The sequence below is a fragment of the Centroberyx affinis genome, unplaced genomic scaffold (genome assembly GCF_046629955.1).
Source record: "Centroberyx affinis isolate AG114_WGS23_722 - 3 ecotype Tasmania unplaced genomic scaffold, CSIRO-AGI_Caff_v1 ptg003235l_1, whole genome shotgun sequence".
In the NCBI taxonomy this organism is placed as follows: domain Eukaryota; kingdom Metazoa; phylum Chordata; class Actinopteri; order Beryciformes; family Berycidae; genus Centroberyx; species Centroberyx affinis.
In genome coordinates, this window is record NW_027281267.1 from 6106 (window position 1) to 150284 (window position 144179).

A 144179-nucleotide genomic window follows, 5' to 3' on the forward strand; every position below is an offset into this window, starting at 1 on the left:
ACGCAGAGGCGGGTTTTTCTCTTTGTCTTCAGGCCGTCTGAAGACTGACAGCAGAGAGAAGAACAGACGGAGAAAGACAAAGAAGTGAACTTTACTTGACTCTCACTGGTGCTTTTATTTTGAAGTGCTGCTCTTCTAAATGGAGATGTTTCTTTGTTGAAGTTATACTGACGACCGCATCGTCTACATCTGTGGAAAAAACTGAATCAAACAGCAAATCACTGAATGAGCCACAGAAAATTAAAAAAACAACCCAAGAAACCTTTTTTTCAGCTGTTTTTAAATAAACTGCCTTCATTTTTCTGAGGGGATTTTCCTTTTTTGAAGCAGAAATTGGACTGTAGTACCTTAGTACCTTATCTTTGTCAATATTTGTAAAAGACTGTGAAAAACAGAGCAAACAGCAGAGGAACTGGCCTTAAATCTCACTAAGGAGTTATTTCTTTGTGTTGAAGAACTATTTCAGCTCTCGTACTTGTGGAAAAATAGAGAAAATCAGCAGAGGAACTGCGGCCTTCTACATCTTTGAGAAAAACTAAAGGACAAGGTTCGTGAAAAAGGACACAATTCTCGGTGAAGGAGTTATCTTCTTTCATGAAGGATCTTTGGAAACTTTCACCAAACCTTTGTTTTCTCTCTCAAGGGATTTCTGTCCAATCAGCATCATATTCAGACGAGCTTATCTTGCAGCGACCGAGGGAAAGCTTTTCTCCTCTTATCTTTCCGCGACCCACCATTGGGTCCAGAGTCAGAGCTTGAGAAACGTCGGTTTGTGTGGGGGGGGGAGGGAAAGAGGGGAATAGAAAGGAGAATAAAAGAGAAAAGAGACACAGCTGGCTGCATCTGAGGACATCAGCGGAAAGGACGAGCAGGAGGAGACGATAAAGGAGGAAGGTCAGAGGGATTATCGATACTGAGCCTCAGCTGCTGCTGTGGATCCTGAGGGACAAACAGAGAAAGAGAGAGAGAAGAAAGAGAGAGACAAACAGACGAGAAGAAAAGCAGAGAGAGGCGAGAGGAAGAGTGACAGCCGCCGGAAGCCATCATGGGCTGCAACATGTGTGTGGTGAACCGGCCGGAGGAGCAGTACAGAGTCATGTTCCAGGTAGGAAACAAAACACAAAAACACCAGCTGGGTTCTCTTCTTTTTTTAAAATGTTCTTTATTGATTTCCAGTTAAAGGAATAGTTCACTTCAATGGAGTCGATATACTCCATTGAAGTTTGTAGGAAAACCAATCACACAGCGGGTTCGCCCCCGCAGATCAATATCAGCCTTCTCCTAAACTATTCAAATTAACAGTCCCGTCTTTTTGCAGCTCCAAAAAAAAAGGAAAGAAATGTCCATCTTTTTTTTTGTGTTTTGTAGCCAAACGATTGCACTGTTGGTCCAAAAGTCCAATATTTACCTAATTTTCTCCTAGATTTTCCTCACTGACACTGACTCTGTTTACATGGACAGCAATAATCCGACTATTGGTCTTATTCTGAATAAGACAATATTCAGATTACTGTAATCTGTTTCCATGTGTTGCTTATAGAACAACTTTCCAGCTGCGGAGCAAAGTCCGGTCAGCAGGACAGAGGAGGATCACTGGAGACTCGGACAGTTTCAGACTTTACTGAAAACTGCTGTCAGTCTCTTTTTCCTCTGGAAACAAGTTTGCAACCTGTACTGCACGTCCCACAGATCAGCTGTCAATCAAACAGTGTGGGCGGAGCTTGGATCTCCTGTTGCTGCAGTTTGAGTTTCTCTTTTCTTTGTCTGTTCAGTCATGGTGGCTATCACTGCTCATGCTAACTACCCAGTTATTTTTCGGCTGTTTATTCCAAACAAACCGAAAACGTAAAGAGAGAGAGAGAGAGAGAGAGACAGAGAGAGGGAGAGAGGGAGAGAGAGAGAGAGAGTTAATTAAATCAATTAAGAGAGAAGTCAGCTCTTCCATGCCACACACTTGTAAATCCTGTATATATATACATGTTTTTATTTTATTTTTCATTTGCCTTATCACTGTATTTTATTTTTCATCTTTATTTATTATTATTTTACTTTGATCATTGTATAGTTTTTGTATATTCTCATCTCTCATTGTAATGTTATTACTACAGTTTGTAATTTGCTTTATTGCTTTTGCAACAATAGCTACCACCCATTCATGCAAATAAAGCAGAACTGAATTGAATTGTAAGACAGAGATAAGAGAGAAAAAAAAGCACAAGTTGTTTGTTTATTTGTTTTAGATTGAGAATCAAATGAAACTTTAATTATAAAGCACACTTCATAAAGAACGAGTCAAAGTCTTGCAATTTAAAATGAAAATAGATAAATAACCAGAAGAAAAAGAACAAATAGTACAAAAAAAGAGCAAACAACAAGATAAAAAAGTACATATGGGTGTGTTTACGGGAAAAAGGGATACAGAGTGTGTGTGTGCATGTGAGTGTGTGTGTGAGAAAGAGAGAGAGACGTTTACATCAAAGAGAAAGGGAGGAAGGGAACACAGATTAAATTGTGTGTGTGACTCGGAGAGAAAGGGAGAGGCAGAGGAGAGTGTATGCATGTGTGTGTGTGTGTGTGTGTTTTGTGTGTGCGTGTGTGTCATGTTCGAGAGAGAGAGAGAGAGGGAGAGAGAGAGAGAGAGAGAGGGAGGATGCTACTCCACCATTCATCATTGCAGGTTGTACTAGTTACTTTCTCTAAAGGTCATTATTTTATTCCTCTGCTTTCCTTGCTCAGCGGAGGGTGAAAGTCACACAGAGGGCTTCTTAAATCACACACCCCATCTAGTGCAAATGTAAAACAGAGTGTGTTAGTGTGTGTGCGTGTTAGTGTGTGTGTGTGTGTGTGGATGCTCACACTTATTCCGCGCATACATTTTCAATGCTTCAATGCACGTTAAAGGAAAACATTTAGAGTTATTGCCCATTTCCTTCTGTCTACACCTAGTTTACATTTCCACTAATCACTTGGCAATGCATACCGTGTGTAATTTGATTTTTTAAAACATTTACTTGTTTTTAAAATCCAAAATTTACAGTGTCTCTCTATAGTAAACAAGCAAACAGTAAACATGTTGTCCCCCACCAGTGATGTAGCTCCACCCTTGGGTCAGTCAGTGATTGCTGAGTGAACTTGAAATATGAGTGAAATTGTATAAGCATTTTCATATTGGAGAATGAAAGGACAGATTGACCATATATTTCTGTTGCCTACTCTCCTCAGAATTAGGCTTACAGGTTATATCTTGAAAAGTAGTAACTGTAATTGTCCTGTTTTTACTATATTACCATATTTTCCCAGAGCCTATGCTCTTGACCGGATTTGATTTTGGTGGGTATTTGATATAATGCATGCTGACAGCGGCTGGGTAATAAGAGCGTCCCTCTATCTGAACATTATTCTTCACATCAACAAAAACTGTGGACTCAAAGTGGCTCTACAACAACACAAAAGCTAGAATTATGTGTGTATCGGACCTGAACCGCAACATTTTCCAGACTTTTCCAGACATTTCTTTCAAATTCCCAAACTATTCAAGACCTGGAAATGATCAAATTCATTTTTAACACTTTTCCAGACTTTTCAGACCTGCGTAGGAACCCTGCAAATCTGAGAATATTTTTATTGTTAGATATGATTTTGTCCAGAATCCCATGACTGTCTGTATTGCAGGTAGAGAAATAACAGATAAAATATGATCAAAACAGTCATTCTGCTACATTCTCTAATTGTGTTAACTTCCTGGAAATGAAATAATGCTGAGGTTTAACAGTTCATCAATTTTCTGGGGATGCCCTAGAACCCCCTCAAGGACCCACTGGTGGTCCACGGACCCCACGTTGAGAACCACTGCCCTAGATAGATACACAAGTTGACTGCTTTTCACTACTGCCCTTGAGCAAGGCACTGAAGCCCCAGCTGCTCAGAGTCTCCAGTGTCAGACTGTGGCTGCACTGTGAATGTGTTGAACGGTATGAATGTGAAGCAGGGCGTCGCTGCGAACAGAGCATGGAGTCAATAAAGTTTTAAAAAATTCATCATATTATAATATCAAACAGGCTGAAACGGTTCAGATGTGTCAAAAACCATGTGAGGATTCAGTGAGTGTTGTAGAAATGTGTTAAACCTCCAACTGCCCATGTTTATGGAAGAGCTGCAGGCGAGACTTCCTCTCATCCATAAAACAGATATCCACGCACACACACACACACACACACACACACACACACACACACACACACACACACTGACTTTTATATTCTCCCTTTCCTTTTGTCTCTGACATACCTGTGCTCTCTCTCTCTCTCTCTCTCTCTCTCTCTCTCTCTTGCTCCCTCTGATGCACCAAAAAATTAATAAAATGAGCACGAACTCTGAATCTCAGCCTCCATGTTGCTGACAGGGATAAAGTCCAGATCCGGTTCCTCCTCCATGATTCAGGATTCTGGTCCAACAGCAGGAACCGGACCGGACATTTTCACCTGTTGGTCACATGGAAAGGTTAGCTAACGCTTCAGTTTAGCAGCTAAAACAGTTTGGTTAAAGGATAACTTTGGTGATTTTGTCCCTATATATAATGAGTCTCTTCATCCCTGTAGTACTTGGGCCCACAGACAATACTGGCTCCAGTCAGCTGTCAGTTGTTTGTCAGAATATCTCCAAAACATCCAATCGTCTTCTACCGAACTCTACTGTTTACGATCTGACCCGACCGTCCAGAACCAGATCACTCCGCCAGGAACCGCCTTTCACCCCACAGCGGTCTGTGCTGCGGCAGAGAAAAATAGTTCTGTGATTTCCTGATTAGTGAAAGTTGCGTAACGGAGGAACTGAGTCTGTTTCCTCTCGACTCTGTGGAGACACAGACGGCTTTTCTGGAGATATTCTGACAAACAGTTTGGACTCTGTTGCAGCAAGAGCAGAGCCGGCCCAAGCCTTTATGGGGCCCTAAGCAGAATTTGATTTGGGGGCCCCCCACCGCCTCACCGCCGCCAATACTATTTACTATTGTCAATGATTGATCATTCGCACACCTACTGTAAATATAACACACCCATTATCAATTGTATTAGTTGTAGCTGTGTTGCTTACATCATACCAATGTCAGTCTGGCATGTTTTTACCCTTCTATGGTTTTTAATCTTAAAAGGTACCAAACTCACAAGAGTGGTCTGGTGTTAATTTGCACTTTAATATTCAAAGTGATACAGTACTAAGTGGCATACTGAACGTGGTGTACTGAAAAGTAACAAAATAAACCAGCAGACATTGCCTAAATGGTCTGTTATTCTTTTTTTCTTTTAGGTTTTGTTACCTTGCAGGGCTATATTTTTTTTAAACAGGGAAATTAGTTTGGTTGTACTGTTCAGTAACTTGCAAAATAGTCTTAAAAACCAACATGAAAAAGAATCCGTGGATCTTGATCCTGCCTGAAAAAAATCGTGATATGATATTTTTGCCATATCACCCAGACGCCAGCTGTAATGCAAACATACCTTTATCTCTCTGTTTTTTCTCATCCTCTGCTCCAGAAGGATAAGTCCTTTTTTGCAACATTACTTTTTTGCTGCATCGACGCAGAGGACTGTAACCTGCTTGCATCAAAAGTGCACACTGTGCATGAACGTGACACCAGCTCTGTCAGAGGCAGCGGGAATTGATTAAACCAGTAATATTAGCTAGCCTGCCCGTTAACATAATATTGCATTTTTGTATGATTACCATTGACATAATATAATATATAACAAAAAAAACAAACATTTCAAGCGCTCTTGGGGGCTCTAAGCAGGCGGGAGCCCTAAGCAGCCGCTTAGGTCGCTTAGGCCTTGAGCAAGAGGCAGCAGAGCTGCTTCGACAGCTGACTGGAGACAAGACTGTCTGTGGATCCAACAACTACAGGGAGGAAGAGAGGAATTATATATAGGAACAAAATTGCTGAACTTATCCTTTAAAGCAGTGGTTCTCAACGTTGGGTCCAGGGACCACCAGTGGTCCTTGAGGGGGTTCCAGGGGGTCCCCAGCAAACTGATGAATTGTTAAACTTCAGCATTTTCATTTACAAGAAGTTAACACAATTTGAGAATGTAGAAGAATGACTGTTTTGATCAGTTTCTCTGTTATCTCTCTACCTACAATACAGATAGTCATGGAATTCTGGACAAAATCATATCTGACAATAAAAATATTGTCAGATTTGGGTCCGAGAGACAAAATCTCATCAAATGGGGGCTCGTGGTTCTAATGTGGACTAAATTATGGGTCCTTGATATGAAAAAGGTTGAGAATCACTGCTTTAAAGGTCCATATGGTGTAAAGCAGGACTCCCCTTCCCTCTGTGATGATAAAGGAGTTGGATGGTCTATCTAAACATGGTGAAAGTATCAAAACTAAATCCACACAATCCATATTAGTGCAGCGAGCCTCTAAACGAGCCGTTTGGACTTCCGTAACTTTGTGGCGTCACAAAGGTTCGCTCATTATCATTTTTGTAAGAAATAATAGACTAACAAAGTGTTTTTTTCAAAGCGGTTGAGCGGTTGTCATTGTTTATTACCGGAGAGTTTTCCCTACCTGTAGCCGCCGGGCCGCGGAGTCTCTCGTTTCACTCTGGAAACGGTTAGCCAATCGGAAAACAGAGGGGTCGTTAATATTAATGAGCCTTAAAGACACAGCGACAGAAACAGCCTGTTCTTGGTAAGGCTCAGAGAGATGCTGGAAAATGAACGTGGAGAAATGGATTGAGAGTGTTTTTGGTTCATGACACCACACACACAGCTTTGAATGGAGCTCAAGACACAAAATAAAACTCTGGACAGTGAATATGAGAATATGGAGCTTTAAGGCTAGCTTCAGGCACAGAGCGAGTTGTTTAGTTGTTGAGTCCAGGCTGGATGCTCATACAGATCGTCTTTTCTTTCTCTTCCTCTCTCTCACACTCAAACACTCCCTCATGGATATTTATATGGGCAAGCATATAAATACATTTACACATACACACACACACACACACACACACTTTCTCTCTTTCTCTGTCACACATGAATACACACTTGCATTTTCTCTCTCATACATACACATCTTTCTCCTCTCTCTTCCCATCGCTATCTCTCTCACACTCTCACACACACACACACACACACACACTTTCTGCCTCTCTCTCTCTCCACTCTCTCTTATGAACACACACACACACACACACACACACACTCTCTCTCTTTTTCTCATGCAGACACACACTATCTCTCCCTCTCTCCTTAATTTACTATGACCTTTAGATGTAATGTGACCAGAAAGATACAGAATCTCTGCATGTGAGTCTAAACTGTACATATCTACGCCCGTCTGTGTGTGTGTGTGTGTGTGTGTGTGTGTGTGTGTGTGTCATAATAACACAGATTTTATTCATAACACACTTTTCATTCACAGCAAATCAAGTTCTACAAGGGAAAGACCAAAGCAGGAACAGGAAGCAAAAGTTGATTCATACATGGCTGAAGGTTTACAAGGCAGAAGCTGCTGATTTGTAAAAGCCTCACATACACTCACACACACACACACAGACACACACACACACACACACACACACACACACACACACACACACACACACACACACACACGTCTTCCTCCTAGGCGGGACGTGCTCCAGACTCTCTCCTTGATCGTTAGACATCATTACCATCTTCACTAGGTCACCTCAGGAGACTCACACACACACACACACAACATACAACACACATAGAAGACACACACACACACACACACACACACACACACAACACACATAGAAGACACACACACACACACAGGATTCTCATTCATTATACAGCTGTTGTGTTCTGATTGATCGGGGCTCCCAGGGATTTGCAAGGCTACCACAACCCCCAACACACACACACACACACACACACACACACAGGGGAAATCCCTCCACCATCCTCCCCCGACACACACACACACACACACACACACATATACTGATGTGTTCATAAACATGCATATATAGAGAAATTCAGGAGCACTCCTCCCCCATCCTATCTCTCTCTCTCTCTTTGTCACACACACACACACACACACACACACACACACACACACACACACACACACAGACAGACATACATGTACATTCTCATACAGAACATACACAAACTGACAGGTACACTCGGGCACATTCTAATATACATACACACACGCAAAACATCTGTAACCAATCAGAATCAGAAACAGTAGACAATATAAGTCACTCTGTGTATTCTGCCATACAGTTGTGTGAGTTGGTATAATTTTGACTGATATCAAATCTAAACTCTAGTCATGACATTTAAATTGGTGGCATTTTCCTATAAATAAATGTCCGCTCTGCTCCTCTCTCTCTCTCTCTCTCTCTCTAACTCAACACTGATCCAGAAGAAGAAGAAGAACTGGGTAGTTAGCATGAGCAGTGATAGCCACCATGACTGAACAGACAAAGAAAAGAAAAACTCTAATTGCATCAACAGAAAATCCAAGCTCCGCCCCCCACACTGTTTGATTGACAGGTGATCTGTAGGAAGAGCAGTGAACAAACACCACACTAAATCAAACAAAACATGAAACTCAAGGATTACCACTTTAACTTTTAAAGGTGCTACATGTAGCACTTTGACATCAATAAATCATTAACACATTAGTTTTGAAACATTAGTATAATTACCGTAAACAAACCAGTCCATCAGTGGTCAGCCTGTCAGCCTCTACCAGCCTCTACTCTGCATCCTCCATTGTTTCTCCACCTGGTGGATCTGGAGGGAAATCTGCTGGATCGCTTTACGGCACAAAACAGGAAGAGGTTCTGTTCTTCCAGAGCAAACGGAGCTAAAGCTGAGAGAGTTTCTGGCAGCAGATGGTGGAAGGAGGGAAAGGAAGATGGAGAAATCACTTCCAACATGTTGATCCTCTTCAGGGAGGGGGAGAGGGAGGGGGGGCAGGAGGCAACGGGGCTGATGGGAAGTGTAGTCTTAATGTGGAGAAACACTAGAACTAACACTACTACTGCTGTGAGATAGAGGAGAACAATCCTCTCCTCTCCAACATTCTCATTTGTTTACGGTAATTTGACAATGATAGATTCATGGATAAAAAGCTGTGTGTTGCACCTTTAACTTAATAAGGTAGTTACTGCTGTTTGGATGCAAGATGAAGGTTGTTGCTGCTCTCTCTCTCTCCCTCTCCCTCTCTCTCTCTCTTTCCCTCTCTCTCTCTCTCTCTCTGTCTGTCTCTCATCTCACCCTCACACACATTTTCTCCCTGCCACAGACACACACACACACACACATTGACTTGTACTCGCTCTCTACCTTTGCATTTCCTCTACTTCCTCCCTGTCTTGTACACACACACACACACATTGACTTGTACTCGCTCTCTACCTTTGCCTTTCCTCTACTTCCTCCCTGTCATGTACACACACACACACACACACACACACACACACAGACACACAGACACACACACACAGCCAAGGGCTACGCTCACAGATGGTCCCCTCTCCCCTAGCAACAGTTACCGTCTCATCATGCCATATTGTCTCAAGACACACACACACACAATCACACACACACACACACACACACACACACACACACACAGAGTGAATGCCCCCTCTAACCTTGGCTGTGTATGAGACGGCGTCACTATCAGTGTGTGTGTGTGTGGGTGTGGGTGTATGTGTGTGTGTGTGTGTGTGGGTGTATGTGTGTGTGTGTGTGTGTGTGTGTGTGATTAATGAGGTCTGTAATGGATTCTGATGACCTCATGAGATTTGAGGAGGAGAGGATAAGCACTCGGCAATACACACACACACACACACACACACACACACACACACACACACACACACACACACACACACACACACACACACACACACACACACATACAGGTAGCAGAACAGTAAATTAATTGGAAATTTGCTCCAGTTTTCCTCAGTTGTGATTTTCTCGGTCAGGTTTCTCCTCTGCCTGAAAAAACATTTCAGCTCACGGTGTTTTCATGTTCCGAGTCTTCAAGATCAATAAAGAATAAAAATTATAGATTCTGAATTCGGTTTAATTAACAAAAATATAATTTATACACAATAGAAAACAATATCCAGATGCTGCTCCATGTTGTTCTGTTCTGATGGTTTCTATTTATAGTATCGTACAGATTTTGTTTCGATGCTGTTTGTTCTGTTTTCCCTCATTCTATTCTGTTCTGTTCTATTCTGTTCCATTGTGTTCTAATCCATTCTATTCTATTCTATGCTATTCAGTTCCATTGTGTTTTAATCCAGTCTATTCTAATATATCTATTCTAATCCAATCTATTCTATTCTACTCTATGCTATTCAGTTCTATTGTGTTCTAATCCAGTCTATTCTAATATATCTATTCTAATCCAATCTATTCTATTCTACTCTATGCTATTCTATTCTATGCTATTCAGTTCTATTGTGTTCTAATCCATTCTATTCTATTCTATGTTATTCAGTTCGATTGTGTTTTAATCCAGTCTATTCTAATATATCTATTCTATTCTACTCTATGCTATTCTATTCTATGCTATTCAGTTCTATTGTGTTCTAATCCAGTCTATTCTAATATATCTATTCTAATCCAATCTATTCTATTCTATGCTATTCAGTTCCATTGTGTTCTATTCCAGTCTATTATACTATATCTATTCTAATCCAATCTATTCTGTTCTATTCTACTCTATTCTATGCTATTCTATTATATGCTATTCAGTTCCATTGTATTCTAATCCAGTCTATTCTAATATATCTATTCTAATCCAATCTATTCTATTATGTTCTATTCTACTCTATTCTATTCAGTTCCACTGCATTCTACTGAAGTCTATTTTAATCCAATCCATTGTATTCTATTCAGTTCTATTCAGTTCCATTGTATATTAATAGTGAGAGAGAGGGATAATGTAATAACTGGTCACTGTGTAATAAACTGTCTGTGTAAATGAGTCAGAAATGTAACGACATGTAATACATTTTTACATTTACCAGAAAGTAATACATTCTAAGTGATGCAACTGTTTTTAGTTATCACATTACAAGGCTGAAGATGTTATTACATTATCTGGCAATCTGTTGCATCATGCTGCTGTCGCCTGAAAACCTCGTGACTCCAGTCTGAGCTCAGGTCAGCTGAAGGATGACAGGCGGCGCTGTGACCGGAGAACAGGCTCTGAGCTGTCGGGTTAGAAACTCTCACTGCCATCTTACTGTCATCAGCTAAAACCAGGCTGTGTTTCTCTACTGGAAAGTGTGGAGATAGGAGGTTTTCTCCCGGCAGTGACCATAAACAGGTTTTATTCCATTTTCAACTCATTTGGAAGGAAATCCTATTACGTTCTGACAAGTTGTTACATCATCCAGCAGTTATTACATTATCAGTTGTTAGAGGGAGAGAGAGAGATTCCAGATGAACCTGAAGGAAAGACAGTGGTGTCACATCAGACGTGATTAGGCGAACAGTTCACTTCCAGTCATTCATTGTCTGTGAGATGCAAGCAACCGTGTGCGCACTACATGATGGGATAGGTGGCGACGCAAACCAGGCCCGATGATACACGATGATAAAGCTGATGTAATAATATGCAAATGAGCAGGATGGTTGCAGAGAAAGAACCATGAAAACAACTGGAGAAGGAAACCCTCCGCTGCTGAAGACACATCCTTTATGATCGGGCCCTGAAACACTTCAGCTGCTAACTTCAGCTTCCAGCCTCACTGTGCCATCACATGCACACAGCTGTAGCCGCTCCATAGCTCACTAGAGCAGTGGTTCTCAACATGGGGTCCGGGGACCCACAGGGGTCCTTGACGGGGTTCCAGGGGGTCCCCAGAAAATTGATGAACTGTTAAACTTCAGCATTATTATATTTACTAGAAGTTGATCATAGTTTCACTGTTATCTCTCTGCCCACAATACAGATAGTCATGGGATTCTGGACAAAATCATATCTGACAATAAAAATATTCTCAGATTTGAAAATCTAGAGACAAAATCTCATCAAATGGGGGTCCGTTGCCCTAATGTGAACTAAATTAGGGTCCTTGATATGAAAAAGGTTGAGATTCACTGCACTAGATTAAAGCTCAATATCAAGATTACATTTTCCATATGTATGCTCATGGATACAATGAAATGAAGAACATTATAAAATGAAAGGTTTCCATTTTTGAAAGATTTTGCTTCCTAAATCTCATCAGTCAATATTTCAAAATCACAGATGATTCTATGATCAAAAAGAGAAGTGTTTGGTGAGTAAAGGCCTGCAGGGCTAGAAATGGACTTCACTTTAACAGCAGCCTTCATTCTGTAGGGGTTTCATAGCTGCGGTTACATGAGACATTTTTTTTTCATTCTGAATGAAATCATTCCGAAGGAAGATTGCCACGCAAGTGTTTACATGAGAGCTAAATATAACGATCACATTGAGATGTGTGTTTACATGCTCCACAGTATGGAATCAGAATAAAAGTTTCTGCACTCTAACATGGGTTTACGTTTTTAAAAGATGGAGCTGCGTCGGTTATTTCCTTACTGCTGTTCTTTCTGATGAAGCAACAGTTTTATCAAAACATACGACTCCGTAAGTGTCAGAAAAAGACGTTTTTATTTTCACCGCTGTAAACCGAAACTGGCCCAGAGAGGCGGAGTCAGGACTTGATATAAAAACGGGCTGCACCGCCCACATCAAGCCCGAGCGCCCCGGGGTTAATAACAAGCACATCCATTCCAATCCTCCTGGAAAAAAAGGGAAACATAATTGACGTTACTTAACGTTAAATGCGCGAGCGTGTGCAGAAAGAGGCGAGATAAAGAAAGTGATCAGAATGAGTGTTTACATGACGAAATTTTATCCATCGACCGGATTATGAAAGAGTTAAACCAGCCCTCTAAAACAGAAAGAAATTTAATTTGGATCGGGACAGTTTATTCTGAATGAGGCGTTTATATGAGGCATTTTTATTCTGACTGGGCTGCTATTCTGATTAAGAGGCTCCATGTAAACGCAGCTACTGTTTTCAAACAGATTTTATCAGATGTTTGTCCTCAAAACACACCGAGTGAAACGCCCCTAGCTGATGACTTCTGACAGAGCGTTTCTGCCTGAGCTCAGCCTGCCGGTCTGGTCTGATCCAGACTTCAGGAGCAGAGTGTGCAGCAGGTGGAGCTTGATCGTCTCACAGGAGCTAAACGCTTGTTGGAAGCAAAGAAAATCGCAGCTTTTGAAGTGGAAATCAAACAGCAGGAATCAAACCGGACAAATCAAACGGTAGCGCGGGTCCCTCAGGGCTTGCCGTAGCTGTAGAGGACTGATGTGTGTGTGTGTGTGTGTGTGTGTGTGTGTGTGTGTGTTCAGAGGGATGTGGGAGTGTGTTGAAGCTGGCAGATGTAGAGGCTTAATTTGTTTCATTCGATTTTCTCACTGGCCGGCCGTCAGGAGGACCTGGTTTACATCCAACACACACATATATACACACACACTCACACACACACACACACACACACACACACACACACACACGCACACACACACACACACACACACAGATATAGTATACGCCCAACTTTCCTTCCACACACAAATGCACACACAATACATGCTCACTTGCACCGCCTCACACATCATGTACACACACACACTCACACACACACACACACACGCAAATACACACACACACACACACACACCCATAAATGTATGCTTGGATACATGCCTTTCTCTTCTCCCTTTTCTCTCTCTTTCTCTCCCTTTCCATTGCTCTCCCCTCCTCTCTCTCTCTCTCTCTCTCTCCGTCTCAGTCTCCTTCTCTCCTCAGTCAGGCTGTCAGATTTGTCTCAATGGGATGCTGTTGCCGCGGCAACCGGGGTCATTAGGGAAGCCATATTTATGCTTTCTCACACTGGTGCTGGCAGGGCCGCTGTAATGAGCACGCACACACACACACACACACACGCGCACACACACACACACACACACACACACATATATTCAACCATACACATGTATTCAACTACATATACTGTCACACAGCGATGCGCACACACACACACACACACACACACAGATCAGATGTATAATACATGCAGGGAATCCCACCAGCTGCATCCATAAACGTCTTTGCTTAGATGCAGGCATCATTATTGTGTGAAAGGGAGAGAGAGAGAGACAGAGAGAGAGAGAGAGAGAGACAGAGAGAGAGAGAGAGAGAGACAGAGAGAGAGAGAGAGAGAGAGAGAGAGAGAGAGAGAGAGAGAGATGAAAGACAGACTGACATATGCATCATTAGACAAAACATTAGCACAACAGAACGGAGCATTAGCATTCAGCTCTTTAAGGAATTAAAACCCTGGACTGACATCAACTGTCGCCTCAAAACCGTGAAATTCCAGTTTTCATTTTAGTTCAACATAAAGTTTACATCTTCCTCTGGCCCTGATGTGTGTTGTTCTCTGTCTTGAGGGAAAGGAAGGGAGGGGGGAGGGGGAGGGGGAGGGGGGGCAGGGAGCAACAGGGCTTATGGGAAATGTAGTCTTAATGTGGAGAAACACCAGAACTAACAAAACTACTGCTGTGAGATAGAGGAGAACAATCATCATGGACTCATTGGTTTACAGTCATTAGACCAAGGTATTACAATTAATTTGACAATGATTATTGATGTTTAAAAATGCGACACGCAGCATCTTTAAGACTTTTTCTGAATCATAATATTTCAAATAAATTGGACAAGGCAAGTGCGTTCACTGACAGTGAGAGATACTGAGAGAATGTGGGAAACAACGAAATCAAGATGGCAGGCTAAGAAACAAAGCTGTCGTAGAAAACAACAGAACACAACATGGCGGATAACAGCAGATCTGACACGGCTTGATATGTTGGAGGAGCAGCTGTAGAAAACTTTGAATGTCAGACAGGATCAGAAGTTCACACTGCAGCTGGAAGTGTCCCAGTTCAGATCTTTCCTCCATGTGACTCAGATCTGATGTTTTCTAATCAGCGTGAACAGAATGGAGTCGCAGCTTTTCAGTTCCCATCTGGACCTCATGGATCTGAGCTGCAGAATCAGATCCTGAGACTCGCAGCCGACTTGTTACCTTGCGAGGCAGCTGGATTCCATCTCGCCAGGCTTCAAGTTCTGCGTTTGTGGCCGAACCACAGTGGTGCGGACCTGGGTTTCCGTTATCCGGTAATTACCGTTTTTTTTACCGGGAAAATCTGTTGAAGTCCGACATATTTAAATCTCTCCGGTCATAATGTCCGGTGAAAATAATTCCCTCTAAGCACAATTATTGGAACATTGTGCTCCTTGTTTTACTGAGACTGAGTTACAGCAACAGGTTGAGTTCTGCTCCCAGTCTGTCTCCAGACCTGCTCCCAGTCTGTCTCCAGACCTGCTCCATAAGTCTCTTTCAGTAAAGTAATAATAAATATTGCACTACGTGAGTTGATTTAAGTGACATGAGACACAACTGGGGAGGATTTACTAAATTGTTTTGAATATAGCGTAATGTATTAACCAATCAAGGGCGATGTGTGTGTGTGTCGGGTGAAGGTCAGATGCCTTTGAGGTTTATTTTCATGACTTTTTGCTGGGCTGAGCTTTTTACATATTTACTGTGTTGTTTTTCTTGGTTGTCGGTTGCGTATTTAACAATTGGCAATGTGTGATGATGGTTAATGGGACGTTGCGTAATGGTGAGAGGGACACGTAGTTTTTGGCATTTGGCATTGCGTAATGGTGAAAGCATTTGGCAATTTGGCAACAAAATACATGTCAGGAACGAAGTAAAGTGCAAATTTTCATAGTAGATAATCCTATTTTTCTATTTTGCATGGTAAGGTTGTGTGTGTGTGTTTGAGAGAGATAGCGTTATGCACGTGAGTCTATTGACGGGACTTATTTTATTTGGAATATAATGTATAAGCAAAAGTAGCCTACTTTTCAATAAACAATATTATAAATCTAAATGCCTTGATGATGTCATTCTTTATATAGCCTGTCTTTAAGCTCAATAAACACAGATAATTTTGACCGGAATTTCTCCCATTTGTCCGGGACATTGAAATCTTCCGGAAACCCTGGTTCAGACCAATCAGCGTCCTATGAGGGCAGCTGGGGGCGGGGCTTAGGTGTGACGACAGCGAGGAGTGACTGTTCGCTCACAACAATGGCGGCTCCTAAAGAGGCTAGCGTAGATGCTGCTATAACATCAGTTATTTCTGAACTGGAGAGTATTTCTTCATTGAAAGAAGACTGCAAAGAATCGTCTACCGACATGCTGACTACACAGTCTGTTGTTGTCTTTCCTCTTCGGCGCTGTCCTACTATGTCATATGGTTCGTTGATCTGATTGGTTGAAGTTAGCCTCTGATAGACAGATGGTTCATCCAATCACCTGCCAAGTATTTTTTGAACGTGCCTGACCTTTTCCAAACAGTTTCCAAGGACGACTTCCCAGATGGTTCTAACCATCTGGTGCGTCAGCTTAGCCGACTTAAGCACATTTTACACTTTAATGAAAATAGCGTCTCTGTACATAAACTGACACTTTTTAATGCTTATTTGGGGTTGAAAAAGTGTCTCTTCCCGCTGCGCTCCTCCAGCTGTGTGGCGTCCATGTTTGTTTTTACCGGTGATTGTCACGTCTGCTTCCTGTTCCTCTGTTCTTCTATGTTTCTTTTTGGTGCGATATGATTTTTTTTTTTTTTTAAACACTGCCATCCTGTGTTCGGGATTGCAACAACATGCTACACACACATCTACAGAAGCCGAGAACGGCCGTGCTAATTATTTTGTTTTCTCAAGATAACAAAGCTTGTTTTCTCGAGATAACGGGTTAATTTCTCTTGTTATCTTGAGAAAACAAGACACAATGCAATTTCTGCATGTGTTAGACCTGGATTGAAGTACAGTCTGATCAATAATAGGTAGCCTACTCCTTGAACTGACATTTTCAGCTTAAATCAGTTGCTACAGTTGTCAAGACGCCATCTATGCATGCTGGCATGGCACTCCTGATCTCTGATAAGTAATAAGAGGAAACAACATTTTGTTTTCTCGTGATAACGGGTTGATTATCTCGTTTTCTCGAGATCACAAGATAATTAACTCGTGATCTCGAGATAACGGCGTTAAAAAAAAGTATAAAAGTATAAAAACTTTAATGTAAGCGCCGCCGCGTTCTTTACATTCGTGCTTTACATTGCGTTCGACTATAAAATGCGCTTTATATTTGAACGCTCGAATTGGAACTTGTCAGCGTTGCCATGACAACAAGTTAATTTTTTTACGTCATCGTAATGACACAGCTGTCATTCCCGCAGTCCAGTCAAAACAAAGAAGGCTCACACTGTAACCGACGTGCGTTTCAAACAGCAACAGATGTGGCGTCTCTTCCTGTCGCTCCTCTGCCACGTGTCTTTTCCACATCGCTGTCGGTTCAGAGTATTATGGGATACGGGTTACATCCTACAATAGATGATATGAGCAGCGATTCATGAATTGAGCCTCAGAGAGTAAATGGATTCAATAAGTGCATGTCAGACAAAGGGAAAGAGTGAGAGAAACAGGGAGAGAAAGAAAACGCGAGTAAATCCATTCACCGAGATCGCAACGTTCCGATATCATTTGCATATTATTCTTTAAGGAATCACGGTATTTCGCAGCCGTCGACAACACACACAACACATTAGCTCTAATGAGATCTCAGCTCATTAGGCTTGTCAGCAGCAGCAGAAGAAAGCAAGCAAGACTCCCGGGAGAAAATCATATTTGCTGCCGTGCTGGTTTGTATTCAGCCGTGGCTCTTTAAAGCTCACAGGGTGGCAGCATGGCAGGAGCCCCGCTGGTCACATGCTCTCTCTCTCCCTCTGTGTACCTCCTGCTGCACCATACTGCTCCATCTGCATGAGAGAGGGTTTGGGAAGCGCCGCATACTGAGTCTCGACAAAGTCTCGTTCCCCCGTAAAGTCACAAAGGAAACGGCGTGTTGAGAGGCACATCTCGCTTCCCTTAACGCGACGGCTTGCTGAGCTGTACACAGGGGGACGGAGTTGATAAAAGAAAACGAGTGTTTAGGCTTCCAAAAGATGAAAAGCAAAAAAAAAAAAAAGGTTTGGGTTAAAGGGTAAGGCTTTATTTCTTACCGTCAACAAATCCTGTGAAAATAACAAAATCAGCAATTGTCTCGTCCATGTAGCCGGTGCCCAATAAAGCCATAGAACTCCATTGTATTAAAAAAAAACTATTAAAAACACGTCAAAGAGCCACAACTTAATAAGCCGGCCGTAAACACTTTGCGATCTCAGGAAAGTAGTTCCGTAGCACAGAAAACAGTCCCCCGGCGTAATGAAGAATTTGTTCCCATTTGAATTTGATTTGGTAATAACTACAACAGCCTGACTTTACGTGGTAACAGTTCAAATATAAACTATGTCTCTGTGAGCTGGATTTAAAGGTTTTTAGCTTACAGTTGGAGCCAATGACTTCCGGGTTGACGGCTAAAAACAGTACGTGGGAAGTGGGAAAGTAACGGGAGCAGAGCAAACGCATTGTTGATTTTGTTATTTTAATACGATTTGGGTTTTTTTTTATAAACTTTATTTTCAGATTTTCAGACATACAAAAATACAACAACAACAAACAGATTAACAAAATGATGGAGACAGGACCTAAGAAATGTATGTGGAAGAAGACAGGACCAAAATACAAGGTCCTCCGAAATGAAAGAAAAATAATGTACAGCCTTTATCGTAAAGATAGCAAAAAAAAAAAATACTTCCAGTAAGTGCCATATGTTGTTACCACCTTTAAGTCATAGTACAATCACAGTATCATAAAATCATGACTGTGGTCATGCAAAGGATAGGTTTTCTACAAACTCCATAAAGGGGCGCCATACCAGGTTAATGTTTTTGTGAGATCCATGCATGGTGTACCTCAGCTTCTCAAGGTTAACATAACTTCCTTCACCCACTGTAAGAAAGATGGAGGTTTTTTGACTTCCAACCAAAAAGAATAAGACGACGAGCCAAGAGCGAGGCAAAAGCAGTTGCATTTGCTTGATGAGTGGTGACCCTGTTTTCCAAAGGACATGCACCAACAATATTCATAGGATTTGTTGATGGTAAGAAATGCATTAAAAAACACCAGCGTTATCCTTTAAGACCATGAGGATGACATCAGAGCTGCTGCCATTGATAAGAATGGCCACGCCTACAAAGTTTGACACAATTGCTTAATCCTTACTTCTCCTTTATCCTTAATTACTATGAACAACACAAATCAACATTTTCTGTTGCCTTGTCTGTGTTGTAATAATTGATGTGAAATATATATGGTGTAAATAATTTGTCGTTTCCTTTTCACGGTTGTCAAACAACAGCAGGATCATTAAAATGTTTTTTCTTTTAGTCTCAAAATGCAACCTGACTCCTCACTTCAACGGAAGTTTACAAGCTTTTTTTTTTTTTTTGCATTTTGTGACTTCCAGGTAATTCTGATCATGCAGCTGGTTAACAGACGTGAAAAGGTTTTTCAGCAATTAACAACACCAAATACATTTCACATCAATTATTAGAACACAGAAAAAACAACCACAGAAAATGTCGATTTTTTTGTTTTGCCCATAGAAAATGAATAGGGTTTTGCCTTCTTCCTGTTCCTCCCACCATTACTCACTATCTCACTATTACCTGATATTGTGAGAGAGGGAAAATCAGCTAAATGTCAGTTCAGCATCCTCTCCAGTCCTCTCACTCTTCCCTAGTTATGTAGCGAGAAGAATCAGGATGCAATATGAGATGTAAAACATGTGACTACTATCACACATTGTGAAAAATTACTGAATGATTAACACTGTAGAAATGTTTGATGGTTATTGTTGTGTTGTCTGCTTTTGGACAATAAAGCGCTGGAGTGTATTGGATTGAAGTGAGAGAGAGAGAGAGAGAGAGAGAGAGAGAGAGAGAGAAATATGATCTCCAACAACAACAATTTGCATGAGAATGAGTCTTTAAGAAACGCTGTCAAACCCCATTATCCCCGCCGGCCGGTCACATCATTAGATATAACTAAACAAACCCGGGGGGGGGGAAACGCTGATATGGATTAGTATTCCGTTTGGTTCGCACTTATGAATCTTAAAAACACAGCAGGGAGGCAGTAGATATGTGTGTTAGCGTTCTGCTTCTGATGCAGTTTGAATCTTAACTCAGAGCGCCGCAACATGATTTACTACACCGTGTTTTTTTTTTAATGCGGATATGAATCTCACAAACAGAAATATATGAAGTGTTACGTTCCAAAATAAGATATTCACCACCAATAATAGTTGGCAAACCTGTTATGTACTTTCTATCTTTTTAGGCATTGAACCCAAAAAGGTTCTTGATTTAAAAAAAATAATAAATTCAAAAATCTTGAATATGTGGATGACAAAAAAGTCAGGCAGAACCTTATATCTTTAAGCTCACAAACTAGCACTAAATTAATACATTTTAGATTTTTTTTTAAAGTAGGCAAGTTAACAAAATGATCACACTTTTACAGAATAGATCCTCTAGATTTTAATGACTTTTCAAAATGTATATACAGTATATAGTGTTTTGGAATAGAAATCTTAACATCATCACCTCAGATCTCCAAAATGTCAACTGTCAACTAATAAAAGCAGCCTCCATTTCAGCTTCACCACCATGCAGCTTGGAGTTTATCCAGTGGGTTTTGAAAGGGTTTTAATAAGTCCAGAAATCCTTTAATTTAAGTTAAAACATGAAAATCACCAACATTGGAGTTACAAGGTTTTCACATGACAGCAATATGGATTAGTATTCTGCTTTTATCTAGTTATTAATTTTTAAAAACACATGCCACTTGTAATGACAGTTGGACTGTAGGTTTGTGTCTCCCCAGTGACTCCCCAGACAGACTGTGAGGGGAAAGTGGATGAAAGTGGAACGCTCTCTTCCTCCCCAGCAGCTGCTGCAGAGCGGCTCTTGGGCATTTAAGACGTTTAAACTCCATCTGCTGCAGTACAACCAACATGATCTCAGGAAAAGTTGTGAAATGAGCATGAACTCTGAAACTCAGATTCACCTGCTGTGGACACGAATTATGTGAAAATTATGTTCCTCCACCACAAAAAAAACAACAAAAAAACACAGATTGGACACGACATTTTCAGCTAAAGGTTGGCTAATGGTTAAGTTTACGCAACTAAAACAACTTGGTTAAAGAGATAGTTCACCCAAAAATTTAAATTCGGTCATTATCTACTCATCCTCTTGCCAGTACAAAATCAGATGAGTGTTTTTTCTTCATACAGCTCACCAGCAGTTCTCCAGGCTCTCTGCTGGAGAAGCTTTCTTCCACACAATTGCAGTAGATGGAGTCCAGTCCTTTAGGCTTCAAAAAGGGTAAAAGATGTCTTCCTCCATTGTATTTAGGGTGAACTATCCCTTTAAAGTTTGGGTTAAGGTTAGGTTAGACAACTAAAACAACTTGGTTAAGGTTAGTGAAAGGCTTTGGTCATTTAAAGTCGAGATGAAATGAAAAATGCATTTTTAACCCTTTTAGATCACATCCCCGGTCATATTGTGCACCTATTTAACAATATATGCCAAAAAAAATACAAAAAATCAATTTCTTTGTATTCTTATATCAAAATCCAATCTTCCTGTAAAACAAAATATGCCGTGTGCTTACGTAAGCATGAACCAACCAATTTCAACCAATAATATCATGACATCCACCCACAATCATTCTTCAGCCTGGTGTGTGTGGAGCCAACAGTCGCTGTAGCTCCGTTTCTCTCTGTAGCTCCGCATCGCGCTAAACTCTAAGCCCCGCCCACTGTTTAGCGGTCCAATCAAATGCGAAGGATTTGATTTAAATCCCTCTTGTAATTGTACACCGCTCAAATATTCCGTTTCACTGGGGAAATACGTCACAGTACAGAAGTTAAAGACGCTCTAACTTCTGTTTCAGTGGGACTTTAAACTTTCGCTAAAAATTAAAATTTTTACAAATTTCCTTCCTACAAGCTGGGAACTGAACTCTATCGCCATCAAAGTCAAACTCATCGTCCGTCCAGCACCCGACCACGACACCGTGAGGGGGCGATCGCACCGAGAAGCGCCGTTCAAAAACGCCTCGGCAGACCGCGTCGGGCAGAACAGCTCGGTGCTGGTTAAAGATCGCTAATATCAGCTGTTCATCTGTGATTTCCTCTGTCCCACCGTTCCTGCTACATCAAACGGCATCAAAACAGGAGGGAAAGCCCGCCTCCTGCTTGATTTGATTGGCTGCCCGGTCCAACTGTGACATTGACGAGCGGTGCGAAAGTTGAAAATATTTAAACTTTTATGCGTGCCTAAAAACAGCCAGAACAACGTGCCGTACCTTAGGGAAACAATGGTTTTGGTGGCGAAGTGTTTCTAGCTATGTTTCTCGGTGTGATCGCCCCCCCCTGACTCTGTGGTGTCGTCTAGTTTATTGTAGTGGGTATACTCAGAGATTTGTTTGCGTTAAGTCAAGAAACCTCTTGGATTAAGTCAGGAAACAGCAACCCTGTGTAATGTTAACTGTCGAGTCGGGGAAATGACCGTCAAGCACCTGTGTTGGTTGGTAGGTGAGGTCAGGTCTAGGTCCCGGGCCACGGCCAAACTCAAAGCCCCGCCTATATGGGAAGCCACCATGTTACGCGCACAGGGTTAATCTAACTATAAGGCAAGGAATCTGTCTGTCTGTCTGTCTGTGAGTGAGTGAGTGTGTGTGTGTGTGTGTGTGTGTCCTTCGCATATCTCGAGAACCGTTCGTCCGATCTACTCCACACTTGGCGGGTGTATTGCTGGGGACCCGAGGACGTGCCGTGTCGGATTTGGTGCAATTTGGACACGCGACATGTTCAATATTAATAAACTGTGATTGGAGGAGCTGCCTTCCCCTGCAAACCTTATTTTATTGCAGTTATACTCTACCTGGTATTTGCTAAACAAAATCACCGAAGTGAAGGTTCTGTCACAAAACTATATTGTTACGTATCCTTGCGTATTTTTAAGTGGGTATATGTAAATCCTGGAGCTTTCTTAGTGGGTATACGGCGTATACCTGCGTATCCCGTAGACTACACCACTGCCCTGACTGCCACTGAGCAATAAGTCAGCTGCTCAGTGTCACCAGTATCACACTGGTTGTACTGGGCCGCTCCCAGTGTGAATGTGTGTAACTGAAGGAATGTGAAGCAGAGCGTCGCCGGAAAACAGCATGGAGCTCAGTCTGCCTTCCTGGATGAATAAAGCCTCAGATAATAATAATAAAAAAATAATGCTTTTCATGCAGTTCTGAATCTTAAATCACATTATGGCGGTGATGTGTGTATAATATGAATCTGAATGCTGCTTTAGAGTGAGCGATAGGTTTTTAAAGCACGCCAGGATTTACATAATAGGCATATGACTGAGAATAAAACATGGGAGGATGAATGCATTTTGTAATATCCGCTGCTGTGTGGCGGCGCCCATCTTATTATACAGCACAAGGCTAATAACCTGCAATTTAAAGGATTTATGCATTTATATGTACATGCATTATTTCAGTTTGGTATCGCAAAACATAAAACGACAATCCCTGACAATCCCCCTAGGGCATCATGTCTGGAAATGTTTCTGAGTATCAGCAGCTGAATCTACAGAGGTAAATGGTGTTTAATATGGCAGCTTGATGGATAGATTGTACAGCCAGTGGAAAACTGCAGTCTTGCTGCATTTTTGCTCCGTCCCCAAGAGGAACTGTTTGGAGAACTCTGCTCTTTTGAACTGGCAGAAGCAGAGTTCTCTCTCTTCACTCACTTGGACGACAAACTCAACGCCTTTCAAAGTCTTGTTTGGTGAAATTCAACGACTCAGAACTGGCATATTCATGAGCTTGTCAAGTGAAGAAATCCTGGTGAAATCCCTCATGTTAAAGCTCTGTGTGATGACTTTTTTGTGGTAAAACATTCACTTTTAATATCTCCTAGTGTTGGACTTTGTGTTTCCAAACTCCAACAGCTGAGAAAACACTGGAGGAAACAGTAGAGTCGCATTTTACCCAACATCCAGGTACTACTAACTACCGCGGCCGTGTTAGCATCACAGCTACATATATTTGCCCGTTAGCTTTTGTGAGCAGTATTCTACAGCGGCAGACACAGAGTTTTATCCCGAGCATCTCACAGTGTTGTGAGTTTGATCCCAGCAGCCTGCAGAGTCCATTCCATTTTAGTCCTTTCGTGCCCACGAGATACAATTCGTTCCCTCGATCTCGTTAAACTGTGCAGTTTAGGAAAAAATACAACTTAAAAGGAACCTTTTAGGTATTGCAGATAGGCCTAGTAAGGATTTGGTTTGTTAATATCCATTGTCTGTTTACACTGAATAGGCAAATCCCCCAAATATTGCAACATATTTAGCCGCTTAACCTTCAGGCCATGTAAACACAATCAGGTGCTGCAACTCACCCAGGACAGGCCACATTTAAACATGATCACCAATATTTGCACTGACTCTTTATAAGCTGTGAAGAGTGCATGGATTATATATCGAGAGCACCATATCACTATTTCGAGGCACGTTTTCGCAATTTGTGAACGAATTGTATCTCGTGTATCAGTAAATCGTGGCCACGACATAAATGACTTTTCTCCCGATGGCCACTCCCGGGCTCCGTAGTGGAGCGTGTAAACACACACCATGCCAATCCTTTTATTGGTCGCTCATGTAAACACTTGCGGGGGGGGGGAATCTTCAATCAGAAAGACTTCATTCAGAAGTGACAAAACACGGCTCCTGTAACCGCAGAGAGAGAGAGAGAGAGAGAGAGAGAGAGAGAGAGAGAGAGAGAGAGAGCTGCTCACGGGAAGCTCGGCTGCTCAGGCTGTGAAGGGAGCAGCTCGGATCACTGCTGTGCTGCGGCAATCAAAGAGCGGCGAGAGAGACGTTTGTTTATATGGAAATGTTGAAAAGCAGATGAATGCTTTAATGTACATGTTTCTGCATTATGAGTCATGATAACAGAGGTTCAGGGGATTTTACGGTGCAGCCTCAGACTGACTGAAGTGGAAATGAGTCTGTACAGCCAAACCCCCCCGCTGTGTGTGTGTGTGTGTGTGTGTGTGTGTGTGTTTCTGTCTTTGTCTCTGTCTTTGTGGATGTGCATATGTACTAGTGTCGCTGTGTGTGTGACTGTCTCTGTGCGTGTGTGTGTGTGTGTGTGTAAAACCCCCTCAACACACACTACACACTTAGTCCCGGCTTGACTTCCATTAGACTCTGAGAGTCCAGGAGATTGATAGAGGTGAGAGGTGAACGGAGAGAGAAAGAGGAGAGAGAGAGAGAGAAGGAGAGAGAGAGAGAGAAAAGGAGAGAGAGAGAGAGAGGTAGAGAGAGAGAGAGCCCCTTGAGACACCTACTCTCTTCTTTTCTCCTCTCATCTTCCCTCTCTTGTATTCCCCAATTTCACTCTCTCTCTCTCGCTCGCTCTCTCTCTCTCTCTCTCCTTTTTCCATTTCGTCCCAGTTTCTCCTGGTTTTCACCCTTTATCCCCCTCTGGATTTTACCTTCATCTTTCTCTCTCTCCACCTTCCTCTCTCCTTCACTCTCCCTCACCTCTCTCTCTCTCTCTCTCTCTCTCTGACCCCTCCCTGTCCTCTCTTTTTATCTCCCTCTCTCACTGTTTCACCCTCTCTTTCTCTCTCTCCCTTTCTCTCTCTCTCTCTCCCTCGGGTATGATTACAGTATCTCCGCTTTCTCCTCGGCATGCTGGGGATGAAAAATGGAACCTGCATCCTATCGTGTGTGTGTGTGTGTGTGTGTGTGTGTATGTGTGCGTGCACTATGGGTGGGTGAAGTGATAAATGTTGGTGGAAAGTGAGTTGATGTGGAACTGTGTGTGTGTGTGTGTGTGTGTGTGTGGTGGGGGTAGGACAGTGATAATAGATGGAGGAAGTGTGTGTCGATGGTAAACCAGTAAATAGTTAATGAGGCGGGGAGGAGGAACACAGTGAAACCCCCGGAGGTGAAACTGATGAAGATTTAATAATACAGGTGTCTGTTGTACAGTTTAAAAAAAAAATCACCCTCAAGTCGAGTTCTGATGTTGTTCCAGTGTTTAAAGCTGCAGCAGGCAAGATGTTTAATGTAAAAAATCCAGCCGTCTTATTGGTCTATATTACTATATAAATGGGGCTTTCCCTCAACCTGCCTCGTCTACTTCTACTCCAGTTGGTGATTTCCTACATTTCCCAGAATGCCTTTCAACAACCTCCCGAGAACGGGGCCTGAACTTGTTGCATTCAGTGGAGAAAAAGTCAGTCTCTCTCTCTCTGTCTCTCTCTCTCTCAACCTGTCTCTCTGCTGCATTGCATTCTGGTCTATCTCCTGCCTCCTGGTTACCACAAGAGTTAGATCTGATTTCTGTTTTTTGGGGGAATTGGCACGGTTAGAACGCGTCTTCGACCGATCAGACTACTTCATCGAAATATTCAGAGGTGGTAGAAGTACACAAACTCCTTACTCAAGTAAAAGTGCAAATACTCATCTAAAAATATACTCTGGTAGAAGTTGAAGTACCGTTTCAAATCCTTTACTCAAGTCAAAATATAACAATACATGGTCTTAAATTTACTTTAAATATATGTTATATATGTTCTAAACTGGTTTTCTGTTGAGCGTTCCTCTTAATCCCACATGAGAAAGAGTCTGCAGCTCAGATCACAAACGTTAATTCTAGCAGTTGAATTCACTAACGTTAATTCTCTCTCTCTTGTTGCTTCTCTCTCTCTCTCTCCCTTTCCTTCCTTTTTGGTGTCGCTTTGCTGAACAAGCAGCCGATCACATCTGGCTCCTGATCAGCTGCTTCTGGGATGGAAGCCGTCTGATGTGGAAAATAAAAAAAAAATTGAAAATCAGTTGATGATTTCCCGAGAGTAACGAGTCTGTTTTGAAAATGTAGTGGGTAGAAAGTACAGATTTTTCTTTTGAAATGTAGTGAGTAAAAGTAAAAAGTCTTCAGTGAAAGAAAAACTTGAGTAAAGTACAGATACTTGAAAATCCTACTTAAGTACAGTAATGAAGTATTTTTACTTTGTTACATCCCACCTCTGGAAATATTCCACATGAGTGTTGAAGGTATTGATGTCTCACCATGTGTTAGCATGGCATCTAGTAAAGCATGGTTAGCCGTGTTTATTGGGGGATTATCAGCACAGTTGGAAGGCATCTTTAACCAATCAGACTGCTGCGTTGTGAATTTCTCTTGAATAACGATCAATATTCCGTCTTGAGGGGAATAAAGCAGATAGTAATGGGCTTTTGATTGGGATTCATCCCGTTCAGCCAGACAGAGAAAATTCCATTAGGTGAAAATCTTCTTCTCTGGTGGAGAAGCCGGCGGTGTGATGCTGAACAAAAGAGAACAGTCAGCTCTTCTCTCCTCCAGTTATTCATTTCACACATCAGTTAGCGGTGATTTTAGTCGGGCTAATGTGGCGGAGTGCAGACTAGACCTTTATTGTTATCGTCTCTGTAACCGCTGATACACACACACACACACACACACACCCCGCTTTAATGAGCGAGGACGCAGCAGGGAGGGAGAGAGTCGGGGAATGTTGTAATTATCACATGCACACACACACACACACACACACACACACACACACACACTTGTAACCACAGACAAAACAGAGCTCGTAAACATGCTTACTAACTCAAGATAAAACTAGGCGTTAAAAACATTGTGGTAAACTGAGATAAAAATATAAATGAATTTCCCAAAGGGGATCAATAAAGTGCGATGTTATCATATATGAGACTAGAAAAATGACAAAAACTGAAACCGAATGATTCATGATTTATAGCTTGTATTACACAATACATGTTGCAAATATATATAAAACCATCACTACCAAACGTGTGACTAAATCTAGAACTGAAACAAAATAAAAAGCAAATTAAAACTAACCATTTGTAAAATAAAATAAAAACTCAACTAAAACTAACGAATCCACAATGAAAACAAAAAAAACCTCAACTAGAACTAAACTGAAATTGAAATAAAAATTGAAAAACTTACACACCTACACACACACACACACAGATGAAAAAATACAAATGTGCATTAGAGCAGAAAATATACATACAAATGGCGGTATATGTGCACACACACACACACACACCACCGTTTTCCTGAGAAATGTGTATTGGCAGAGTCCCTGTTTCCCACACACACACACACACACACACACACACACACACAAACTCATGAATACTTGCATGTACACACACTCATACACCTCTCCCTCCTCCCTTCCTTTGTTTCAGAGCTGATTGTTATGCATTACATGCCTCTGCAGGCTGGCTGGCAGAGTGTGTGTGTGTGTGTGTGTGTGTGTGTGTGTGTGTGTGTGTGTGTGTGTGTGTGTCAGTGAACACAAGGGCTGAGCCAGTCGATACCCACTCAATAAACACAATCACTTATCAGGCCTATTGTGGTTATGACCTGGTCAACGTGATTGTGTGTGTGTGTGTGTGTGTGTGTGTGTGTGACTCAGTCATTTAGAATAGGATTATTTGCCAGGGCCGAGTCTCAAGGTCGTCACTTTATGATCTGGGAGGAAACTGGTGTCTACAACTGTGTGTGTGTGTGTGTGTGTGTGTGTGTGTGTGTGTGTGTGTGTGTGTGGTATTTGGAAGTAGTAGGCATTTGTGTGACCTGTGTGTGTTTGTCTCCAGGTATTAGTTTGATGCGTGTGTGTCTACAGACATTAACTTGAAGAGTGACAGATCAAGCAAGCTCCAAATGTAATAAAGACGCATACAGAATCTGTATTATTACACACACACACACACACACACACACACACACCAGTGGAGACTATTGTACATGTTCTCATAAATAATTACCTCCATGTTCATTTGGGAGCAGGTGTTTCTAATCACACTGCCTCATGAGTGAAGCCTGTATACACTCAATTATGCTTGCAGCTATATTACTCATGCTAATGTGCTTCACTCGCCGCTCGATGTATGTAAGCTAGTTATGAGCTGTTGATGGAGGGTGGGGGGGGGGGGGGGGGGGTCCACTGGGCTGAAAGGTTCCTGTGCAAAACACTGAATCCCTGCAGCTGCTGAGCCTGACCTCTGACCTCTGACCTCTGGCCTCCTTGTGGAGGAGGCAAAGGAGACAGAATTTCCCTATATGGATAAATAAAATATCATTGATGGCGGGGGCTGACCAGAGTCATTCCTATGTTCCCAGGGTCCTATGTTCCCCAGTTCTAGGGTCAGGGTTAGAGACCTTCAAAACCAAATAAAATGATAACCATTGGTTTTGTGGTGTTTATATAGCTGTTTTGAAGCCTTGTTCCAATAAAAAAACTGGATAATATTTATGAAATATTTTAACTTGAAACGGGTCAAATTTGACCCAAACACAATAGGAGGGTTAATGTGTGTTAACAGAATATTGAACTGGGGAACATAGGACCCTGGGAACATAGGACCCGGGCTGACCTATGATTTTGGTCAATGCAACATGATGTTTGGGTCCAATACTGATTGGCTATTGAAAATAGGGAAACTAAATTACTGATTTCCAAAATATCCAACCATAGCAATTTTGTTTTTGAGGCGTAAAGGGCTTTCAGGTTATGTAGCCTAACTTCCCCTCTGGCGGCCATGTTGGAGGTCTTCAGCTCTGTGAACAGCTGACTGTGTTTCTACACGTCTCAGATGGTTAATTTCTGTCTGTTTCTGACTGAACTGATCATTTCATCACTGATCCATCTGATTGATTTAGTGTCTAGATAATGTCAGCTTGTTAGCTAGCTAACCATAGTATCTGGTCAGCTAACCATCACTGTCTTGTTGTTAACACATCTGATTAGCACACTAGCTAACGTAGCTAGTAGCAGCTAGCGTTAGCATGTTCACATTAACATCAGTATGTTTGCTGGCTAGTTAGCTAGCTAACAGTTTGTTCAGGTTAACTGAGCTGACTCTTCTCAAGCTACAACTCTTCATGTTTTGGAGTAGAGACTAGGGCTAAAGACAAGACAGTTTACTGTGTCACAGTAACCTACATTTGGAAACAAATCCACCTTATCACACTATTCACTTTTACTGAGAACGTTACTGAATGGAGCTACAGCCACACCACAACAAGCTGACTCAGCTGCTCTCTGCTTCTAGCTGCTTGGTACAGACTTACACTTTATTAACTAACACACAATTCTCAGCCATTCTTGTGAGGAGATTTGTGACACAGCTGCAAAGCCTCTATTGTTGTTAGACAACACATTTCATAATTATAACAACCTGTTTACCCCTGCAACATATTAACAACTAGCCTAGGTTTTTGGTTCACAGATGAAAAGGTTGAGAAATAGTGGTATACAGAGTAGAATCGGCATTGCACTGGCATTAAATAAAGCATTTTTCATTTCACTTATAAAGTCACTGAAAGGGACTTTACATCATTGGGTGAAGGGAGAGCAAAATCACACAAAACAAATTAAAAGATAGGCTATTAAAAATGTAATTAGCCTACTGCAGGACTAATCACACACAAAACTGGAGACATTTTCTCATTCTCAAGTTGATTTGTGAAGCTTTTGAAATGCTATAAATACCTTTAAAAACTAAATTACAAGGTTACATAGACAAATTATTGCAGAGAGGAGTCTTTACACATGGATAGTTCATATCACGTCTGACTAATCTTGTCTCTGTGAATTTACCTCTTTCTGTTGTCTCCTGCTTCCCTCTGTCTCACTACATTTCTAAACAAAAAAGCCAATTTCTACTGAATTAGAATGAAGAGAATGGAGAATATCAAACATATAACAAAAACACTGTCTGTCTATCTATATATCTATCTATCTATCTATCTATCTATCTATCTATCTATCTATCTATCTATCTATCTATCTATCTAAATACTGTACAAGCCATACCATTTGCTAAATATTGTGAACTAATTTTAAATCTGTCTCTCCTATCTCTTCCATTTCCATTTCCGCCGTTTCTCTCTCTCACCATCTTGCTCCCACCCTCCTCTCTGTCTCTCCGGCATTCCATCTTTCTTCCCCTTTCTCTCGCTATCTTGCTCTCCCTCCACCTCTGTCTCATTATCTCTGCCTGTCTCACTCTCTCTCTCTCTTTCTCTCTCCCCCTCTAGCAAAAAAGCTGGAGTAACTCTCTGCGGCCCATGGACGGACATGGAAACGTGAAGGTACGGCACACTTCGATCTGTCATCCATCAACTCTCAACAATCCCTTCAATGACTCTCCTGTCCTATATTCCCCCATCCACCTCCTATCGGTCATCTTTAATAAGTTCCACTCCCATAAAGGTGATGATAGATAGGGAATATTTCCTCCTGGAAGGCCCATCTATCACCCATCTAGCTTTTAAGCCTTGATTTATCCAGGGAAGGTTTGATAAGTATGCGGTACGTCTTGCTTCACAGTCGTTCGGTTCCATTCAAACCCGCTTCCTTAACCTCCAGGCTGCCAGGGAAAGGGAATTACGTGTGCTGTGATGGTACATTCAGATTCAGATAGTTCTTTGAGAGAAGACCGAGTGTTTGGATCAATTTATCTGAATTCTGCAGTGTTTCCTCCTTCAGTTCAGTTGGTTTGCAAATAACGGTACCCAGAGTATCAGTCCTCTAACACAGTGGTTCCTAATGTGGGGTCCGGGGACCACCAGGGGTCCTTGAGGGGGTTCCAGGGGGTCCCTAGCAAATTGGTGAATTGTTCAATTCACCGATTTAACCATTATTTCATTAGAGAATGTAGAAGAATGACTGTTTTGATCATAGTTTCACTGTTATCTCTCTACCTACAATGCAGATAGTCATGGAATTCTTGGAATTCATATCTGACTACGGCTGCAACTAATGATTATTTTCACTGTCGATTAATCTGTCGATTATTTTCTCGATTAATCGATTAGTTGTTTGGTCTATAAAATGTCAGAAAATGGTGAAAAATGTGGATCAGTGTTTCCCAAAGCCCAAGATGACGTCCTCAAATGTCTTGTTTTGTCCACAACCCAAAGATATTCAGTTTACTGTCATAGAGGAGTAAAGAAACCAGAAAATATTCACATTTAAGAAGCTGGAATCAGAGAATTTTGACTTATTTTTCTTAAAAAATTACTCAAACCGATTATCAAAATAGTTGGCTATTAATTTAATGGACAACTAATCGATTAATCGATTAATCGTTGCAGCTCTATATCTGACAATAAAAATATGCTCAGATTTGGGTCCAAGAGACAACATCTCATCAAATGGGGGTCCATGGCTCTAATGTGGACTAAATTAAGGGTTCTTGATTTGAAAAAAAAATTGAGAATCACTGCTCTAACAAAAGAAACACAAGGGATTATGGGTAGAAGGAGACGGATGCAGGTTCCTCATGCTTGAAAAGCCTAGCAGAACAAAATGAAGTCTGGACTGATGCTCATATTCAGCTATTTGGTAACTGGTATGAACACACCACAGAAGAAGAGTCCATCATGTTGCCTAAAGTTACAGGAACTGGAATTGGATTTGTTTTGATAGTATTGAAATTCAGCTATTCCTCATTTTGCTGAGAACCCCGGTGGAATAGCCTTTAGGACCCCTGAAGGTCCCCGGACCCCAGTTTGGGAACCTCTCCACCTAAATCTGACAAAAGACAGCTAAGATTGACGAAAGTCCATCTAAATCTGACAAAGTACAACTACGAATGACAAAGCTGGCTGAAGATGTGAGGATGTCCTAAAATGGCCACCGTACTCCCTCCTCTTATCCTCCCCTGCCTCCATCACCTCTTTTCCTTCCATGACAACAAGTTTTAATTTACTGAACCATGAGCGAACCCTGAAGCTAACCTGAAGCAAACTGTTTCAGCTGCTGAACTGAAGCGTTTCTGTCTCATCTTGTGTCTCCCATCTCCTCCTCCTGCTCTCCAGGTCAGAGGGAGAAGGCCATCTCAGCTCCCATTGGACAGACCGCAAAACTCCCAGGATCCCTTGCACCAACCCGGGTCAGTCCGTAAGGGTCACAGGAGGAAAGGTACAGCATCTCCCATTCCCACACTACACACACACACACACACATTCACACATGCACACACACACACACACACACACACACACGCATAAACACATTTATTTCATGCAATCAGTGCTTTTGCCTATTTTCACCTCACAAATCAAACAACAAACAAAAACAGACGTCCTCCAGCTAAACAAGCTAATTAGACAAACTTCATTCAGACAGATGTTAGGTTTTAGTCTGGCTAACTACAGACTTGCAATAAAGCTGCATGTGTACGTGTTTTCTTACTGTTGACTCACAAAACATTATTTTTTTTTCCTTTTTGAGAAGGTTAAAGGTCCCAATTGCATCATAACTTGGAAACTCAGGTAGCAAAATTTTCTCTCAGTGTCTGATTTAATTCACGTGAAACTTCCAAGTAGGCAGTCGTGGAAAAAGTACTCAAATCCTGTGCTTAAGTAAAAGCAGCAATACCATAATGGAAAAATACTTGATCAAAAGTAAAGGTTCAGCATTCAAAAGTTTACTTAAATAAAAGTATAGAAGTATTAGCAGTAAAATGTACTGAAGTATCAAAAGTAAAAGTCCTCATTGTTTCAGAGTGTTAAATTATTGAAGCATGAACCTGTCAGAAGTATTTTAATGCTGTCGGTCTAACTGCTCCATATACTGTTGGGGAGTTTAAACTCTAACAGTGCAACATATTTTATGAGCTCATCATATGTTTTGCATGTAAAACCTTATTCTGCAAAGTAACTAGTAACTCCAGCCGGCAGATAAATGCAGTGGAGGAAAAAGTACAAGATTTCCCTCTGAGATGTAGAGGAGGAAAAGCAGAAAGTCTCACAGAATGGAAATACTCAAATAAAGAGCCAGAACCTCAAAACTGTACTGAAGTACAGTACTTGAGTAAATGTACTTAGTTACTTTCCACCTCTTTCCACAACACCCCCCCCCCCCCTCCTGCAGGAGCGTTAGCATGCGGCGGGACGGGCAGCGCCAGCCTGACCTCCGTGTTGATGGTCGCCATCCCCGACTGCGTGGACAACGCCACGCAGACCGACATCAGCTTCCAGAATATTCTGACGCTGGGGCGGAGCAGGGGGCGGGGCCACGGCCGGGGGGGCTCCTCCTCCCCTCCCCCTCCTCCCCCCTCCCCTCCCCTCCCTCACCTCGCCGGACCGTACGGCATCAACGAGTTGTAAGTCCTGACCTGTTGTGTTTTTTTTTAAGTCTCCATGAAACGGCACTTTGAGAGCATCTTACTTCCTTAATGTGATGTATTTCCTCTTGAAACAGGATGTTGGGGCGGGACATAATGCAGGGAGGGATCATAGGGATCAAAAGTGTAAACCAATAGGAGATCAGAAAGTTTTATTTGAGGGACAGAGGGACTGTTCAAAATTCTGTTTTATTGGTTGAAGTTTTTATTTCTGACATGGGAATTTAAAAAAGTCATTTTTCATTTCGTGGTGACTTTAAAATCAATGCTTATTCATATGTCAAGCAAAACAAAACAAGTTATGAATAATCGATAATGATTGATGTCATAGCGATTGATTTTTCTCTCGTCTCCTCTGCAGCTGTGTGTTTGAGTACAACGACCCCAACGACTACTTTGACATCTCCAACCATGAGGTGGACAGGCAGGACGACCTGGAGTACGAGGTACGCAGCACTAAAGGCTTATCTTTTTTTTTTTTAAGATTTATTTTAGGCATTATTGATAGAGACAGTAAGGTATGGGAGAGGGAGAGGGAAGGACACGCAGCAAATGACCGCGGGCCGGATTTGAACCCGGGTCGCTGCGGAAAAGACTGAGCCTTATGGTACGCGCTGTACTCAGTGAACCACCGGGGCGCCCCACTAAAGGCTTATCTTGACATTTTGCATTTCAGTATGTCATTTCTATTTATTTTATTGTCATTTTATGGAACAAAAATCTGATTTTGTTCTTCAACTACAAATGCATTTAAAGGAAGTCACCAGAGGTGGGGACTCGAGTCACATTTTTGATTGCTTGAGACTTGACTTGGGTTCTGGTGACTTGGGACTTGACTCTGACTTGTACTCTGATGACTTGAAAAGGTTTCTAAAGTCTTGACTTGAGATCTTGTGTTTGTGTAAATGACTTAGATTGAAAGTGATGAGATTTGTTCCAGCAGACGACTGAATTGAAATTCTGTTTTCTGAATTTGTATGGAATGATTGAATTTATTGAAGTTGAAACTGATTATAGAAATCAAACTCATGATGCTCTTACCATGTTTTTATCCTATTAAAACCATATTGCATTGAAAAGTCCTAGATATTAAGTTTTCTTTAAAATATTATATTGATACTGGACTCTTGATTTGTTCTGACTTGACTTGCTGTTCTACATTTAGACTTGAGACTTGACATTAATGACATGGACTTGACTTGGACTTGACTTGGTAATCTACATTTAGACTTGGGACTTGACTTGAGACTTGTGCCTCAAGACTTGAGACTGACTTGGGCCTCTTGGGAGCAAAGTTGACTTGGTCACGCCTCTGGAAGTCACCAACAGGTGTAATCAATGACCTGATGAAGCCTACAGGTGAAACGTTGTCTTTTTTATTTGAAACATGTAAAATAAATCAATCAAGAAATCTTTTTGAGAGTGCGGATTTCCCCTTTTTTTTTTTTTTTTTTTAATGAAGCCTATTTGAAATCGACGCCCCAGAGAAGCCTTATTTTGTTTACATTTTCTCACTCGGCATGTGGACTTTCTCCGTCATTTTCTTCAACTACAAAAAAATAATTGATATCAAATGCTCCAGGATGGGGGGTGTGGGGGGTCATGCATTTCATTTCTGCTGCTGCTGCAAAATGAACCAAACATCTTCAGGGAGCGAATGTGAAGGAAACAAGCTGACTGTAACAAGCTGTGGTGTTTCCTGGAGATTAGCAGGCTGACTGATGGCTGGACTGGTTTCCTCCTTCTGAAGCAGGCAGGCAGGCAGACTGTAGGCTCAGTTTATGAACACCTAATGAAGCGCTGCTGTTTGAGCTGAATGTCCCTTTCTTCTGTTTCTGCAACATTAGTTTAGTGCTCTATTCCACTCTTGGGGAAGGGGGGGTGGGGGGGTGGGGGGGCGGTAGTTGTGTGTGTGTGTGTGTGGGGGGGGGGGGGGGGGGGGGTTGATGGGAGTCTGGTCATTAGGAAGTCAGCAAAGTGAAACGCTCTCTCCTTTCCTTTCCTCCCTAAATTACATCCTACTTTCCTTTCCTCCCTAAATGACATTCTTCAATCCTTTCCTCCTCAAATTGTCTTCTCCTCTGCCCTGCCTTTCTTTCTTCCCAAAATGACATCCTTCTCTCCTTTCCTCCCTAAATCCTCCCCTCCTTCCCTCCCTAAATCCTTCCTTCCTTTCCTCCCTAAATCCTCCCCTTCCTAAATCACATCCTTCCCTCCTTTCCTCCCTAAATCCTTCCCTCCTTCCCTCCCTATATCACATCCTTCCCTCCCTAAATCACATCCTTCCCTCCTTTCCTCCCTAAATCCTTCCCTCCTTCCCTCCCTAAATCACATCCTTCCCTCCTAATCCTTCTCTCCTTCCCTCCCTAAATCATTCCCTCCCTAAATCACATCCTTCCCTCCTTTCCTCCCTAAATCCTTCCCTCCTTTCCTCCCTAAATCACATCCTTCCCTCCTTTCCTCCCTAAATCCTTCTCTCCTTTCCTCCCTAAATCCTTCCCTCCCTAAATCACATCCTTCCCTCCTTTCCTCCCTAAATCACATCCTTCTCTCCTTTCCTCCCGAAATCCTTCTCTCCTTCCCTCCCTAAATCACATCCTTCCCTCCTTTCCTCCTTAAATCACATCCTTCCCTCCTTTCCTCCCTAAATCACATCCTTTCTCTCTTCCTCCCTTCTCCCCTTCCTTCCTTCCTCCTTTTCTTTTCTTTTCTTTCTTCCTCCCTCCCTTCCTCCCTCCGGCCCCGTTCTTCCCTGCCTTCTTCCTTCTTCCCTTCCCTCCTCCCTCCCTCCTTCTCTCCTCCCCTTCTTCCCTTCCTTCTCTCCTTCCCTCCTCCCTCCCTCCTTCTCTCCTCTCCTTCCTTCCTTCCTCCCTCCCTTCCCTCCCTCCCTCCCTCCCTCCAGGAGGTGGAGCTGTATAAGTCGAGTCAGCAGGAGAAGTTGGGTCTGACAGTCTGCTACCGGACGGATGATGAGGAGGATCTGGGGATTTACGTTGGAGAGGTGAGGAGAGAAGCCACTCCTCCGCTCTTCATCCCTTCATCCAGCTCTTCCTCCACTGCAGTGTTTCTTCTTTCATTCACTCACTCATTCACTCTATCTATGATAATTCATATGGTTAATTCGTTCACTCTCCCTCACTCGCTAACTCCTTCGTACAGTCGTTTGTTTATTCATTCATTCATTCATTGATCAGTTTGTTCACTCATCTATTCAGTAATTCATTCAACCATTTGTTCAATAGTCTATCCATTCATTTATTTCATCTGTTCATTAATCAGTTAATTCATTCATCCATTGAGTCACTCCTTCAACCAAGTATGCATTCTTTCATTCTTTCCATCATCCAGCTTGTCATTCATTCATTCATTCATTCACTCAATCAGTCAACCATTTATTCATTCATTCAGTCATTTGTTCAAACATGAATTCATTTATTTGTTAATTGATTCATTGATTCATTTATTCATCCATCTCTTCTGTAATTCGTTGGTTAATTTTTCTCATTCCAGGTTAATCCAAACAGCATAGCGGCCAAGAACGGACGCATCAGAGAGGGAGACCGAATACTGCAGGTACACACACACACACACACACACACACACACACACACACACACACACACACACACACACACACATACCTGGCTTTTATTGGGGACCAGGGCATTATCAGAGATTTGACCACTATTTGAGACCTGGTTGTTATGTGTTGTTTTGTTTTTTTAATGGTAGATGAAGGTTGAAGACTTTGTGTTTTGAACAGCTCACAGCTGTGATCAGCAGACATGTTGACTGATGTAATCCTCAGTGCAGTGCTGTTAGTTTTATTGGGGTCAGTCTCAAGGTGACACTTTCTGTAACAGAGCTCATAACCAGCGACTATAAAACCAGACCGAGCCCCGGCCGGTCCGTGATGAGAGGCTGAAAGCTTGTAATCGGAGGCTCGGCGGTTCAAATCCCCAGACCGGCTGGGAAAAGTGAAAGAACGGTGCAATCTGCAATCACTTCATATGGGAAAGACGGGAGATACAAACTCTCTCCTTGTAAATACTGTTCACGCCTAGTCTGATCTTCAGACTGAACATCCATCTGGGTCCACTCATTATTCAACTGAGATATTTTCTCCTCGTTAGTCGTTTTCTGTGTGGGGGGGTTGATTTTCCCTGAACCAATCACTAGTGACCGACGTATCTGAACCAATCACTAGTGACCGGCGTATCTGAACCAATCACTAGTGACCGACGTATCTGAACCAATCACAAGTGACCGACGTATCTGAACCAATCACTAGTGACCGACGTATCTGAACCAATCACTAGTGACCGGCGTATCTGAACCAATCACAAGTGACCGACGTATCTGAACCAATCACTAGTGACCGGCGTATCTGAACCAATCACAAGTGACCAACGTATCTGAACCAATCACTACTGAGTGATGTATCCGGCTGCTCTGACATCACTTCAGTCACATGATGCTGCAGCCAGTCAGCCTCATGGTTAGCAGACATTTACCAACTGACCCAAGAATGTCGTCCATTTTGACAAAAAATATTGTATTTGCAAAGACAATCTGTTGGTTAAGGAGGTGATTTCAGCAAATCTATTCTGCTGAAACACCAATGAAACACCGTTGTACGAACGGCTTTGGTCCCGCCCACAAAGGCTCTGATTGGCTCGATTGTTTCTCCGAGCGAGAACAAATGTTGACAAGGGAAACAGCAGACTCTCTGAATCGCTCCACAAAATCTGAAGAGTAGAGGGACGAGATTCAGATTCAGATTCAGGAGTCTGGAACCAGACTCGCTCACGGCAGCTTTCAGGTTGTAAATACAACTTGGGAGCTCAGGGTTTGGCGATGGACTCGATTTCTCTCACTTCCTGAATCGTGACATCACCGACAAGATGCCGACCTGTAGTCAAGTGTAGGGAATGATATATCCATTTCAAATAAAATTAATTTAATTTGTGTGTTTTATCATCTATAATCATTTTGTTTTGATCACAACTCTTAAAACGCCATGGCTGGGGCAAAACTTTGCTGGATTTTTGGTTTGTGGTTTACATTGCATTCATGTTTTACATGTGTGGTCAGTCAGTTTGTGTGTGTTGAGTGATAACGCCGATCAGGAGCAACTAACGTCCTCAGAAAACTTCAATCACAGCGTTTTGGCGGCTTCAAACGAGTTCAAACACGTCCAAGCTGTTGCTTTGAAGCGTGAAGCTGTGAAGCCGCTCTGACGGCGGCGCCCATGTGATGTGAGCCCAGCGTGATTACAGTCAGTCTCAAGGTCACACCTGCTATAAAAAACAGCCTCTATAAATCCTGAACGAGACCAGACCGGTTCAGTGCTGAAGCCTCTCGACACCCAGCAGCAAACCAATAAGCAGTTTCAATCTGAGCTTTATTACAAAGGACTAAATATCCATTAAAAATCACAGCTGATATAACAGCATCAAAAATATTACTATTACTATTAGTAGAAAAAAGGTCCCATATTATTCAGTATTCATGAAGTTTTGCATTTAAATGTAGTTTAGTTCAAAGTTGAATTGAATGACTTAAAATGAATGAGTGTGAAGATTAAGTCGTCACAATACTGGCTCCTGATTGGCCGACAGCAGCGGCTCCTCTAATTCTAACGAGGTAAACCTGCTGAGTGGAGGCTTTCCAGTTCAAATGCTGCAAACTGGATCCTGACTGGGTGGATTTCAGTCATTATTTAGCGAGGGAGCCAATCAGGACCGAGTCCAGCTGTGATGCGTTTCCTGCAGTTCGTCTGAAACAGTCTGCCTGGAAAAAAGTTTTGAGTTTTGAGAATGCAATAACTTTAAATTTAACCTCTCAAACGAAATCAAATTTTAACAACGTCTTCATTAAACATATTTGGTTATATACTGTAGGTATATAAACAGAGGAAAACTGAATTCCTTTAATATGGAACCTTTAAATGTCTCATTTCTGAATTAAACTCTTGACTGAATTGAATTTGAGTAGTTTCATTCCAAATTGAGATAGCTACAGTTTGGAAAGAAGTGACATCTTCTCCTACAAAATGATGGTCAAAAGATTATATCAAATTATAATGTTTTTTTAAAAGGACAGCAAGTAAATTAAGCCATTGGTTGTCAAAATATAATATATTTCACAGACTGGATCCTCTGTATCTTAGAGATACTGAATGATGAACTTCAGGTAAGTTAAATATGTTTCCCTGCAGAATGACAAATCTGCCAGAAAAAAAACAAAAACACATCATTTGTCACCTTAACTGGCTATATAAGGGTTAAAAAAAAAAGATTAAAATGAAACTATGGAAATGTATACCTGGAATTCCCGGGACAGGCTCGTCCAATCAGAGAAGGCTGACAGCAGCCCAGTTACTGCTGTCCTAAAAATAGACTGAGAGAGAGAGAGAGAGAAGAGGAAGAGAGACAGGAGAGAGAGAGACAGAAGAGAGACAGGAGAGAGAGAGAGAGAGAGAGAGAGAGGAGGAAGAGAGACAGGAGAGAGAGAGAGAGAGAGAGAGACATAAAGAGAGGGAGGGAGGAGGGAGAGAGAAAGATAGAAGAGGAACAGATAGAGAGAGATAGAGAGAGGTAGAGGGAAAGAGAGTATTGTCACCTGTATTTCCACCACACTTTCAGACAATAGGGAGCGGTGCTGTGTGGGTGATAAAAATGTCTAAATAAACAATCAGTCAGTATTTTCATATAAATTAATGTCCATTTGCTCCTTTCTGTCTCTCAGTCCTACAACACAACAGTGATCCAACCTTTATCCAGTTCATGAAGCTTTTCCAATGTTGGTTTGTTTGGAATTGACAGAAGAAGAAGAACTGGGTAGTTTAGCATGAGACAGAGAGAAGAGAAACTCAGACTGCAGCAACAGACTTCCCACCACAATGTTTCAATATCAAACTCCCTTCCTGGTGGGGAAACTTTTCATACACACAACACATTATTTGCATTTTCATTTCACAAAATATCAGGAGATCAGGCTTCCAGATGTCACTTTTTTTCAAATTGTAGCTATGTCAGTTTTGAATTAAACTATTCCAAAGAGTTTAATTCAAAAAATGTTTCATTGAATATTACTGAATTAGCCAGCTATATCATCTAGAGCGCTGTACTTACAAAATAGTAACTAATTCAGATGATGGTGAAAATCCCTCAAATGAGGCACATAGATTGGAAGTTTCCCTAATACATAATTTACTTAAGGGCCGAACAATGTAAGTGTCATGTGTATGAACATAATTGTTTGTGATTGCACTGTATTGCTACACCATTGTTAGCAATTTATGTATAAGGAGGAACTTATTATAACATTAACAAATTGTAGAGTTCTATTCCAATACACTTTGGGGGAAAAGTTCATCATTTCATTGGCATGATAGAATAAAAAATCTGTGAGATATGACAAAAAGTATACCTCTGTGGTCTCCCAGTCAGTAAGATGAAGGTTAACTAACCATTACACAGTAATACAAATTGGTTTAATTTTGTGCTACAAGTCATTTCTGTAAGCGGAGGTGTCACAGTTAAAGAATGAAAAGATGAAAGGTGAAAGATTTCTTTTGTCCCAAAGCTACACACCCATGTGTTGAAACTGATATCATGTCTAACAGCGGCACAACACACCAGCCGAGGAATAATTTACCCGCCTGACATTTCCATCCTTATTATCTGCTAATCCTCCAACTGACATCCTTAAGAAACGTGTGTCGGTGAAAGGTGGGGACGGGAGCGAGGTAAGAATAGCCCCGCCGGCGCCCGGCATCGCCGTGGTAACCAGGCAGCCGGTGCATGATGTCAGCCCCGGTTCCCATGACAGCCGTCACCCAGGAGATAGACACAGGACTTTTGGACAGATGTGGCGTCTCCGTGCAGTTTTGGGGAGCAGAGTTGTGAAAACAATACAGTGAAAAAAAAAACCCTGTTCACCTGTGGCATGATTTTAGAAGTTTTTCATATTAATCATACCTTCATCAAGATATCAGTTTCTCTTTTCTTTGTGCATCATTTTAATCTCTAAGGCAGCACACAAACACATCAATAAACTGGATAAAGATGTTTCTATTTATCTACTCATCTAACTACGCAACTGCCTAGATATGTATCTATGACATGACTTTTATTAATGGATAAAAACTAACTGATCTCTTGCCTCTCCTCCCTCTCTGTCTCTCTCTCTCTCTCTCTCTCTCTCTCCATCCCTCTCCCTCTCTTTCTCTCTCCCTCCCTCTCTCTCTGTCTCTCTCTCTCTCTCCCTCCCTCCCTCTCTCTCTCCTCTCTATCTCTCTCTCTCCATCCCTCTCTCTCTCTCCCTCTCTCTCCATCCCTCTCTCTCATCCCTCTCTCTCTATCTATCTCTCTCTCTATCCCTCCCTCTCTCTCTCTCTCCCTCTCTCTCTCTCCATCCCTCTCTCTCACTCTCTCTCCATACCTCTCTCTCTATCCCTCTCTCTCTCTCTCCCTCTCCCTCTCTATCCCTCTCTCTCCCTCTCCATCCCTCTCTCTCGATCCCTCTCTCTCTATCCCTCTCTCTCTCTCTCTCCATCCCTCCCCCCCTCCCTCTCTCTCTCCATCCCTCTCTCTCTCTCTCTCCAGATAAATGGAGTGGATATTCAGAACAGAGAAGAAGCGGTGGCCATTTTGACCAGAGAGGACAGCATCAACTTCTCATTGCTGCTGGCCAGGCCAGACATAGAGGTGACATAACACCACATAACACCACGTAACACCACGTAACACCACATAACACCACATGACACCACATGACACCACGTAACACCACGTAACACCACATGACACCACGTGATACCACGTAACACCACATAACACCACATGACACCACGTAACACGACGTAACACCACGTAACACCACGTAACACCACGTAACACCACGTAACACCACGTAACACCACGTAACACCACGTAACACCACGTGATACCACATAACACCACGTGATACCACGTAACACCACGTAACACCACATGACACCACGTAACACCACGTAACACCACGTAACACCACGTAACACCACGTAACACCACGTAACACCACATAACACCACGTGATACCACGTAACACCACATAACACCACATGACACCACGTAACACCACGTAACACCACGTAACACCACGTAACACCACGTAACACGACGTAACACCACGTAACACCACGTAACACCACGTAACACCACGTAACACCACGTAACACCACGTGATACCACATAACACCACGTGATACCACGTAACACCACATAACACCACGTAACACCACGTAACACCACGTAACACCACGTAACACCACGTGACACCACGTAACACCACATAACACCACGTGATACCACGTAACACCACATAACACCACATGACACCACGTAACACGACGTAACACCACGTAACACCACGTAACACCACGTAACACCACATAACACCACATAACACCACGTAACACCACATAACACCACATGACACCACGTAACACGACGTAACACCACGTAACACCACATCACACCACGTAACACCACGTAACACCACATCACACCACGTAACACCACGTGATACCACATAACACCACGTAACACCACATAACACCACGTAACACCACGTAACATGACATAACACCACGTAACACCACGTAACACCACATCACACCACGTAACACCACGTGATACCACATAACACCACGTAACACCACATAACACCACGTAACACCACATAACACCACGTAACACCACGTAACACCACGTAACACGACATAACACCACGTAACACCACGTAACACCACGTAACATGACATAACACCACATAACACCACGTAACATGACATAACACCACGTAACACCACATAACACCACATAACATGACACACTGCACATACTACTTACAGGTGCCATAACACCACATCCATAAGCCAAAAGTCACTTTTTCACCTCTAATAGTACGATTCCACAGGATCCGTCATTTCCACGCTTCCCATTCATTTTCTATGTAAGCAGCCATGCAATGCATTCTGGGGAGCGCTGCGGTGCGTTTCGAGAGACGGGGCGTCACGTTGGCCGCTCCACATTTGCATAAAGTTGAGGTCTAGGCTACTTTATGCAAATCAGGGGGGTCCAGCGTGTCTCGCCGCCTCTTGAAACTCCCGAAACTCGCGCACAAACTTTTAAACTAACCGCTGTCGATGTAAAATGAAGACAGATTCAGAAACTGCATGGCTTCTTTCTCGCCTCTAATGTTTTCAGAAACACATTTCTTACTGGTTTTAAACTGGCTTCTTACTGGTTTTAAAGCTCTATGTAGCTCTGGTAGTGTCTTGGGTCGTGTCTCTTCCTCCATGATAAAACCCCCAAAATCAGTGATTCTGTGATCTGTTGCTCCGGTAGAGCAGACTGGAGAATTGTGGGGTTTTTTTTCTCTCTCCATTCACTGCCATTGTCTGGAGGAACAGTCTGAAAATCACTTCTAGCACATAAAGGAACGCCAACAAAGCAGATTCTGACAATATATATAAAAACTAGTCATGCTGCTGATTCTTTTTAAGTGAATCGCTTTCCTTATGCTATTAACCCAACAAGTGTAACATAAAAATCCAGTGGGAAGAATTTCAGTGTTACGCTTGTTCAAACTGAAAGGTTTAATATCATAAGGATATTAGCGGCAAATCCTCTGATAGAGAGTGTCAGGGGAAAATGATCCGCTCAGTACCTGGACTGATGCTCTGAGTCACATGTCTCTGTGAATACAAGTCTTTATTCCCAGAGGTGGAAAGTAACTAAGTACATTTACTCAAATACTGTACTTGAGTACAATTTTGAGGTACTTGTACTCCACTACATTTCAGAGGGAAATATTGTACTTTTTACTCCACTACCTTTATTTGATAACTTAAATTACTAGTTACTTTGCAGATTCAGATTATTAATACAAAATATAATCAACTAATAAATTGTGATGTATTATTATAGATTACTGTAAGCTACCCAGCAGTATATAAAGTAGTGGAAATCAGCCCCACCTTTTCAAGCTGCAACATTAAAGTGATGCTTACACATTAATGCATCAATAATTATAATTCAATAATATAATATATACTGTATTATTCTGAAATGGGCCATTCTGCATAATGAGTACTTTTACTTTTGTTGCTTTAAGTACATTTTGATGCTAATACTTTTGTACTTTTACTTAAGTAACATTTTGAACGCAGGACTTTTACTTGTAACAGAGTATTTTTATACTGTGGTACTTCTACTTTTACTTAAGTAAAAGATCTGAGTACTTCTTCCACCACTGTTTATTCCTTACACATGTACATGGAGAGAGGACTCTTACATGCAATCATAGAGCAGTCTCTAAAGAAAGAAGATCTTAAGACTTTCTTTTATACAGTGTAATAAACATCTTAAAAATAGGTGGGTACAGCCTGATTATAATATTTTCCAGACTAGGTTCCCTTCTTAAACTGGGTTCACCTTTACCCTTTACATCAGTGGTTCTCAACGTGGGGTCCGGGAACCACCAGGGGTCCTTGAGGGGGTTCCAGGGGGTCCCCAGCAACTTGATGAATTGTTAAATTTCAGCATTATTTAATTTACAAGCAGTAAACACAATTAGAGAATGTAGAAGAAAAGACTGTTTTGATCATAGTTTCACTGTTATCTCTCTACCTACAATGCGAATAATCATGGAATTCTGGACAAAATCATATCTAACAATAAAAATATTCTCAGATTTGGGTCCGAGAGACAAAATCTCATCAAATGGGGGTCTGTGGCTCTAATGTGGACTAAATTAGGGGTCCGTTGTATGAAAAAGGTTGAGAATCACTGCTTTACATACATACAAGTCTGAGGTTTAGATTGTATCATATTTTTATGAGCTGACATTTTAACCTCGTGATGCACTTTCATCTGTGGTCAATACTGAGACCAGTAACTTCCTATATCCACTTTCACATGTCGCACACCACCCACACTACACATGCTATTTTTCTTCTAATGTGCTCTTGTACTATGACATGGTACACAGTCTTATTCTGTCCTAAAGTTATCTATTTCTATGTTATTTATTTCCCACAAGAGTCCTAGTTGGATTCAGGTGTTTACAGTCTAAAATGCTTCAATAATGAGACTAAAATCAGAAGATGCTGTTTACATGGTGATTTCTTATTCAGACTGTTGTCTTATTGCTGTCCATGTAAACACAGTCAGTGACTGAGCTGTCCTTGGGCTCAGAAATAACATATATGAATTCTTAAAATGGGTGGCATCCCCCTTTAAACTGGATGAATTCCTTTCACACCTTCTAATTTCCCAGGTCCAGAAATATCCGTCACTTCCAGAGCTGCAGGTCTACCAGCCGCTCTGCCTCTTTACCACCCAGCAGCCTGCAGCCTACTTTACTAACCCACTTTCCTCCTGATCACTGCTGCTGCTGCTGCCGGTGGAGGGATTCACACATCTCCACCGACCAGTAATCCTTAAAATATCCTTATTCTTACATTAATTCACCCCTTAATTCATGCAAAATCCCCCTTCAAATTAATTAAGGGAGTTATTAATGGAGAAAATCCCATCAAAACCACCTTAAACACCCCTTAATGTTTGACTCCTTAATTCCTAATGTAATATAAAATTCAGGGAAATAACTCATAATAATAACTCATTAATTACCTGTAAACCTGCACAAAAGGCATTAAAAAAATCACTTAATGACTAGTGTCTTCACGAATCAACCCATGAATAAATCCCATAAAAACCCATTATATTAACCTTACTTTTTTTTTAAAGCTATGTTATTTTTAATGGAAAAATAATGTTGATGTAATGGAGAAATTAAAGACATTTCAGAGATGAAATTAAGGGGTTTGGTTTCTGTGTGGTTTGGACTAAGAGTAAATGCCTCTTGTTGAGTTCAAGTAAAGCCCCGCTTCATTTTCCTGTCCACAAAAACAAAACAAAGTTGTCATGAATATTAAAACCACATGTAATTCACCACAGCAGTCATTCCTGAATAAATTGGGTTCTAAATGAAAACCTGTAATAAAGCTTATTGCCTTGAATAGTGGAAACTTAATTTCCTCTTTAGCAGCTTGTAAATAATTACAGTCTGCAGAGGAAGATCGCCCCGGGCTCCTCCTCATGCTCAGCTGCTGCTGCTGGCCAGAGGATATTTATAAAGGATCAAAATTGCAAATACACACACACACACACACACACACACACACACACACACACACACACACACACACACACACACACACAAACAGTTTGAGAAAAGTATATAGTAAATATGTACTATACAACATGCTATATATCCTATTTACTTATTATGAAAATTCTGTTATCTTTACATATGTGTATGTGTTATACTGGTTATTCACACACTCACACACACACACACACACACACACACACACACACACACACACACATGCACACACCCACACACAGACACACTAACCAGTTTTTCCTCAAATATCATACACACATCATACAAGGACATGTGTATAGTTGCTCTCCCTCGCTGTCTTATTAACACACACACACACACACACACACACACACACACAATTTTGATAAATGTGTGTAGCGTGACAGCAGGTCCCAGAGTGTGTGTCCATATCTGCTGACTGAAGAGGAACAGCGAGACGGCATATTTATACATGTCAGCTAACACACACACACACACACACACACACACACACACACACACACACACACTTCACTGATGAATGTGCACAGTGTACACACTCATACCCGTCAACCAGATGAATGAGCCATCAGTCAGTCTTGACAGTATGTAGACAACTCCGACATTTCAGCCAATCAGATTTCCTTGTAATGAGGAAGGAAATGATAGATGTTTTTATTGACCAGGCAAATAACCAAATAACCAAATACTGGACAGAAAAAGAAAAAAAGAAAAAGAGAGAGCTATGATGAGAGTATGAGTGACAGTTAGATTCAAAAAAGGAAAAAGAAAGAAAAAAAAAGAAAGACCTAGAAGGGGGCCGATGAAGTTTTTTTTTCTCCAAAATTCTATATAATGTACATTTTTGAAAAATAAAGATTACTTCTTCATTTTATGTGATAATTGATGTTTCTACTTATTCACTTAAAGCCGTTAATGGAAATGCACGAAAAGAAAGGGATCAAAATAAATGATAAACACAAATAATACTGAATAGTGTTTTATCTTTTTTATTTTATTTTGTCATTTGGAGTAGGTGCCGCATTATTTCAAATGGTGGTTTTCTCATTTTGGAATGAAGCTCTTAATATGGGGAATATGTGTGTGTGTGTGAGAGAGAGAGAGAGAGAGAGAGAGAGGTGGGTGTGAAAGAGATGGATGAAATGATGAGGGGATGAAGGGATGATGGAGAGAGGAAATGGAGGAGGAGATATTTATCCCCTGTGTCCTAGTTTCTTTGCTCAAGGTCATTACACACACACACACACACACACACACACAGATTTATTTTTGGGTGTGGGCCTGTGCATGCACTCACACACATGCACACATGCAAGAGACACATGTACACACACACACACACACACACACACACACCACACACAACCACACACGTTTGGGTGTGTGAACAAGCACGTACCGCACACAAACACATACAAACGCACACACACAAGAAAATGCACTCATAGGTGTACAAACACATAAACATGTATGTACAACACACACACACACACACACACACACACACACACAAGCACACACACACACACACACACACAGAGGAAACAGTGAAGTATGAAGTTAGAAACAAGAAGCTGCTTTCCATTTGAAATCTTTTCTCTTTGTGTCTCTTTGTGTTTCTCTACTGGATTCAGATCAATTCAGTTCACTTCAAAGATCCTTTATTGGCACGACTGTCCACACCTACAGCATTATAACGCTCATTACGACATAACGATCATATCAAAGCAATACAGAAAAATAACCGGGATACAATACGACATGTTTACTTGTTGTCTTTCTTGCATTGTCTTTGGACAAACAGTAATTTACTTCACAAATAAGGGATTTCCGAAGCGAGGATAACGCAACTTCTCCACAATGGTTATCAGCAAAATATATATTTTTAAATTAAGTAACACGTAACAAATGTGAATTATTAGCAAACAGGATCTAAAAATCCCATTAGATCCGAAAGTCCTGAAATACAAACAAAATACTTGAGGAGTATTCTGTCTTTCTTGTGTGCTTGACTTCTCTGTTCCCTCATCTGTTTCTCTCTCTCTCTCCCTCTGTCTCTCTCCCTCTCTCTGTCTCTCTCTCTCCCTCTGTCTCTCTCTCTCCATCTGTCTCTCTCCCTCCGTCTCTCTCTCTCTAATTCTCTCTCTCTTACTCTATCTTTCTCTCTCTCTCCCTTTCTCTCTCTCTCTCTCTCTCTCTCTCTCTCTTACTCTATCTTTCTCTCTGTCTCTCCGTCTCTATCTTTCTCTCTCTCTCTCTTACTCTATCTGTCTCTCTGTCTCTCTCTCTCTCTCTCTCTCTATCTCTCTCTCTGTCTCTCTAGAATGAAAACCCTGTTGATCCCGAGGAGGAGATGGAGCTCACTCTGGAGGGAGGAGGCTACCACCCAAACCGTCGCGCCTCCTCCTGCTCCCTCACCTCCTCTCACCTCTCCGGCTACTACCGTCTCCGCAGGGGGGGAGGAGGAGGAGGGGGAGGAGGAGGAGGAGGAGGCCTGTCCTGCCCGGGGGGAGAGGGGGCGGGCGCGGGGGGCGAGGTAGACGAGGAGGAGGAAGAGGACGAAGAGGGGGAGGAGGGGGAGAGGGGAGAGCAGGAGGACGGGGAGCCGCCCGTCCCGCTGCCCCCCCTCCTCAGCCTCGCCCCCCTCCTCACCAACAGCCAGGAGCTGGACAGCGGCGTGGGGCGGACCGACGACAGCACCCGCTACGAGGAGTCGTCCGAACACGACCTGCTGGGAGACCAGACCAGCGCCTGCAACACCAACACCACCAACACGCCGGGCAGCATGAGGAAGTTCAGGCCGGGACCCAGCCCCAGGTAGAGCCGTCGCCACGGCAACCGGATCTCACACGATGAACTCGACTTGTTAAAAACCAAATTATGTGTCGGCGGCACGAAACGGTTCCATGAAGCAGACAGGACTGTAAACAGGCAGCAGAGTCTCAGTGACAGTCAGGGTGTTGTGGTCGGCTGCTGGAAGGACCATGAGTTTCACTTCAATGTCGGAGACCGGAGTTCAATTCCCAACTTGTACAGAGTAGGGCTGGGCGATATGGACAAAATCAAATATCACAATATTTTTGACCAAATACCTCGATATCGATATTGCGACAATATTGTAGGGATGACTATTGGTGCTTTCACAAAATATTTACACAATGAGATTTTTGATAAATAATCATCAGTAATGTGGATATAATGACTAAGTGGGTAAAGGCAAATAATAGAACAGCTAGAACAGTCTGGTAAGTTCAGAAAATGACATCACTTTACTGTAATGCAGCCTTTAAAACCAGGAAAAGACACTTATGCCATATCACGATATTACGATATCCAAAATCTAAGACGATATCTAGTCTCATATCACGATATCGATATAATATCGATATATTGCCCAGCCCTAGTATGAAGGAAATTTCTATTGTGCCAAATTTAAATTTTTAGCAAAAGTTTTTCTTATTTAACCGACCAAAGCCTTTCACTGACCTTAACCAAGTTGTTTTAGTTGCCTAAACTTAACTGTTAGCCAAGCTTCAGCTGAAAATGTTGGGTCCAATTTGTGTTTTTATCACAGAATCCAATTCATCATGGAGGAAGATAATTTTCACATAATTTGTGTCCACAGCACATATAATAATAATAATAATAACTTTATTTATATAGCACCTTTAAAAACAGAGTTTACAAAGTGCTTTGACAGACAAAATAAAAGCAAAATACTCAAATTATGAATTTAAAAGGCAATAAAACAATAATAAACAGGGATTCAATTCATAGGAGGACAGAGGTGGAAAAGAGCAAACATTCAAGTAAATAGTGGTATAATCGTAGGATGAAAACCAAAATAAATAAAATAATAGAATAAAAGTAAGATAAAATTAAGATAGAGTTAAGATAAAAGACGTAAAAAGACAATAGAGAGACGATAAAAGGATGATAAAAAGCCAATAAAGAGACAATAAAAAGCTGATAAAAGAGAAAAAGATGATAAATGGACGACATCACATAAAAGCAGGTCTATAAAAATGGGTTTTAAGAAGTGATTTAAAAGAAGTCACTGATCCTGCAGCCTTCTCTCCTCAGGCAGGTCGTTCAGAGCCGAGGGGAAAACCCTGATGGAAAAAACATGGTCACCTTTAGTTTTAAGTCTAGATGAAAACATATCTGCGTTTCAGAGTTCGTGCTCATTTCACGACTTTTTATGAGATCATGTTGTACCAGAATCATTTCAACACTGATACCGATTACTAAAGGTGAACGTCAAATCCAAGAAGTTTCTCTACCCAAATTGTCTTGGAGAGAACAAACTTCTCAAGAACATGAACACACAGAAGCATCCTTACAGTTTGACTTGGTTTGTGTGCTTGATGTTGCACGATCACCCAGCTCATTTTCCCATCTGTTTCATCCGGCTCTATACTCTAATTTTGGGGGGGTTGCAAGATTTAGTATGGCTGCCAGGTGATTTAACTGGTCCTCTGGCAGCCATGTTGGAGGTCCACAGCTCTTGGCAACAACAGCTCATTGCATTTCTCAGTTGTCTCTGTGTTCATAGTATTCGATGTTTTGACCCCTTGGTTTGTGCTCCTAGTGTCTTGCCACTTCCTCTCCGAGCATCACGATGTTGCTTCTCTGTTGTGACCCCTCCTTGTTTTCCCGGTCCCAGGCCGAGCCCCAGACCCAGCCCCGGCCTCGGCCCCAGCCCCAGACCGAGCCCCAGCCCCGGGCACGGCCGAGGAGACACCACCCCTCCACTCCTCCACCTGCGGGACCTCCAGCTCAGCTCCGACTCCCTCCCCGGCCTGGACTGGGGGGCGGGAGCAGGGGCGGGGTACAGCCCCCACCACCACCACAAGGCAAGTTAAAAAGAGTCTTCTTACTATTGACATAGATAGATAGAAAGCCGATTGCATCTCACCCTTCCTTCCCTTCCCATGATGTAGGGCAGTGGTTCTCAATCTGGGAGTCAGAACCCCCCAGGGGGTCACAAGATAATTTTAGTGGGTCACAAGATGATTTATGGCAGTGGTTCCCAACCTTTTTCTTAAGGGACCCCTATTTTACCATTGTATACACTGACGACCCCCACCGCCCCCCACCCACATACAATTACAAAAAAGGGGAAAAAGTAGCCTACTTCTTTTGAAATATCTTTATGTATATTTCATTATATTCCTTGCATAAAAACCATAACAGCACAGAACAATTAACTGTAGAATGAACCTAAATAGTGAATTTAATACTTGCAGGAAGTTTGTGTAAAATTAGCAATTTGTATAAAATTCTGAACAGATTATTTCCTGTGGATATTGCAATGTAATACAATGTATTTAGCCGGCTTGCTCTGCTAGCTTAGCTCTGTGAATACTGCTGGTGTTCACGTCTACACACGCCCTTATCTTCGCGAGATTTTTAAAAAAGTTTATATCTTTATTTTTTTTTTTCTAAATCAATAAACTTCTAAAATAACCCTTAAATTTAGTTGTCTTCTTCACAGAAATGAATTAAATGCTGAGACATGTATATTTTATATATATAAAAATTCTTACACCCTTAAAATCAAGAGGGCTTCGCGCCCCCCCGTGGAGGTTTGGCGCCCCCTAGTAGGGGTCGGGACCCCTGGGTTGGGAACTATTGATTTATGGCATATGAAAAAAAACATATTTTTACTATGCAAATTCATTATCGTGTTGTTTTTTTTCTTATACTTCTCTAATTTTTATAGTTTAAAGCATCTAGGCCTCCTCTGCTAATCAAACGAAATGACCTGAAAAGGGAAAATTCTTTGGTTGAACTGTTCACCACCACATGCAGCCCATGATGGCGGGTCGCGAGTAGGCACCGCTTCATTTTAAGGGGTCACGAGCCAAAAAGGTTGGGAACCAGTGATGTAGGGTATGCAAATGAGTCAAATCTTCCAGGATTGTGTGGAGACGGCAGGTGCCACTGAAATTCTCTTTTTGTATGCTGTTTCTGCCTATTCTTCAAGTCCCTTGTTTCCTGCTCCTGCAGCACTTCCACCACCACCACCAGCCCCACCTGACGATGATGATGATGATGCCGGGCCTGACGGAGGAAGAGTGCCAGCGTTACCGGGAGCTGCTGGAGATCAAGTGCCAGTACGAGAGACAGAACGAGAAGCGACAGAGAGAAGCGGCTAAAAACGAGCACGAACTTATCAGTACGGAAGAGAGAGACCGGGAGGAGGAGGAAGTAGAGGAGGAGGCTTCTTCTTCTTCGGTGGTGGATATGTCCTGCAACGAGACGTTGAGCGAGCACGAGATGGCCCTGATCGAGGAGGAGCTGCGCCACCTGGAGTTCAAGTGCCGGAACATTCTCCGAGCCCAGAAGATGCAGCAGCTCAGGGAGAGATGTCTGAAAGCCTGGATGATGGAGGAGGAGACGGTGGCGGGCGGGGCGGGGCGACCGGGCCTTCCTGAAGCAGGTAACCATGACAACAACAGAGCCGGGGCCTGTGTTTGGCTCGTTACTTTAAAAAGGAATTCATTACCCATTTCTACTTATTTCTGCCTCGGAACAGCAATTCATTTTACTACTCGTGATATTTTTCCGTTACACCTCCAACATAGATGCATGCAGCCTCTCATACCTTCAAAAATCGCAATAAGTCAGTAATCTGAAACAAAACAGCGTTAATGTCCAATGTTTTTAGCATCTTGATGAAAAAAGCAAAATAGGGAGCCGAGTTCCACACAAAGAAAATCAACTTTGTAACCATTTCTCTTCAAAGTAGAAGAAATAAATCCACTCAGAGAAAGTCAACTTTTCTTCGTGTGAGACGACTAATTACGAAGAAAACTAATCAGGGAATGTGGATGGTTTGTACTGTAGTTAATATAGCGTGGGGTCCGATATTTGGAGGGGGTGACAACAAAAGAAACAACTTATTTGACGAAGGCCATGTAGCCGAAAACGTTTGGTGGGATAAATAAAGTACGGAACTAGAAGAAAAGAGAAGACTGTGCAACTTGAATCTTCTTTATATTGATTGATTGATTGATTTATTGATTGATGTGTTTATTTGAGTGTCCTGCAACATTTATGGTGCCCAGCCCATATGAGGCTTACAAGACACTAGACAGCAACAGCCAGGATGGCCACATGACAAATCATAATATACAGTTCCACAAATTCAAAAGGAAAAAACATACAATTTCCATGACAGAAATGTCCTATTATGTTGGATACAGTGTTCTCTGTCTTAGTTGCCATGCATTTTCTATAAATCTTGCTAAGACAAAAATCTCCTCATTAAAGAGTCAACTCAGCATATCACCTTCAGACAAGCAAAACAAATCAGGGTTCTTCAACTGAATCTTTTCAAATAGATGATTCCTCAAATCACTGTACATGGGGCAGTGAAACACAAACTGAAATTCATCCTCAACAACACCGAGATCACAAAAAACACATAAACACATAATCTGAGCACATAAGGACCTCTGCCCTCTCTTCAAATTAAATGTTATATAAGGTTCTGTGAAGTAATCTTCTTTAATAAGTGGAAGCATTTTAACCATGACAAAATAATGAAAAAAGTATAAAAAAAAATGCAAAAATTCTTCACTCCCAGGTCTGGATAATAATCACGACGGCGACGAAGAGGACGACCCTCATCGCCACGAGCTGTCGGCCATCAACGAGGTTCCGGAGAGGGAGCGGTCGGACGACAAGGACAGCACCAGCGCCTACAACACCGGGGGGGAGAGCTGCCGGAGCACGCCGCTGGTCAGCACCGAACAGATCCCGCCTCTCCAGGAAGAGGAAGAGGAGGGAGGAGGAGGAGGAGGAGGAGGAGGAGCCATCTTGTCGCCTCCCCCTCTGCTCCCCCTCGGCCGCCTCCCACCTCTGAACTCGCCCCTCACCCCGCGGCGTCAGGGGCGGGACCGGGACCGAGAGAGGCGCCACTCCAACCTCAACTGCTCCTTCTCCCCCAACAGTTACAGGAAGTACCAGACGGCCAATGGCAACGCGGCAAACGGCTCAAGCTCCACCCCCTCTACGCCCTCCAAGTTCAGGTCTCCTTTATTGTTTTTTTCATTTTTCTGGTTTTAGTTGTTTCTACTGCTTTTCTTGTTGTAGCATCGTGAGAGGATTTAAAAATTGTGCGTCATTGGTAACACTTTTAATGGTCACTAAGTTAAGGGTTAGTTTATGCTTGATAAGCATTAACTAACCCTTAACTAACAGTTAACTAATGTGTCTGGTAATCATTTACTAATGGTGTTCATGTTAACTAAGGTATTCATTTATCATTATTTAATAGTCATCTTTATAAACTATAAAGTCATGTATAAATTAATACCTTAGTTAACATGAACACCATTAGTAAATTACACATTAGTTAACTGATAATTAAACATTAACTAACCCTTATTAAGCATTAACTAACCCTTAACTTAGTGACCCTTATTGTAAAGTGTTACCGCATCATTTTCAGAACATCTGTGAATGGAGTGTGGGATGACAGATTTTGTTTTATTTTTTGACAAAATGTGGTAATAGCATCACATGTTGTGACAAAATTTATTACCTAAATTACCTAAATGTTGAATTGTCACTATCAGGTAGTATAGTGTTTTTTTCCTGTAATCACCTTTCCTATACCACTTTTATTGGAAATGCGTAATGTTGCAGCACAAATGTCCTGTACTCACCTGTAGTCACCAACACTGTGACTGATTACACTCTGAAAACTAACTTCTGAACTAAGTGACCTGTAGTGATATTGCCTTATAAGAGATAGAGAGAGAGATTGCACTTTATTGATCCTCTAGGGGAAATCTGGGTGTCACAGCAGCAATGTACAGCACAACAGCAGAACAAAGTACAGGAGAGGTAATGAGGTAATAAAAATAGTGCAGAAAAGATATAAGGGAATATAAATAAATATAAAACTATAAAAACTATGAAGATAAACATTATAAAACTATTAAAAAAGTGTCCAAAGAGTCTAAAGTGGTGCCACGCTGAATAGTTTATATCAAACTAATATATTGAAACATGTAAGTTTTCCCAAGCTGCATCCAAGGATATTTTGAAAATGACATATCGTGTTTAGCCTCTAACAACTAATGTTACTTATAAAACATTACAAATACACTGTATTATTCTAATAAATGTTGTTTTATATTTCTAAGCTATGCATACTATATGTTATATAATTGCAGGCATGTTTCTAAATATAATTGGGTCATTCCGTGTCAACTCATCCAGAGCTTGGCGGCTCAAACTTTTGATTTTGATCATTTGTCTCCTGGTGGAAGATATACATAAATGATGAAGAAAGCCCAAATATTAAAGTTCACTGATCATTAAAGGTAGCAGCTCCACTATTTTTCTTTTACAGAGAGACTTGTCGGTAGACTACAAGATTCTGGCAGTTTCAGCACTTGATTTTGTGATGTGTGCCTATGGCAGTAGCTGAAAAATGAAAAAAAAACAGAAAACATCACGTGTTTTTTTAAGAGTTTAAATGTTAATCACTCCGAATCTATCAAAGATACCTCAATATCCTTTTACTCCCTGGTTTAAAAATAAAAATAAAAATATCTTGGTGTCTATGCATTTGCAAGGACCTGAGTTTATTCTCTGAGATAATGACCTGTGAATATGCACGTCTCTCTGTAAAAGAAAAATAGTGGAGCTGCTACCTTTCTCAGTGTCGCTTTTAGACCCCTAAACTTGCGCCAAATCACAGGCGAAAATTATCGTTTTGACCCTCACTCTACAAAATTGGGGTAAACTCAGTAAATAATGATCAGTGAGCTTTAATATTTGGGCTTTCTTCATCATTTATGTATATCTTCCACCAGGAGAAAAATTATCAAAATCAAAAGTTCGAGCCGGCGAAGTTCCTGAAATTTGGTTGATTTGACACAGAATGACCAAATTCCATTTAAATAATACTGGATAACATAGTATCCTTATTGCCATCATCAGATCTCTGACCAGAGACTCGGGGTCAACTTCAAGAAGGGGCGTGGCTGATGGAGGGCGGGGCTCCAGACCAGGTATGCAACACCAGCATCATCTTTCAAAGTTATCACTTCTAATGCTAACTTTTCCTTTGTGCAGTAAGTTTTCATTTATACATGTTACTAGTTTTACTCTGCAGACACACCACCAACAACAACGCCCAGAAACGAGTCTCTGGAAGTCGGATCCTTTTCTACAACTAGAGAAACACTGGCTGATTTTGATCACGGTCGCCTCGTTTCTCATCGGTGTGGAAATGTTGACTGCAGCTGAACTTTTGGTTAACGTTGCTCATAAGTAGCCAAGCATATACAAAAGTTCCTGTATGTCCTGCTTATTGCTGCAACGCTGCTGGCGCTACACCTAGCAGTCAGCTAGCTAATCAGACATTAGCCTGGCGATATGGCTGCTAGCGCTCTGGAGTGCAGAATTAACCGTTCCTTGTATCGGTTCCTCTGCTATTACGGTTCCATGCTGGCATATTTTGTCTTAGTTTGTAAATTTTTCAGTAATGACTACTCTTGTTATTATTAGGGATGGGACAATATATCAAAATTCAATATATCGCAATACAAAAACGTGACAATACGTATCTTGGGGCAGAAAAATGAATGGTGATATCAGCTCCATGTTATTCTGCTGTAGTAATCACAAATGAGACTCTTGACCATCACATTTTCACAAGCTCTCCATCCAAATTATATTATTGTCACTTTGTAATGACATTTTTTAAATTGTTGTTTACATTCTAGTAGCCAATGGCATCGCTAGAAAGATTTGTGTCTCAAAAATAAACATAATTCTGCACAGTCAGACTTTGTTGCCACTAAGCTTTTATTTATTACATCGTATCGTGGTTGTATTGAATCCTGAAGATCATATATCGCATATTGAATCATACTGTGAGATAAGCAGATCATCCATCACTACTTACTATCATCTTTTATCTTTGCAGGTGGAGCCGCCGACAGGCCCGCAGGTGGAAGTGCAGAGTCCAGCCCGTATTTCACCAGGCGGCACCACGGCCACTCCAAACCGTTAGAGCGCTACCAGAGCTGCATGACGCTCCCCTCCGAGGGCCTGGTCGACCCGCTGGACCGAGTCCGGGAGAGAGGGAGGGACAGGGAGCGGGCGGAGGGCGAGGAGAGGGGGATCGGGACGGGCAGCAGCGGCCCGGCCAGTCCCAGGAGCGTGAACAGCGCCCCCTGTGGTTTGGAGGACCATCACCGCCACCATGTGAGCGCCTCGCGGTTAGGACTGGCCTTACCGCTGGGGCTGACGCACTCATCGCCATCTGCTTCACCCCAACGCATGGAGTGGAAGGTAAACGATAAGATGATACCACTAGTAATAATGGGAGACTGTAGTGATCCTTGTAGGGAAGTGTTGGTTCAGCTACAAATAGGGCTGGGCGATATGGTTGAAATCTTGCCTGGGTCCAGACCTTTGACTCCGCCCACTCCACCAGTTGACTGATTCTGGTCTGGCATAGACGCTGCTATCCAGGCTGTTCTGAATCCATTAAAAGTACCAATTAATTTGAAATCCAAAATACTTTGTTTTTACTTCGCTCTGTGTTGTCAAAGATGCTCTATACTTTCTGAAACGTCTCGGTGTTGTCATGGCTACGCATCAGTGTGGACTTAAAATGACGTTAGATTCAGGCGGATACGTCGGTCTCTAGTGATCGGTTAGGGAAAATCGAATCCCCCTCCCCCACAGAAATCGGTTAGAGTGGAGGCAATGTGAGACTGAAGATGGAAATGGAGTGGAACGAGTTGACAAATATGTCTGATATCAGGCTAGTTGAAATCAATATCACGATAATCAGAAGGATTTTTTTTTTCACGTATGCAAAATGATGTTAAATAATGAGTGAGTTCATCTCATTGAACCGAATGGTAATGTGAGATGTGATGTCAAACAAAAGTTTTTAAATAAAATTTGTTTCTTATCAGTTCAGACAGCAGAATTGTGTGTCATGATATCCCAAAAATCACCATATCATCACCATATGACTCCACTGAAAGACGATAAACAATAATATTCAATTGAAGCCCTAGAAGCCCTAATATTGAATTGAAACTCAGGGAAAAAACAAGGAACCTCTACTGCCAACGAAACAGAAAGTAAAGGAATGAGAAATGGAAATAATTACTGCTGCTGTTGAGGAATTAGTAAAGTAATGTGATTACTTTTTAAATGAATAAGAGTTAGAGAGAGGAAATAAAATAGAACACTGTGTCCTTTGCCCTGAATATCATAGTGGAGTATTCAGTAAAGGATCTTCATGTGATCATGTCCTGATCACATGAAGCAGTCATGCAGCTGTCATGAGTGCATGTATGACTTCCACATGATATTAGAAGTTTAGTCAGACTCGTGTTCACTGTTAGAGACAATCATGTGAGAATAAACTTTATGTTAGTGTGTATTGTAGAACTGGTTTTGACTAGTTTGAAGCGTGCATATTACATTAGCTATATATTGATTTCTTAGAAAAGGATGAACAAAGCAACTACCGTATTTCCTCTAATATTGGCCCGGGCCTTTATTTACCTCAACTGCAAAGGGGACCAGGCCTTTATTGGAAGCAGGCTTATATTAGAGACAGGCCTTTATTTCTAATTCCCTCTGTTTGATAAGTATATTTGCTCATATTTTAGTACAAAGCCTCCTTGTTTTCTGATCTGCTTCTGTTGGGGTTCGTTAGGTATCCGTTTTTTTGTTACTGCAATGCATTATGATAATTATGGTAATCGACGGCGGCACGCTCCAGAGACTTCCGCCAGGAGTTTACCGGTGTCCACCGTTGTTTTTAGCTCCAACCAGCAGCTCTATAGCTCGCTCTGTCGGTCGGTCGGTTGGTTGGTCGGTCGGTCCACAAAAATTTCCCCACCCTTTGGCGGCCTATAGACGCACAGTACGTGGTCGCAGCTATGGCGAATTCACGCTTGTTTCCTTTGTTTTTTCCCCGGCCTGTATTTGGAGCCGGCCTTTATTTGTTCGTGTCGACCACGGCCCCGGACATTATCGGAGACCCGGCTTTTAATTGACTACCGGCCACTATTAGAGGAAATACGGTATACATACTGAAGTGTATAAGAAACTGATATTTCTACCTTTTGGTCAGAGAATATGTGTGTGTGCTTAAGGTTTTCTCTCCAGACATGCCTGAATAAAGAATCCACAGAAGACTCTTGAACCTTTGCTCATTCATTTTGACCCACCAGGTGAAGATCCGTAGCGACGGGACTCGTTACGTGGCGAAGCGTCCGGTCAGAGATCGGCTGCTGAAGGCCAGAGCCATGAAGATCAGAGAGGAGCGCAGCGGCATGACGACCGACGACGACGCTGCCAGCGAGATGAAACAGGTATTTATGGTTTCTGCGGCGTGCCCGGTGTTCACGGCAAGACTGTTCTCTCCACAGAGCCACAGCATTTCATGGTAAATGCGGTGGAGAGCGCAGAATCTCCTCCTATTGTCCATTTTTGCCGGTTGTCAGCTGTCACTTGGCTCGATTAGACTTACTTCCCTGGTAACCGACTAACATAGCAACCATGAACCAATCATAGCCTCTGAACTGACTGTGGCGTTGAGGCCTCCGCAGAGTTTCATTTTTTGAGAGGAGCTCGGTGCGGACCCTCCACACCGCGAACACCGGGCACACCGCAGAAACCAGAAATTTGCCTTAAGGCCGCATGGCTCAGCAGCAGAAAAATACTGACTGATGGCGTGTCAGACCCGCAAACGTAACAACAGCCCACAAACGTGATAAACGCTTCGTAATAAAACCTTGAAGGAATCTGGAATAAATATGATTGGGATTTATTGCTCATTTGTATACACAACACTAGATCAGTCTAAACAGGCAAGAACCGAAAGGACAAGAATATGTGGGAAGAAAATGTCATTGGCTGTTGAAGACATTTAGAGTTAGCAACTTCTATAAGCTGCAGAGTTTGATTATATTAGTGATTTATTACATTTGTGAGAAGTTATTACAATTTTGAAAGCTGAAGATTTTCACCTTCCCGCAAACGTAACAAATCCCTGCAAACGTAATAGTTATTACGTTTGCAGGGAAATGACGTATTACGTTTGCGGTAGGCAACTGCTGTTATGTTAGTGGGAAAGTTATTACGTTAGTGGGATTATTACATTAAAAGCTGCAGATTTGTATTACGTTTGTGGTTTATTACGTTTGTGGGCTGTTGTTACGTTTGCGGGTCTAACATGGCGGCTACAGCTGTTGCCAGTTTTCATTCAAGGGAAACCTGTGTCACTCATCCTCCTAAACAAAATATACTAGAGTGGTGTATGCTAGGCTTGGGCAATATTCCAGGTGAAGTTATTCCTCTGCTGTCTGTGCTCCCACAGGGCCGATACTGGAGCAAAGAGGAGAGGAAGCAGCAGCTGCTGAGAGCCAGAGAATACCGACGAAGAAGAGAGTTCATGATGCAGAGCCGACTGGACTACCTCAGAGGAGACAGGTACCTGCTTTGGTCTGGTTTAGTCTAGTCTAGTCTAGTTTAGTTTAGTTTAGTTTAGTTTAGTTTACTTTAGTCTAGTCTAGTTTAGTCTAGTTTAATCTAGTGTAGTTTATATTAGGTTGGTGTAGTCTAGTTTGGTTTTGTCTAGTTTAAATGGATGTTGCCTTGTGGAGCTCTTTGTTTGTATTTTACCACAACATCATTAGTGTTAACAGTTAATGAAACAAAATCCTCTTACCTTCCACTGCTGATAAAATCCCATCTGAGAATCCATCAACACCCCAGAGACAGGCAGCCACCTTAATCCACAACCATAATCCATCAGAGCAAACAATCATATCCACTTAATTTATGGAAATCCCAACTCTTCCTTGTTCCTCTCAGACAGAAACTTTGATCGCTAGCCGAGACTGAAACAAACGGTGTATGAACTGAAAACCAAACACTTAATTGGCACTTCCTGGTTTGAAGATCAGGTCATGTGACCGAGCATCACATGACCATTCAGTGAAAGCAGTTTGTCCTAAATTAGAAATATAGCCATGTAAAGGAATGGGATATGATCTACATGAATGGGTGAATGGGCAATGACATAAAAAAAGCCAAAATGAAAATTTCTGTAATAAATGGCAAAACTTATTTATACCTTTGCCAATTGTATAAATAATTAACATAGCAAGGGGAAAAAATCAGGATGTATCAGGAATTACAGTGGAACTCATTAGCCACCAGAAGATTGATAAACTGGTACATTTTTATCTACAAAGCCATTATCTGTAAACTGCTTTCTTATTTGGCCACACTGCAAGAGTCTAAGATCACAGTCCTGCATTCTTCTTTAAGTTCCCAGAATCAGAACTGTGTTTTGGGTGAAAAAGACATTTGATTATTTTGCTCCCTGGTCCTGAAACAATCTCCAGTCAAAGCTCCAGTTTGACCATTTTATTCCTCTAAATCAGTCTTATGCAAGATGTGCGCTCCTGTTTCTGATCTAGTCTTTTTTTATTGTACATATTTTAGTTTGGGGTTTTTTTGTACTGTTTTGTCTGTTTTATTGTGTAATCCCTGCTATCATTTCTTGGCCCGGTCTCCCTTGGAAAAGAGATTTTGAATCTCAATGGGACGTCTTGGTAAAATAAAATAAATAAAATAAAGTAAAGGGTTGGTAGAGAAAGAACTTTAGGCAAGGCAAGGCAGCTTTATTTGTATAGCACATTTCATACACTGGGGTAATTCAAAGTGCTTTACAGAGTAATAAATATGCAGATTTACAATTAAAAAGTGCAAAAGTACAGACAAGAGATACAAAAGATAAAAGACTTAAAAAGTAAACTAGTTCAGTTCAAATCAAGTGAAATAGAAAGATAAAAGAACACAACAAATACTCCCACTTTCAGATGCACATTGTGAGTGACCCCATATGTTTTTCTTGAATTTTCTTTTCCCCCTGTCCTTCCTGATTCTACTCTTGATCTGATATTTACATCATATATTTACGTCTTTATTCCACATCTTGCCCCTTCCTGCCTAAGTCCGTGTTGTTTCCCGTTTTCCCCAGGGACGCCTCGTCGTCAGCGGGGGGCGCCGAGGACCCCCGGTCGTCCCAGAGCGCTCAGCCTCACCTGCAGCAGGACGGTCCCAGCAACAACATCCTGCTGCTGAGCCAGAAGAAGAGCATGAAGAGGAGGAACCGCCGCATCCTCGACAACTGGATCACCATCCAGGAGCTGCTGGCCCACGGCTCCAGGTCGCCGGACGGAAAGAAGATATACAACCCTCTGCTTTCTGTGACCACGGTGTGATGTGAGGAGCGAGAAGGGAGGAGGAGGAGGAGGAGGAGAAGGAGGAGGAGGAGGAGAGGAGGTGAAGGAGAGAAGACATGGACAGGAAAAATAGGAACTTGGAAGTGAGAGATTGCAGCGTCAAGTTTGCGGTTCGGAAAAAAAGATTGACAACCCACTGATGCTGTGATCTGAGAAAAGAGGAGGAGAGGATGGAGGAGGAGAAAGATGAATGACAGGAGGGAGAGGAGAAAAGGGGGAGGAGAGGAGTGTAGGTGAAGGAGAGAAAGAAGGAGACCCAGACAGACAAAATATAAACTTGGAACTGAGAGATTGTGGCTACAGAAAAAAGATTGATGAACCTCTGATGGTGTGATCTGAGGAAAGAGAGGAGGGGAAGAAAGGGAGATGAAAAAAGGGGAGGGAAGGAGGAGAACGTAGGCGAAGGAGGGAGAGATTTACATGAGGAAGATGTGAACGAGAGAGGGGAGACAAGAGGTGGATATGAAAAGATAAAGATAAGAGAAGACAGGATGGTGACATGAGGAAGAGGAGGAGGAGGAGATGAAAGCGGAGGGTTCGATTTCTAAGTCAGCGCTGAGGGGATGAGAGGAAAGAGGAGGAGGAGGAGAGGAAGAAAATCACTCTCTAAGCCACTTGTGAGTTCACTAGAATGACTGGAAGGAGGAGAGACTCAGAGATGAAGATGGAGGAGAGGAGGCGAGAAGGGGAGGAGAGGGAATATAGAGAGAATGGTTAGGAAGGAGGAGAGAGGAAGAAACACTGGAGCAGGAGGATGTAGGAGAAGCAGGTGGAGGAGCGAGGATGGAGAGGAGAAGATAGAGGAGAGGATGGAGGAGAGATAGAGACAACGCACAGGACTCTCTATGCCATTTCTATCTCTCTACCTTGTGAGGAGCAGAGAGGAGGAGGAAACACTTCAGCGGGAGGATGAAGCAGATGGAGAGAAGAGGATGGAGAGGATAGAGGAGAGGATGGAGGAGGAGGAGATGAAAGCGGAGGGTTTGATTTCTAAGTCAGTGCTGAGGGGAAGAGAGGTGGTGATGACTGGAAAGAGGAGGAGAGGAGAGAGGGAGAAGATCACTCTCTAAGCCACTTGTGAGTTCACTAGAATGACTGGAAGGAGGAGAGACTCAGAGACGAAGATGGAGGAGAGGAGGCGAGAAGGAGAGGAGAGAAGGTAGAGAGAATGGTCAGGAAGGAGGAGAGAGGAAGAAACACTGGAGCAGGAGGATGTAGGAGAAGCGGGTGGAGGAGCGAGGATGGAGAGGAGAAGATAGAGGAGAGGATGGAGGAGAGATAGAGACAATGCACAGGACTCTCTATGCCATTTCTAGCAGAGAGGAGGAGGAAACACCAGCAGGAGGATGTAGGAGCAGGAGAGGCAGATGGAGAGAAGAGGATGGAGAGGATAGAGGATGGAGGAGAGGATGGAGGAAGAGGAGGAGGAGATGAAGCTGGAGGAGCAGATGGGGAGAGGATTCACCAGACCATGCGCAGAAGTTTTGGGGCGACAAAAGGCTCAATTAAAATTGGGCAATCCTAAACTTAAAACCATTTAAGGATGGATGATCCGCTCTTTTCTAATTTAACTGGTGTTTCTCTTACATTCATCTAGCTGTGGTGGAAAAATGTAAAACGCAATGAAAACTCCTCTGGCCTCCCTCTGGCTTTATCAGAAACATTTACGATTACAGGTGCAGTGGCAGCACAACTGTCCATATACTGTATATATCATGATCTACATATCCAAATAAGTGCCATTGCTGAACTGCAGGACCTACTGGAACTGATGCTGGAATGGGTCCAGAACCGAACTTTGGTCTCAGAACCAAAATCAGCCCCAAGCCTGACATACACACAAAAAACAAAAAACTTGACAGAAAGTGAAGTGAATTTAACATTATCTCACATTCATGTTCAGTTAAAGCTGCTGTAGGTAAGTTTAGAACGAAAGAGTCTCCAGAAGTCAAAGCGCAAGGAACGACACGCCTCCCACTCCTCCCACTGAGTGATTGACAGGCAGAAGTCCCGCCCCCTATGCCTCAGACTTCTTCCTCATTGGTCGGATGGGTTTCCTCGCATTTCACTTTGAAGTGAGAATAGCAGAGGAACGGGGCCGCTGATTATCCTGCTCGTCTTTATTTATTTTTATTCCTATTATTTTAAATAAATGTTAATCTGTAAAAGTTAACTACTGGAGCTTTAAATTTACATTCCACGAGGAAGCGTTATGAGCGGCAAAGGAAACAAACAGCTTCTCATGGAAATATAATAATCCCACGATGGACTGGTGGTTAGAGAGACTGTTCCCAATCCAGATGGTCACAGGTTTGATCTTCTCTACATGTATGTGGGATGTATGAAGACACTTTCTAATTTCACTGCGTGGAATATGAGGATTCAAGTGCTCTAAAAAATATATATGTAAATGTGTTCACAAGCTTGGAGAGAAGAAGGGAGACAAGAAAGAACTCCTGGTCCAAATCCCCTCTTCAGACTCTCGGCTCCTTTCTCTTGTTTTCATCTAAAAAAAAAAGGGTGAAAAGACAGAAAGACGGAATTAAAGGAGTAAATGTCCTCTCCACACTCTCTCTTCTTGTCTCAGAATCAGAATTTATCAGACTTTATTCTCCAAGGACAATAAATGTACAGACATGTATCGTGGTGACACTGGTGCAGAAACGTATTGACAAGTAACATTGAAGTACAAACTGATACACATGGTGCAGGGACAGCAGGAGCTCATATACAGTGTACAGCATACGATAGACATTAGATTTAACATTTCACCCTAAATATACAGTCAGCATCTATCACTATGTGCATTAAAGGAAAAATCCCCCTACACTGTTATATATCATCATCGTCTGTGATATTCAGTGTATTCCAGGAGTTATTTAGTGATGAAGTGTTGTCATTTCATTTTTTTGGTGAACTGCACTTTCCCTCAACCTGCCTGGTCTGCTTCTATACTGCAGTTAGTGATTTACTACGTTTCCCAGAATGCAGTGCGACAATGAGAACAGGCCTGAAGTAAGAGCAAAAGCGCGAGTAAGTAAGAGTCGCCCCCCTTTTACTCAAACCCCTAGCCTGTCTCTCTGCTGCATTGCATTCTGGTCTCTCTCCTGCTCCTGTGGGTGGAGAAACTGGTCTCTCTCCTCTTCTACGATGGATTTCTCCCTGTATGATTGTTGAACGTCTCTTGGTGCAAAATGGCGGCTCTAGAAAGAAGCCCTCGCTCTTTGATTCTGAGGGACTGACACCAAAACCTGACGTTTACCGCTGATGTTTTAGATCACTTGAACATTTTCTGATATCAAACTCTACACCAGAACAACAAAACGGACCCAGGAATGTGTTTTAAGGTGGATTTTTCCTTTAAGGCAGGATGGTGTACAGTATGGTTGCAGCTTTAGAGGAAGGATCAGTGTGTTGGACCAGTGTACAGTGAGATATTTATACTGAGTAGGACGAAATGCATGAAATAAGTTCTGAACGTTGTGGATTATTGGATGTAATTCCTGAATCTAAAGTGGTGTAGTGTACAAAGACTTGTGCCGATCATTTTGAGTAGTGCAAGGTTGTGTAAAAAAAAATGCTGGGTAAAAAAATTAAATAGAATAAAGTAAAATAAGATGTTTAAGTGTCTGGTCTTTCTTTGCGTCATGTAACCAAAATGCAAACAAACAGTATCTTTGGCCCAAAGCTTGTGCGTTGACACCCAACACCTTGTTCTGGAGTGAGAGAGAGACATTGAAGGAGAGAGAGAGAAAGAGAGAGAGGGTGATGGAGGTGATCCCAGATGTTTCTCTGAAAGCAGAAAGCGTAACAGCACTGATCCAAATCTCTCCTCCACCGAGCTAATGAGAGAGAGATAAAGAGAGAGAGAGGGAAAGAAAGAGAGGAGAGAGAGTGAGAGGGAAAGAAAGAGAGAGGGGAGAGGAGAGAGAGGAGAGAGAGGGAAAGAAAGAGGGGAGAGAGATAAGGATGGATGGGTACAGGAAGGAAAAGAGAGACACAGACAGAAATTGCATAATAGGGTAAGAATGAAGGGTGAGAGAGAGGGAGACAGAGAGAGAGATAGAAAGAAATGAGGAGAGAGAGAGACGTTTGGCCTGGTGAGTAACAAGCTCAGGGAGTTTGGGGATTGGATGGAAGAGAATGAGGAAGAGGAGGAGGGCGAGAGAGAGGAAGAGAGGAGGTGGAAGGAGGAACGTTTAGAGGAGGAGAAGGAGGGATCGAGGAAAGCAAAGAAGCGAAAGAGCGGAAATGAGAATGAGAGAGAACACTGGAACGGTATGGAGAGATGATGGCAAAGGTAGATGAGAAAGACAGGAAGAAAGAAAGAAAGAAAGAAAGGAAGGGGAGAAAGCAGAAAGAGGGAGAAGCTAATTTATCCATTCTAGCAAAACACAAAGGATTTAAAATGACACTTGAAAGAATGGATAGCATCTTTAAAAAGAAATAGAGAGAGAAGTAGAAGATAGGAGGCACATGGAGAGAAAGAGCGAGGTGGTGGATGGATGGAGGGAGAGAAAGAGAGAGAGAGAGGTAGATGAAAAGCGAGGGAGAGGGAAGGAGAGATGAAGAGAAAGGGATGCCTTTGTAAGAGTCATCAAGAGAAAAGGGAGAGAGAGAGACAGAGATGGATGGAAACCGAGAGAGGGAGAGAGAGAGAGAGAGAGCATCAAATGATAGAGAATGGGGATTACAAGGGTAGAAAGACAGAAAGAAAGAAAGAAAGAAAGCTGGAGGACAGAGGAAAGTAAGATAAAATGAAACAGAGAAGAAAGAAAGAGAGAATAAGCCAGAAAGAGGGAGGGAGAGAGAAAGAGAGTGAGAGAGAGAGAGAGAGAGAGAGAGAGAGAGATACAGCAGCAGTAAACAGCAGTCAGTCCGGAGCGGCTCGTTAATTCTCCGTCTCCACGGTGACAAGACCAATCAATCACTGCAGACAGACGAAGAGATTTCACTACCAGAACGGACTAACCAGCCTGGGGCGATCCAGCCTGTCCACCATCCATCAGAGAGAGAGAGAGGGTCGAGAGAGAGAGAGAGAGAGAGAGGGAGAGAGACGGAGAGAGAGAGAGAGGGAGAGAGAGAGAGAGAGTTAGACATCCCATAACAAAACAGAGGAAACTGTGACTAAAATCACCTTAAAGGAAAACTCTCCCTCAACCTGCCTGGTCTGCTTCTACTGCAGTTAGTGACTTCCTACATTTCCCAGAATGCCTTTCGACAACCTCCAGAGAATGGGCCTGAAGAGTGAGTTCTTCCAGTCAGAAACAGAGACTCAAACCCCCAGCCTGTCTCTCTGCTGCAGTGCATGCTGGTCTCTCTCCTGCTCCTGTGGGTGGAGAAATTGGTCTCTCTCCTCTTCTCCGATGGATTTCTCCCCTGTATGATTGTTGAACGTCTCTCGGTGCAAAATGGCGGCTCTAGAAAGAAGCCCTGAAACATTTTCTCATATCAAACTCCACTGGAGCTGCTGGAAACATCTGGAGGTGACGTCACCTCGTCTACGATTGGCCGGTTATCCACCAAGAAAAAAAACACATCAAACTACTGAATGCAGCCAGGAATACAGAGTAACATCACCAATAGCTGTTTTTTTATGTATTAAATATGTCTGTGTTAATGTGTTTTAGGCTGGAGTTTTCCTTTAAAAACTCAACACACACACACACACACACACACACACACACAAGCAACAAAAGCAATATTTACAATGCTGGCAAGCCTCAAAGGAACACTAAACACAAAGAGATGGAGAGAGAAGAGGGGACAGAGGGGTTGAGAGTGACAAACAGAGAGGAAAAGAGAGAGAGAAGGAGAAAAGGAAAGAGGGAGAGACAGAAATGTATGTGTGAGAAAGAGAGAGAGAAGTGAGAGAGAGAGTTACGCAACATTAATATCTACAGAGAGAAAGAGGAAAACGGAGAGATTTAGAGCGAGAAGAAGAGATAGAGAGAGTAGGAGGGAATAGCGAGGAAATGGTCTAAAGCGAAGGAAAGATAGGACAAAAGCCAGAAGAGAAAATATATAAGACGGAATGAAAGAAAGCAAAAAGATGAAAAACGACAACAAGAAGAGAGAGAGAAAGATACATCTACAGTGAGTGAGACAGAGCGTGAGCGAGACTGAAATGAAAGAAAAAAGAGGGCAGACAACAGAAAAAAAAGACAATGCGAGAAAGAAGACAGATGAAAAACAGCATGCACACCAACAGAGGGCGAGAGACTAGATGTTAGACTGGAGAGAGAGAGAGAGAGAGAGAGACTCCATCCATCCGTCACTGCTAATGGAGCAGAGCAGCACAGCGGGTTTCCACCGACTGATAGGAAAATACCTCTATTCTACATATATATAACACACTGAATGTCTGTTTGTAGTGTGTGTGTGTGTGTGTGTGTGTGTGTGTGTGTGTGTGTGTGTGCACATGCAAGAGATCCAGACAATCTACTATCTTCTGCTACAGGACCTTTACTGTTCAGTGTTGTGTTTGTGTTTGTGTTTTCCTCATTTTGTTTCCTCTGTGTGTTTCTTAACACTTAACTGTGTTTCCACTGTAAACAAGACAACAAGAGGCTGAGAGGAGGAATTCCACCTCAAGACATTGTGAATTCTGCTTTTAAGGTGGATACACCCCCCCCACACACACACACACACACACACACAAACACACACAAACGCCCACCCACACACACTTTTTTTTTTTTTTTTAAACGGTGATATTTACATGTCTCTCTCTTTCTTTCTTTATTTCCTTGTGTTCTTTTCTTATTTCAGGCTATGTTCTTTTTTTTTTTTTTTTTTGGTACTATCTGTCTTATGTTGATAATGTTCTTTTGTGTGTGTATTCTGTCTCTGTTGTATTGCATATCTGTTTTTAACAGTGTTTTTACAAAAGCCCATCTAGGGACCAACACTGCAAATTACCTTAGGCTACAAATGTTATGATATGTGACATCAGACTGTTTTCGTTTAAATGTTCTATGTCTATGTATCTGTCCCTATTCAAATAAACATTGAAATTAAAAAAGTGCCGGCTGCAACTGAATTATTACTTCATTTTTGTGACTCTACTTTAAATGAGTCATACCACTCTGGCAGCAGATATAATATTCCTGTGAACCTTGGATGATCATTTATGTTCTACAGAAGTTGACACAAATGTAAGTAAAAGGTCAAGACTTTTTCCTTCAAAGCAGGAACATATTAGAGCGACAGAGGCGGATAAGGAAAATAAATGAACGAGTAGTCTGCTAACAGAAAACAGAATGTCATGTTGTTGTTCTATGGCATGTTGGTTATGGTTTTAAATAAAAATCATGGAATCATTAATCTTGCAGTGTCTCCTTGGCTTTATTATGGGTGATTGTTGATTGAAGTGGTTGTATAGAAGTAGTAGAAGTAGTAGCAGCAGTAGAAGCAGTAGTAGTATTAGTATTATTATTATTATTAGTAGTAGTAGTAGCAGTAATAGTAGCAGCAGTATTAATAGTAGTATTAATAGCAGTAGCAGTAAAAGTAGCAGTAGTAGTATTAACAGTGGTAGTAGTAGTAGCAGTAGTAGTATTTGTAGCAGTAGTAGTAATAGGAGTAGTAGCAGTAATGGTATGTTGTAATGATAGAAAAAAAAACATATATATAATAAACTTAATAATAATAAACTTTATTTATATAACACCTTTCAAAACAATTGTTACAAACTGCTTTACAATAAATAAAAGCATGGAATAAAAACACTAGAAAAAAACATAGAAAGTAAGCACAAATAAATAAAATGAAAAAACGGCTACAGCAACAAGATCAATGAAGTAAAAATAGAGCTAAGAAACAAGGAATAAAAGTAAAACACAACTAAGAAGTAAAAATCATAGTAAAAAAGCCTTTACATAAAAATGTGTTTTGAGGAGAGACTTAAAAGAAAACACAGAGTTTGCTAGCCGGAGATTCTCAGGCAGGGCGTTCCAGAGTTTAGGAGCCCTGACTACAAATATAGCTGATATAGATGATAAATCATGGAAATTACACTGTCCATACATAGGACAAACCACATAACCACATAAGTGATTTTATAGCATTTAGACGGCAAGAGAGCATCAGATCACTGCAAGGATCATAAATAGGATAAGGAGGATAAAATGAATGATGAGGTAAAAGAATAAAACAACAAAAACCATCAGATCTGAGTGGAGCAGCTGTGGAGCCTGACAAACTATCAGCAGGCAACAGTGACAGCTGCTGGTTTACTGAGGAACAGCTGGGACTCAAATGTTTCAAATGTATAAGCAGGCAGAGATTTACTGAATCACACACACACACACACACACACACACACACACACACACACACTGTAACGTGCTTGGTCGAGTCTTAGCTTACATTGGCTTTAGGGAAGTAGGCTGCTCCTGGATAGCATGACAGAGCCAGATGACGTCAGTATTGGGATTTCTCACATGTACCACTTTATTCACCTGTACTTGTCAACCATACAATGCCTGGTCTCTACGGCACTATAATCTCTCAACATACATGTAGACTGATATAGTTTAACACGTACCAAATTGTTACTGAGGAGACAAGCTACTCATTGGGACATAGACTGGGAGTAGTACTCAACCTGTTGCTGTAACTCAGTCTCAGTAAAAACAAGGAGTGCCACTCAGTGACTTAATCTGTTACTGCAACCAAACAATGTTCCAAAAGCATAGTAGGCATATTTGCGACCGTTACAACACACACGCACACTCACACACACTCTCACACACACTCACACACACTGGTCAGTGGTCAGTGACAGCCCGGTCCCTCTGCCTGGCTTAAACCACAAACCCTCTGCTCACAGAGAAGTGTTAGGACTCAAGGTACACTCTCTATATCTAACTCCAATAAAATTAACAAAATAGTCAAGATAGCAAGTAAAGGTCTGCGGCACCATCTGCCAAAACATAACATCTCTCTACAAAATCAGGATCATCCGCAAGACCAAACAAATCATACAGAACGTCACTCACCCACTAAACCTAACCTAACCTAAATACGAACGGTTTCCCTCTGGCTGAAGGTTCAACAGTCTCCTCTGTAAAACTACGGAAGCCGAGAACGGCCGTGCTTGCAATTATTTTTTTTAATGCCGTTATCTCGAGATCACGACTTAATTATTTCGTTATCTCGAGATAACAAAGCTCGTTTTCTCGAGATAACGGGTTAATTTATCTCTTTATCTCGAGAAAACAAAAGGCCGATTTCTCGAGATAACGGGATAATTATGGAGAACTCTCAAAATGAGTGTCTGGTTCATTTGATCACACCTGATTTCAGCCTTCAAGATCACTGTCATGACTGTCGGGGAGGATTCATAACTGAACAGGAAGTCAAAGCATAAATGTGTAGTTTTGTTTGCTGCAGTTATGATTTTCAGTTTAAATCAGTTGCTACAGTTGTCAAGACGCCATCTATGCATGCTGGCATGGCACTCCTGATCTCTGATAAACATTATAAGTAATAAGAGGAAATGACATTTTGTTTTCTCGTGATAACAGGTTGATCATCTCGTTATCTCGAGATAACAAAGCTTGTTTTCTCGAGATCACAAGATAATTAACTCGTGATCTCGAGATAACGGCATTAAAAAAAATAATTGCAAGCACGGCCGTTCTTGGCTTCCGTAGTAAAACAAACCCGGCACAAAATCATTTATCCCAACCTGCATCAGCTTTCTAAACAAGGACTCATAATGTTTACATGTCATGTCTTGAATGTCCATGTCTTGATCCTTTGTGTCATGTTGTATACGTATGCCAATGCCTACTACAGCAACACAAATTTCCCTGTGGGATAATGAAGTTCTATTCAAGAGAAAGAGGAAGAATAAGGAGGATGTGATGTGATGTAATGAGATGAGGAGGTTGTGATTCATGGATTGAGAGGACGATGTGGAGAGCTGAGTTTTCAGATGAATTTCAAACTCACAACCACAGAGGGAGGGACTGCTGTTCTGCCTGTCATCATCATCATCATCATCATCATCATCATCATCATCACCATGAGAGGAAAAATACCAAAATATCCTACTCACTGAGAAGTGCTGTTACTTTGCTGAAATTTTACTTTTGTAGAAGTAAAGTTACTGCTGCTTGAGTATGGCATAAGGGAGCCAATTGGACCTCTACTGGTTGGGCTAGGGCACCACATATGATTTGTGCACCAATCATACTCTACTCTATGATTTGTCATCATCATCATCATCATCATCATCATCATCATCATCATCATCATCATCACCATGAGAGGAAGAATACCAAAATATCCTACTCCTACTTTTAAAACATAAAAAGCAGCTTCTTTAGGCCCCGGTGGCTCACTGAGTAGAGCGTGTACCATAAGGCTCAGTCTGTCCTGCAGCAACCTGTGTTCAAATCCAGGTAAAGCATGAATCACCAACAGTTCACAGATGTTTTAATCCCTCTTTTCTTCTCCAGCATACTCAAACAGAGTTTTCCCAACAATCTGAACAGGTCAAGGCCATGGGTTTGGATCTGGAGACATTCACTGACTTTCCTTCACTTTGTTTCCATCACTCATCGCTGGCCAGTTTTTCATGCGGTCATCATGTTGTGGGCAGAGCTAAAGCCATTACTGATTAAAACCCAGAGAGAGGGAGAGAAAGAGAGAGAGAGAGAGAGAGAGAGAGAGAGAGAGAGAGAGAGAGAGAGAAATCATTCTGCATTCTGCAAACATTTCAGTGTAGATTGTAAATTTCCCAGGTCCTGGAAGTTATTTTGAATCCTTATGAAACTCTGTAGATTCGATCAAACAAATAGCTACATAACTAAATAAATCAAAGATAAATTCCAAGATAAACAGATTCATACATAGATACATAAATACATAAAACTCTGAGATGTGAAGCATCTCAGAGTGAGAAGAGAGTTTTATTTTTCCCGGATCACTTAGTAATAAGGATTTTAATCGAAGTATGAACACATTCTTGTTTACAGTAACAGCCTGTGAAAGGCTTCTGAACGGACTTTAGTGTTGCGGTTTCTTAGAGGCATTTTAAGAATAGAGAAGTTGTGGAACAACATTATAAGAAATATGAGAATATATGGAAAAATTGAGAACTTTTCTGCTCCCACATTTGCACAATCAATCCACAATCAGGTGTGCGCGCTTGTTGACAGAGCATTAAACTGCTGTTGCTTGGAATTTTTACATATGTGTAGTGACGTTACTTTAGGGTAGACCAATGTTTTCTACTTTGACAACGCCACCTTCTGTTTATTGAGCGGAAGGAGCTCGACCTGATTACTGGTAGGTTAGTTACTTTGGTTCTTACAAAATCACCAAGTGAGGAATGAATCATATCAAAATAAAATACATTTTAATACAGAAATATAGTTTACAAGTTAATCTTTAAAAACACAAGAATACAATAATCATTCCTGTTCCTGCTTCCACGCTCCGCCGCAGCCCCCAGACGAAGCGCCTGGTAAGAGCAAAGGGGAGAAAGAGACACAGCACCGCAAGCCAGCATGCAAAGCCAAATCACTCTAAATGAGGAAACATGCAGTTCCTTTACCACTACAAACCAAACCATGTGCACAATTATATCTTATCACTATATCACCTGGGGTGGGAAATGAGTTTCCCTTCCTCCACCAGCACCCCACGCCGGTAGCTGCAGCGGGGATGGGAGCCACCACCCGACAACCCACCCAGGGCCAGGACGCGCCTGCCCAGCTGTGTATCGGTAGCCGGCTAAAGAGGAGCACACTGACAAAATGTTAAGACGAAACAACATCGAAACTGGCACTGCTACACATGACGATGTCTTGGATGGCACGGTTATCAACACTGGCCAACTACTCCACGGCAAACAGCGTAAACGAAACACTATTCAAATAAAAGAAAAACCCTATAGGAAACAGTGGCTGATAGCCCCGCACTCTCCCATTCATCTGCCCGTCTGGACTGAAAAGAAAACAAAAGCAACATTACAATAAAAAATGTTTAACATAAGATAAATTTAAAAAAAAAAGGGAGCACCCAGAGCACATACTTGCTGAATGCAACGCTTGTGCCAACTGGGTCAATCTCTCCGATTCCCTTCCTACAATCCTGCGGGCGTAAAGAGAGAACTTAAAACACAACCACACATGACATGACAGTATTAACATAAAACCATCGGGGCATACCCGGGACAAGAATGGAGCAATGCCCAGCCTGGATCCACTAGCGCTCAGCCGCAACAGAGTCCCTGGTGTGCCCTGTTTGAAAGAAATGCACACTCTACTCTATGATTTGTCATCATCATCATCATCATCATCATCATCACCATGAGAGGAAGAATACCAAAATATCCCACTCACTGAGAAGTGCTGTTACTTTGCTGAAATTTTACTTTTGTAGAAGTAAAGTTACTGCTGCTTGAGTACAAATCTACTCAAGAAAACATAAAAAGCAGCTTCTTTAGGCCCCGGTGGATCACTGAGTAGAGCGTGTACCATAAGGCTCAGTCTGTCCTGCAGCAACCCGGGCTCGAATCCAGCCAATGGTCATTTGCTGCATGTCCTCCCCTCTCTCTCTCCCATACCTTCCTGACTATCTCTCTGTCATTAAAGCATAAAATGCCAACAATAAATCTTTGAAAAAAGAAGTAGCTCATTTAAATGCACCTGTGTAAAGGTAGTAAGTGAAACAAAACCAGGTACCGCATGAATCACCAACAATTTACCGATGTTTTAATCCCTCTTTTCTTCCCCAGAGGAGAGGGAGGTATTAATGATACTGACAACTTTAGTGTTGTAATTTCAAATTTTAAGAATGAGGAACTTGTTCTATGCGTAAAAAATGTTTCCACACTTTTACCCAGCCACAGTCAGCTGCAGGGTTTGGAGGTGTGACATTTGCTGTTCAACTTGTGTTGCTTCTCACCATTTTTATGCAAAGGAGAAAAGACTGTTTTCTACAAACTAGATCACTCTTACAACAGACTTTTTTTGCACCAATCATATTCTGCTCCATGATTTGTCACCATCATCATCATCATCATCATCATAATCATCATTACCATAAAGTTACTACTGCTTAAGAAAAAATCTACTCAAGTAGCTCTTCTGCAAATATACTCAGAAGTGAGTTATTAAAAAAACAGACAATGCAATGAGGACAAGAGGACAGAGAGTTTGAACCAGGTAAAGCATGAATCACCAACAATTTATAGATGTTTTAATCCCTCTTTTCTTCTCCAGGATACTCAAACAGAGTTTTCCCAACAATCTAAACAGGTCAAGGTCATGGGACTACCGCTGTATTCAGGTGTGCTGTCCTGCCTTGTCACCTTGCTGAACTTAATATTGTTTTTTGCAGAGTGTCACCTATGAGAACTGTGCTCCAGCCTCCAGATCCAAGCCAGACTCCACCTACCAGAGCCTCAGTCCAGCCACCATGGATCAAGACCAAACATACTCTACTGTCACACAGACTAGAGAGTAACGGAGTGCTGAGATAGCATGTCAGCACTCCGTTTCTATTTGTTGTTTAGCACGGAAATGGCCGTATGTATTTCCTGTTGAAACAGGATGTTGGGGCGGGACATGAGGCGGGGAGGGATCATTTAAAAGTGTAAACCAATGGGAGATCAGTTAGGGAGAGAAACACACTTTTATTTGATGGGAGGGGTGGAGGGGCGGGCCTGGTTGGAGTTTTTATTTATGCCTCCTGGGGCACGTTCAATCAACGGTGTGCAGCGCTTTGCTATGGTTTCCGGGTTGAACGTCATGTTTCCTCTAAACGGTGTGTGAAACGGGCTTTGAGGTACGTTGTCTCTCGTCTGGTGGGTGTGTCAGAGGTGTTACCCAATCAGCAGCGACGTGTATATAAACCCCGCTGTATTAAAAAGGCAGTGCGCACAATGGATCCAACAAAAGTCCTTTACAAATGCATCCGCTGCAGCTTGGTGTCTGCAACAACTGAACTAACTAGAAGACATGTTTGTATCTTTTGCTATTGTTTGTACCATTGTGGAGTGACACTTTCATAAACGTTTCTACTCCACTCTACTCCTCTAAATATATAATGGTAAATATTACAATATAATATCACAACAACAGTGATCAGCAATAACGATAGGCCTCATAATAAAATAATTAGCTCATATAGATCCAAACACAGTCTCGAAGGTAAGAAGTGGATTATCCTTCACCTGAAATGTTTGCCTTGTCATCCTGAAATGCAAATGAGGCAAATGTTGGATCACTGTAATTAGGAAGCACAGTTTCCACAAACCCCTTCACTCCATTGGGATGTTCTCTGCTATTCTGAAAGGCAAGGGCAGTGACTGTAACATTGAGCGTATTTTGTAGTATTAAACACATATTTAAAGAACGCAAAAAATGGCCTCCTCAGCTGCCGTAGTTGCAACGCTTGCGTAACACAACGGGATGTTCAACGCACCACCGTTTCCGTTTAAATAAACGTTTTGCTACGCTTTGTCGGGGCTGAACGCAGGGCTGGTGCAGCATGAAGTTATAATTACAGGCATACCGAGCAGGATTTTCCCCCTTGAAATAGCATAAACTCATCCAAAAATGATCCTACTCAATCATGACTTCTGGCCCATATGGCAATTTTCAAAATAATTGTGTCATTAACAGATATAACAGATAAAACACGGGGTTGTTTTCCTAGTGGCTCTGGGGCGGCTCACCCCTGAAATCTAATTGGCCACTCTAGATGCCACCCCAAAATCCTGACTTATGACTGGCTGATGGCCATGTTAGAGGCGGGACCATCAAGCCAGTTCATTTCTTTTTCCAAAACTACGCTCCTTGAGTTCCAAGAAACACGCCAAGGGGAGCAAAGAGAAAACCAAATTAGGGATCAATGTGAAAAAAACACTATGACCAAACAGAATGCAGCACGCACCTGAAGATAAAGACCAAGAAGTAATGTTAGTAGCATAAATTATTTTTACATGCATACAGTTGACAGTGATACAGTTGGCCTGGGCTTTGTATGGAAGAGGATTAGGGCCACATGTGAAAATGTATTTAAATTCTGCAATTAATCTCAGATTTCTGAGAATAAAGTCTGAATTCTGACTCGGGATTCAGAATTCTGACCTGGGACCTGCCTACATCCTTCCTAAATGCCACACTCAGTGCCACCCTTGCTTGAGTCTGTGCCCCACCTCGGCCACCCCAGTCAAAATGGCCTGGACACGCCACTGCTCTAAACTAATCTTTTTTAATGACTGACTGGAGAGCCACAACTTGAAGTGAGTGATACATACATTTGGCGCGCAACCCCAGATAGAGAGAGAGAGAGAGAGAGAGAGAGAGAGAGAGCACAAAAGAAACACAAGCATTACCCATTCAAAATGGTGATATTTGGAGAACCCATTTTGAAAATCTCTATAAAGACATTCCAACAAACAAATTCGTGTAGTGATAGTGTGATCCAGCCCATTGCGCTGTACGGTAGTGAAGTCTGGGGTCCACTCAGGCACAATAGCTTCACCAGCCGGGACAAACATCCAACAGAATCCCTACATGCTGAGTTCTGCAGACACATCCTACACACACAGAGAAAAACACCAACAAACGCATGCAGATCAGAGTCAGGCCGTTATCCTTTAACAATCAACATTCAAAAGCGAGCGCTAAAATGTTTTAATCACCTCAAATTCAGTTCCCCAGACAGACTCCACTCTAAAGCCCTCCGAACCCAAGAGCTGAACCCAGAAAAGAGTCCGCTGTGTCAGTTGGTGCTGAGACTAACTGCCCCCCCTCAGCCACACCCGGACCAGGCTCACACCAACACTGCTTTACCAACACCAATCAGAGTAAACCAAATTATTAAACAATGCAAAGAAACCTATTTGGAACATTGGAAAAAATAAACTAAAAGCCAAAGTAGACTAGAATGTTATCTGACCCTAAAAAGAGATTATGAATTGGCAGAATATCTCTCTACTGTCAGAGATAGGAAGCAGAGACAGATCCTCACCAGGTACAGGCTCAGTGACCACCAATTGGCAATCGAAACAGGAAGACATAAGAAATCATGGCAACCAAAAGAAAACAGAACATGTGGTCACTGTTGGACAGGTGAGGTCGAGACAGAGATGCACTTCCTCCTAAAATGTGAAAAATTTAACTCAACCAGAGAAATCTACTTTAACAAGTTCAGCTCCCAAGTCTCCCACTTCAGAGAGCTTGATGATCAGTCAAAGCTGCGACTTCTACTAGGAGAGGGAAACACAGCAGACCTGAGGTCAGTTTGTAGAAACTTGCCACAACCTGAGGAACAGTGAGTGACCAATACACCTTTTTTTTTTTTTTTTTTTTTTTTTATTTAATCATTTATTGTTTTTTTTTTATTTGTTTTTTTTTATTAACATAATCTTAATCTCTCAATATCTTGAAACCCCACATATTTGATATTTTTCTCTTTGAATGTTATTGTGTACTGAATATAAAATGTGTGTAACCCTTGTTACCAACAAACATGAATTCCTTCACATAGTTTACTGATCCTCACTCTGTGATGGAGGCTCTGGGTTCAGGAGCTGAACACACAGCAACCCAGTTCCTCTGTCCAGGCACTGACTCACACACACACACACACACACACACACACACACACACACACACACACACACACACCTAGACTGATATTCATCTTGATGCTTTGGCAATATTGTCTGTGAACTTTCATGCCAATAAAGCACATTGAATTGAAAAAAATTGAATTGAGAGACTTGATGCAGTCAAAGGAGAGAGTGACTGCATCAATAAGGGAAGTGATACTTGGTTCCTGTTTCAGTGAAGTAGGAAGAGACTCAGAGACTTGGAGATTCAACAGTTTAACATGAATATCCATCGTATCGCGCTCTGTTACGTCTTCCTCGGTGAGTACAGTACCTCTGTCTTTCTGTCCTTCTCTCTGTCTTTATTTCTTTCTGTCTCTTTCTACTAATACCTTTGTTTCTCCCTGTTTATCTGCCTGTACTCCTCTCTTCCTGCTGCTTGGTTTATCTTTCAGTCGGTCTGTGTCTCTAGTTCTACATTGTGGTCAGGGTTGGGCAGATCACTTTAAAATGTGTTCCATCACAGTTACTGACTGCCTCATCAAAACTGTTCTCAGTAACACAATCCAAGGGATTACCCACATTGCTGATTACTTTCAGTTAGGCTACTTTCCATATTTGAGGTATGAAGGTACAAATAGGAAGAAATTTTGTCATGTTTGCATACAAAAACAAATTTTCTTTGGTGCCACATTTTATGAAGATGTAGAACAGATGTAATCCTCCTCCTAATCAGAATACCTGGTATTTTAGGTATAGTATTATATATACTATTATATAGTATTATATATTTTAAGTATTCTGTTACTAGGCAGCCCTGAGTGACTGAATCTATAGTGTAGTGTTATAGGACAGGAAACTAACTTTACTTGAAGAAACCACGGTGGCTGCTAGGTGTAAATGTTATTTTCTTTCACTTTTCTATTAATCATAATAATAATAATAATAATAATAATAATAATAATAATAAACTTTATTTGTATAGCACCTTTCATACAAGAAATGCAGCTCAAAGTGCTTTACAACAAATAAATTACATGCATGAAAATAGACATAGAATGAGCATAACATAAGATGGAAAATAAAACCCACTGAATAACAATAATAAAAATAAAGTTAAGAAATAGAGTACATACAATGCATAAAATCAAGTAAAATACAACATTTTAAAAGAAGTGCAGCAGTGCATAAGTGCGAAGCAAGCAAAAAAAAAAAAAAAAAAAAAGTTTAAGGCCTGTATTAGGAAAGTCAGAGCTAGTTAAAGGCTAAAGTGAAGAGATAAGTTTTTAGCTTTCTTTTAAAAATATTTAGTGAGCTGGCTTCCCTGATATCTAATCATAATCAAATATATCTTTTAAAAACATGGTTACTTGCTTGATGAAGTGTTTTGAAGAGAAGAGGAAGTTGGTAGTTGCAACCAAAATGACTTTTCAAAATTACAAACTGTGGCTGACTGTGACTCACTTTTAACTTTTAACTTGCTAAATTGTTCTTTGCACCTTCTAAGAGCTGGAAAGAAAACATTTTTAATTTTCCAAGCAGTTCCAGAGGAAGAGCGGCACTGCAGCGTTAAATAACTGTTACCAACCTGACCGAGGAAACTTGTTACCTCTGAGACTGAAAACTCATTTTCATCAACTGCTGCCCTCACAACAGTCCCATGGGAAAACACACATGGGAAGTCAAAGCACATGTGCTTTCTGGACACATATTGGTTTTCATATGTGAATTATTTTTTCCACATTGTATTCAATTCAATTTTTATAGGTGTAAAGTGCTTTTTTTGCCACATGAAAATATTTTCACATTTTCACCTGCCATTACATATGGAAATATTTGTTCCACATGGCCTTTTTCCAGTGTATAACCTGTGTATTAACCTATGGAAAAGTATTGTAAGTTGTATTGTAAGTGCACAATATTACTGTGTAGGTACTTGAGGAAAATCTCTGAATTTCGTCAAGTTTTCATCACACATTAATATAGTGTACTTACAATACTACAATATTATAAGGGCATTATAAAGCTTTGAATGCATATGTGGGTTTTCACATGTGGCTTTTCTGTAGGAAGTGCCCTTTAGCACGGCACTTTACCCCCCATCTGCCCCAGAGCTGCTGCTCATTGGCCAACAGCAGAAGACTGTGGTTTTACTTGCAGCTCCCAGTGTGAATGTGTGGAACTGTGTGAATGTGAAGCAGCAGTTAGTGGCTAGTCTCTTACAGTAAGTACTGATCATAACTATTGATCACTCATCTTTTCAGCAGTGCAGTGTGATGTCAACACTGGTTTATTCAGTGAAGACCCTCGTGACCGTGAGGCAAAGGAGGGAGAAAATATCACACTTGCCTGCTCGTTCACTTCGGCTGGAAACAGCAAGAAGTTCTTCTGTAAGGGAGAATGCAAAAATGAAAACATTCTCATTGAAACCGATAAGGACAAAGATCAGAACGGCAGATACAGCATTGAAGATAAGAGGACTGGACTCTTCTATGTGACGATCACACAACTGACCAAGTCTGACTCAGGAAGCTACAGGTGTGGTGTGGACAGACTTCTCACACGTACATACAAGGAGTTTAATATCACAGTGACAGATGGTGAGTTCCCAACAAGTCATAAAAATGTTCCTGCATATTTTTGGAGGCCTGAAGAAAGTTTTCACATCCAAACTAAATCGTATTTGTTGCTGTAGATTTCCATTTGTGTTTACATAGATAAATGCCCATTTATTTAAGACTGAATATGATTAATATTTCCAATGCAATGTGTTTAGGCTTGTAACTCAGAATATTTCGATCACCACTTAGAAGAGTATTAATTTTTTAATATAATGTGAATAGTTCATGATGTCATGGCCTCTTAGAGTCTCCATAGTAGTTATGTTGCAGTAAAATACCTGATAAACTCTGTAAAACTGTGACTACACACATTACAGTTAATTTAAATATTAATGACCAACCACATTGTTTAGCTACTTCTCAAAACTATATATCCTTGGTGGAACATTAACATTTAACTATAACTATTATTTAATTAATATTGATTTTAAAAGATTTCTTAAATATTTCCATAGCATTTATTTTTCTTTATTTATATTTGATGTTACCACTGTTTACGTGAAAAGAAGCATCTCATCCTTCTCATGATATCAGTATTCAGTTCCATCGCATTTTTGTTGTTCACAGCTCCAACCGGTTCAATACAAGCCTTGACTGTCTATCCTGATACAACAACAGTCATAACAGACACAACAGACACAACAGACACATCAGCCTCCATAACAGGAAGCTCAGGAAGCTCCACTCCCTCCTCACCTCTCAGTACGAAACTCCCGGCTGCTCAGGTTTCAGGTACAGTATGGGCTTCTTGTGTGGTAAAGGTTTTATTGTTAATATGAAAAAACAAAACAAAAAAATGTGCAGTATGGTGCTAGTTATAATGATGATTAAATATTATATATACAAAAGAATAGTAAAAAACACAAAGTTACAGAAGTCCAAACGGCTCGTTTAGAGGCTCACTTTTCTAATATGGATTGTGTGGATTTAGTTGGCGACCGTGTGTTTTGATACTTTCACCATGTTTAGATAGACCATCCAACTCCTTTATCATCACAGAGGCAAGGGAGATCCCGTTGTCCACAATATGAAATGTGAGATGAAATACTTTTTGATAAAATTTTCCACATCTTGTAGAAGAATCTGTTGTAGCCATCATTTGTTTGTCAACACCGTCAGTCAGTCAACACCGTCAATGATTGTCAACATCGTCAAATGTTTTTGTTAATTTTCAAAAAAATATGTTACTCTTTGTTCAGTTAATGCTGTTGATCTTTTAAAGCTCCAACTCATCTACATCTAATGATGCCTTTATTTGCCTAAGAACATTGTTTTATATTCTTAATGTTGAAAACAAATATAGAAAATTAAGGAAATTGGAAACTGGATTTTTCAGAGGCAATTTCTGTTTCAGCACAGCACATAAAAGTAAACAGAATAAATTGTACGAGATGATTTAAAACATGTTTTATACATACTAAGAGTAAAGTAGACATGAGGAGTTTAGAGTAACACAAGATGTCGCTACACATCTCTAAAATCATTTCTAAGTATGAGCTAAACTAGATGAATGTAGTAAGTCAGGAAACGTCTGCTCATATCTCACCAGGATTTCCGGTTTATCTCTTATCTATGTTTTTTCTTAAATGATGTTCCCTTCATCCCCTGCCTCTCTCTCTCTCTTTCTGACTTGCTCTCTTTCTCCCTCCCTCTCTCTCCCCTCTTCCCCACTCTCCCTCAATCTCTTTCACCCAGGTGGCTTTCTGGTTTTTGTTGTGTGTGTGACTGTTGTTGTTGTGCTGCTGGCTGTCAGTCTACTGCTGCTCTACAAATGGAAGACAAAGAGGGAAAGTGATGGTGAGTTCTTCCCACCCTGTCAATCTCTATCATCTTCCAGTACTTACTCATTTAAACAGACAGACAGACAGACAGACAGACAGACAGACAGACACACACACACACACACACACACACACACAAAAACAACAACCTTTGTACTGTCTATCCACAGGTTCGAACACCAGGGGAAACTCAGATAGCAGAAACTTGGAGGTGACTTTTTTTATTTCTTCGTATCTATTTTTACTGTCATTGTTGGTTTCAACCATGGCTTCTAACACTGTAAAAGAGAAATGTAAAAAAAAAAAAAAAAGTCTTGGCAGCACTGGTTGCCAAATGTACTGTGAAATTACAATACAGAATGGTAAATTAAATCATTGTGTTTTCTCTGAAAAATATCAGTCAAGTACATTATCAGTGAAAGCATCTAAAATTGCACATTTCCAATTTTCCTGATATTTTCATTCATAGATTGTTACTGTAATGTTTGCATGCCTTTCTAATGTGAGAGGAAACTGATGCCAACATGAGGAGAACAGCAAACTCTACAGTTTATATTTGGCAACCCATGCAGTCAAGCTCTTAATTGTTTTTTTAACCTTTTTTTTGTTTGTTTTATCTATCTTTACTTTTTAATAACAAGAAATTTAGCAAAATATCTGGGCGGTAACATTGGTTGGATTTGTATTGACATGTCCTTGTATGTAAAATTACAGCTCCACTTGCAAAAGTAGCACTATTATGCGTAGCTACTAATAGTGTTACCACTATTACACTATCACTAGCACTAGTATGCTTTTTAAAACAGAGAACACATTTTATAATCTATTAAATAACAAGAAATATAATAAATGTTAATAACTAATTTTTATTAAGTGTTATTATTTTGAAAAACATGTGAAATCCTTTAAAATGTACATTATATAAACTGTTTACAGTGTGTAGTATTAATGCAGAACAGATGTAGGATTGATGCAAGATGGAGGACTGTTTCCATGGCTACCACTGTGTTCCAGGTGTGCTGTCCTGACGTGTCACCTTGCTGAACTTAATATTGTTTTTTCCAGAGTGTCACCTATGAGAACTGTGCTCCAGCCTCCAGATCTGAGCCAGACTCCACCTACCAGAGCCTCAGTCTAGCCACCATGGATCAGGACCAAACATACTCTACTCTCACACAGACTAGAGAGTAGCGGGGGATAAAATGTTTCATGTTGGATAAAATGTTTCACTCAGAATTGAGTGTGTGTTAAACCGGAGATGGGCGTGGTTTAGACAGAAACGTTAATGAAACAGCATTTTCAGAGCATCTTGTTTCCTTAATGTGATGCATTTCCTGTTGAAACAGGATGTTGGGGCGGGACATAATGCAGGGAGGGGTCATTCAAAAGTGTAAACCAATGGAAGATCAGTTAGGGAGAGAAAGGCAATTGTAGATTGTGATGTTTTATTGGTTGGACTTTTTTTTTTTTTAGGGTTAGAGTTAGGTGCCTCCTAGTGCAGCATGAGGTCACCATTCAAGATACACTGTTTTCCATGAAGTAAATGTAATGGGATTTTGATATATATGTACAAAAAAAATAATAAACAAGACAATAAAAATGTAATGTAAATTTTTGGTAGTTATTTCTTCAAACTTTCATTTTCATTTTTTTATTTTATTGTGACCTAAAATGCCAGAAATCTCTAGTTTTTTGCAGTCAATTTAATTTATTTATGTCACAAGCATGTCTTAAAGGCCTTTACAGAGAACAAGCCTACCTAATCTAATTGAACTACATGATGTAAGACAGTGATTCTCAACCTTTTTCATATCAAGGACCCCTAATTTAGTCCACATTAGGGGCACGGACCACCATTTGATTAAACAAAAGCGTGTACAAGGGTTTCGGCATCAGCCAACTTTAACAAAGGATGAATATTTGTGATGTTGCGAAGGTGGAAGTGTGCTGTGGAACTCTGGGTAATCAACCTTTTTCATATCAAGGACCCATAATTTAGTCCACATTAGGGCCACAGGCCCCCATTTGATGAGATTTTGTCTCTCGGGCCCAAATCGGACAATATTTATATTGTTAGATACGATTTTGTCCAGAATTCCAAGACTATCTGTATTCTCTAATTGTGTTAAATCTTGTTAATTAAATAATGGTGAAGTTTAACAATCCATCAAATTGCTGACGATCCCCTGGAACCCCCTCAAGGATCCCTGGTGGTCCCCGGACCCCACGTTGAGAACCACTGATGTAAGACAACACAAGGAATCAAAATAAAGCATAAGACACAGAATAGCAGATTTTATCAAGACATAACAGCCTACCTGTTCTATATATCCTAACCTACCTGACAACACCAGCCTGAGACCATGAAGAAAACAGATGAGACAGAGAGCAGCAGAGACTGTCTAAGATAAGGTAGAAGAAGAGACCGTGTCGGCCCCGAGCCAGACGGTGCTATGGTTGGTCATATGACAGTGAGAATAAATAGGTTTTGAGTTTGGATTTGAACAGAATTAGCTTCCCTAATCGTAAGAGGGAGTTGGTTCCAGAGGTAGGGAGCTCAGTAGGAGACACTCTACTGCCTGCAGAGTTCTTCTTGATTCTAGGGACAGAAAGGTAACCAGCGTCCTGCTATTATTCTTTCCAAGACTTCAGAGAGAAAGGGAAGATTTGAAATTGGTCTGTAACGATAAGGATCAAGGTTTTGGAGCTTTAAAGTCAGAGGGCACAGTGCCAGAGGAGAGGGAGGTATTACTGTAATGATACTGACAACTTAAGTGTTGTAATTTCAAATTTTAAGAATGAGGAACTTGTTCTACGTGTCAAAATTGTTCCCACACTTTTCCCCAGCCACAGTCAGCTGCATGGTTTGGAGGTGTGACATTTGCTGTTAATTTTGTGTTGCTTCTCACCATTTTTATGCAAAGTAGAAAAGACTGTTTTCTACAAACTAGATCACTCTTACAACAGACTTTAATTGCACCAATCATATTCTGCTCCATGATTTGTCATGATCATCATCATCATCATCATCATCATCACCATGTGTGGAAGAGTACTAAAATATCCTCATCAGGGAGAGGTGCTGTTACTGCTGAAATTTTACATAAAGTTACTGCTGCTTAAGTAAAAATCTACTCAAGTAGCTCTTCTGCAAATATACTCAAAAGTGAGTTATTAAAAAACAGACAATGCAAAGAGGACAAGAGGACAGAGAGTTTGAACCAGGTAAGGCATGAATCACCAACAATTTATAGATGTTTTAATCCCTCTTCTCTTCTCCAGCATACTCAAACAGCGTTTTCCCAACGATCTAAACAGGTCAAGGCCATGGGTTTGGATCTAGAGACATTCACTGACTTTCCCTCACTTTGTTTCCATCACTCATCACTGGCCAGTTTCTCATGCCATCATCATGTTGTGGGCGGAGCTAAAGCCATTACTGATTAAAACCCAGAGAGAGAGAGAGAGAGAGAGAGAGAGAGAAGGAGAGAGAGAGAGGCTCTTCAGCTATTTGACACGTCAAACAGAAGGAGACTGGAAGAAGTGATAGAGGCAGTTCCAGCGGAGTTGAATGATATTTCTACATCTGGATCAAGTTCAGAATGAATATCCACCATGTTGTGTTGTGCTGCCTCTTCTCTGGTGAGGACTGACGATCTTTATAATGCTGTAATACAGATTCATGTTGCACATTTTCATTCATACATTTGTACTTAAAGAGTAACTAAATGTGAGTAAACACAGCAAATTTAAAGAGTACACCAAACCCAAATCTGTGTATCTGAGTACAACCTCTATAGTGTTGTACTCTATAGAGTTGTACTCTATAGAAGATGACATCACCTCAGCCAATAGCAGATAGCAATTTCAGTAGCATGCTTTTTACCTCCACAAGACTTGGGAACCTGAATCCCTGGATCAAACCAGCAGTAACAAGCCTAGGTGTTATCTTAGATTCTGATCTAAGTTTTCATTCCCATATAAACAAGGTGACCAGAACAGCATTCTTTCATCTTAGAAATTATGCTAAGGTGTGGACCTTCCTGACCCAGAAAGATGCTGAAAAACTAACTCACGTGTTTGTTGACTGTTGACTGTTGTTAGAAGTACAAAACCCCACTCAAAAGAAGATTAGTAAGAGCCTGTGAAAGGCTTCTGAAGGGACTTTAGTGTTGCGGTTTCTTAGAGGCAAGAATAGAGAAGTTCTTGAACAACATTATAAGAAATATTAGAATATGTGGAAAAATAGAGAACTTTGCTGCTCCCACACTTGCACAATCAATCCACAATCAGGAGGTGTGTGCTTGCTGACAGAGCATTAAACTGCTGTTGCTTGGTATTTTTATTAGGGCCCGAGCACGACCTCGTGCGAAGCCCTATTGTATTTCGTTTTTCGTTCACTTTTGAGGGCCTAAACATGCTCGAAAAGTTGCGAAACTTTGCACACGCGTCAGAAGTGGTGAAAAATTATATATTTTATGGGTCTTGCGCATGGGCGTGGCAAAACGGCTCGATAGCGCCCCCTACAAAATTTCAACGGAGTATCCCTCGCCGTACGTTTGTCCTAGACTTACGAAACTTGGTAGGCACGTGTATCATGTCCAGACTTAAAAAAAAGTCTGTGGTACCATGCGCCTAAAACCAACAGGAAGTCGGCCATTTTGAATTGATTGCAACATTTTTTGGGCGTTTTTGGGCGTTTGCAGGGGTCGTACTTTAACGAACTCCTCCTAGGCGGTTGATCGGATCCACGTCAAACTTAATCAGCGTGTATAAAAGCCCTCGACGATGAAAAGTTATCAAAAGCTTGAGTTTTGGTCACACGGCGTTGCCATGGCGGCGCGGCGAATTTCGATGTTTCGCCGTTAAACAGGAAGCTGCCATAACTTGAGTGTACATCGTCCGATTTGCACCAGATTTCACATGCTGGACAAGAGTCCAGGCCTGAGGACATCTACAGGCCGATTAGGAGTCATAGGCATTGCGCCACCTACTGGTGACATGAAACAGGAAGTGGGTTGTAACGTGACTGTACATGGTCAAATCTGGCCCAAACTTCACACGTTTGACTAGTGTCCAGGCCTGACGACATCTACATGCCGATATTCTGTTATAGTCATTGTGCCACCTACTGGCAAGAGGAAACAGGAAGTGGGTTGTAACGCCACTGTACATGGTCAAATCTGCCCCAAACTTCACAGGTTTGATAACGGTCCTGGCCTGAACACATCTACATTCCGATATTCGGTTATAGTCATAGCGCCACCTACTGGCGACAGGAAGTTGTGTGAACTTGAGCGTACATTGTCCGATCTGCACCAGATTTCACATGCTGGACAACAGTCCAGGCCTGAGGACATATACAAGCCAATTGGGAGTCACAGTCATTGCGCCACCTACTGGCGACAGGAAGTAAGCCTTATGTGACAATCGCCACATGATTTACATGGAATTTTCATGGTGTGGGCCACGTCGACCGGTCGGTGTCCGGTAACGACGCCGCGGCTGCAGCACACCCCGACTGCAGCACACCCCGACTTGCACACAGAGGCGAGGGCCCGCTCATCACTGCTTGCAGTTTTAATATATGATTGGTACTAGGGTTGGGCGATAGGACGAATATATCGGCTATCGGCAATTGGCTGAGTCCATCGCCGGTTGATTTGTTTGGGTGATTTTTGTCATTTTATTTTGCTAATTTAATGGTCTAATTTAATGGTAAATAATTAACCTGTAAAGAGCAATTCAAAGTGTGCATGAATAGGAACTGGCAGTTGGAGTTGGGCCATATTTTGCACGTTCTTGTTGCACTGATTTCCGACGAGTCTTTCACAAAACAGGGCAGTGAGCTCCCACTGTCCTTTAGAATTGATTTTAAAGTTCTTTTACTTGTATTCAAAGCTCTTAATGGCTTAGGACCGGCCTACATTACAGAATTCCTGCTGTTCTACATTCCATCAAAAGCCCTCAGGTCTACTGCTGGTGTGTTAGAAGTACAAATCCCCACTCAAAAGAAGATTGGGGATGCATTGGGGATGGATGATTTTTGGCTGGACCGCAACAGCGGGGCCAGCCCTACAAACGCGAATTTCTGTCACTGACTGACTGACTGAGTGACTGAGTGACTGAGTGACCAAGTTACACCATTGGTCAGCCGTGGCACGTGGCACATCATAGCGTCACAGAGCCAGAAATTTAAGTTTCGTTTTCTCCGCCATCTAGTTTCTCTGCTGAGATCAGGAGCCCGTTTCTCCCACACAGTAAGCAGGCTGACCAACATCATGCATGTAAGCTGAAGCTAAAGTAGAATCTATACAATTATATCATATCACCGTTTATGTCGATGCATATGCGCGAGCTCAGTCCACCTGAAGCCCTCTGTTCTGTCGGGGGAGAGAGAGACACAAACAAGCATGGAGGTTTCATCACGCCGAGGGCTTATTGCCGACCTTCCCGAAGTTTCCCGGGGCCACGGTTCCGGCCGGTGCCGCTAGCTGGCCGCCGATTTGTTCCCGATGATCCGGCAGAGATTTCGGCCGGGGTCCCGACGACGATGCGCCCCCGGTGTCCGGCGAACAGCGTTTTCGGCACCGACGGGTAACAGAGCGCCTGGCGCTTGGATCGGCAGGATCGATGCGGGCCGTGGGCGGTGGAGACGACAGCGGTGGAGAGAGAGACGGGACGCGCTGGAACGATCAGTATGGATGTATGGACTATTATTCTGTATTAGCAGTCTACAGTGGAGTTAGTTACACCATTGGTCGGCCGTGGCACGTGACACACTCATACACGGTCCAGCCATATACTAGGTTTTGACCTAGTCTTGTTTTTAATGCAATGCATTTTGCTTGTTCTTTTATATGAATTTTATCTTTTAATCTGCCTTCTATTGATGTAAAGCACTTTGAGCTGCATGTTGTTTATGAAAGGTGCTAAACAAATAAAGGTTATTATTATCATTATTATTATTATTATTATTAGATGTCAGGTTTCACACAGATTTGGGTTTGGGGTTTAGTTACTCTTTGATTTGACAAAATGTTGAAATTGTTGGTCGCTCTATTCTTGTTTCTATCCTATTCTTCTAATGTAATGAATTTTGAGAGGAACCATGCACAGGAGGTACTGACCACAAGTATTCATTATTCATCTTTTCAGCAGCACTGTGTGATGTCAACACTGGTCTCCTCTTTGAAGACACCCGCGAGTACAAGGCAACTGAGGGAGGGACTATCACAGTTAGATGCTGCTGCTTTTCGCAGGTTAGAAGCAACAGCAAGTACTTCTGGAAGGAGGAAAACAACAATAAAAAGATTCTCATTCAAACCAGCAGAGACAGGGAACAGAACGGCAGATACCGCATTGAAGGAACAAGGACTGGAGTCTTCTTTGTGACGATCACACAACTGACCAAGTCTGACTCAGGAAGCTACAGGTGTGGCGTGGACAAATATCATTCATACCAGAAGATTAATATTACAGTTACAGATGGTGAGTTTCTACTGAGAAACAACTTATAGTCGCTTTGAGTCCTTATTCAATACTGTAACCACAGCTAAACAAATAAGTAAGTAATTCAATTCAATTCAAATCTTTGTTATCCCACTGGGGGGAACTCAGTTTGCAGCCAAAGACGCCATGAAACAGCATCTTTACTTCCTTGATTTGATGCATTTCCTGTTTAGACAGGATGTTGGAGTGGGACATAACACAGCGAGGGATCATTCAAAAGTCTAAACCAGTGGAATATGAGTCAGGGAGAGAAAGGCTATTTAATTTGATGGGAGGGGTGCGGAGGGGCGGGACTGTTCAAAAATCTGATGGTTTTATTGGTTAGAAATTTATATTTAAGCCTACTGGTGCAGCATGAGGAGAATAATAGATTTTTGTTTTGCACATAAATTACATTGGTTACTGTAAACTCCCCACCCTTGTCAGAAACTGCAATTTCTCACTTATTCTCATGAGTTTTGTCATGGAAATGCCACCAAAAAAATCAATAATAGATTCCAAGACGGTTGCATAGACAGGCAGACAGACAGGTACAATAGACAGATATGATAACTGGATCTAAGTTCTTTGTATTAATGCATTTAAGTTAAAATCTGTCTAGTTAAAGTTAGAATGTGTTTCACCTTTAACCAGTTCCTCTTCCTCCAGATGACCTGCTTGCAACAACAACAACAACCAGAGATGAAAGTATGTTTTGTACATGTATTTCAAGTAAAATGTCATATTTTTTTAGACATGAGGAGTTTACAGGAACACAACATGTCTCTACACATATAGTTTAGGATGTGTTGAAAATGTTAACATTGTTTCTAAGTATGAGCTAAGCTAGATGAATGTAGTAAGTCAGGAAACGTCTGCTCATATTGATCAGACTAAATTATTTGATATTCACATGCAATAGGATGATTTTTCTCATTTACAATATTATGCTCTCTCTCTCTTTCTGACTTGCTCTCTTTCTCCCTCCCTCCCTTCCTCTCTCCCCCCTCTTCCCCTTCTATCTCTCGCCCAGCAGGTGGGAGAGACAGAAGGAGAGTTGCGGTTGTTGTTGTTGTTGTTGTTGTTGTTGTGCTGCTGGCTGTCAGTCTACTGCTGCTCTACAAATGGAAGACAAACAGGGAATGTGATGGTCAGTTACCTTCCCACCCTGTCAATCTCTATCGTCTTTCAGTACTTCAAATAGTCAAATAGACACACACACACACACACACACACACACACACACACAAACAAAACCTTTGTACTGTCTGTTCCACAGGTTCGAACACCAGGGGAAACTCAGACACCAGAAACCCAGAGGTGACTTTCTTTAACTCTTTGTATCTCTGTTTATTCTCTTATTTCCACCATGCACTGTAAAAAAAAAAAGTAAAAAAGACAAACAAACAGTCAAAAGCATGGTAAAATATATAAATAAATTTCCAGTTTTCATGTTATTTCCATTCAAAGATTGTTACTGTAATGTTTGCATGCCTTTCTCATGTGAGAGGAAACTGATGGCAACATGAGGAGAACATGCAAACTCTACAGTTAATATTTGGCAACCCATGCTGTACTACCATATTGGACTAGTTTCTTTTTTCTTTTTTCTTTTTTACAGCGCATAGGTTAGATAAATAAAATAAATACTACCATAGTTGACTGTTTTTTTGTTTTTTTTTGTTCATTTTATTTTTATTTTATTTTTATTTATTTTTTTGACAGGGGAATGACAGTTGCAAAAAAAAAAACAAGAAAACATTATATACTTTTTTCTTAACGAACAAAATTTGCAAAATAACAGGAAAATATCTGGGCTATAACATCGATAGGATTTGTATTGACATGTCCTTGTATGTAAAATTACAGTTCTACTTGTAAAAGTAGCACAATTATCCTTTTTAAAACAAAGAACACATTTTATAATCTGCTAAATAACAAGCCAGAAAGTTAATAAATGATAATAACTGTAATTTTGATTTGAGTTTTATAATTTTTTGGAAAAGACATGAAGTCCTTGTGGAAAAAACAAAATCTGTTTTTTGTTGTTGTTTTACAGTTTCACAGTGTGTAGTGTTAATGCAGAACAGATGTAGGATAGATGCAAAATGGAGGACTGTTTCCATGGCTACCACTGTATTCCAGGTGTGCTGTCATTCCTTGTCACCTTGCTGAACTTAATATTGTTTGTTGCAGATTCCCACCTATGAGAACTGTCCTCCAGCCTCCAGATCCGAGCCAGACTCCAACTACCGGAGCCTCAGTCCAGCCACCATGGATCAGGACCAAACATACTCTACTCTCACACAGACTAGATAGTAACGGAGTGTGGAGAAGCTTGAGTTTGTATTTGTATCTGTATTTGATGAACAAACAAAATTCTTTGTATTTTTATAAAATGTTTAGCTCGGAAATGGGCGTGGTTTAGACAGAAACGTTAATCAAATTGCATTTTGAGAGCATCTTTCTTCCTTAATGTGATGTATTTCCTGTTGAAACAGGATGTTGGGGTGGGACATAAGGGATCATTCAAAAGTGTAAATGTTACAGGTCTCAAACTGTGAGCCTGTAAACAGATAAGAATTCATGTAAAACATATATATATGTATATATATATATAGTTCCTGTATATGTATATTATATATATTTTACTTTTCTGTTTCTGTATCTGGTTTTCTGTATTCCCATGTTACTCTCTCAATACTACTGAGCCCCTCTGGGGTCACATGGTAGAAAAAAAAACTTGGTGTAAATCCATGCGAATGGATTTGTAAACTGTGTGCACGGATTTCAAAACCGTGCCCTCGGATTCATAATCCGTGTGAACGGAAACACAAAGCTAAATCAATTTAACTAATTTCACTATCGTGTTTCACCAACGCGTTTCAGCTTGTGGCCTTCATCAGGGTCATGGATGACCCTGATGAAGGCCACAAGACCTCTTCAAGCTTTTTTCCCTTCTCCATGCACCTTGGAAGTAGGTGAAGTTGTGTCAGAAACCCCTACGCTACTATCGTTAAATCTGCCATTAAATCTAGATAACATTGAACTTACTTGGTGGATGTGGTCAATGCCGTCCATGCAAGGCAGGTCCATTCACTTAAGAACAGAAGAGTGCATGTAACCATGCGCACAGATTTGTAAACTGTGTGAACGGATTGTGAAATGGTTTACAAATCCATTTGCACAGTTTACAAATCCGTTTGCACGGACATGCGACCCCAGAGGGGCTCCGTACAATATAATATAATATCAGAAATAAAATAGTTACAATTTATTTTGCTTCTGAATAAACAAATTCTTCATTCTACATCTGCCATTAACTAATTCTGGGTTCAATGTTCAGTACAATAACGAAGTTGGTGTTCAATTCACGACTCATTAAAAGGAAAACATAACTATTAAATGTAAAAATTCTAGGTTCTGATGTGCTACTTTAACCTCACTTATAGTGGAAATAAAGAAACTAGCACATTGTGACCACACTTTTTGTGTAGGCCTATGTCACATAAACCAGTGGGAGATCAGTTAGGAAAAGAAAGGCATTTTATTATTATTCATTATTTTCTGAACTATCTTTCATTGTTTGGTGTCTCTTGCTGGTTTAGGCTACTCAGGGTTGTCAGATCTCATGAGAGAAACAAGCAAACAAGCAGCCAGAGTGTCAAAAGAAGTGGATAACACTCGGCTATACAGAGTGAAAGTGGGATAATTTATACACAGTGAAAATATAACTCATTTGATGTATTTAGGTATTCATGTCACTCTTTATATTCAGTAGCCTACACCCTTCTCACGTTCAAGTGTTCTTACTCATGACTTCTTGTATGTAAGTAAATAAAAAAAATATACAGTAGGTAGCCTATAAATTGACTATACACCAGGCCATCTAGAGCAGAAAATAGTAATTTGGCCGATTCTGCAGGTGGTGACAACATCTAGTAGAGAGAGAGAGAGAGAGAGAGAGAGAGAGAGCTGGCAGCAGGTGGGGATGATGTTTGACAGATTGTATTTCATCAGAAATTATCTCACACAAATAAGATATTGTTGTTTTTTTTTACAAATGCATCCCACGACTGTCGCGATCAAGTCCAAAGTTGCTTATAATAAGCGGACATGGCAACCCGCAAAGTCGGCCCCGTTACGTCTTTCTCACACAAACCGGCTAAAGCTGCAGTTGCTTTCTCCCGACCTGAATGCATTGTCGGCCAGTCAACCAGTCGTACTGACTCGGTATTCCTTGGCTGGGTGAGACTCAAAGCCAATCAGAAAGAGCTGCAGATTATCTGTAGCATCTCTCTTGACGGGAACTAACAACAGGAAGCCTATTGCTGAGGTTCAAACACATCTGTCGAGAGGATATTTGTGGCGCGGCTGATTGCATCCCTTAAAGGAGGTTTAAAAACTGGTGGACACAGAATCAAACATTCCAAAAAGTGATGGGGACATGTCCCCAGCGTCCCCAGTGTCAATGACGCCTATCAATCAAACATAGAACATAATGATGTAAGACAAACACAACAAAGCAGAACAAAGCACAAGACACACAATAGCTGCAATGAGCTGCAACAGAAGCCAAACAGTGGAATGGACAGTAACAAGAGAAGACAGCGTTTTCTACAAACTACATCACTCTCACAACACACATCAGCTGCCGATCCAGCTGACTGAATTTCAGCTTTAATCGCACCAATCATATTCTGCTCCATGATTTGTCATCATCATCATCATCACCACCATGGGCGGCAGCTACCAAAATATCCTACTAAAGGAGAAGTGCTGTTATTTTGCTGAAATTTAACTTGCGTAGAAGTAGAGTTACTGGTGTTTAAGTAAAAATCAACTCAAGAACATGTGGAAAGCAGCTCATTTCAAATGTACTCAGAAGTGAGTTATTAAAAAAAACAAAATGCTACAATGCAAAAAGGACAGAGAGTTTGGACCAGGTGAAGCATGAATCACCAACAATTTACAGATGTATTAATCTTTTCTTCCCAAACATACTCAAACAGTCCAACAATCTAAACGTCAATCTAAACGTAAAGTCAAGGCCATGGGTTTGGATCTGTTGACATTAGCTCACTTTTCCTCACTTTGTTTGCATCACTCACCACTGGCCTGTTTCCGATGCGGTCATCATGTTGTGGGAGAGAGGAAGTTGATCTTAAAAGTTGACACACACACATATTAAGACACGTCAGCTGTTTGACACGTCAAACAGAAGGAGAGTGGAAGAAGTGATAGAGGCAGTTCCAGCGGAGTTAAATGATTTTTCTACATCCGGATCAAGTTCAGAATGAATATCCACCATGTTGTCTTGTGCTGCCTCTTCTCTGGTGAGAACTGACTAATTTTGCACATTTTCATTTATAGATGAATTTGACAGAATTTTGGAATTGTTGTTTTCATATGTTTATAAAACCCCCATTTGCTCTATTCTTATTTCTATCCTATTCTTCTAATGTAATGAATTTGAGAATTTTCTTAACCCATAGAAATAGTCCAAAGAAATGCAGGTCAGGTGAATTGAAGACTCGAATTTGCCCATAGCTGTGAGTGTGTTTGTGCGTAGTACGGTATATGATGTATATGATCTCGTATGTATGGGTATGACGTAGTATAGGATGTACAGTACTGCGCAAAAGTCTTGGGCAACCTAGATTTTTTTAATATACATTTTGTCTTTGATGTTTATTTATTTGCTTTCTGCATTAGTGTGTCAGTAGACGGCTCTATATGGTACATTTTATGATCTTTAGAAACTTTGCATTTCATTATTTTTGAAAGTATCATCGCTTTATGGATTTATTTTACATATGCCTAAGACGTTTGAACAGCAATGTATATGATGTGTGTACACATATACAGTATATACAGTATGTATATATATATACATTATATATAGCAACCATGAAATCCTTCAACTGGAGTTAAAACGTGAAAATCACCAAAACTGGAGTTATGAGGTTTCCACAAAACAGCAATATGTGACATTAAATTGCATTTTGTAGTTTTGTAAAGAAAAGTGGTACAAAGATAGAAATTACTACTACTACAACTCTGCAGGCAGTGAAAAGTGGGACTTTGCTCATGGCTCAGTCTGTATCATTTCTGGTTCTCTTTGAAATTATGGATTAGCCCTCATTAGCCTGCAGTCTGTTTTGCTTTAAGTCTACAACACAGGAGCTACTGACCATAAGTATTCATTGTTCATCTTTTCAGCAACACTGTGTGATGTCAACACTGGTTCCTTCGGTCAAGACACTCTCATCTATTTGGCAGCTGAAGGAGGAAATATCACAGTTGGCTGCTCCTTTTCTTGGGCTGGAAACAACAAGAAGTACTTCTGTAAGGGAGAATGCAACAGTGAAAATGTTCTCACTGAAACCAATAGGGACAAAGGTCAGAATGGCAGATACAGCATTGAAGTTATAATGGATGGACTCTTCTTTGTGACGATCACACAACTGACGAAGTCTGACTCAGGAAGCTACAGGTGTGGTGTGGACAGACTTCTCACAGATTCATACCAGGAGTTTAATATCAAAGTTATAGATGGTGAGTTCCCACTTAAAGTCATGAAAATGATCAGTAACGCTTTATTTTTGCAGCCCGCTAGCCGAACATGTGGAAAAATATATACAACGGTGTGATGCTCAGTATCTACAGAAAATAAATATTGATGAGTTTACCATGACATGCATTGTGTCTGGAATCTACAGCTTACATAATGGGATCTAAATGACCCCAATGAGCCTTTCCTCACTGGCCCTGAATGCACTGGCTGGCGGAGGTGAAACAGCTGCTCCTGTGAAACAACTCCTCCTGTTATGCAGAGATCTGTTGTCCCAGACGTGCGGGAAAATATTTCATCCTCACCCGGAACGGCTCGCTCTATGGGCTTGGCCTGTAGAGCGCCGCAGGAAATTCCTTTCCAGTGTTCGGTGGGTGTGATTCTATCCTTGCTTCAGGATGTAATCGGTAAGGGGAGAGCATTCTCTACTATTAAAGTGTACTTGGCCGCTATTGCTGCATGCCATGTTGGGTTTGGGGGAAAGACAGTGGGTCTGCACCCCCTTATCTGCCGGTTCATGAGAGGGGCACGGCGGTTGCTTCCAGTCTCCAAACTGGTTTCCCCTTCCTGGGACTTGGCAGTTGTATTGGAGGCTCTGGTAAGCAACCCGTTTGAGCCAGTTGAGCAGATAGACATGAAGCCATTGTCAGTTAAAATGGCTTTATTGTTGGCGTCGGCATCGGCAAAACGTTTGGGTGATATTCATGCGTTGTCGATGCATCCTGCATGTATGCAGTGTCTGCCCCAGAGAATTTGCGGGTGACCTTACGGCCTAACCCGGCTTTTGTCCTTAAGGTAATCAGCTCATGCTCACCTGTGGATCTTGTTGCTTTTCAACCTCTGCCATTCTGCTTTCCAGAGCAGCAACAGTTACATTTGTTGTCCAGTGCGCGCTTTGTGTGTATACTTGGACTGAACTGGTGGTTTTAGTAAAGGGGACCAGTTGTTTATGTCCTGGGCTAAGCACTACATGGCTAAGCCCATTACAAAACAAAGGCTTTCCCACTGGATAGTGGATTGCACTGGACTACTCGAGCATGGGTCTTCAGGCCCCAGCTGGCTATGCGCGCACTCCACCAGGGGTTTGGCAACTTCCTGGGCTTTGGGGGGGGGCTCTATTCAGGATATCTGCACTGCAGCTAGCTGGTCCTCACCTCTCACGTTTTATAAGGTTTTATAAGTTGGATGTCACTGCTCCGAGTCTTGCTCATGCCATCCTGAGCGTGGGCTCTGCGCTTCGGTCCAGCATCTGAGTGTTTGACAGTCAGTCTTCAAGATAAGCTTGTCTGGCAATATGGGAGTCTCCATATCCCATAGTGAGACATCGAATCGAATGCTATGAAAGAGAACTTTAGGTTACTTCCGTGACCCTGGTTCTCCCCTCTTGCTACTGGGGTGAAGCGAGAAGAGGTGTGCTTATTTTGAATGATGAGTGACACAGCGTCATCGACTGCCAGCCATTCAGGGCATAAGTGCTTCTGAGAATAGGCGAGGGAGCGTCTCCCAGAGTGAGACATCTCACTCATGCTACTCAGAGAACCGGGTTTACGCAAGTAACCTAAAGTTTTATACATGTATTAAAAGTAAAGTACACATAAGGAGTTTACTGTAACATAAGATGTCTCTCTAGTTGATGAGACAAAATTATTTTATATTCACATGCAATAGGATGATTTTTCTCATTTATAATATTATGTTCCCCTCATCTTTTTGACCCGGCACCCCTCCCTCTCTCTATCTTTCTGACTTGCTCTGTTTCTCCCTCCCTCTCTCTCCCCTCTTCCCCAGTCTCTTTCTATCTGTTTCAACCAGGTGACTTTCAGGTTTTGGTTGTGTGTGTGACTGTGGTTGCTGTTGTTGTTGTTGTGCTGCTGGCTGTCAGTCTACTGCTGCTCTACAAATGGAAGACAAAGAGGGAAAGTGATGGTGAGTTATCTTCCCACCCTGTGAATCTCCATCATCGTTCAGTACTGAAAATAGACACACACACACACACACACACACACACGCACAAAACCTTTGCACTGTCTGTTCCACAGGTTCGAAAACCAGGGGAAACACAGACACCAGAAACCTGGAGGTGATTTTGTTTTATCTCTTTGTATCATTGTTTATTCTCATAGTTAGTTTCCACCATGCACTGAAAACAAAGTAAAAAAAAAAAAAAAAACAGTCAAAAGCTTGGCAGCATGAGTTGCCAAACCGTAAAATTACAATACAGAATGGTAAATTAAATCATTGTGTTTTCTCTGAAAAATGTCAGTCAAGTACATTATCAGTAAAAGCAGTGCTTGAAGTGGAAAGAAATAAGTGCCGGTACTCCTCTTATTCACATGTTGGCTCGTATCAGCAAATCATTAAGTATTACATTTTTAATTTCTACAGTGAATTAAAGATGCTTGGAGATATTGCTCTAAGTTTATTTCATCAAGGGGACCATTTCAATTATTAGAGTCACAAGTACTACTGTATTGACTATTGAGAGGCACAGTTAAGTCATCAGGCCTGTAATGGAGAACTCTAAGTAGCTGGGGGCGATGAAAACAAGGTGACTCATGTGGTCTCTTGCTATTAAACTGGCACTCCAGTTGCCTATGGACTCACACAACAGACACAGACACGGATAGAAGAGGGAGTTCGACAGAAAAAACAGAGAGTAGTTAGTTATGCAGGTGGCAATGAATTCAGTCAAGAGATATACTGCTGTGTTAGATTAACTAAATAGGCTATTCTAAAGAAACAGAAGCCAATCAGGTTATATAGTTAGGTTATATAGTATATAGTTGGACGACAAACACTGTTATTCATTTATTGTCTGGTTCTTTGACTGCTGTTTCATCTCTCTTTTCAAGATTTACATGTGAGGAAAGTTTGTCCACCGCCCAGAGAGTTCACTTGATGGTGACAGTTTCATAAAGTACCGAACCGTTGATTAGCCGAGAGGACATTGTGCCAAACTGCATTTAAAACTCTGACAAGTTTGTGTTGCCGTACTAACTGGCGAACGTACCTGGTAGACCATCACTTTAAGGCCCATTAAGAATCGCTAGGATCTCCTCTTCAATTCGGAACCCATCCAATACAACAAGAAACATGTGTTTCAATAAATGTTTAACTTTTAGGAGTGCCTCGCCTCTTATTCCCTCATTCTTGAGACGTTACTGACATTCGAGACCTACTAGACGCCGACAGGAAAAAGCAGGCAGGCGAGAGCGAAGGTAATTTGATTTCCATCACGCAGTGCCCCCTGGGTAATATAGTTTATTTAGGGCCATTATGAGTTGCCCAGAGAACCTGATTGGGAGAGGGCAGAAAAGAGTAGCTACCAGCAACGTTTGAGAAGTGCCAGTGCGCAAGAAAAAGTCTCGGTACGCCAAAGCCGAGTAAAATGTAAAAGTGCCGGTACTGTGTACTGGTGAGTACCGGCCCACTTCGAGCACTGAGTTAAAGCATGTAAAACTACAAATTTCCAGTTTTCATGTTATTTCCACAGATTGTTACTGTACCTTTACAGTGCATACTATATTTGACTGTTTTTTTAGTTGTTTTTTTTTACAAGGGAATTAAAAAAAACATGCTATCTGTACTTTTTAACAAACAAAATTTGCAAAATAACAAGAAAATATCTGGCTATAACATTGGTAGGATTTGTATTGACATGTCCTTGTATGTAAAATTAGAGTTCTACTTTTAAAAGTAGCACTGTTATATATATTTTTTTAAATCAGAGAACAAATTGTATCATCTGTTAATTGTAAATTGTGTAGTATGTATAGTATGTAATAATAATAACTTTAATAATAACTTTATTTATATAGCACTTTTCTTAACAATTGTTACAAAGTGCTTAGACAAAGTAAAATGAATCATGTAAAGAATAAAACATCAAAATAAAAACAAAAGAATATCAAAACAAAAGAAAATATGGCATAAGTAGTTACATATGAGCATCAATAAACATGAAAACATAACAACATAAAGAGAAAATAATAAAACACAAATAAAATGTAAAATAAAAAAAGTAAAATAATAAAATAAAAGAATACAATAATAAAAGTCAGTTAAAAGCAAGTTTAAAAAGGTGCGTTTTTAGTTGACGTTTAAAAGAAGTAAGACAGGTGACCGTACAAAGTTTAAAAGGAAGGTCATTCCACAGCTTAGGTGCCCTGGTGGCCTTTAGATATTTTTATTTTTATTATTTGATGACCTTAGTGAGCGTCCCTGTACATATGGGGTGAGTAGGTCGGAAACGTGGCGTGTCCAGACTTTTTTGACTGGGGTGACCCAAGTGGAGCAGATAAAAAACGACTTGATGTGCAGTAGTACTTGTGTAGTATTAATTCAGGATAAAAGCAGGATAGATGCAAGATGGAGGTGGTTAGATGGACTGTTTCCATGGCTACCACTGTATTTCAGGTGTGCTGTCATGCATTTACTGAACTTAATATTGTTTTTTGCAGAGTCTCACCTACGAGAACTGTGCTCCAGCCTCCAGATCCGAGCCAGACTCCACCTACCAGAGCCTCAGTCCAGCCACCATGGATCAGGACCAAACATACTCCACTCTCACACAGACTAGATGGTAGCGGGGGGATAAAATGTTTCATGTTGGATAAAATTCATCAATCCTTCAAAAGTGTAAACCAATGGGAGATCGGTTAGGGAGAGAAAGGCAATTGTAGATTGTTCAAAAATCTGTGATGGTTTTATTGGTTGGAATTTATTTTATTAATATTATTATTGTTTTTTTTCTGATTTGAATGGGAAAGACTAGTTCTATCCATTCAAGTTCTGTGGTCGCCCCACTTACTCAAACCCCAACCCGTCTTGATGCTGCATTGCATTCTGGTCTATTTCCTGCTCCTGTGGGTGTAGAAATTGGTCTCTCTCCTCTTCTACGATGGAGTGACAAAAAGGAGGATGAAATGAAAGACAAGGTAAAAGAATAAAAGAACAAAAACCATCAGATCTGAGTGGAGGAGCAGCTGTGGAGCCTGACTAAAACTATCGGCAGGCAACAGTGACAGCTGCTGGTTTACTGAGGAACAGCTGGGATTCATATGTTTCAAATGTATAAGCAGACTGACTCACACACACACACACACACACACACACACGCACACACACACACTAGTCACTGGTCAGTCCTGTCCCTCTGCCTGGCCACAAACCCTCTGCTCACCAGGACTTTGTGACCACGAAAGTTTAAAGGGTCTATATGTAATTTCTGGTCCAGTGCTGGCTTCTATCGTTCAGCGTTGTCATGGCAACAACACTCTGCCCTCCATAGAGCGAGGATCAGCACGGTGGGCAGGTTGGACTGTTTCACAATCAACAACAATCAACCTTCTGTCATGTTGTACCGAGTTAGAGCATGGTTTTTGTTCGATGGAGTCTTGCTGTGATCAGGATCCTGACATCACCATGACTCTGTTGGAACATATTGAAGTAAGTCCACTTCCCCGGTGCATAAACAGGCCGATCAATTTCAATTCAAGCAGTTTGGAGGATTATATTCATGCCGAATTTACCAGAACACGATTAGTAATAAAGTCTCAAATTACTGTATATTTTCTGATGTGTGTTTTTTGTCGATAAGCAAGGCAAAAACAAACTGCCAGATTTTTGAAGGGACCTTGGTGTGGCAGGAGCCTTCAGCCTCGGCCCGCTCCTGTGTTTCGTGTTTTAAATCTCTGCAGCGTGCGCCGGCTGTTCACTTTGTTTCACTCTCTACCATTCAGGAACCTGCTGATATTTACCAGTCAGATTATGCTTCAGGAAAGAAGGAATATTAGACATTTAACCTTTAAAGGATAAGTTTGGTGATTTTCTTCCTATATATAATGAGTCTCTTCCATCCCTGGACCCACAGACAATATTGACTCCTGCTGTCGGTTGCCTCTTGCTGCTAAAAATGAGTCCAAATGGGGTTTGTCAAACTTATCCTTCAACACAATCTATTTATAGCTGTAATTTGAAACTTTTTTACCACATCAAAATAACAATAAACAAATAGGATGTATTCCCCCAGCAGTCCGACTTCTTTAAAGACCTGTCTAAAGGATATCAAATGCTGGATGTCTAATAACTTCCTCCAACTCAATGAAGAAAAATCAGAAATAATCTTATTGGGGTCTTTAGACACATCAGATTTCAGTGACACATTTGTTAACCTAGCGCCTTCTCTTAAGCCTAATGCCAGAAATTTAGGAGTTATTTTTGATTCCAATTTAACTTTCGATCATCATGTCAAGAAGGTAGTTCAGTCCTGTTTTTATCAACTTAACAAACTCAGATCATTTCTATCATTCTCTGACTTGGAGAAAATTATTCATGTGTTTATTTTCTCAAGAATTGATTATTGTAATTCACTCTTTACCTGCCTAAACAGTAAAGCACGCTCACGCCTTCAAATCATACAAAATGCTGCAGCTAGACTGTTGACTGGATCAAACAAAAGAGATCACATAACCCCCATTTTAGCCTCTTTGCATTGGCTTCACTTCAGGATTGATTTTAAGGTTTTACTCATGACTTTTAAAGCACTACATGGTCTAGCTCCAGCATACATCTGTGAACTTTTATGCCCCTATCTCCCTGCACGCAACCTCAGATCTCAGAGCAAAGCTTTGCTAACAGTCCCCCGATCTAGACTTAAAACTAAAGGAGACTGTGCTTTTGCTGTCAGGGCCCCAAAACTGTTTTCATGCAACCTCACTGATTTCTTTTACATCGCTATTAAAAACTCATTTTTGTAAGCTTGCTTTTTTACTTTAACTTTTTTTTTTTTTTTTTTTTTGCTATTTGACTGTTTTTTGTTGTTTGTGTTTTCTCTGCTGTGGGGGATGGGGGGTGGTGGATTATTTTGTATTATCTGTGAAGCACTTTGTAACTCTGTTTTGAAAGGCGCTATATAAATAAAGTCTATTATTATTATTATTATTATTATTATTCTCAATTTTCAGTCTGTGTGTTCATACCTAAATTCCCCTGTTTGCCTAAAATGAGCTTTTCAACCAACTGAGGGGGAGGAGAGCAAAGCTAACAATACACTTCCTGTCTGAAGAAAAGTCTCAAGAAAAGTTGCATATTGCAGCTTTAAACCAGTTTGCCACTTCAGTTATAATAAATAGATCCTTAAATTGATCCTCCAAAGCAGGGTAACTAAAAAGCAACTACCAAGCAACTTAAGAATGTAAAGGGTTTCATACCAAACCCAAAATGTCTGTGAGTCCCTAGAAAAGTAACTTATCACAGAGTGTTAGTAAGTAAAGCAAGTGATAAGTGTTAGTAAAGGAAGTGATAACTTAAGAGAAAAAGGAAGAAAATAGAGTGGGGAGATTTGGGAGGAGAGGATGATTCATGATTCATGACAGTCTTTCAACTGTTTTCTATGGTATTTTGGCTATGACACCAGAGAGTGGCATCTATAATTAGTTTCTATGGAGACAACGGAAGTTTGTCCATTAAGGCCGTAAAGTGTGTCACACCAGCTGTCACACAGGGCAGGGTGGGTTAGCTTTGTAATGTTGCAAGACTATTGTTAAATGCAGTGGTGGAAAGTAACTAAGTACATATACTGAAGTAATGTACTTTAGAGGTACTTGTACTTTACTTGAGTATTTCCATTTCATGCTACTTTATACTTCCACTCCACTACATTTCAGAGGGAAATATTGTACTTTTTACTCCACTACATTTATTTGACAGCTTTAGTTACTAGTTACTTTGCAGATTTAGATTATTAATACAAATTATAAATCAACTAATAAATTATGATATATTTTTATAGGTTAATCTACCCAGCAGTATATAAAGTAATTAAAATCAGCTCCACCTTTACCAGCTGCAACATTAAAGTGATGAACACATTAATGCATCAATAATTATAGTCCAATAACATGATATATATGATTCTGAAATGAGCCATTCCTCATAATGAGTACTTTTACTTTTGCTACTTTAAGTATATTTTGATGCTAATACTTTTGTACTTTGACTTAAGTAAGATTTTGAATTGTAACAAAGTACTTTTACATGTGGTATTGCTACTTTTGCTTAAGTCAAAGATCTGAATAGTTCTTCCACCACTGGTTAAATGAATAAAATGTGATGACCAACAGTAATATAGTGTGATTAAACCCAACAGGCCCTTTTCACATCGTCATGGTAACGGCTTCCATGCTGAGAAACCATGCAAGTTGTAATAACTTGCCACTTATTGACAATCCAACGCGACTTATTGACAATCCAACAAAAACAACAAAATTGTAATGGTTACTAGCACTAGATACAATGCAGAAGCACTGAGAAACAGAATGTGAAAAGAGCCTATTGGTCCAAAAATCCTTGAGCAGCGATGGACGCCAGTTTTCCACTGCTTGGTCCTCGCTGCGACTTACCGTAAGTCGGTTTATACGGAAGCTAGGCCAACGGTACCGAGGAGGTTTTATAAATTTATATGGAGTGGTACACATAAAAATGGCCGCCGCTCTGACTATCCGAGTGTTGAAAGACTGTTCCATCCATTCAAATTCTGTGGTCGGTCCACCACTCGGCCAGGAGGAAGACAGAAACTTCAACCTTTGTTTAACCAGGCAGGTCGCTTACATTACCAGTTCATCTTGTGCCTTTTGCAGGTACAGCGTGTTGTATTTTCATGTTTGTATCTATTATGGGTTGTTTGGTGTCAAATTATTACATTTCAGTGTAAAATAGGGGAGCTATTCTGTGCCATCATGCTTTACCGAAAAGCTAATTTCACTGGTCCTGGAAGTTATTTTGAATACTTATGAAACTCTGTAGATTTGACCAAACAAATGACTACATAAATAAATAAATCAAAGATAAATTCCAAGATAATCAGATGCATACATATATACATAAATACATACAACTCTGAGATGTGAATCAGAGAAAATAGACTTTTATTTTTCCCGGATCACTTAGTAATAAGGATTTTAACTGAAGTATGAACACATTCTTGTTTACAGTAAGAGCCTGTGAAAGGCTTCTGAACGGACTTTAGTGTTGCGGTTTCTTAGAGGCATTCTAAGAATAGAGAAGTTGTGGAAAAACACTTCAAGAAAAATGAGAATATGTAGAAAAAATTGAGAACTTTGCTGCTCCCACACTTGCACCCTTCCACAATCAGGAGGATTTCATCTTTCATTATCATCACCACCATGTGTGGAAAGTACCCAAATGTCCTACTCAAGGAGAAGTGCTGTTACTTTGCTGAAACTTTATTTGTGTAGAAGTAAATTTACTGGTGCTTAAGTAAAAATCTGCTTAACCCCTTGCACCCCTTCAATTTCCTCTTAAGTGGCTTCAAAGTTAGAAAAAAATATTTTTCCGTACTGTATGATTACATCACATCCATATTCCACTTCATTGCTTCATCCCACTTCACTGAAGCTATAGCTGCTTATACTGAGTTAAATATTCAAACAAAGGCTGCCATTTTTTTTATGGCTGCACCATCACATCACATGGAAAAATCTTGATGTCTTGTGCATCATTTTCTACACATTTCCCTGTAATTCAGCCTGACATGTTTGGTCTCTTTGGAAACCTTGGGATCTTGACTAGGATTTAAAATAGCGAATTTAAATGCGCACATAAAAGTTAGTGAGTGAAACAAAATAGAAACAAAACAAACAAAAAAAACAAAACAGAATGCTATTATATGTGATTTTTCCAGGCACTGAAAAAAGTATGAGAGGACAGAGAGTTTGGACCAGGTAAAGCAAGAATTACCAACTTAAGGATGTGTTAATGGTGGCCTCTTTTCTTCATGAACATACAGCGTTTCCTCAACAATTTCCACAAGCAATATAAAATGTAGCTAAGTGTATTTACATCAAATCACACTTAAGCAAAATTTACTGATTTCTAAAACACTCATCAAGTTTATTTGTGCAGCTCGTAATCACAGTTACAGTCTTAATGGACTTCACAATGCCCACATTATGAAACAACACGTACACACAAGCACTCATAAAACGGCAATCTGTTACAACAATGAAAGTAATTGTAATTTGTCATTTCCACCCTTGATCATCATGTTGTGGGTTGAGCTAAAGCCATTACTGATTAAAACAGAGGGAGGGAAGGAGGGAAGGAGAGAGGGGGGCGGGGGGTTGTTGACCATATTAAGGATCTTCAGCTATTTGACACGTCAAACAGAAGGAGACTGGAAGAAGTGATAGAGGCAGTTCCAGTGGAGTTGAATGATTTTTCTACGTCTGGATCAAGTTCAGAATGAATATCCACCATGTTGTCTTGTGCTGCCTCTTCTCTGGTGAGGACTGACTGCCTGATGATCTTTATAATGCTGTAATACAGATTAATTTAGCACATTTTCATTCATACATTTGTACTTAAAGAGTAACTAAATGTGAGTAAATGTGGCAGATTTAAAGAGTAAACCAAACCCAAATCGGTGTAAAGCCTGACATCTGATGGTAGACAGCATACTAGTATACTGAAATTGCCATCTGCTATTGTCTGATCATTGGTGCCTGGTGATGATGTCACCACCTGTTGTACTTGATATCACCTGGCTCAGCCAATAGCAGATGGCAATTTCAGTAGCATGCTTTTTACTATTAGATGTCAGACTTAACACAGATTTGGGTTTTGGATTTAGTTACTCTTTAATTTGAGAGAATGTTGCAATTGTTGGTTTCATATGTTTATAAAATTTTCTCTATTCTTATTTATATCCTATTCTACTAACTTAATGAATTTTGAGAATTTTCTCAACCATTACAGGAACCATGTACAGGAGGTACTGACCTGAAGTATTTATTGTTAATCTTTTCAGCAGCGCTGGTTGATGTCAGCACTGGTTTCCACTCTGAAGACACTTCAGTCTATTTGGCAGCTGAGGGAGAAAATATCACTGTTGGATGCTGCTTTCCTTGGGCTGTAGTCAAAAGGAAGTACTTCTCTAACGAGCATCACAACAAAGAAACCATTCTCGTTGAAACCAATAGTGACAGAGATCAGAACGGCAGATACAGCATCGAAGACACAGGGACTGGAGTCATCTATGTGACGATCACACAACTGACCAAGTATGACTCAGGAAGCTACAGGTGTGGTGTGGACAGACGTGAACAGCGCTCATACCGGACGATGAATATCAGAGTTACAGATGGTGAGATTCTACTGAGAAATAACCACAAACAAGCTAAATAAGTAATTCAATTCAACTCAGATCTTTATTATCCCGCTGGGGGAAATTCAGTTTGCGGCCAGGTTAATTAAATCTCTCTGATGGCATTAACATTAAAACTTAAAAAAATAAATCAAAACTTAAAGTCACCATGAAATGAAATGAAGAAGTAAAATGAACTTTACTTCTTGGAAAACAGAGTATCATCAATGGTGACCTCATGCTGACCTCATGCTAGGCATAAATAGAAATTCCAACCAATGAAACATCATAGATTTTTTAACAATCCCGCCCCTCCGCCTTTCTCTACCTGACAGATATCCCATTGGCTTACACTTTTCAAGTTTCATTTAGTTTTGACAGTCAGGGGCGGGTTCAGCAATGGGTCATTGTGTCCATAAATTTAATTGGTTACTGTAACGTTCCCGCCCCCTTGTCAGAAACTGCAAGTTTTCACTTATTCTCATGAGTTCTGTAATTGTGTGGATTCAATAGATAGACTGTTGCATAGATAGGCAGACAGACAGGTACAGTAGCAGATAGATAGATAGATAGATAGATAGATAGATAGATAGATAGATAGATAGATAGATAGATAGATAGATAGATAGATATTTTTTCTGTTACATCTATAATTTGCTAATATTTGTCATTTGTACAATAAGGCTCATGATGAATATGATAACTGGATTTGTTAGTTTTGCATCAATAGATTTAAGTTAATATCTGTCTATTTAATGTTAGAGTTGAAAAAGGGTTAAAAACATGTAACAGCAGCATGTTTTTCACCTTGAAATACTTCCTCTTCTTTCAGCTGACCAGTTTGCACCAACAACCACCACAAACTATTTTACAATCAGAGATGATTCACCCTCTCCAAATGAGACAAGTAAGACAAGTTCACATGTTGTAAACACTTCATATTTTCCAATGTAAAAGACATTATCATAGTTTTTCCTGTAAAACATGTTTCATACATGTATTACAAGTAAATGTCATATTTTCAGATTGGAGGTGTTTACAAATATACGTTAGGATGTGTTGAAAATGTTTACCTTGTTTTTAAGTACATAAATCTAGTAAAAGTCAACTGACATCTGCTCGTATCTCAACTGGATTTCCAATTTCTCTCCCGTTTATTTGATCAGAGCAAATTATTTCATAATAACATAATTCACATAATTACAGTAAGATGATTTGTCTCTCATTTACAATATTATGTACAATATTACCCCATTCTCCTTCTGTCTCTCTTGCCCAGGTTACCTTTTGGTTTTGGTTGTGTGTGTGACTGTGGTTGTTGTTGTTGTTGTTGTTCTGCTGACTGTCAGTCTGCTGCTGCTCTACAAATGGAAGACAAACAGGAAATGTGATGGTGAGACTGTCTGTTCCACAGGTTCGAACACCAGAGGAAACACAAACACCAGAAACCTGGAGGTGAATTTCTTTATCTCTTTGTATCTCTATTTATTCTCATAGTTAGTTTCCACCATGCACTGTAAAAAAAAAAAAAGAAAAGTAAAAAAAACAAACAATCAAAAGCTTGGCAGCACAGGTTGCCAAACCTACTGTAATATTACAATACAGAATGGTAAATTAAGTGTTTTCTCTGAAAAATGTGAGAGGAAACTGATGGCAACATGAGAACATGGAAACTATTACTCTATTAAAGTGTTTATTATTTTTTTTTACAAGGGAATGACCCTTACAAACAAACAAAAACAAACATGCTATCTTTACTTTTTAATAACAAACTTTGCTAAATAACAGGAAAATATCTGGGCTGTAATATAGGATTTGTATTGATTTGTATGTCCTTGTATGTAAAACAAGTGATTACAGTTCTACTTGTACAAGTAGCACAATTACCCTTCTTAAAACAGAGAACAAATTTTATAATCTGTTAAATAACAAGTCAGAAATTTAATAAGTGGTAATAACGATAGTTTTGATTTGAGTTTTATTTTTTTTTGGAAAAGACATGAAATCCTTCTGAAAAATTACATGTGTTTTTGTTTGTTTGTTGTTTTACAGTTTCACAGTGTGTAGTATTAATGCAGGATGGATAGGATAGATGCAAGATGGAGGACTGTTTCCATGGCTACCACTGTATTTCAGGTGTGCTGTCTTGCCTTGTCACCTTGCTGAACTTAATGTTGTTTGTTGCAGATTCCCACCTATGAGAACTGTGCTCCAGCCTCCAGATCCGAGCCAGACTCCAACTACCAGAGCCTCAGTCCAGCCACCATGGATCACCAAACATACTCTACTGTCAGACAGACTAGATGGTAGCGGGGGATAAAATGTTTAATGTTGGATAAAATGTTTCACTCAGAACTGAGCATGTGTTAAACCAGATATCAACGTGCTTTAGACAGAAATGTATTTCCTGTTGAAACAGGATGTTGGGGCGGGACATAATGCAGGGAGGGATCATTCAAAAGTGTAAACCAATGGGAGATCAGTTAGGGAGAGAAAGGCAATTGGAGATTGTTCAGAAATCGGTGATAGTTTTATCGGTTGGAATTTTTGTTTTTTTGTCGCCTCCTGGTGTAGCATGAGGTCACCATTTAAGATGCACTGTTTTACATTAAGTAAATGTAATGGGATTTTGATATAAAACAAGCACTGATCGCGTGTGTTCAACTCTCTCAACAAATTCTATGCATTGAAGCACTGCAACACAGTTATCGGTTAAATAATTCCAATAAAGATAAGATAAGATAAGATGAGATAAGATAAGATAAAATATCACTTTATTAATCCCCGTGGGGAAATTCGGGTGCCACAGCAGCAACTGGCAGAACAGTACCAGGGAAAAATAAGTACAGAAGATAATAAAGAGAAGAGGTAATAATACATAATACATAATATAAAACTATAGAAACAGTGCAAAAATGCAAATAAATGAAAACAATAATAATAAATGCATAGCTATATATATATGTACTGTATACATAATCCGTGGTCAGGAGTTCAGTTATTAGTGCCGGTCAGGGGAAGGGTGTGGTGGATGAAAGGGGGAGGGTTAAGGGGCTAGGGTCAAGGTCCAAATTATTGTGCAGGGTGTGTGTGTGTGTGTGGGGGTGAGGGGTGAGAAGTGGGGGTCATAGCTGGCTGTCACAGGGGTCGCTGATGCTGTTGAAAAGTCCAGTGGCTGCCGGCACAAATTAATGTCTGAGCCTCCTCATCAGCCTCAGCTCATCGTAGAGAGGGTGAGAGGGGTTCTCCAGGATGGTATTGATCTTTCCCCTCATCCTCCTCTCTGGCACTATATCCAGACTGTCCAGTTCATGTCCAACAACAGAGCTGGCCTTCCTCACCAGCTTGTTCAGTCTCTTTGTTTCCCCTGCTTTGATAACATTACTTATATACCACAAGGTAATAACATGACCTACCGTTAAAGTTTGTAGGGCAGCAGAAGACGAGTTACTGTTTACAAATCCTGTTACTAACACAGGAGAGTTTGGAGCAAATTGTGGAATGTTATGTTTAACTTTGTTTTCACACCGGGAGACTCTGTGGATTGAGTTCAGTGCTGCTGGTCTGCTGTCTGTGCATCTCCACATGACTGACATGACATGATGTGACATCAGAGTTTGATTTAGATCAATTTCTATACACTGACCAACTTTTGATTTTGTGCCTCTGTATGGGAAACACTGCATCTCACAGTAAAGACGCCCTCTAGAGGCCGAAGCGACAGATGACTGACTGACTGACATGGGAAAAACAAGAAAATAAAAATGTTGTAAATGTTGTACATTTTTTTGGCAGTTATTGTTAAATAGGTGTATATTGTGGCTTTGAAAATTAGCTAACAAGGTGAAAGTCATTTTTCATTTCATTGTGACTAAAAATGCCAGAAATCCCTAGATTGTTTTCGCTTGTAATCATTAGGTCAAGTAAAGTTAATTTATTTATATAGCACTTCATCACAAGCATGTCTTAAAGGAATTTACAGAGAACAAGCCTACCTAGATCTAACTGATCAACAATCACACATAGAACAAAATGATGCAAGACAAACACAAGGAAGCAGAACAAAGCACAAGACACACAATAGCACATTTTAGCAAGACATAGCAAGCCTATCTGTCCTACATATCCTAACCTACCAGCACCACCAGCCTGAGATCCTCGAAACATACAAGGAAAAACTTCCAAGAAAACCTTCTTAGGAACAGGAACGAGTCAAAGAGGAATCCTCCACCGGGACGGCTGAGCTGCAACAGCAGCCAAACAATGGAATGGACAGTAACAGACAGCGTTTTCTACAAACTACATCACTCTCACAACAGACATCAGCTGATGATCCAGCTGAGTGAATTTCAGCTTTAATCGCACCAATCATATTCTGCTCCATGATTTGTCATAATCATCATCATCATCATCACTATCATCACCAGGAGTGGAAGAATACCAAAATATCCTACTCAAATAGAAGTGCTGTTACTTTGCTGAAATTTAACTTGTGTAGAGGTAAAGTAACTGCTGCATGTAAAAAGTAGCCCACTGAAATGCACCCTTGTACGAGTTAGAAGGTGAAACAACGCAAAACAAAAACAAAACAGAATGCTATTATGTTTGATCTTTCCCAGGCATTGAAAAAGGGATGAGAGAGTTTGAACCAGGTAAAGCATGAATCACCAACAATTTACAGATGTTTTAACAGAGTTTTCCCAACAATCTAAACAGGTCAAGGCCATGGGTTTGGATCTGTTGACATTCCCTCATTTTGTTTCCATCACTGGCCAGTTTCTGATGCAATCATCATGTTTATGGGTGGTTACATTACTGATTAAAACCCAGAGAGAGAAAGAGAGGAAATGGAACTTAAAGGTTGACGCACATATCAAAACACTTCAGCTTTTTCACACATCAAACAGAAGGAGACTGGAAGAAGTGATAGAGGCAGTTCCAACGGAGTTAAATTATTTTTCTACATCTGGATCAAGTTCAGAATGAATATCCACCATGTTGTCTTGTGCTGCCTCTTCTCTGGTGAGAACTGACTGCCTGACCATCTTTATAATGCTGTAATACATACATTTTCACACATTTTCCTTTATACATTAATTTGACAGAATGTTGGAATTGTTGGTGAATGTGTATGGAATCCTGTCTGATGAGTGCATCTCCTCTACTGGTTCTCCAGGCTGTGTTTTATCCCTGTATATACTGTACACCGACAACTTCAGGAGCCAATATGAGAACAGGCATATTATAAAATATTTATCTGCTCCTCAACAATGAGTCAGATCGTGGGAAGGTTTGAGATGATTTTATTGACTGGTGCACAGATTCTTACCTGCAGATCAATGTAAGAAAAAACAAGGACATGGTGATCGATTTTAGGAAACACCCACCCATTCCACCCCAGACAGTCACAGCAGACAAAACAGTTGACATGGTCAGTACCTATGAATAACTGGGCAGACATATTGATGATAAGCTACAATGGGAGGACAATATTAATGCCATCCACTCCAGAGCACAACCAATACTGTTTTTACTGAGGAAGATGAACTCTTTTAATGTGGACAAAACAGTCATGACTCTGTTTTATAGATCTTTTATTGACTCAATTTTAACTTTTGTCCTGATCTGCTGGTTTGGAAATCTTAAGGTTAAGAGTGAGGCAAAGAATTCATTGAATTAAATTGAGTTGATTAGTACCAAAATCGGTCAGTAGCATCTATGGGCCTACGCTCTTTAAATTTTGTTTATAGATTGTTGGTATCTACTGTAGTTTTAGCGATATTAACTCTTAAAGTTGTGAAGGAGGCGTGGCCTATAAGCTAAATTGTTATAACTTTGTGATAGATGGTCCAATCATCTTAAACAACATATTCACATATAATGAATGAACATGTGTGCAAAGCCATTCAAATACTGACCAATAGGGGGCGCCACAAAGGCCAGAAAACTGTATGTCCTAATCCAATTGGTGAAATTTCATGGAATTTGGTACACATGCTCTAGGACCATGTCCTAGTCAAAATCTGAAGTTTGGTCATCATAAGTGGGCATGGTCTATGACTTTTTGGCTTATAACTCAAACAGAATTTCATCAATTGCTATGAAACTTGGTAATCATGTTCCAACCCTTATGTGGAACAGGCACACCAATTTCCATACAGATCTGACCAGATTTTGCCCAACAGGCATGAACCCAGCCATTGCCGCTAGCGGCCATATTTAATTAGTTACATTTGTTATTGAGTGTTTAAAAAAATAGTTAAGGTACATACCCTTTATTATTGGCGAGACAAACCCTAGAGAACCCTAGAGAATTATATCCATTCATTTTGGAGTGTTTAGGAGTAATAATGATAATAATATAATTAACTTAACTTTAGCCAAGAAGGAAAATATATAAAATAAATTGGCTAAATAAAAATAGTTGGGACATACAACTAATATAATTGGGAAGATTAACCCTGGAGTCTCATTGTGTGATTATTGAATGGCTTTTTATTACATTTGACTTCATGGGGCCTTCGAGGATTGGGGAATTTCAGGGATATACCCTTGTTGTCGGCCCCCGACAGCATCCTAGTTTATGGTTCTCTTTGAAATGATGGATTAGCCCTCATTAGCCTGCAGTCTGTTTTGCACTAAGTCTACAATACAAGAGGTACTGACCATAAGTATTCATTGTTCATCTTTTCAGCAGCACTGAGTGATGTCAACATCGGTTTGTCGTTTCGTTTTGAGGTAGCTGAACGCATTCGACTCCTCGAGGAAGCTGAAGGAGGAAATATCACAGTTGGATGCTCCTTCACTTTGGCTGGAAACAGCAAGAAGTTCTTCTGTAAGGGAGAATGCAAAAATGAAAACATTCTCATTGAAACCAATAGAGACCAAGATCAGAACGGCAGATACAGCATTGAAGATAAGAGGACTGGAGTCTTCTTTGTGACAATCACAAAACTGACCAAGTCTGACTCAGGAAGGTACAGGTGTGGTGTGGACAGACTTTTAAAACATTCATACCAGGATATTGATATCAAAGTTACAGATGGTGAGTTCCCACTTACAGTCATAAAAATGTTCCTGCATATTTTTTTTTATTTTTTTAACATGACTTTCCATTGACAGCAAAGTAGAGTATGTCTGTAACTAAACAAAGCAATGGATGGTGTTGAGATTCACCTCTTGACTCACTAGGCAGTATAAGCTTTTATGTTTTCTACAGTAATTTAGGCGTACAACTTGAAGGAAAGACTTTGTTAGTAATGATGGAGAACTACAGCCTACGTAACCTCCCATCTCAACGTAGAATGAACCAACTGTTGACAGCAGCTAGGCTAAAAGCCAATCACAACACAGTTTCAGGCAAGTTTGGGAACTTTACAGTAACCAATAAAATTTATGGACACAATTTCCCAGCACTGAGCCCATCCCCGCCTGTCAAAACAAAATGACACTGGAGTGCAGAAAAATTATAAATTGTTCTGTTACATTTGTAAATGACCTATAGCTGATATATTCATGTCATTGTGTTTATTTTTTTACAATAAGGTACATGGTGAATATGCTAACTTGATCTAAGTGTTATGCATCAATTAATTTAAGTTAAAACCTGTCTAGTTAAAGGTAGAATTGAAAAAAACTTTAAAAAGATAGAACTGTCAGGGGAGCAGAGACTAGGACCCAAATGCAAAGACCGGCAGCGAGAGGAACTGGTAAGCAAGAGCTTTAATGAAAAAAAGCCAAGGCAGAAGTACAAATCAGGAAAATCCGAAAGGGAAAAAACCAAAACAGGCCAACAGGCAAAAGGAAAAACAAAACTAAAGCCGGTAACTAGACAGAAGATCTCCACATGGTACACACAACAGGAAACACAAGACAACGAACTCGCAAAGACTACAGAGAAACAAGACAAGATATACACACAGACTGATTAAACAAATGAGGGACAGCTGGCTGGCAGGGGAGAGTCCGGGAGGTGATTGGTGGAAAGCAGGCTGGTGAAGGGGGAACAAGGTAACAGGGCTAATGGGCTGACGGAAGACAGGTGTGGTGGAAGCAGGAGGGGGAGAACAGGTGAAGAGGGGAAGTCCAAGGACCTCTGGAGGCTGGCAAGAGGATGGCAGGACTGGGGAGTGAAGAGTGAAGGGAGAGACAGGCAGGTCAGGAAGTGAGGCAGGGAATGGGACCAAATGGTCCCATGACAATAACAGAATGTTTTTCACCTTTAACCAGTTCCTCTTCCTTCAGCTGACCTGACCAGAGATGATTCATCCTCTCCAAATAAGACAAGTAAGACAATTCCACAAATGCTGTAAACACTTTATCAAATTTCCGTTGTTTTATACATGTATTACAAGTAAAATGTCATATTTTTTAGAGATGAGGAGTTTACAGTAACACAAGATACACATATAGTTTAGGATGTGTTGAAAATGTTAACATCATTTCTAAGTACGAGCTAAACTAATTTAGATGAATCTAGTAAGTCAGGAAACGTCTGCTCATATCTCACCAGGATTTCCGATTTCTCTCCCTTTAGTTGATCAGACCAAATTATTTGATATTCACATACAATGGGATGATTTTTCTCATTTATAATATTATGTTCCCTTAATCTTTTTGGCCCTGCACCCCCTGCCTCTCTCTCTCTCTCTTTCTGACTTGCTCTCTTTCTCCCTCCCTCTCTCTCCCCTCTTCCCCACTCTCCCTCAATCTCTCTCGCCCAGGTGACTCTCTGGTTTTGGTTGTGTGTGTGACTGTTGTTGTTGTGCTGCTGGCTGTCAGTCTACTGCTGCTCTACAAATGGAAGACAAAGAGGGAAAGTGATGGTGAGTTACCTTCCCACCCTGTCAATCTCTATCATCCTTCAGTACTGAAAATAGACACACACACACACACACACACACACACACAAACACACTTTGTACTGTCTGTTCCACAGGTTCGAACACCAGGGGAAACTCAGACACCGGAAATCTGGAGGTGAATTTCTTTAACTCTTTGTATCTCTGTTTATTCTCATAGTTAGTTTCCACCATGGCTTCTACATATAGGCGGCGCTAGGGCATCATGCATGGGTAAGCTAAAATTCCCAGGAGTTTCATGGGACAAAATTAGGCAAACCACCTAAACAGCTCGACTGGCACTATGAGATAAGAAAGGCCACATCTTGCCATGAAATATCAAATTAGAATCAATGCATTATTAAGCTCAAAATTATTACAATTATTACAATTATCGCCGGTATGGCCAAATTGAGATAGCGCAGTAGAATAATTCCATTCATTCTTCCCACAGAAGCAATGCTCACCTCAGACATCTATTCTGTGGTCAATTTGCCTTTACCAGTCAGAGATGTTTGTTTTGTTATTGTTTAATAAGAGCACAGCAGGATGACAGAAAAGTGTGTTATGAACGTGCACCTAAGTTGCAGCTGTTGAGGCCCATTCACACCTAGAGACAACTATAAAGACAACTATGACCTGTAACGATATGCTGTTGCTCAAGCGTTCACACTACAACAATATTGGCGCCGAATATTCAGAGAAAAAATGGAGCATGATGACTTTACCGACGTGATTTTATTTTACTCGCTCGCTAAACTAAATAGGAGAGGAGCTGGCAGATAGGCTACATGACATTAATGTGCTTTGTTTATATGAGAGCTAGTGGTGGTCACCGCAAGTGAAGCTGTTCATTTCTTTACCAGTAGGAGAACACCATCTACTGTGGATCAAAGAGTCAAGTCTCCTGTAGCCCATGTTGAGAGAAAGGTGCCATGCCATTATTCCGAAACCCCAATAGTCCGAAAAATGTCCCATTGGACCGAAAGCCCATTTGTCCGACAGCCCGTTATCCCAAAAACAAACGCCCATTGCTCTGAAGGCCCATTGCTCCGAAAATACACACTCTCCCTGCAGTTAGAAAGATTCATGGCCTGCAATCAGTCGGCCCTGCTGCCTCCTAATGTTTCATACCCTCTTTCCCCCGATTGATTGGGAGCATCTGTGTATATATATATGGGTATCAGAACTGACGTCCGGTAACTTACCAACTACACCACTCGGCTGCTCCAAACATCAGACCATGTGCGTCCATGAAGAAAACGTGAGTAGCTTGTTCTTCTTAGGGGATTAAGCCCTCACTACCGTCGTAATATCACTGCTGCATGGAACGCTGCAGAACTCCAACCAGGGAAGAAGGATTGTTAGAGTAAATATCGGGCCACGAGGTCCGACAGCCAGCTTCCTCCGTTGCACCCGGGAAGGTCCGATGACATCATTCTGCATAATAATTAGCCATGTGCTTCTGTTCGTTTGACAAATGATGGAAGATTTAGTGTGAACAATGGACAGATAAAGAAAGATACATTTGCTTCAGAGTAGATTAATTTAATAATTATTATTTGGAATGTTTGTTTAAATTATAGTTAACCTAATTTGTTAACTTGTTACACATAATAATGATCTGAGGACAAAGGATGTGATTTATTTTATTTTATTTGTTTAGGATATTTCCTTATTATTAATTTACTTTTTCTGTTCCAGCACATCGGAAGGAGGCAGGGCCAACTGATTGCAGGCCATGAATCTTTCTAACTGCAGGGAGAGTGTGTATTTTCAGAGCAATGGGCTTTTGTTTATAATATATATATATTATATATATATATATTACATTATATATAACGGGCTGTCGGACAAATTGGCTTTCGGTCCAATGGGACATTTTTCTGACTATTGGGGTTTCGGAATAATGGGCCGTCGGAACAATGGGCAATCCCCGAGAGGGGTGCCACCAGTAACGTCACTGTGGCTAAACGGGTTTCAACAGGCTAGTGGAGGGACACATGTTGTTACCTCCCGGTCATATTAAAAACATAGGATAATAGTATTTACAGTCAGGTTGGCCAAGACATGATGCTATTTTGTTAGTTAGCTAGCAAAAGGTAGCGAGTTAACTAGCTTCAAAGTCAGTCTTACATCCTTACCGCTAATCCCAAGAGCTCTTCCGATCCTGACCGGTATGTCACGTTTCTTTTCAACATTTTTAGAGGTGATGGTCCTTGTCAAATAAAGCCGGGTTCCTCTGGACTTCTGTCATCAGTTCCTCAGCAAGCAATGCCATCGCTGCAGTGAACTAACAAATTATCCACCCTTCCTTTGTAGTAATTGATTTTGATTTGTTGAATATGTTTTATCGTTGTCTCTACATCCAAAAAAATCACTCTGAGATGGAACCAAGAATATAGTTGTCGTTTTGGATGTTTTTATATAGTTGTAGCGTGAACACAGACATTCCATTTACTTTACTCTTTTTATAGTTATAGTTATCTTGTGAGATAAAGCCTCTTAAACACAGACTTTTTTTTTATAGCCTTTTTATATTTTACCAACACATTAGGCTATAATTCATAGTGAATGGAAAATAATCACAGAGTATAAGTGCTTAAGATTGGCTACAGTCCATTGTTTATTTTCCAGTGCTTGAGTTTAACTGCTGGCCTGGTCATGCTGAATGAAGGCATGGCTTTCTTTTTATCATAACTTTTTCCATTTAAATATAGAGTATGATGAGTATCTAGTAGTCTTAAAAAACAAAACGAACGAAACAAACATTAAATGAATGACAAGCGAGCGTCACCATATAGTCTGCATGCATGCCAGTATTAAAATACAGCAAGCTAAACTAAAATTGTCCACATTTCATTGTGTGCATAACTAGAACGTTCAAGAACCCATGGGTGTATGCATTTGCTGATGCTACTTTCAGGTGTCAGTGGGCCGGAGGAGGCCCATCCTCTCTCTCTCCCTCCTGCTCACCTCTCTGTCTCTGTCACTTGCTCGTTCTCCCATTTTCTGCTACTGGACAGCTATTTTTTTTTTTTTTTTCATGACAATTTTGGGGAAGCTTAGCTTCCCCTAGCCTCTTAATAGTGCTGCCTATGCTTCTACACTGTAAAAAAGAAATGTTTAAAAAAAAAAAAACACAGTCAAAAGCTTGGCAGCATGGGTTGCCAAACGTACTGTAAAATTACAATAAAGAATGGTAGAATATATAAATAAATTTCCAGTTTTCATGATATTTCCATTGACAGATTGTAACTGTAATGTTTGCCTGCCTTTCTAATGTGAGAGGAAACCGATGCCAACATGAGGAGCGCCTGCGAACTCTACAGTTTATATTTGGCAACCCATGCTGTCAAGCTCTTAATTGTTTCTAAACTTTTTTTTTTTTTTTACAGTGTATATTAAAGTTTTTTTTTTTTTTTTTTTTTGCGAAATAAAAATTTGCAAAATAACAGGAAAATATCTGGGCAGTAACGTTGGTAGGATTTGTATTGACATGTCCTTGTATGTCAAATTACAATTCTACTAGCACAACTATCCTTTTTAAAACAAACAGCAAATTTTATAATCTGTTAAATAACAAGCCAAAAATGTAATAAATGAAGTGAAGCTAGTTCAGGCAGACAAGTGGAGTCGTGCTGCGGTCATGTGATACACACACTCCTCATACAACTCTTATCAAGCGCCCCCCTCTCCTGCACCTGCTAACACACTTTGGCATTGCCATGCTGCTGCTACGCTGCTCAGACTGCTGGTTGCTGCTGCTCAGTATTGCTGCTGCTAACCATACATCATTTCATCATCCCCACCTCCACCCAGCATCCACCTGTAGGCTCTGATTCTAGGTCTCCCCCGGGGGGGAAGTTCCCTATTGTCACTCCCTGCTCTCTAAGGCCCGGATCTACTAACATGTCGCAATTCCCGGCGCAGCGCAAAAAAGCAATTGCGGGTGCAGTTGGTACCACAAGCGCAAGGTATTTACTAAAGTAGGGCATGCAAATGAGCGGATGCGCAAATAATTCATTAGAACTGTGACTGTGCTAATATAAGGGTCAAGCAATGCGCACAATAGCCCATTGACGGCAATGTAATGATGAGCAAAAAAAGCGCAAATGTCTCTCCAGTGGAGCTGGAAGTGTTGGTGGCAGAGAAAACCCCAAAGAGCTGCAGAGGAGAGATGTTTTACCCACGTGTAAAAAGTCACTCTGGAACGACATAAAGTGAATGCAGTTTGGCACCACAAGCGCGATTTAGCAGAGGTAAAAAACATTGGTATGATATGAGGAGGTGAGCCAAAATGCTGACCATAAATAAAGCCAAAGAGGAGCCTTAACTCCCTCGGAGGAGCAGCAGGAGCCTGACTGACATCAGGCTCCAGGCTCCATCCCTCCCACAGGTGCCAGTGGGAGGGATGGAGACCTGCTGAAGGTACGGTTACGTATAGCTGGAGAAGCGACGCACACACCTCTCCACTGTCGTCACAGTTATTACACACACACGTTTTAGCTGCATTGTTTTCTTCAAGGCAATGTCGCGGAGACAGTCGGTGCGTTTCATTAGTCGTTTCAACTGGCACTCATTGACTTCCCCTCGGCACTTCCCCTCGGGGGAATCCCCGTCGCCATCTTAAGTGTCATTCCATTACCCTGATAACTCAAGTGAACTTCCTGAGATCGACCCTTCAAGGGCCGAGGGAGCGAGTCAACAACGATGTAGACTTCACAAGCGCATATTTCCCAGGATGCATTGTGATCGTCCGTCAATTCGGTGCACGAAGAGGCGATAAATATAAATTCAAGTACACGATATTTAGAGGATTTAGACATATTTATTAAATAAACTCATCTGCAATATTTCGTTACTCATTGTTCTGTGTAATTTGTATTATTTATTCTTATTAGGGCTTATAAGGGCAAGTGCGTTCCCTTTCAAATATTCTGCTCCCCTTCGGACTCCGCCCCCCTGCTCTTGCAAGTGGCCACTCGCGTTACGTATGGTGCAACGTATTACCAAGAGCCGAGGGCAAGTGAAGGAGGGCCTGTTAAATGACTAATGAAACGCAGCTAGAGGCTCATAATAGGTGTCAGCAAATCCAGAGAAGGGTCTGCAACTTTTCCTTTTTGTATATTTATGTAATAGTCTGAATATTGAGTGCGCATTCTGCTACTCTGCCAATGAGGCTTAAATTGTAAATTTTTAAGTCCGCATACTCATTTAAACCCTGTGATCTAATGACTGCATGTTATGCTGTGTAGATGACTGTCACTTTGATCTTAGAGCCGGTTCCAGAGACAGTCACGGCAGAGCTATCCTATGCGCAAAATGATAAGACATGCTTTTCCTAGGTCTTAAATTCTGTGCGCAATCAGCAGGTGTTAACGGCCGCCGCCTCTTGATAAATCACGTCCACTGCCAATTTCCATAAATCCCTCCCTCTATTTTGCACCTCAGCCTTGGAACACCCACAAATGCATATGCAATTAGACCAAACCGCAAAAAACGGCGCACACAGATCAACCCATGATTTCAGGCGCAAATGCCCTGTGCGCTATCTTAGCAGATCAGAAAACAAGGTTTTAGCACCAGCAGTGTGATTTGCACTGGCGCAAACCTTTAGTAGATCCGGCCCTAAGGCTAGCTAGGTGTACGCTGCAGGGAGTGACAGGATCAGAGCCTAGATGCCATACTAAACTCTGTATATATATTTGCATTCATTCTCAATAATCTGTTTACGTGAGTTGGCAGACTGAAATGGTAACAACTGTAATTTTTATAAAGATTATAATTAACAGATAACAGATATCATTTACAGTGTTACAGTATGTAGTATTAATACAGGATAGATGTAGGATACATGCAAGATGGAGGACTGTTTCCATGGCTACCACTGTATTTCATGTGTGCTGTCTTGCCTTGTCACCTTGCTGAACTTAGTATTGTTTTTTGCAGATTCCCACCTATGAGAACTGTGCTCCAGCCTCCAGATCCGAGCCAGACTCCACCTACCAGAGCCTCAGTGTAGCCACCATGGATCAGGACCAAACATACTCTACTGTCAGAGAGACTAGATAGTAGTGGGGGATAAAATGTTTCATGTTGCATAAAATGTTTTGCTCAGAATTGAGCGTGTGTTAAACCAGAAATCAACGTGCTTTAGACATAAATGTATTTCCTGTTAAAACAGGATGTTGGGGCGGGACATAATGCAGGGAGGGATCATTCAAAAGTGTAAACCAATGGGAGATCAGTCAATCAGGCAATTGTGGATTGTTCAAAAATCTGTTATGATTTTATTGGTTGGAATTTTCTTTTTTTTTGTCGCCTCCTGGTGCAGCATGAGGTCACTATTCAAGACACTGCTTTCCATGATGTAAATTTAATGGAATTTTGATATAAAAAAAAAAAACAAAACAAGAAAATAAAAATGTTCGAGTAAAGTTTATTTATTTATGTAGCACTTCATCACAAGCATGTCTTGAAGGACTTTACAGAGAACAAGCCTAGCTAGATCTAACTGATCAAAATGATGTAAGACAGTGATTCTCTTTTTCATATCAAGGACCCTAATTTAGTCCACATTAGGGCCTCAGACCACCATTTGATGAGATTTTGTCTTTCGGACCCAAATCTGAGAATATTTTTATTGTTAGATATGATTTAGTCCAGAATTCCAAGACTGTCTGTATTGTAGGTAGAGAGATAACAGTGAAACTATGACCGAAACAGTCATTCTTCTACATTCTCTAATTGTGTTAACTTCTTATTAATTAAATAATGGTGAAGTTTAATAATTCAACAATTTGCTGGGGACCCCTTGGAAGTCCCTGAAGGACCCCTGATGGTCCCCGGACAACACGTTAAGAACCACTGATGTAAGACAAATACAAGAGCAAAAGAGGGATCCTCCACCGGGACGGCTGAGCTGCAATAGGAGCCGGGACAAACAGTGGAATGGACAGCAACACGGACAATGACGATGAAGAAAACAGATGAGGCAGAGAACGGCAGAGACTGTCTAAGATAAGGTAGAAGAAGACTGTGTCGAGCCAGACGGTGCTATGGTTGGTCATATGACAGTGAGAATAAATAGGTTTTGAGTTTGGATTTGAACAGAATTAGCTTCCCTGATCGTAAGAGGGAGTTGGTTCCAGAGGTAGGGAGCTCAGTAGGAGACACTCTACTGCCTGCAGAGTTCTTCTTGATTCTAGGGACAGAAAGGTAACCAGCGTCCTGCTATTATTCTTTCCAAGACTTCAGAGAGAAAGGGAAGATTTGAAATTGGCCTGTAATTATTAAGGACGTCAGGATCAAGGTTTTTTGAACTTTTTTGAGGTTTCATCTGCTTTAAAGTCAGAGGGCACAGTGCCAGAGAAGAGGGAGGTATTAATAATACTGACAACTTTAGTGTTGCAGTTTCAAATTTTAAGAATGAGGAACTTGTTCTATGTCAAAAATGTTCCCTCACCCAGCCACAGTCAGCTGCAGGGTTTGGAGGTGTGACATTTGCTGTTAATCTTGTGTTGCTTCTCATCATTTTTATGCAAAGTAGAAAAGATTGTTTTCTACAAACTAGATCACTCTTACAACAGACTTTAATTGCACCAATCATATTCTGCTCCATGATTTGTCATTATCATCATCATCATCACCATGAGTGGAAGAGTACCAAAATATCCCCATCAAGGAGAGGTGCTGTTACGTTGCAGAATTTTGTTGCCAAAGTAAAAATCTACTCAAGTAGCTCTTCTGCAAATATACTCAGAAGTGAGTTATTAAAAAACAGACAATGCAAAAAGGACAAGAGGACAGAGAGTTTGAACCAGGTAAAGCATGAATCACCAACAATTTACAGATGTTTTAATCCCTCTTCTCTTCTCCAGCATACTCAAACAGAGTTTTCCCAACGATCTAAACAGGTCAAGGCCATGGGTTTGGATCTAGAGACATTCACTGACTTTCCCTCACTTTGTTTCCATCACTCATCACTGGCCAGGTTCTCGTGCGGTCATCATGTTGTGGGCAGAGCTAAGGCCATTACAACCCAGAGAAAGAGAGAGAGAGAGAGAGAAAGGGAGAGAGAGAGAGAGAGAGAGAGAGAGAGAGGAAGGAAGTGGAACTTAAAAGTTGACACACACACACCCATATTAAGACACTTCAGCTATTTGACACGTCAACCAGAAGGAGACTGGAAGAAGTGATACAGGCAGTTCCAGCGGAGTTGAATGTTTTTTTCTTTTACATCTGGATCAAGTTCAGAATGAATATCCACCATGTTGTCTTGTGCTGCCTCTTCTCTGGTGAGAACTGACTGCCTAACAATCTGTATAATGCTGTAATACACACTCATTTTGCACATTTTCATTTGTACATTAGTTAATTGTTGACAGGATGTTGGAAGATGTTTATAACCCCCCATTTGCTCTATTCTTATTTCTGTGCTATTCCACTAATGTAATGAATTTTGAGAATTTTCTCAAACCATAGTTGTAGTTCAAAGAAATCCAGGAGAGATTAATTGAAGACTCATATTTGCCCATTGGTGTGAGTTCTATGTGATGCTCAACTGACCAAGTCTGACTCAGGAAGCTACAGGTGTGGTGTGGACAGACACATTCATACCAGGGGTTTAATAGGAGTTTAAACTCTTTCGGTTGCTCCTCTTCTACCATGCCGTAGTTGAGAGCATCCTGCGGTACGGCATCTCAGTCTGGTTTGGCCTCAGTGCACAGCTGAAAGCCCAGATTACTCGGCTAACACACAGAGCCATGAATATCATGGGAGTCAGGCAGCATCCCACACTCCAGGCTGTCTTTGATGAAACAATCATAAGACAGGCCCAAAAAATTATTTCAGACCCACCCCATGTCCTCCACCCTGACTACCAGCTTCTCCCCTCAGGCAGAGGCTTCAGAGTCCCGCAATACAGGCTCAACCGCTGTAAGAACTCCTGTCCATCAAAGCCCTAAATGGCAAGTTAGCCACAGGCCAACCCCTGTAAAGCTGCTTTTAATTTTAACTGTACATATGTATGTACATTCTATGAAGACCCTATGTTGATGAGGCTGTTTTATTTCAACTACAGGGGTGTTGTCCAGTGGGCAGTGTTCAATTTGTTGGTTGATGGCAGTCTGTGCATGTACTGTAGGTACTGTGTGTGCATGTGTGTAGGTGACAGCCTGTGTATGTATGTATCGTATGTACCCACTATGTTTTTTCACTATTTGTATTTTAACAGCAGATACTATATGTGTCCAAGAAAAATTTCCTTCAGGACAATAAAGTCTAACTTATCTTATCAAAGTGACAGATGGTGAGTTCCCACTTAAAGTCATAAAAATGTTCCTGCATATTTTTGGAGGCCTGAAGGAAGCTTTCACATCCAAACTAGAAGCTGTGCTCACTGAGAGCTCCTCTTGTTTTAAATAACTTGATATTTTTCTTTTAAAAACAGATTTGATTTCCATTTGCATTTACAAAGATAAATGCCCATTGTTTTATGACTAAATATGATTAATATTGCCAATGCGATGTGTTTATGATTGTATCTTATAGTGTTGTAGTACTCGAGATCGGTCTCGGTCTCGAGACCAGTCTTAAGACCACATTGTGATGGTCTCGGTCTCGTCTCGGACTCGACTGCATTTTTACTCGGTCTTGACTCGGTCTCGGACAAAGAGGACTCGGAATTTTATTTCAAGACCAGTCGAGACCACAAGTGCAGTAACATCATTACCTGCTGGTGCATTGTCTGATTTATTTATTTTTTACTGTGATTGGATATAAAACTTTCCCCTTCAAATTGCAACCGATAACTTGGCTTATTTTAAGTTTGAAAGTTTATTAACCATTAAACGCTGCCATCCTCACTCACCCCCCTCTGAGCTGCGCCAAGAAAGAGAACGCAGGATACAGGAGGAGAGAGCACCATGTGTGGCTGAGGAGGAGAGAATGAGAATAATACAATTTGCCTACAGAAATCACAGAGAGTTTTGCAAAACAGTTCTAAGAACAAGCACCGATTCTATACAGGCACATAGCGCGTTCAATTCAACGTGCTGCATTAAAGCATTGCGACACAGTTATCGGTTAAATTATAATTTCACTAATGTTAGGCTTAAATTCCACAAGGTAATAATGTTACCGTTAAAGTCTGTAGTGCAGCAGAAGACGTGTTATCAGGTTACTGTGTAAACCGTTACTAACACAGGAGAGTACATTGTGGAATTTTAAGCTTCACTTTGGTCTGCACAGCGGGGCTCTGGCAGACTGAGTAGGGGAGAGCGGGGCAAGTTGTCACATTGGTCAAAGTCAAAACACTTTAACATAAAAACAATTAGTAGCCTATACATGACAGTAAGTTTATGTTTCTTCTCATTTCAGGAATCAAAATAATTATACATTGTGACATAAAAGCAAGGGTCAGCTATAACCTGATAATAATTTTGAATGTTTTAGTGAAGCTATCTGCTCAGGGTGTTTTAACACTTGTTTCATTCTGCCCACTGGCTTGAGCCTTTCCAAAGGTCAGTGAAATCGAATTGCAGTGTTTCAAAGGATTGCCTTCTGTCACCGAGTACATACTGTACATCCATTTGTATTTTACTTAAATTCCTAAATAATGCTTTCTTTCTTTTTGAATTTTAGCAGAGAAATGGTGTAAATGTAGAGCCATCACTCTGATTACATGGTCTTAAAAATGGACTCGCATTGGTCCGGTCTCGGTCTCGACTCGGTCTCGCCCCCCTTCGGTCTTGGTCTTGACTCGGTCTCGCCCCCTCAAAGTCTTGGTCTTGACTCGGACTTGATACGCTCTGGTCTTGACTCGGTCTCGGTTTAGGTGGTCTCGACTACGACACTAGTATCTTACAACATTTTGATCACCGCTATACAGTGAGTGCGTCGTGAGTTTCTACTGAGAGCTAACTTGTGAAAAATCCAATTGTTTTCCTTTCAGTCCTTATGCAATAGCCTCAAACAATGAAAGAAATAATCAATTCAATTAAAATCTTTATTATCCCACTGGGCAGCCAGGTAATTAAATCCAAAACAAAAGTAAAAGGACTACATTCCCCGCCACACAATTACTCTGTGGCCATTGTGTCCATAGAGTTCTTTGGCTACTGTAAAGTCCCCGCCCTTGTCAGAAAGTGTGTGTTGATTGGCTTGTGCAGCAACATCAACACAGATTAAAAAGAAGACGAAGAAGATGGGGGTAGGAGTGGGCAGGTTTTTGCCGATAGCATATTCTTTCTCAAATTAGGCTTTTTTATAGAGAGAAACACAGAGCCAATGTTTCACAGTGTTGATAAAGTGATGATGAAGTCAGAAAGGCTTCCAGTCGGTCCAAACCCCACTGAGTATTTACTGTGGAACCAGAACCGAAAGCTCCTTGATGTTTTCTTTGGGCAATGGTAGATGTTATTTAAGGCTGTGTCCCAAACGTGATGATTAGTGATTATTTATGTGCAATAGTAGTGATGACATGAGCAGAAGACATTTTTTAAAGGCAAGTTTTTAAGTGGGTATCATTAAATACTCACACGTTACTAGTTACTATTTAGGGCAAATAACAAAGTAAAGTAACAAGTTATTTTCAAAAATAACACTGCTCCTGACAGGAGAAAGTCACAACTAGGGTTGATGGACATGACGTCAACTTTGCATCATTGCATTTAATTCCAAATCTATTTAACGTTAGTGTTGACAAAAGGGTTAAAACATGTAACAAAAACATGTAAAACATTACACCAATTTGTTCTGTGCCCACAGCTTCCCTTCCTCCAGCTGACCAGCTTACAATAAAAGCAACAAGAAGAAACTATTTCACAACCTTCCCTACTGAGACCATTATGGCAAGCAGAGGCGATTCATCCTCGACAAGTAAGTTTTTAACCAACATCTATTTTTCCTGTCTGTCTGTCTGTCTGTCTGTCTGTCTGTCTGTCTGTCTGTCTGTCTGTCTGTCTTCCTGTCTGTCTGTCTTCCTGTCTATCTGTCTGTCTGTCTGTCTATCTGTCTGTCTGTCAGTCTGGTCTTCAACAATATTAGACTCAATTTTGTCCAAGAGGCAATTTTTGTTTCAGCAAAAAGTAAACATGTAAAAGAAGAAATTGTATGACGGATATCATGACAGCAGTCCAATATCACATTCTGCAAATGTTTTATACATGTATTAAAATTAAACATAAGGAGTTTACTGTAACACAAGATATCTTTACACATATACTTTAGGATGTAAGAACAGCATGTTACCATTCCAGAAAGCAGGTTCAAGTCTTACCCTGAACTCTGAGTTAATTAACCCCGAGATAGGAAACTGAGTTTTCGGTTCCAGAACAGCTAATCTGAGTTAGTTCAATCAACTCTGAGTATGTTCACCCTGAGTTAAGCGCGTGCATGAAGACAATAAAAAGCCATCATCAATGGAGCTCCGATACTACGATTCACCATTGCAGCAGGTAGGCTAAATAAAAGGCAGAGCCTCCATTTTAATCCAGTGGATGTAGAGATATTAATGCATGTGTATGCGGACGGTGCACATTTATCTTTTAAAAAAGAGCCTGAGTCAGAGTGGGGAAAAGTGTCAATAAGTTAACACAAAGTTTTATTCAGTGTTGTCCATTAATTCATTTTTTTTACCAGACTTATATTTCCTTAATGATGAGATGATAAAGTGGTCGAATCTGACTGTGTATTAGGCTATAGCTTAAGCTTTAATCTGACGGGGACAAAACACAGGGGTCAGTAACTGAAGATGAAATATATAGTTAAAGATTTAAAAAATATATAGATCAAAGACATAGAGACATGATTGTAAGCCCACAATCTGATCCAGTAATAATGTGTTTGGTGATTTGCACTTGAAAAGGTTAAAATACAGTAGATTTTAAATTTTTAGACATATATTTGTATCTTGGCTCAACAGCATTCAGTGACTTTATTTCAGCTACTTCAACAAATGGAGTAAATTTAAACATTGTCACTGAAATGCTGTTAAAACACGTTAAGACTATGCACCCTATTTAAAAAAACTCACTTTCAAACTGCATTCTGCAGCTGCACCACGATCCTGCTCACTCAGAAATATTAACATTTAATCTCCAATATTATAGGAATGATGTTCCATCAGTGCGACCAATCACATCATGAGTGATAGAGATAATTATTCATTGATCCTACGTGTCTAATGCTTCATGGCGATTTTGTAAATTTAAACTGAGATTAGCACAGCTGTCTTGTGCACAGAGTCACATTCTAAAAAAAAAAAGAACTTCCACTTGCAAAAAGGACATGCAGAGGTTCTATTCTGAGCTGAGGGTGAATTCATGCTGTGTAGGCTAATATTTGAATGTGAAGGCAAAAACTGCTGTTCAAAGAAATTACTGATGCGCATAAAAGCAGTAACTTTAGATAGTCCTTGAGTAACAAACTAATATTCAACCAGGATTTTGATTCTGACATACAGTAAACAGTAAAGCGCTAATTAATGCGCTTTGATACGGATTGAATGAATGAGGAAATGAAACAGCGTGTCTGGCTCTGTCAGAGGGAGGAGACAGAGAGAAACTCAGGGTTTGTTGAAGAAAACCTGCCAGCGAGCAGGTTAGGTTCGCAGAGTCAGTTACCATGGTAACTGACCCAGAGTTTAAGTTACCTCTCTTTCTGGAACTGAAAACCCGGAGTTTCCCTCATCTCAGGGTTAACAAACTCACAGTTTTCACTAAACCCACTTTCTGGAATACCACCCAGTTCCTCTTCCTTCAGCTGACCTCCTCAAGTAAGACAATTTCACACATGGTGTAAACACAAAAAATATCATGTTTTACTTGTACAAGTAAAACATGATATTGTTAGACAGGAAGTGTTTACAGTAACACAAGATGTCGCTACACATATAGTTTAGGATGTGTTGAAAATGTTAACATTGTTTCTAAGTATGAGCTAAGCTAGATGAATCTAGTTCAATCAGGAGAGACTAGGTTAAATGAAAGAAATAGAGTTTGGAGTAGGCTCCATGATGACACGCCTCCTGTGATGAAGTTAGGAGGGCTTCAGGAATGTGAGAGAATTAGGACCCCCCCCCCCCCTCTAGAGCCATGACATTGGTGTTGGCGAAACAGCTGGAATGACAGCGACTGAAAGACAGCACACACATTTGTGAGTAGCGTAAAGACATAGAAAATGACGTGTACAGTATATACTCTCGACCACTTAGATGATTGGTTCTGCGAAAAGGAGAGGGAAAGTGATGGCTTGCACGGCTTGGATATTGAAAGCGAGGGAACGCGTTGGTTAACGGTGATTGGATAAAGAGAAGTTTGAATGAAACTAGAGAGAAAGAGAGGGGCGGAGATACATAGTGTTCCTGACTGAATTTACGTAACACTTCGCTAACTCAGGAAACGTCTGCTCATATCTCACTGCTTCTCTCCCCTTTAGTTGAGATGAAATTATTTGATATTCACAAGCAATAGGATGATTTTTCTCATGTATAATATTATGTTCCCTTCATCTTCCTGACCCTGCACCTCCTCCCTCTCTCTTTTTGACTTGCTCTCTTTCTCCCTCCCTCTCTTTCCCCTCTTCCCTACTCTCCCTCTATCTCTCTCGCCCAGGTAACTTTCTTTCGGTTTTGTTTGAGTGTGTGACTGTGACTGTGGTCGTTGCTGTTGTGCTGCTGGCTGTCAGTCTGCTGCTGCTCTACAAATGGAAGACAAACTGGGAATGTGATGGTGAGTTATCTTTCCACCCTGTCAATCGTTATCATCCTTCAGGTCTTATTCAAACACACACACACACACACACACACACAAATAAAAAGCTTTGTATTGTCTGTTCCACAGGTTCGAACACCAGGGGAAACCCAGACACCAGAAACCTGGAGGTGACTTTCTTTAACTCTTTGTATCTCTTTTTACTCTCATTGTTGGTTTCCACCATGGCTTCTAACACTGTAAAAAATAAAAAGAAAGCAAAACAGTCAAAAGGTTTGCAGCACAGGTGCCAACCGTACCGTAAAATTACAATACAGAATGGCAAATTAAATCATTGTGTTTTCTCTGAAAAATGTCAGTCAGGTACATTATCAGTAAAGGCATCTGAAACTGCAAATTTCCAGTTTCCATGTTATTTCCATTCACAGATTGTTACTGTAATGTTTGCATGCCAACATGAGGAGAACAGCAAACTCTACGGTTTATATTTGGCAACCCATGCTGTCAAGCTCTTAATTTGTTTTTTTTGTACCTTCTTTTGTTTGTTTTATCTAAATGTACATTTTAATAACAAACATATTTAGCAAAATAACAGGAAAATATCTGGGCAGTAACATTGGTTGGATTTGTATTGGCATGTCCTTGTATGTAAAATTACAGTTCCACTTACAAAAGTAGCACTATTATGTGCTAACACAAATAGTGTTAGCACTATTACACTATCACTAACACTATTATTGTCACAACTCCAGTTCTATCCACCAGAGGGCGCCAAACTGGACTTCCAACTACCAGCCTGATCTCCACCTGCACACCTGCTGATCCTCATCACTCATATATACATATATATATATATATATATATATACCTGTCACCCCAGTTACTCAGTGCTTGCAATTCTGTCAGGCAAGTAACCAGGACCCAAGAGCAGAAGTGGAGACAGGTAGTAGGAGTGAACAATGCTGATTTATTCCAGCAAGCAGGCAGGCAGGCAGACAGGTACAGGATAGAGAGAGGCAGATAAACTTACTATACTGGCAACAGATAACAGCTAAGTACACAAGACAGACTCAAATTGCAAACACTGAGGGTACATTCCATTTGGCCAAAATGCGTCCTCTCCTCCGTCCTCGCGGCCTCGTCTCCTCGCTGACTCGGCATCCAAAAATGAGCCGCCATCATGAAGGACGTTCCAATTGGTCAAAAAACGCATGAAGGATCCTTCATGTCTCCTCGGGTGCATTGTCTTGTGTCTCCTCCTCCGTCCTCGCGACCTCGTCTCCTCGCTGACCCGGCATCCAAAAATGAGCCGCCATCATTAAGGATGTTCCAATTGGTTAAAAGACACATGAAGGATCCTTCAAGTATCCTCGCCTCCGTCCTCCAATAAGGCGTGTTCGGAGGATACTCAGGTGTATCCTCGATGCGGAAATAATGAGTGAAGTCAATTAACTATTGGCACGTGCGGATATAAGCCCGCCTCCATCCCATCAGAAAACGTGCGGACATTGGCAGAAAAAAAATCCACAGGTGTAAGTAGCTAACCTGACTTGCCAGATGATTCCGCGAATCCAGCTGCCTCGCAAGGTAAGTAAGTAGCACCAACTTGTTATATATTTTTCAAACAGAAATAGCAGAGGTTTTAAATGTTAGCCTAACATTTGTTAATGAAGGGGTATACTTAAATGTTCATATACTGACAGATCTGCTGTAGTTGTAGGATGTCAAACTTTTCCCAAATAGGCATCAGTAAATTATTTTAAGGCTTGAATGTGATATAGGGACAGAGGAGACGGCCAGCTGATCCTCCAGCGCATAGTGGGGTGAGTGGGGGGCAAGTAACGTGAATTTTATAGGCTATGGAGTTATTTTATAGGATTTATCATTAATATGAATGACATTCCATGGTCTAATAAGCCTAAATGAAATCCGTTCATTAGGACATATAGAAATAGCCTATAAATGCACACATGCGTCTCTTTTACCATGCGCGTCTCTTTCTAACAGGACCTCAAGTCACCAGCAACGGGCTCTGGGTCTGAGGATGGGGAGCAAACGGCTGCAGCTGGCCCCGGTTCTCCCTCATGCATGAGGCTATCGGCGGGAGGCCGTCGGCGCTCCCTCCCGCTTTAACAGACTCATGTGGAGGACCAGCAGCCGGAGTCAGCCGCTGTGCGCTCCCCATCCAGCCCCGATCCCAGTCCCCCTGACGAGCAACCGGGGCCATCAGATGCTGCTGCCCGCTCCCATGTGTGACCTCCGCGGCTTCCTCGGGTCCCCCGGCAGCCAAGAGGCGAAGAGGAGAGGGAGCGCTGCTGGGGTTTCTCCGGGAAGTGACCGAGGACGCACGGGCTGAGCAGCAGACGGAGCGATTTTCAACTATATTAGAGACAGTTTTATTTTATTTTTTTAATGTAAAAAAAATAAATAAAATGCAAATTTCTCTGCCTTTTAGGCGTAGCCTACCTCTGTTTCCATTCTCACCATATTCATAACCTTGGTCACGGTGCGTAATGACCGTTGCCATGACAGCACATATTTTCATCATGAAGGCCGGTATGTCTTTTGCTGGAATCACTTCTGTGTCTTCTCTGGATCACCAGCTGGTTTGCTGCGTTTGTTTGATGTGTCTCTCATTCAGTATTCATCATGCTTATGAATTGTGTTTGTGTGTGTTGCCATGGAATTTCTCTTCTGGAGAATAAATTCTTACTAAACATTAACAGCATTTCCTTGTTTTAAATCGCACATTTTGCTCTTACAGCTAGATCTATGGTTATTTGGGAATTGTATTTATTTATTTAGGAATAAAAAGAAAGCACTTTGGTTCATTGCCAGTAAGTGTCAAACAGCCACATGATCGTTGTCTAATCCAAGTCGCATAAAGGATAAAAGTTGGACAATTTATACAGCACCTTTCTTATCAGTGCTGCAAAGTGCTTCACAAAATTAAAATGTAGCATACAGCAAACAGAATAACGAAAAAACTGAATAAAAACAGAAACGCTTTTTAGGCATTAGGGATTTTTTGTTCTACCTTTATTGAGGTAGAAAAGGCCCACTAGAGGCTGGCATAATTTAGATGAATTAAACATTAATCTGAACTTTGTTAAACGTTTTTATGTGGATAAAACATGAGCCTTAGAATAAGGAAGAGCCTCAACGCAACGCTTCACACGTCAGTTCAATATGGCGGAGTGAAGACGTTCCAATTGACAAGCCAGGTTCACTCGCCTCCTCGCATCTTCTCCTCGTTTCCTCCGTGACCTTTGACCGAGGAGTCGAGGAAGAGACGCGAGGCGAGGAGACGAGGAGAAATCGTTACCAAATGGAATGCACCCAGGGTAACTGGGGTGACAGGTAGGGGAGTGATGAGGATCAGGTGTGTAGACTGATGAGAAGAATGGAATCAGGTGTGCAGGTGGAGATCAGGCTGGTAGTTGGAAGTCCAGTTTGGCGCCCTCTGGTGGATGGGACTGGAGTTGTGACAATTATGCTTTTTAAAACAGAACACATTTTATAATCTGTGAAATAAGAAAAATGGTAAAAAAAAAAAAAAATGGTAATAACTGTAATTTTAATTAAGTGTTATAATTTTGGAAAACGTGAAATCCTTGAAAATTGACATTACATAAACTATTAACAGTGTGTATTGTTAATGCAGAACAGATGTAGAATAGATGCAAGAGGGAGGACTGTTTCCCAGTGTTAATTTTGACAGCAAATTTTGATTTAGTTTTAGTCAGTCTTTTGACTAAAATGCCATTTAGTTTTAGTCATATTTTAGTCATCTGAATTGTTTTAGTTTTAGTCTAGTTTTAGTCGACCAAATATTATATGATTTTAGTCGACTAAATCTACAGTAGATTTAGTCAATAAAAACTAACAGCTTTAGTTAAAGTGTAATGCATTATTTAAACGTTTCTCTTGAATTTAATTTGCATTACACAGATTGAGCAACACACATTTTCTCAATATTGTCAGTGTGTTTGTTTCAGAGCATGATGGCCGTGACTCGAGAAATTAAGTCACTGAAAAAAAAAAAATAGCCAGCCAAGCATGAATGAATGGTGACATTGTAAAATGTCTGTTTACCTGAGAAGTTGCTCTTTTGTATAATATATTAAATTTTGTTTTTATGTTTTCCCCATGGTTTAACCATGTTTTCCTTTTTTATAATTTTATAGTTATCAGACATAATTGTTTTCAAACAAAATCTTGCAAATCCACATTGATTTTATTTTCATTATTTCCTAGAATTAAATATCAGCCTATAGTAGCCTAATTTAGATTGTAGCCAGTTCATTTAGAGTTATTTTATTACATTTGCGGTAAGTTGTCTCCTCCACCATGCTCTCCGCGGTAGTTCATATTGGTATCGCAGTGCCTGCTGGGTAACCCTCGCTTTTAAGCCAGCACTTTAATTGCCTCATTTTGGAGGGAAGGTCGGAGGGCTGAACAGCCACTCGCCCTCGCTTCATTTTGCTCACTTGGTAATGGGACACCCTCCATTATGGCAGGGGCTTGCGAGAACGCGCAAATTAGAGGGTTTAGGGGCCGAAATGGGACGGGGGGACAGAGAGAGAGAGAGCGACACAGGGAGAGCGAGCGAGCGAGAGACAGAGAGAGAGCGAGAGACAGAGAGAGAGAGCGAGAGACAGAGAGAGAGAGCGAGAGACAGAGAGAGAGAGCGAGAGACACACCACACAGAGAGACTACTTCTGTTTGGATCTCTTCCCAACTCCTCTCCCTAACATTTTCATCTCGTTTTTATTCGTTGACGAAAGTGTCAATACACTTCGTCATAGGTTTTGTCATCATCAATTATTATTTATTTAGTTATTGTCTGGTTTTCGTCAATGAAAAAACGAAAATTATTTGTCAACGAAATTAACACTGCTGTTTCCATGGCTACCACTGTGTTCCAGGTGTGCTGTCCTGCCTTGTCACCTTGCTGAACTTAATGTTGTTTGTTGCAGATTCCCACCTATGAGAACTGTGCTCCAGCCTCCAGATCTGAGCCAGACTCCACCTACCAGAGCCTCAGTCCAGCCACCATGGATCAGGACCAAACATACTCTACTCTCACACAGACTAGATAGTAACGGAGTGCTGAGATGCTAGAGTTTCTATTTGTTGTTTAGCACGGAAATGGGCGTATGTATTTCCTGTTGAAACAGGATGTTGGGGCGGGACATGAGGCGGGGAGGGATCATTCAAAAGTGTAAACCAATGGGAGATCAGTTAGGGAGAGAAAGACACTTTTATTTGATGGGAGGGGTGGAGGGGTGGGCCTGGTTGGAGTTTTTTATTTACGCCTCCTGGTGCAGCATGAGGTTATAATTACAGGCATACTGAGCAGGATTTTCCCCCTTGAAATAGCATAAACTCATCCAAAAATGATTCTGCTCAATCATGTGGCCCATATGGCAATTTTCAAAATAATTGTGTCATTAACAGATATAACAGATAAAACACAGGGTTGTTTTCCTAGTGGCTCTGGCTCCAAAAAATGTCAACATGTTGGCGATCGTAAACCTATAGGCTTCAAAACGGCCCTTCAGAAACATATTGGTGACATCACACTCACTACGTCCATCTGTTTTTTACAGTCCATGGACGCAACCAGCAAAATCTTACTCAGTATGCCTTTAAAGATACACTGTTTTGATTTGTAAATGTAATGGGATTTTCATATGAAAATACAAGAAAATAAAGCTTTTGTAAAATTTGGCATTTATGGGACGCTCTGCTCTGCTGAAGACACACTTCATGTTAAGACAGGTGTGTTTTTAACTAAAAATATTGTATTGTTCAGCTCTAAACCAGGGGTGTGCCTAGGGGGTGGCCAGGGGTGGCACTGGCCACCCCTGAAATCTAATTGGCCACCCTAGGTGCCACCCCAAAATCTTGAGTTATGACTGGCAGATGGCCATGTTAGAGGCGGGACCATCAAGCCAGTTCATTTCTTTTTCCAAAACTACGCTCCTTGAGTTCCAAGAAACACGCCAAGGGGAGCAAAGAGAAAACCAAATTAGGGATCAATGTGAAAAAAACACTATGACCAAACAGAATGCAGCACACACCTGAAGATAAAGACCAAGAAGTAATGTTAGTAGCATACATTTTTTTTTACATGCATACAGTTGACAGTGATACAGTTGACCTGGGCTTTGTATGGAAGAGGATTAGGGCCACATGTGAAAAATGTATTTAAATTCTGCGATTAATCTCAGAATTCTGAGTTTGAAGTCTGAATTCTGACTCAGGATTCAGAATTCTGACCTGGGACCTGCCTACATCCTTCCTAAATGCCACACTCAGTGTCACCCTTGCTTGAGTCTGTGCCCCACCTCGGCCACCCCAGTCAAAATGGCCTGGACACGCCACTGCTCTAAACTAATCTCTTTTAATGACTGACTGGAGAGCCACAACTTGAAGTGGGTCATACATACATTTGGCGCGCAACCCCAGATAGAGAGAGAGAGAGAGAGAGAGAGAGAGAGAGAGAGAGAAAGAGAGAGGCTTGATGCAGTCAAAGGAGAGACTGACTGCATCATTAAGGGAAGTGATACTTGGTTCCTGTTTCAGTGAAGAAGGAAGAGACTCAGAGACTTGGAGGTTCAACAGTTTAACATGAATATCCATCGTATCGCGCTCTGTTACGTCTTCCTCGGTGAGTACAGTCACTCTGTCTTTCTGTCCTTCTCTCTGTCTTTATTTCTTTCTGTCTTTTTCTACTCATACCTTTGTTTCTCCCTGTTTATCTGCCTGTACTCCTCTCTTCCTGCTGCTTGGTTTATCTTTCAGTCGGTCTGTTTCTCTAGTTCTACATTGTGGTCAGGGTTGGGCAGATCACTTTAAAATGTGTTCCATCACAGTTACTGACTGCCTCATCAAAACTGTTCTCAGTAACACAATCCAAGGGATTACCCACATTGCTGATTACTTTCAGTTACTTTCCATATTTGAGGTATGAAGGTACAAATAAGAAGAAATTTTGTCATGTTTGCATACAAAAACAAATTTTCTTCGGTGCCACATTTTATAAAGATGTAGAACAGACGTAATCCTCCTCCTAATCAGAATACCTGATATTTTAGGTATAGTATTATATATACTATTATATATTTGAAGTATTCTGTTACTAGGCAGCCGTAGCTGGATCTAGTGTAGTGTTACAGGACAGGAAACAAACTTTACTTGAAGAAACCACAGTGGCTGCTAGGTGTAAATGTTTGTTTTTTTTCACTTTTATACTAATCATAATCAAATATATCTTTTAAAAACATGGTTACTTGCTTGAAGAAGTGTTTTGCAGGAAAGAGGAAGTTGGTAGTTGCAACCAAAATTACTTTTCAAAATTACAAACTGTGGCTGAATGTGACTCACTTTTAACTTTTAACTTGCTAAATTGTTCTTTGCACCTTCTAAGAGCTGGGAAGAAAACATTTTTAATTTTCCAAGCAGTTCCAGAGGAAGAGCGGCACTGCAGCGTTAAATAACTGTTACCAACCTGACCGAGGAAACTTGTTACCTCTGAGACTGAAAACTCATTTTCATCAACCGCTGCCTTCACAACAGTCCCATGGGAAAACACACATGGGAAGTCAAAGCACATTTCACATTATATTCAATTAATTTTTTTTTTTTTTTTTTTGCCACATGAACATTTTTTCACATTTTCACCTGCCATTACATATGGCAATATTTGTTCCACATTTGGGTAAGACTTTACAATGGCCTTATTCCAGTGTATTAACCTATGGAAAAGGATTGGAAGTGCACAATATCACTGTGTAGGTACTTGAGGAAAATCTCCCTAAATACATAATATACTTACAAAGAATTTCGTCAAGTTTTCATCACACATTAATATTGTATACTTACAATACAATACAAATTAGGGGGGCAATTTTACATATAAATGTACCACATACACCCACCCGACAACAGGAAAAACAATTAAAGTAAGGGGCATTATATCTTGTTCTACAAGAAATGTAATCTAATCCTTATAAAATGCCCATGTGGTTTGGCATATGTAGGAAAAACACAAAGAGCTCTAAAAACCAGGATAGCAGAGCACAGGAGCTTCATCCGTACCCAGGACCAGCGTAACCCGGTGGCAGTGCATCTCAGAGAGGCAAATCACCCAGAGGCCTCTCTCAGACACATTGGCATCGAGCACGTTAGAACTCGAGAAGAGGAGGTGATCTAAATACCCTCTTACTCCAAAGAGAAGGTTTTTACATTTTCACTCTCCGGACTCTCACACCTAGAGGTCTGAACCATGAGATCAAACATTTTCTCTAAAATAATACACAAAAATGGTGGTAGTATCATGATGGCTCTCCCTACATATATGGGTGTTTTTCTAGACCCTGCCACACATATCTGTATTGTGTGTTTTTCAGTTATTTTTTAGATCCAGCTGACTTTTTATAGAAGGGTTCAAGACCCAACCTCTTACATTTAAGATTTCTCCTTTTCCTTAACTGAATACATTTTTTTGAACGTAGGTTATGTAGTAGTCTCTGATATATGGGATTTTGTATCTGATATTATGTTTATGCTTATATATATGATATACATGTATGTTTGATATTTTTGAAGTATGGCTTTTGTACTACTGTTTTTGCTCTATGTATCTGTTTTCTATGTACTTTATTGATTTGTTAAGTATTTTTGGATGTTTATCACCCTGGGCGGTTTGGATGATTAACCACACTTGCCATCATAGAGCTTGTCAGCCTGTGGGTGTGCATGATGTATAAATATGGGTGCGGTTTCCACTTTTCAAACATTTTGACCTGACGAAGATCCAAGTAGGATCGAAACGTTGTCATCGTTAAACTTTTGTGTCATGGAGGAAGTGTGCAGGCGTTACTCCTTTCATTGGCAGTTTTTCTGATAGCCTTGCACTTACATGATGTGAGTATAACTACTCCTTTAACACTTTATAATGCCCTTATAATATTGTAGTATTGTAAGAACACTATATTAATGTGTGATGAAAACTTGACGAAATTCTTTGTAAGTACATTATGTATTTAGGGAGATTTTCCTCAAGTACCTACACAGTAATATTGTGCACTTCCAATACTTCTCCATAGGTTAATACATGGGTTAATATGCTGGAATAAGGCCATTGTAAAGTAAAGTCTTACCCACATGTGGAACAAATATTGCCATATGTAATGGCAGGTGAAAATGTGAAAAAATGTTCACGTGGCAAAAAAAAAAAAAAAAAATTGAGTTCAATACAATGTGAAATGTGCTTTGAATTCCCATGTGTGTTTTCCCGTGGGACTGTTGTGAAGGCAGCAGCTGATGAAAATGAGTTTTCAGTCTCAGAGGTAACAAGTTTCCTCGGTCAGGTTGGTAACAGTTATTTAACGCTGCAGTGCCGCTCTTCCTCTGGAACTGCTTGGAAAATTAAAAATGTTTTCTTCCCAGCTCTTAGAAGGTGCAAAGAACAATTTAGCAAGTTAAAAGTTAAAAGTGAGTCACATTCAGCCACAGTTTGTAATTTTGAAAAGTAATTTTGGTTGCAACTACCAACTTCCTCTTTTCTTCAAAACACTTCTTCAAGCAAGTAACCATGTTTTTAAAAAAATATATATATTTGATTATGATTAGTAGAAAAGAATAGTAAAAAAAACATTTACACCTAGCAGCCATTGTGGATTCTTCAAGTAAAGTTAGTTTCCTGTCCTGTAACACTACACTAGATCCAGCCACTCAGGGCTGCCTAAACTTTTGTGGCATGGAGCAAGTGTGCAGGCTTTACTCCTTTTTTCATTATAAAGTGTTACCCACATGTGTTTTGAATGCATATGTGGGTTTTCACATGTGGCTTTTCTGTAGGAAGTGCCCTTTAGCACGGCACTTTACCCCCCATCTGCCCCAGAGCTGCTGCTCATTGGCCAACAGCAGAAGACTGTGGTTTTACTTGCAGCTCCCAGTGTGAATGTGTGGAACTGTGCGAATGTGAAGCAGCAGTTAGTGGCTAGTCTCTTACAGTAAGTACTGATCATAACTATTGATCACTCATCTTTTCAGCAGCGCTGTGTGATGTCAACACTGGTTTCGTCTTTGACACTCCCGTCCATGAGGAAGCTGAAGGAGAAAATATCACAGTTGGATGCTCGTTCACTTGGGCTGGAAACAACAAGAAGTTCTTCTGTAAGGGAGAATGCAAAAATGAAAACATTCTCATTGAAACCGATAAGGACAAAGATCAGAACGGCAGATACAGCATTGAAGATAAGAGGACTGGACTCTTCTTTGTGACGATCACACAACTGACCAAGTCTGACTCAGGAAGCTACAGGTGTGGTGTGGACAGACTTCTCACACATTCATACAAGGAGTTTGATATCACAGTGACAGATGGTGAGTTCCCACTTTAAGTCATAAAAATGTTCCTGCATATCTTTGGAGGCCTGAAGAAAGCTTTCACATCCAAACTAGATTATATTTGTTGCTGTAGATTTCC

General features: G+C 40.9%; 3 protein-coding genes across 8 annotated transcripts in view; all 3 read left to right on the plus strand.

Moving 5' to 3' along the window:
* The first annotated feature begins 1045 nt into the window (after positions 1-1045).
* LOC139660179 (PDZ domain-containing protein 4-like) lies at positions 1046-63887 on the plus strand. Its single transcript, XM_071538251.1, has 17 exons — positions 1046-1105; positions 31271-31324; positions 33056-33158; positions 34113-34344; positions 34727-34811; positions 37268-37366; positions 37876-37938; positions 42978-43079; positions 49916-50409; positions 52259-52448; positions 53605-54037; positions 55187-55631; positions 57556-57626; positions 58547-58914; positions 60825-60965; positions 61973-62085; positions 63644-63887. Exons 1-17 carry the CDS (start codon positions 1046-1048, stop codon positions 63885-63887), a joined length of 3297 nt encoding a protein of 1098 aa, XP_071394352.1.
* Positions 63888-80736: 16849 nt separating this feature from the next.
* Positions 80737-94903, plus strand: LOC139660181 (CMRF35-like molecule 8). The gene is made up of 10 exons (XM_071538259.1): positions 80737-80811; positions 82755-83090; positions 83679-83843; positions 84807-84908; positions 85063-85103; positions 85958-86079; positions 92160-92383; positions 93420-93533; positions 93663-93703; positions 94580-94903. The coding sequence occupies exons 1-10, from the start codon at positions 80772-80774 to the stop codon at positions 94700-94702; spliced, it is 1308 nt and encodes a 435-aa protein (XP_071394360.1). The 5' UTR covers positions 80737-80771; the 3' UTR covers positions 94703-94903.
* Positions 94904-140262: 45359 nt separating this feature from the next.
* Positions 140263-144179, plus strand: part of LOC139660180 (natural cytotoxicity triggering receptor 2-like) — a 9888-nt gene continuing 5971 nt past the window's right edge. For 5 of the 6 annotated variants that reach the window (XM_071538253.1, XM_071538255.1, XM_071538256.1 and 2 more), the window contains exons 1-2: positions 140263-140354; positions 143744-144076. In XM_071538253.1, the coding sequence (XP_071394354.1) occupies positions 140315-140354; positions 143744-144076 (373 nt within the window). In that variant the 5' untranslated portion in view covers positions 140263-140314. The remainder of the gene's footprint in view (positions 140355-143743; positions 144077-144179) is intronic. The other variant, XM_071538254.1, reaches the window with a different exon arrangement.

What these genes read in the sequence shown, in the direction of transcription:
- LOC139660179 (XM_071538251.1), top strand. Translation starts at nt 1,046, where the DNA reads ATGGGCTGCAACATGTGTGTGGTGAACCGGCCGGAGGAGCAGTACAGA. An exon ending in TCTACGCCCTCCAAGTTCAG is followed by an intron (nt 55,632 to 57,555) that starts GTCTCCTTTATT and finishes TGCCATCATCAG; the next exon opens with ATCTCTGACCAGAGACTCGG. An exon ending in CTGCCAGCGAGATGAAACAG is followed by an intron (nt 60,966 to 61,972) that starts GTATTTATGGTT and finishes GTGCTCCCACAG; the next exon opens with GGCCGATACTGGAGCAAAGA.
- LOC139660181 (XM_071538259.1), top strand. Translation starts at nt 80,772, where the DNA reads ATGAATATCCATCGTATCGCGCTCTGTTACGTCTTCCTCG. An exon ending in CCCGGCTGCTCAGGTTTCAG is followed by an intron (nt 83,844 to 84,806) that starts GTACAGTATGGG and finishes TCTTTCACCCAG; the next exon opens with GTGGCTTTCTGGTTTTTGTT. An exon ending in TAATATTACAGTTACAGATG is followed by an intron (nt 92,384 to 93,419) that starts GTGAGTTTCTAC and finishes CTCGCCCAGCAG; the next exon opens with GTGGGAGAGACAGAAGGAGA.